General features: G+C 36.2%; 1 protein-coding gene across 1 annotated transcript; it reads left to right on the top strand.

Annotated features, from left to right (window-relative positions):
- The first annotated feature begins 59,440 nt into the window (after nt 1-59,440).
- Nucleotides 59,441-143,292, top strand: ADAM28 (ADAM metallopeptidase domain 28). The gene is made up of 23 exons (XM_051973506.1): nt 59,441-59,492; nt 72,404-72,478; nt 76,426-76,538; nt 81,108-81,184; nt 86,616-86,694; nt 90,928-91,004; nt 98,899-99,091; nt 102,900-102,962; nt 105,408-105,479; nt 106,327-106,496; nt 108,636-108,720; nt 109,489-109,619; nt 110,595-110,772; nt 113,485-113,574; nt 116,131-116,326; nt 119,548-119,650; nt 120,184-120,343; nt 122,513-122,593; nt 125,195-125,273; nt 133,603-133,708; nt 135,071-135,155; nt 136,595-136,660; nt 139,135-143,292. The coding sequence occupies exons 1-23, from the start codon at nt 59,441-59,443 to the stop codon at nt 139,153-139,155; spliced, it is 2,352 nt and encodes a 783-aa protein (XP_051829466.1). The 3' UTR covers nt 139,156-143,292.
- The last annotated feature ends 887 nt before the right edge of the window (nt 143,293-144,179 follow it).

Raw genomic sequence — 144,179 nt, 5'->3', positions numbered from 1 at the left:
TCAATTCAAAAGAAATTTCTTTTGCTTTTTTTTTCGCTCTGTACCCAAGATTTGTTATAATAGCTTGTTATTAAATAATTAAGTGCTGTTTTGAATGAATGAATTTAAAAGATTTTTAATCTTAATTCTTTAACATTTTGGAAGGCTAAGTTAATCTTAATTGATAGAATTTAAAAGGATGTATATATATATAGGATTAAAATAAAGAGAACCTATTTATGAGTCAGAGATATCAAATTATGGAATGGGCTATTTCTTGTAAGCAAATGAGTTTCTCATCATTGAAAGTATTCACAGACTCAATCACAGAATTTGAGAGTGGGGAGGAATCACAGTGAAAGAATCTCACTGTAGCATCCATGGCAAATGCCCGTCCAGTTCCTGCTTGATGTTCTCTCTGGGAAGAGAGAGATCATCACCTCTTCAGGAAGTCCATCCTGTGTTAGGAGAGTTTTCATTATTAGAACATTTTTAGTGACTTCAAAGTGAAAGGCATCTCTCTGCCAATTTCCTCCCATTGCTCCTGACTCTGATGTCAGGGGAAAAGGTAAAAAAGTTTAATCTCTCTTTTACATGACAGGCATTCAAATGCTTGAAGACATATTATCTCCAGCTTATTAATGTCCATCATACAACATGGTACCTGTTACTGAACACAATGTTCCAGATGACATCTGATGAGGGCTGAATACAATGAAACTCTTACTTCCCTGTTCCTGAGACCTGTTCTTGCTTAATGCCTTAATGCAGACCAATGGCATGTTTACTTTTGCTCTGTCACATCACACTGCTAACTCAAATGAAGTTTCCATTTCACTTAACCCCTCAGATCATTTTCAGAGTAGTTACTTTCTATCTATGCTTCCTCTATTTTATATGTGTGAAGCTGATTATGTGTGTGTGTGTGTGTGTGTGTGTGTGTGTGTGTGTGTATTATATATAATAAGTTTATATGTAAATGTACTTTGTATTCATTCCTATTGCATCTTATCCTATTAGATTCAGCTCAGGTTTCCAACCTGTTAAAATTGTCTTATACTTGAAGGACAGTGGTAATAGGAAAATTAAAAGAAAGCTAAATTTGAAGGAGAGATGATGAACCCTCTTTTGGATACATTAAGTTTGCGTTACCATAGTTAAGTAATTTTATGTCCACATGCATCAATTGATATGACTGAAGCTCAGGAGGGAGACTGGGGCTAGATCAATAGATCTGAAAGTCATTTCCTTAAAGAAAAGACGTTTTTAAAAATGTGAGCTGATGATGGCACTAAGTGAATGTCTAGAGAAAAAGAAAAGGTCCAGGACAGAGCCCAGAGAGCAGGCTCTCATGAACTGTGGGCATGTCATGGAAGAACTTTTTTTTTTTTTTTTCAAACTGGATCTTCCTGTCTTGCCCAGACTAGAAGTATTCCAATTACCTACCATCTGGTCCCAATCTAATCATCACAGGAACTCTGACTTGCTCTATTGTTTTTTCCACAACTTAGGCCAGTTTAGTCCTCCCAAGTTAAACTGGCAAGCCCTTAATCTCTGGGAACTCACTTTATTGGCTTAGTGTGGACAACCACTTAGCCCACTGCAGCTCCAAATTTTTGATCTCAAGTGATTCCCCAGTCTTAACCTTCCCTCAAAGCAGGTATTTCCAATGTGCACCACTTTGTCTAGCTATTTATACAATTCTTGCTTCCCCTTCCCCCCCCCCCAAAAAAAAAAGCTCTCTAATGTTTCCTTGGCTAAAAAGAACAATTATCAAAGTTTGGGGCCTGATATTCAAGAAAAAGAATCAATAACTTTCCCTGAGTCTTATTAGAAAATAAGAGAGATTTGGAAAACCATGATCTCCTCTGCCTGGCAGCCAAGAAAAGGGAGAAAACGTGTTTGGCCAGAGACTGAGGAACAAAATAATGAGTGTAAATGATGAAAGGAGAGTTAAGGTATTGATCTTTAAGCACAGGAGGCTCAGTAGGCCTGAGAAGACAAGGGAGAAAACTGGCTAAAGTCAGGGTAATTTTTACTATGATTATTTTTGCTTATCATGGTTATGGGCTCTGACTACCACATTCTATCACCCAGCTGAATATGAAAGACCTGCCCACAGTTCCCAGATGATTTCCAAGCACACTGTGCCAGGAGGTGCAGACATGACATTTTTGGTCTTTAGAAGCAATTGCTAACATGATCACGGAGGTAGAAATCACCTTAGATCACAGACCATTTAGAATACAGAATACATAGTAGTAAAGTTAGAAAAAACCTTAGAGAATCAGATTTCTGAGCTAGAAAGAGACTACAGGAACTTCGAATATCAGAGCTGGGAAGGGTCTTAGAACAATGAATGTCAGAGTTGGAAAATGAATTAGAACAGGGAAGGTCAGAGCTGGGAGGGATCTTAGAACAGGAAATGTCAGAGCTGGAAGAGGAATTAGAACAGAGAATGTCAGAGCTAAGAGAGATTTTAAAGCATGGAATAAGATGTTGGGGTTGAGAAAACTTTACAATTCATTTGTTATTCAACCCTTTTGCTTTCAGAAGGGAAATCTTTGAGTAGAGGAAAAAAAGACTCATTCAGTGATAGTCATCTCACTCATTATCTTCACAATGATTTTCTTTTAATGCTTTTGTAAAATGATACTTTAATTTGACCAGAGAGGTGACAGAGAACACTCTCCTTGCATTTTTATTGGGTAAAGGAGATGGGATAATGAATGACCTTTTTGTTTTTTTTTTAAGCTTTGTAGGTTTAATTCATTTGGGAAGTCTTATTCTCTATACCTTCCACTGTTGAATCATAATTTCCCCCTTTCTTTGGTTATGGCAATGCCTGAAGGGATTTTCTTTTGCTTAAAACAAAACAAAACAGAAATACAAATGAAATACTTCTTATATCATTTCTAAGGATGCCTTAAATATTCCTTCAGAGTTTTATGTCTTTAGCAGACACTTGTATCAAACTTCATAGAGGATGAACTCACGGAAAGTTAAAAATTGATGTCAAGCAGTAGGCATAAGGTTGGTTTTAGTGAGAGCAACTTGCTCCCCGTACAGTCCCAGAAAGACATTGGACAAGTCATATCTCTCTTGTTCTTGCTTTCCTTAAATACAAAATGGAATACTTGACCTAGATGGCCTGTGATGTCTCTTCTAGCTACCAAATTGAGGCTCCTATAGTCCTTTATTCATCATGGCTGTCACTTCAAAGGCTTTCAGTTTTTCTCATCATATATCCCAAAGCTAATTCTCCTTCAATGCCTAGTTATCTGCCATTTTCTTCAGGAAGTCTTGTTTCCCTGACCATATCAGTTTGCAGATATCATTCCCTCCTATGAATTCCTGTAGCACTAATCATATGTCCCACTCATTAGGCATTTATTTATGGATTGGGGTAGGAATCTATGAAAATAAGAAATGAAAAGTTCCGTTCTAAAGTTCTGAACAATCTTGGGGGCCATAGCACCACCATTATTACCATTTGTGTGTTTTCCCCACTTCTAAGTGCTGGGGCTCAAGTCCAATTTGTACTTTATTCCTGTACTCAAAGAGTTGAAAGTTGAATGAATACATGGGCTACTAGAATCTCAGAGTTAGGAGGGACCTTGAGTCCATTTTGTAGTTGAATTATCTTGACGACTTCCCTCAGGAGTGTTCATCCACTATGCTTAGAAACCTTCAGAGAAGGAGAACTTACTACTTCCCAAAAGATTTTAGTTGGTTGGGATATCTAATGGTTGGGATATCTTTCTCAGCATACTACTGAATTTGGCTTCCCTGTGACTTCTGCTCTTTTTCTCTAGTTCTTTTTTATTGTTTGTTGGTTTTTTTTGGGGGGTTCTAGTATGTATGCCTTTAGTACAAGGCCCAATTAGCTATTATTAAGGTCATAGTCTTGTTATTCTTTTAATTATTGCTCCTTAGTTTTTCCTCCCCCTTAATGGATTTCCCTCCCAATTACATGTAAAGGTTCAACTTTTTTTTTTTTTTTTTTTTTTTTTTTTTTTTTTTTTTGCTGAGGCAGTTGGGGTTAAGTGACTTGCACAGAGCCACACAGTTAGGAAGTATTAAGTGTCTAAAGCCAGATTTGAACTCAGGTCCTCCTGACTTCAGGACTGGTGCTCTATCCACTGCACCACCTAGATGCCCCTTCAACATTCATTTTACAAGATTTTAAGTTCCCAAATTTTTTTCTCTCTTCCTTCCCCTCTGACTTCCCTCCTCAAAATGACAAGTAATCTTATATAGATCATACATGGTTTCACATTAGACATGTGAAAGAAGAATCAGAACAAATGGGAAAAAAATAAGAAAAAAAAAACAACCAAAAAGTATACTTCAATCTGCAGTCAGACTCCCTAGTTCTTTCTCTGGATTTGGATTGCATTTTCCATCATAAATCTTTGGAATTGACTTAGATCATTGCAATGCTGGGAAGAGCTGAGTCTACCAGGGTTGATCCTTGCTATTGTTGCTGTTACTGTGTACAATGTTTTATTGGTCCTCTTCACTTCACTCAGCATCAGTTCATGTATGTTTCCAGGTTTTTCTGAAATCTTTCTACTTATAATTTCTTATAGCACAAAAATATTCCATTACATTCATATACCACACTTTGTTCAGCCAAGGGCTGTTATAAATATTTTTGTACATGTAGCTCCTTTTCCACTTTTTAGGATTTCTTTGGGATACAGACCTGGTATTGCTATCGAAGAATATGCATAGTTTTATAGCCCTTTAGTCAATGATTGCATCAGTTCAGTACTCTACCAATAATGCATTAATATCCCAACCTTCCCACATCTTCTCCAACATTTATTATTTTTTGGTCCTATTAGCTAATCTGATAGATTTTACCTCAGAGTTGTTTTAAATTGTATTTCACTAATCAATAATGATTGAGAATTTTATGATATAACTATAGATACTTTTAATTTTTCATATAAAAACTATCCTGTTTGTATTCTTTGACTACTTATCAACTGTAGAATGATCTGTATTCTTGTACATTTGACTCAGTTGTCTCTATATTTTAGAAATGAGACCCTTATAAAAAAATTGGAAGCAAAAATTGTTTCCCAGATTTTTTTTCCTCCTTATTTTGGTTGCATTGGATTTGGTTGTTTTGCCTCTAGTTCTGCTGTCTGGGGCCGGTGTATAGAGAGTCTTGCATGATAATGAGAAAATGACTAGTTGGAAAGGCAAAATTTGATCAGTTAACAGTATATTAGTCAAAAAGAATTTATTAAGCATCCACTATGTGCCAGACACTATCTATAACCAAAGGGATCATAAATTAAATACCAGGTTCAAAATAGAGACCATGAGAATAGCAGGAGCTCAAGAGATAGATGAATATCTCACCAAGAACTACTGTGGTCATGGAAGGTTTGACAGAAGAACCTGAACATGAATTGGACCATGAAGAAGGAAATAAGAAACCAAATAAGCGGGGAAGAGGGAACATTTCAAATAACATTTCAGTAAGCATGAAGGTAGAAATATGAGTATCTGGAGAGGTAGCCAGACTAATCTACAACATGTAGAAGGTTAATCTAACAATTGGATCTAGTGTTTCAATGGAAGCAAAGTGTGAGTTCCAATACTTTGTTCTATCTTCTATGCTTGAAGTGCTCTTTCTCCTCACCTCTGCCTCTTAAAATCTATTTGCTTAGAGACTTGATTCAAGGGCCATCTTTTATAAGATCTCTTTCCTGAAATCTAGTACCCCTACTACCCACATATCAATAAATTTTTTTTATTATTATAGCTTTTTATTTACAAGGTATATGCATGGGTAATTTTTCAGCACTGACAATTGCAAAATCTTTTGTTCCAACTTTTCCCTTCCTTCTCCCCACCCACTTCCCCAGATGCCAGATTGGCCAACACATGTTAAATATGTTAAAGTATAAGTTAAATACAATATATCTATACATGTCCTAGGAATTGTTTTGCTGTACAAAAAGAATTGGACTTAGAAATAGTGTACAATTAGCCTGTGAAGGAAATAAAAATGCAGGTGGAGAAAAATATAGGGACTGGGAATTCTATGTAATGGTTCATAGTCATCTTCCAGAGTTCTTTTGCTGGGTGTAGCTGGTTCAGTTCATTACTGATCTCTTGGAACTGATTTGGTTCATCTCATTGTTGAAGAGGGCCACGTCCATCAGAATTGATCATCATATAGTATCCACATACCATTTTAATCTATTTTATACATATTTATTTCTATACATGTTATTTTCTTGGGGTAAACTGTAAATTCCTTAAGGAAAGGGGGTTTTTATCAGTGAGTCAATTAGCATTTATTTAGTGCTAACTAAATGCTTGAGGATACAAAGAAAGGCAAAAATTGCCCCTATTCTCAAATAGCTCATGGTTCAATGGAACATACAAGCAACAACCATAACAACCACAACCATGGACATACAGATAATGATATATGTTGATTGTAATCATGGAGGGAAAACACAAAGATTAAGGAATACTGGGAAAATATTCATCCCAAAGGTGGATCTTTAATTTGGACTAGAAAGAAGCCCAGGAGGCCAGGAAGCAGAAGTGAGGAAGGAAGTGTTCCAGCCAGAGAAAATGCCTAATCAGGAAGGAGATGGAATACATTTTAATTTTAAGCTCTTAGCAAAATATATATTTGCTAAAGTTCAGTTATATCTAACTCTTCACACCCCTTTCGGGATTTTCTTAGCAAAGATATTAGATTGATTTACCATTTCTTTCTCTGGCTTATTTGACAGATGAGGAAATTGAGGCAAATAGGATTAAATGAATTGTCCAGGATCACACAGTTGCTAAGTGTCTAAGACCAGATCTGAACTCAAGAAGAAGAATTTTTCTGATTCCAAGCTTGACACTCTTCTCGCTGAATCATCTATCTGTCCTAATGCATGGTGTTTAGAAGCTGCTTAATAAATGCTTGCTTATTCATGGGTTGATTATAAGATTAGAGCAGACAGACCTTAGTGATCAGCTAGATGAATTTCTTGGTATCAGATGAGTGGAAAACTGAGGTCCAGAAATGGGGAGTGCGAACTCCCAAGTCAAACAGGTAGTATGAAAGCAAACTTGTGATCTGAAAGCATGTTCTAAGTTCTTGCTACATCATCACTACAAGGAATTTAAAAGGCTCAGTCTGCTCATCATATAAATGGAAACACTGATAATTGAAGAAGCTGGGAAATAATATTATGGATAGAAGAGGTATGGGGACTCAATCATGACCCTGCCTTGGAACTGGAGGTCAATTAAGACAGGGGAAAGTGTAACCAGAGCTGAGTGTTACTCAACTTGAAACAAGGTGATAACTCAAGGGAGATGTTTGAATCCTAGTGTTAAGTTAATGGAATTGATACAATGCTTGTGTTCACATCTTTAGAGAGCTCATATAAGCAAGAAGTAGTTAAGTACTCATTGGAGTTCACAAGTATGGGAGATTCACAAAGTAAACTTTGTAACTTTGTGAATTCACACCTCCCTTGAAGTTCTTAGGGCCAGAGAGCACTCTGGGAGAAAACCCATAATTCCACTCTCTCAGAGGAGATCATATATAAGAAGCAGATAGAGGCCCAGTCAAGGGAGTTCAGCTGAAAAGCTTCAGAGTGGAGGAGTGTCAGTTCAGAAGAAGCCACTAGTCAGAATTGAGCTAGAGCCAGGAATTACTTCAGAACATAGCCAGGGATTGGAGAGGAGCACTCTGGGAGGAAGCCCACAAGCCCTCTCTTGGAGGCAAGAGAGATTCATTCCATTTTCCACCTGGCTAGCTGGAGGCTGAAGAACAAATCTCTGAATTTGGAGACAGTCGGCGGGAGCAAGGGAACCAAGCAGAAAGATAGGCCTCTAAGAAAACTAACCCGGCTATATTGGAGACAATAAAAGATCTGAATTTTAGCACCTGGTTGCAGGTGCTTTTTATTTGGAATAGAGAAGTAGATGTCCTTTTGGATCAGAGCCCCATGCAGAAAACCTTGAGAAATATATGCATGATTATTCTCAATGAGCTAAGATTGATCCTTTGCTTTCAAGTATCCAGTTGACAATATTATAGAAGAACATTTTATTTAAAAGAATGAGGGGGGCAGCTAGGTGGTGCAGTAAATAGAATGTTAGTCTGGAATCCCAAAGATCTGAAACTAAGGCTGCCTCCAGAAAATGTCCCCAAGAAACCTGCTCTCAGAGAGAAGCATTATTATTTTAAAGAAGAAGAACACCATAATAAGAACTCAGAATTCATCTAGTCCAAGAAACCTCTTCATTTTTCAGATGAATAAATTGAGGCAGAGAGTGTTGAAGCAAATCTACCCTTAGTTATACAACTAGCAAAAAGCATAGTTCAGATTTGAACCCATTCCTCTGAATCCAAATCAAGCAATAACACTAGAAGCTTAAAATTATTTTGAGACCTGTATAATGAGTTGTTAATCCAATTTTATCTCCAATACTGCAAAGATTTTTGATTTTAAAGGTGTGAGTCTTACTTTCTGCCAAAGGCAACTTTTCTCTGCCTTTGTAGTTGGGCTTTGTGGGTGGTTCCTAAAAAAAATATCATTACCCTGGAGTTTTCCAAATGATAGGGCTCCCTGTCCCCAGAGGAAATGAAGTGATGACCAAAATTACTAGTTATTTTCAAGGGCTTCTCCAACTTAAATGAATTCACTTTTTCTCAATAAAAATAAAGTTCAAATCAAAGTCAACAAAAGCGAGACTGACATTGCGAATTCAGCCCAACTGAAACTAAGTACAGTCCAGCCATTATTTATTACGACCACGGGGAAGCAAAGTCAAATAAGGTCTAACCTGAGTTGGAGCCACCATCACTGTGAACTGAGGATCACTGAAGACCCAGATAACTCATGTTCTTGTGCCAATTGCAGCATTTTGTTGTGCCATGAGGTGGAGGCTTAATTGTTGATTGGTGGTGAGAGTATGGGTGGGGGGAAACAATGGTTGGGAGTGGGGGAAGACATGCTCTATAAAATTCAGAAACAACTGCATTATCCTGTGGTCAAATTGATGGTGAACTACTCTGAAACCAGCTAGACTGGTCAATCAAGCAATCAGACAGCATTTATTAATGCTCCCCATATGCCATATCCTTAGACCACAGATGCATGATTCATCATTAGGTCCATCCTTGAAGCTTTTCCAGGTTGGTAGGACATGTTAGAGTTTATACTTTACTCCCTGGGTTTCCTCAAAATTGTGCCTCCTTCAGAAGATAGTTCATGTTTGCTACTCCCAGAAAGGAAGCTGGAAATTTTCAGGTTTTGTGAGTGAAACCCAGAAGCCTCAAAACCATTGGTGAGTTAGGGAAATGTTGGGGTACCAAGCATGAGAAGACATCTTCTGGAAGAATGGGTGGGTAAGAACAATTAGGTGCAATGACCACAAAGGTGGCTGAAATAGGTACGGTGGAGTGGTTAGAGTTTGATCAGATATCACCAATGTCAAGGTCATCACTGCATCTCTGCTTCATTGTTAGTCATCTTTACTTTTATCCTGCTACTGGATTTTGGTGACTCGAAAGAGATATTTTGAGCAATTCTGCCTTCCTTAAATCCAAATCACACGTAATAAAAATATTATCTCTGATGTCATTGGTGCTCTTTGAAAATGAAGGATGACCAAAGAGATACTAAAGAAGAGAAAGGGACCTGTATGTGCCAAAATGTTTGTGGCAGCCCTGTTTGTAGTGGCTAGAAACTAGAAAATGAATGGATGCCCATCAATTGGAGAATAATTAGGTAAATGAATTGTGGTATATAAAGGTTATGGAATATTATTGTTCTGTAAGAAACAACCAGCAGGATGAATACAGAGAGGACTGGCGAGACTTACATGAACTGATGCTGAGTGAAATGAGCAGAACCAGGAGATCATTATAAATCTCAACAACGATACTATATGAGGATGTATTCTGATAGAAGTTGATTTCTTCGACAGAGAGATCTAACTCAGTTTCAATTGATCAAGGATGGACAGAAGCAGCTACACCCAAAGAGAAAACACTGGGAAATGAATGTAAACTGATTGCATTTTTGTTTTTCTTCCCAGGTTAGTGCTACCTTCTGAATCCAATTCTTCCGGTGCAACAAGAGAACTGTTCGGTTCTGCACACATATATTGTATCTAGGATACACTGTGACATATTTAATTTGTATAGGACTGCTTGCCATCTGGGGGAGGGGGTGAAGGAAGGAAGGGGAAAAGTCAGACAGAAGTTAGTACAAGGGATAATGTTGTAAAAAATATTACCCAGGCATGGGCTCTGTCAATAAAAAATTATAATAAGAAAAAAAGAAAATGAAGGATGAACAACAATGGAAGGATCTATGTATTTCATACATTGTGTACTTCTATTTTATCCTAGAAGCAAAAGGCGGGTAGTAAAGCTGCCGCAGCAAGCAAGGACTATAGACTTTGTATCAAAATTTAAAGACTTAGTCATGTCACTCTGATGTTGTTATTCAGATATATCTGGTTCTTCAAGACACCTTTTGGGGTTTTCTTGACAAAGATACTGGACTGTTTTGATATTTCTTTTTCCTGGTGATGTTACAGATGAGAAAACTGAGGAAAACAGAATTAAATGACTTGCCCAGGGATATACAATTAACCCTCTTCAGCCTGAGGCTGAACTTGAATTTAGGTCTTCCTCATTATTCCAGGCCTGGTACTCTATCCATTATCACTCTATAGCTATTGATAAAACTACACAGACTAGGCTGGGAATTACTTAATTACTTAAGTCATTCATCCTCCTATAATCTTGTTCTCTTAAATTCTGACTAAAATTGCTTTACTCCTTAAACAATAGATGAGATAATGAGTCTAGACAAGAGTTTTGAAATGGAAAGTCCCAGATAGATGGTCTGGAATAACTTATACAAAACACTGATTCATATACAAATAAAGCTATCTTATCTCAGTAATCTCAAAATCAATATTTTTTTTTTCACTCTCCATCAGGAAAAGACCAATTAATCACAATACTTTATCCAATCTTAACAAGCTCCACAGTTTCCTGGGTGGTGGGTGAGTGCTAGAAACCAATTTGGAGGGAGAGAGGTAGGAAATATATAGAAGAAATATATAGGAAGACATATATATGGAACCATAGCCTGCCATGTTTCTTTCCTGTTATCCCTTTTACCTGTCATGTGTGGTGGTCAGTTATACAAAGATATCCTGACATCTAAAGGAGAGTGAGATGTCCCAACAGAGTAAGATTTCGTTGAAAAACATTGCGGTACAGACAATAATAGTCTGAACATTAATTTAGGTTCTACTTGGCTGACTAATTAGCTGCATAACCTTTAAAAATGGTATGGAGTCAGGTGTTGGGGGTTCAAATTCTAATTATTTGTGTCCATGGGTCAAGTATCTTAACTACTCTGGATCTAAGCTTCTTCATCTGCAAAATGAGAGGAGTGACTATGCATTTATTGCTTCTAAGGCTAAAATTATTTGAGCTTCATCAAGACCCAGCAACTTCCCTCTGTTCAGTAAGGGTGGCCACTGGAGAGCGGTGAGCTCCTCCCAGACCCTCCATTTAAAGAGGACCAGTCATCTCTTCATTTCCCATCTGATTGTACATCATCATGGTCTTCCTCTCTCTTTTCTTCTCTCCCCAAGTCAAGTATTCTTCCCTTTTTTTTAGGTCCCCACCGCTCCAGGGTATTCTTTCCATTAGATGGTGAGATCCTGGAAGCAAGGACTATCTGGTTTTTTTCTTGTCATTTCCAGCACTTAGCACAATGCCTGACACATTGTAGGTACTTAAATGTTTGCTGAATGACTTATTGGGAGGAGAAAATAAATGTTTGTTAATTGAAAAGGAAAATAAAAAAATGTAAATAAGAAACTTAAATAAAGAAGTTGGATTAAATGACTTGTATTCTCTCCCAGTGTGAATCTGTGAGGCTGTGCTTTTGGCAGCAGGGAGGGACTTTGCAGGGAAGGAATACTTCGTTCTGACATCATTGATTGAAATGTCTATCACTTGTTCATTTGTACGAGGAAATATCCAGTATCCATTATATGCCAGATATTGGTCTAAGCTCAGTTAATATGTGCTTTTTTTTTTTTTTAAACATAGACCTAGACTTAAAGAGGACTTAGAAGTCAGTGGGTCCAACTACTTCATTTTACAAATAAGGAAATTGAGACTCAGAGAGGATAAGTATCTTACCCAAGTTCATACACATCATAAATGCCAGAAGGTTCTATAAGTCCAAAGCCTGTATCCTTTTTGCTGTACTACTCAATAATTTTTTAAAAATTGAAATTGGATTACATTCATGGGAAATTTGGAATTGGAGATATTGGGCTCCACTTCTGATTCTGTTCTTTTCCTTCCTTATTAGGCAAGTTGAGGCTCAGTTTGTGTCTCTGGAAAATGAGGAGGTAGAATTGACTGATATGTGAGATCCCTTCTCGATCTATGATGCTATGATTGGTCTTTCTGCCTCAATTCTATCTCTTCTCATCTCTCTGTCTATGGAGTATTAACTAATTTGTAAAGAGGCTAGCTCTGTCTTTTGGGGAAGTCCAGGTCCTTTCTCAGTATTATTTTCTTAGCTTTGTGATCATCATTTGCCCCCTCCCTCAGGCCAACATCCCCATGTCCCTTTCAGTTTCTGAGTAGAAACCCAGAGACCTTTCTCTAAGTTTCGATTTCTTGGTTGAAGGGGCATTTCTGATTTCCAGCCAAGTTATACTATTTTTTGTTACTAGATGGGTGGATGGAGGATAAGTCAGGGAACTCAGTTTCTCCTTGTTGAAACTCTTGGGTCTTCACATTTCTGTCACACTCTAATCTGCTCCAGTAGGACAGTTTACCCAGACACTTTACCCAAATGGACACCGATAGTGAGAAGGGGAGTCTATTTCTTTGAAACAGGGATTTACTTACTTTAGGAACTATGCAAGGGATCCATGAACTTGTATGAAGGAAAAAAAATATATTTTCACTAACCACTTGATAAACTTGTCATTTCCTTCCATTAAAACAACAACAACAACATTATTCTGAGAAAGGATCCAAAAGCTTCAACAGTGTGCTGAAAGAGTTTAGGACAAAAGTGCGCACCACTTCCCCCACACATATACTTGTGGACTAAGAACCTCTGCCTTAAAGTGAAACTTAAAAGAAAGATGTTTCATTGTGATCGTCTCCTTCTCCTTTTCCTTCTTCTTTTCCTCTCTTCTCCTCCTCCTCCTCTTTCTCCTCCTTTTTTCTTATTCTTCTCCTTCTTTCCTCTTTTCCCCCTTATTTTCCTCCTCCTCCTCTTCCCTCTTCTTCTTCTTCTTCTTAAAATTCTTCTTCTTCTTCTTAAAATTCTTCTTCTTCTTCTTCTTCTTCTTCTTCCTCCCCTCCTTCTTTTTTTCTTTTTCCTCTTCCCCTCTCCCTCTTCTTCTGTTCTTCTTCCTCCTCCTTTTTGTTCTTGTTCTTATTCTTTTTGTTCTTCTTTCTTTCTCTTCTCTTTCTCCTCTTTCTTTTCCTTCTCACTCCCTTCTCCTCCTCCTTCTACCCCCTCCTTCTCTCTTCTCAAAAAGAACCACTGATATCATGGAGTGATAGATTTAAGTAAGGCAGAGTTGTACCAAATTGCCAACTTTCCTCTCCCAGAGTCATCAGAAATCCAGTGGCAAGACAAAATCAAGATGACTGGCAATGACTCAAGATACAGTAATAACTAAACAAGAAGATTCTTTTTTGGAATTGACTGGATTAACTGGTCCTTCCCTACTCCAAGATTTGTGGGGTCTGTGAAAAACCACAGTGTTTGGCTTGTCTCTTTTTGGTGTAGACAGGATTTTATTTGAACAGGGAAGCATAAACTGTCTTCATCAATGTAATTACATTTCATCTCTAAAAGAAAATATTAGAGACTTGCTCCTTTCTGTCACATTTTAAATTTATATCATAGAATCAGAAGAAAATCAGAAAACTTCTAGTTTAATCTTTTCCTTTTGCAAATTAGGAAACTGAGACATGGAGAAGTTCAATGACTTGCCTAGTGTTTACAAAGAGATAACAAACAATCCCAAGGGGAAAGAAACACAAATATCCATTTTATTTTTAGACAGGTGAGAAAACTGAAGCCATCTAGAGGCTGTGATAGCTAGTAAATGTATGAGCTAGTAAATGTCAAGCTAGCAGCTTGAAATCCTTTCCAGATCTCCTATGCCCAAGACCACTGTGGTTTCCTACATTTCATGCTGTCTATCTACTGTTGCCCTTCTAGGACAAGGGGAAGGCTTAGAACTCATGACCTGAGCTCGATTAAGCTTCTCAGAGCTGATTTTCATAGGAAGGATGATTGATGAGAAGTCAGGAGACCTGAGTTTCAGTTCCAGTCCTATTAGTTAAGTTCATGTGTGACTTTGGGCAAATGACATTATATTGAGAGTTAATAAGTCATAGCTGTTTAAAGTTTCACTGGGTTTTCCTTATGACAATTCTTGTAGGTAGGCTTTGTAAGTCTCGTAAAAATTCCAATTTACAGAAGGGAAAACTGAGTCCCAGAGAGGTGACATGATTTATGTAAATGATGTAGTAGAATTAAAAGTATGCTGGATTTGGAGTCAAATCCTGGATCAGGGTAAGGATATCAAATCTTTCATGTACTATGTCCATAATATTAGGCAATTATGTGATCTGATTTTCTTTTTCCTCATCTATACAGTGAAGAGTTTCTATTTGATGAGTTCTAAGGTCCTGCCAACTTCAAATATACAAGCCTCGGTGGAGAAACAGCTGAGAACCACATTGAGTCCCCTAGGTTTCTTCAGTAAACCTGTGTTCTTTGCTCAGTGGTTTGTACCTTTTAAGATGTTTGTACCCTCACAACAAATATTTGAGTATGGAACATTAGATTGGGTAAATATCTCTACTTTCCAAGGGCATTTTGGAGGACTTTATTATATGTTTTGGGGTTTCTTAAAAGACCCCTTGCAATAGTCTTGTAATTGGGTTTAAAATAGGAACTGTGTCTATGACTTCATTGAAATAAGGAACTCCCAGTGAGGGGATTTCTCCTACCAATATAAATCTGTCTGAAAGAGTTCCTTGAAAGACCCAAGAGATTAAAATGCCATTCTCAGGATTACATAGGACCTAAATCAAGATTTTCCTAACTCTCAGCAGGAATTTTTTATAGACTAACCTTCAGTTTTTTCTGTGAAAGTTTTTTTAAATAAATTTTCTTCATATCTTTATTTTATAAAATAGTCATTATATGCAACATTCTGACTTTGCTGCCTCTCATCTCTCTACTAAGTAAAGAGAGAGATATTTCATTACATAATCCCATTCAGATTTCTTATAAACTAGGTTACTACAAACTAGGTGATCATATTTATATGTATTCAATAAAAGGCAAGGACTGTCACCTCAGCACTAGCACCACCAACCGAGAGAAATTAAGAATCCAAGCACACATATATAAAGATATACACACATATATGAATATATATACATATATATATTTACACACACACATATATATTTATATATATATATACACACATATATATTTACACACACATACATATATATTTATACACACATACACACACATATATATTTACACACACATACACACACATATATATTTACACACACACACACACACACATAATGTGTGGGCTAGCTTTCAGGAGGTCCTCTGGACGGTCTTGGTCTCAGCAGGATAGACACCCCAAGGAGAACGGTCGAGAATAGAGTCCAAGTCTTTATTGTCTCTTACACAGTCTGTCATAGTCTGACCCAGTCTCCTCCAGCAGTCTGCCAGTCTAACTTTGGTCTGACTTCCTGTTCCCAGTTCTTATATATCCTATTACAATTACATCCTCACAGCATACTGATTATGTGTGAACTAGAGAACTATTACATCACCATGCTAAGTACTAAGTATATGTAAAATAGATAACCATTGTCTCATCAATTCCTCAGAGTTAACACCTTGTTTCAAGTAGACTTCTTTCAAGTATACTCATCCAGAGTTCTGACTCTACAATAAATGATAGCTACAAGTCCATTAAAGCTTATGTAAATGCTAATTACTTGTAACAAGCATACACACACACACACACACACACACACACAAATAGCATTTAGGCTTGCTAAATACATTATATGTTAATTCATCTGACCCTCTCACAGATGAGTTAATATGTGAAGTCCTTTGCAAACCTTGGACACACTGTAACTTGGCTCTGACATAGTGATGCCTTTCTGGTACTCTTTGAGAATGAAGGACAACAATGCTAGTTATCATTAGTTATTACTGTTGCCAATAAAATCACAGGTCTAGCCTTTGTCCTCATCCCCTAAAAATTTCAACAATCATTGGCTTCTATCGCTCTTCTTCAAAATGCCAGTCTATTCTATCAATCAATCCCAAGAAGGTCAAGTAATCAGGTGGAAGGTGTGTAGAGGTAAATGGAGCCTTTGAAATCATTTAGCCTAAACCCTCCATTTTTGCTGAGAACTAAATGGAGTCTCAAAGTGCTCATCAGTCCTCCTGTACATGGCTTTGAACTCTCTGCAGATATGCTTGAGCTGCTGGAATCCTTTCTAAGTGCAATTTTTAGCAGCTCCCAAGGGCCATGGGAAGATGGCAGCCTTTAAAAGAGACTCAGAAAACAGAATACGCCAATGCCTCAGTTATCAGCAAATTCACAGATGGCCAGCATATCTAGTGCCAAGGTAGAATTGCCTTGAGGTAGGCAGTTGGATCCTTGGCTGGAAAACAATTTCTTTATTCTGAGGCCATTTCTGCAGATTGTTAGCTATAGTTTTGTGGCTTCCCCTTAATGATACTGTTGTAAAAACACTTCTGAGAAATGCATTACTCATTCTCTACCTTTACCTATACAGTGGGATCAAGATCACACACACACACACACACACACACACACACACACACACACACACACATGTTTGAGGAAAGAGTTGGGGGAAGTGAAGTCTTTGTTTTTAAATGGGATGCTGCAAAAGTTTGCCATCTCCTGGCTACTGAGAGAACATCTCTGTGTAAACCAGTCAATTATAAGTAATACACAACATTTATTGACTGTGCAAGATATTTGCATTTTGATGTTCCTGTGTGTTATAATAATATTTCAGTGCAATTTCTCACACATTTCACAGAACTGCGGAATCCAATAATTCTATGTTTTGCTAATTGGAAGGAATCTTCCAAATCACACATGGAAGAAATCCCTTTTTAAAAAGACTCTGCAAGTGATTTTCCAGCTTTAGCTTTGAGAAACAGGAAGCCAGACTATCTGGATCATACAATACGCGTGGAAGGGTGAGAAAGGTATGTCTACAGAGAGGTTCAGAACGTGCCAAACAGAGAGTTTTATATTTGATACTTGAGGAGATGGGCAGATCCATGTAGGAGTATATATTGGAGTATGGGGAAACTTGAGGCAGGGGAGCCAGCTACAAGGATAATGCAATCATACTTCAGGAGGGAAGTGAGAGTAGCTTAAATTAAGGTTATGGCTGTGGGTACTGAGAGAAAAAGACATGTATGAAAAATATGAAAGGAGAAATAGGGAAATATTGGATATATATGATGAGTGGGAATGAAAAGTGGAGGATGATGAGTTTGTGAGGCTGAGTAACTACAAGAATGATGGTATTCTCAATAATAGTAGAGAATTTTTTAAGAGAAAAGGTTTAGGTAATAAGCAATAATTCCTGTTATAGATATGTTAAGTTTGAGGCTATGGGTGTCCAAGTTCAAGAAGTCCAAAAATAGCAGCTGATTCTTGATTATAGCTCAGAAGAGAGACTAAGACTGGGTATATTGATCTGGGAATTTTCTGATTAATGATGATAGCCAGACCAGTAAGAACCAATGAGATCACCAAGTGGAATAATATGGCCTAGAAGAAGAAAAGAGGGATCCATGACAGATCCTTGGGGGATTCCCACAGTTAATGTGTATAATATGAATGAAGATTCAGAAAGAGTCTGAGGAGTGATTGACTAGCTAAAGAGAACTAGAAAAGAGCAAAGTCTTAAAAATCTGGAAAGATGAGAATACATGGGTGGTGGTGACTATTAGTGTAAAAAAGAGTTGAGAGGGAAAGAAGGATGAGAACTGAGCAAAGCACATTAGATTTGACAATTAAGAATTCATTGATAACCTTGCACAGTGCAGATTCAGTAAAATGATGAGGGAGGAGACCAGATGGCAAAGTGTAATGTTAGAGCTAGCTTTCTGGAGGACCTTGGGATCAACACAAGTCCTTGGTCTTAGTGGAGGAGTGAAGGACGTAAAGAGGGCCATGTGGCTGGTCAAAGATGGAGTCTAGAATTTGGCATCTTCTCTTATCTCTTGGCTGAGAGCTGTGGGTGAGAGGACATTTCCAATTGTCCCAGCCCTTAAATACTTCAGTATAATTATATCACTATAGCACGCTGAGCACCATTATATTACCATAGAGAACCATGATCTCACATTGAATAAATACTTAACCATAAGCACCACACTGACCTAGATTTAAGTATACTTTTTCAGAGTTCCTCTACAGCAAAGGTTTAAGAATCAAATGAAAGGAGGGAAAAGACAAGACCTTAAATGAAATGGCTTTTTCAAGAAGTTTAGCCATGAAAAGAAAGAAACATAAGATAATAATTGGAAGAGGGGGAGGAAGTATCACTGGATCCAATTAGCTTTTATTTATTAGGATAGAGGAGAGATAGACATGTTTGGGGCAGCAATTAAAGAGTCTATAGGTATTGGGAGATTAGAGATAGTAGAGAGATTAGAGATTACAAGATGGGGCAGTCTGATGGAATACATGGAAGAAAATGAGGTCATACGTTGAGGAATGACCTTGAGAAAGAGAATAGCCACCTATTCTTTTGACATTATGATGAAGAATGGGACATTGAAGAGAAGGGAAGAATGGGGGAAGTGTCCTCAATTTTTTTTTTTTTCAGTGAAGACAAAGTGCTCAGTGGATATGTTAGGGCAAATGTTGCTGTGAGTTTATTGAGGGGAAGCAAGGAATTTAGGAACAGAAAGTTAATCAAGAAGCATTTATTAAACACCTACTATATGCTAGACATTGTAAGTTCTGAGAATATGAATAAAGAAGAAAATAGTTACTGCTTTCAAGGAACTCATAGCCTAATTAGGGAAACAATATACAAGCAATTATATAAATACAAGATAACTACAGAACAAATTGAGGGAAATTCTAGAGGGAAGATATAGATTAAGGAACACTACAGAATATAAGACTTTAATTGAGACTTTGAGGAAGCCAAGAGATTAAAATGAGGGAGAGTTCCAAGGAAGGGGATAGTCAGGGGATATATTTAGCCAAGAGTATGCAAGAAGTAACCAGGTGGTCAGTACCACTAAGGTCAGAGAGTATGGGGATAAAAGAGATATAAAAAGACTCAACAGATAGGAAGGGGATAGATTATACAGAGTGTTAAAAGCCACAGAACATTTATATTTGATCTTGAGGAGAATAGAGAGTCACTGAAATTTTTCCTTCATTTTCCTTATGATCATTGAGTGTCCCTTTTCCCCCCAATTGATGCATCTTTTCTGTTACTTTTAGAAACTCTTCATACTCTCTAAGAACTTTGAAGAGAAATTCTCCACCCCAGGAGTCAGAGCAGCCTGCATTTGTAAGCCAGGCAACAATCTCTCGGAGGACATATAGATAATGTCTGCTTGATGTATGCCCCTGGACAGTTTCCTCTACTTAGTGCAGAGATAAAACATAGAAACAGAGATAGAGAAGCTAGAAGGGAACAAGCATGTTGTGGAGATCTTAAGATGTGCCAGGTAATGTGCTAAGCACTCTAAAAAATTATTTCATTTGACAGAATGACTGGGAGACTGAGAAAATAGAGAGAGAAGAGTAAAGAGACCTTAAGATTTTTACTTTAATGGGGAAAGAAATGAAGGATGGTGTAATTGTTCAATGAGTATCTCTAATGTTGAATTCAATTCCTACCCCAGTCTACAGGCATTTCTTCTCTAAAAAATAGATGTCTATACAATTCAGATATCAATTTCCAATGGGACACTTTCCTGTAAATGCATAAAGAACAAACTTTATTACAGTATTCATCAGAAGTTAGTCATTTTCTCTTTTAGAATGATTAAGCAACTTATTAAAGATGAGATAGAACATAGAAACAGGGAAATTACTTCAAGAAGGATGGCAACTCCCTTCCAAGTAAAGGAAAGCGTAAAGGGAGGCATTCATTCCAATCAGACCCAGAAACTTCTTAATCTCTATTTTCTGGATATTTGCCTTCTTGTAAAAACATCCCTGGATGACCTCAAGGATGACATCAACTATTCTTTGGGGAAATTCAAATAGCAGACAAAAGTTACATGGTGTAGATTGTTTCATCCTTGGTCTGATTTCACAAGTATAGGGCTCTCTTGGAAAAGGTAACATCTTCTTTTGGTGCTAATTGGTATCTTCTCTTGTGTTTTAGAGTTGCCTAGAGCTGTGGTTGTCAATCTCAAATAGAAACAGGAGCCACTGAACAGTACTTGCAAAAAATCCATGTGGGCCACAGACTGATTCAGAAAACCACATGTGTTTATATTTTTATTTTTACTAATTTATTTATTTTTGTAAATTTTTCCCAATTACATTTTAGTCTGGCTCAGCCTCACTAGGGAATGTTGGGGGCAACAGGCATCTGGCCCCTCTCCATATTTGACATGTCTGGCCTGTACCACTGAGAGGTTAAAGGGCTTGTCCAGGATCCCCCAGACAGGATGTGTGAACCTTTATCTCCTTGATTAAAGCCAACTCTGTCAGGTACACCATATCGACCCTTAATGTTGAGATAAAGATAGGGAAGTTGCTCAAAACAAATGGAGGACAAGAAAGGCCTCTAGCTGTTCAGTCTTAAGTATGTTCCCATCTCTGGGCCTCAGTTTCAACACCTGGAAAAAATGAAAGTTTTGGGCTCAGTGTTCACTAAAATTCCTTCTTGCTAGGCAGTTCTATGAATCTGGATTTGTTCATTAACCAGACTTTGGAGAGATCTTGCCTGAGGACTCCAAATGCTAATAAGTATGGATTTGTAAATGATGGCAATAGCATAGATTTGTTTGTTCTTCTGAGATTAAATATTAGCCAGCTCTGACTCACATGAACAGGGGCTTGGTAGTTTCTTTTAGGTGGTATGCCAAGCTTTTGAACATTTACTTCCTCTTAGTGGGGGTGGGAAATAGCTCCCCTGGAGGGATCAGGGGCACAAGGCAGCTTGTTGGCTCATGGATATAGCACTGGGCTTGTTATCAGGGAGATTCATCTTCAAGAGTTCAAATCCAGCCTCAGACACTTTGTGGCTGTGTGACCCTGAATAAGTTACTTCATTTGCTTGCTTCAGTTCCTCATTTGCAAAAGAAAAAAAAAAGGAAATAGCAAACCACTTCATTATATCTGCCCCAAACCAAACCAAAACAACCGAAGTCACAAAGAGTTGGACAGGACTGAAACAATCAAACAACAAGGATTTCTGTAATTATGAGCTACCTTTCCCAAGGTATAAAGTCACTGGAGTATTAAGCAGTTTGGCAATATATTTTAAGTCTAGCAAAAAATAACTTGGTACAGTAACTGAAAGAGCATTGGTCAGAGGATCTGAGTTCAAGTGCTGACTATTACTTTCTTGCTTAAACAAAAACACCACCACCACCAACAAGATCTGTTGTAGGAACTAGACATCATTATCCTAGAAATAAGAATGGGAGGGAAGGAAGAAGGGCCTAATAGTTGTCTTCAGGTTTTTGAAGGACTATAAAGGGAAAGTGGGATTAACTTTATTCCCTTGGCCCTAGGAAGCCAACTAGCAACAATGTATTGAAGAGAAGAGCAAAGTGATACATTCATTTTATCTCCATATAAGGAAACATCTTAACAATTTCAACTCTCCTTAAGTGGGATAGCTACTTTAGATGATGAGAAGGGCAGGGTTTGTGGTTTCCTTTTTGTTGGAAGTTTTCAAGATAAGTTGCAATGACAGTAACATTTGAAATTGACTAAGAAATCAACAAGCTTTTATTTAAGTACTTGCCACATGTCAAGTGGTACAATGGATAGTCAGGAAGTTAGGAGATTTCAAGTTCCGATGCAGCCTCAGACCCTTACTAATCCTATGATCCTGGGCAAATCATTTAATTTTTGTCTGCCTCAGTTGCCCCCCCTCCCCCCACTTAGGGTTGTTGTAAGGATCAAGCATTTTTGAAGCATTTTAGAAACCTTGAAACACTCTACAAATAGTAGTTATTGTTATGATCATTTCTGTGGGGTGATTAAAAAGTGGCTGTTTGGGAGCCTGAGGTGGGTTAAAAAATGGAGGAGAAAGGGACCTGACAGATAAAATGGAAGTAAGAATGGAGAAGGTTTAAGATGGAGGAAGGTGGGAAAGGGGACTATGTAAGTGAAGAATTGCTTAATCTTCCTAATTATATCATGATCCAGAATAAAGTCAGTTCTAGCCATTATTGCTTTCATATGTTTCTTATATTCTCTCCCTCTCTATGTGTGTGTGTGAGAAATATTCTATATTTAGGCCCACAGTTTTGCTCTGGGACCTTGGCCAGACATCTTATGAGGTAAGGCTCACTCCTGAGATCCGGGTAATTTCATTACATGCTTATTAGTAGTAATAATAAAAAGGAGTTAATCAAAAGAAACATTTACTCATAACCAACTGTGTTCTAGGAAATCACTCCCTCCTTGTAAAGAGGTTGGAACCACTGGGAGAACACAGCCTTTTAGCAGAGCATCTGGGCACTTCCTTTAGGGATCCAGGGCCAAGAATGAGAGAAACATGATCCTTCAAGAAAGTTCTCTTCGACTTTGTAAACTTTCCCAAAAAATAATAAAATAAAACAAAATAAAGTTTCAAATTTTCTTTTTGAAGTTTCAGTGGAAAGTTCCAATAGTTTGGTTTTATCTTGGAAGCAGAGTTGCTAATGCAGAATAAAATCACTGTCCCTCGTTGACTTTTCTGATTGATTTTATAAAGTTAGTTTATTATTCTGTTTCAATCAATTAAGCATTTTTATGAAGCACTTACTATATGCCAAGCACTGTATTAAGTGCTGGGGATGCAAGGCAAAAATGAAGCGCATCAATCAGATGATAAAAAAGATAATTTATTCCCCAGTAATATATCGATTTAGTCTGTGGAGATACCTGAATACTATGTTGGAATGAAAAGAACTTTGGCCTGGGGTGACAAAATTTAGAGAGAATACTTCCAGTCCTTCTGTCATATAGAAATAATAGCATTTAAATAACAATTAATTCAAATAGGAAGTTCCCATGACATACTTTTTATATCAAACTCCTTTATAATTCTTTCCTCCCCTTGACCCTAGACCTTTTTAATATCATGCTCATGGTTTCCCAGGGTTCTTGTGGTTATGCATCCCCTTAATTGATTTGCCTGATTGAAAATACACACACACACACACACACACACACACACACACACACAAGTTATGGCCATGGCTCCACTAAAATCAGAGTTTTGTTAGACAAATTCTGTTTCCAAGTCATGATTCCAAAGTATGCTTGAATGAGAAATGGATAATATCAGTGAATATTGGGGTTAAGACTCCAATGGTTTGCCCTTTCCAAGGCATTATGTAATTGATCAATTTGAATGAAAAATCATTTTATTAAGTGCCTATAGTTAGATATTGTTTTAGGTATAAAGGATGCACGTGAAAAAGTAAGACAATTCCAGCCTCAAGGAATGGAAAAGGGAGAGATGACATAGGTAGAGGAATTAGTGAAAATGGACAGGGAAAGGATTTATTGTTTGATGAACACAAGGAAGAATAATAGGGTAATCTAGTGACACATCTTTTCAACTAGCAATACATACATACATAAAAACATACACACACACATATTTGGAAAAGGTGCAGCAGCAAAATCTTTGAACTGAAGATAAATGGGACAAGTCTGCAATTGTTTGTCTCAACATACTCAGAGAAAGTCATTGGAATGGATCAAGCAGATTGATAATCTGATAAACTTTGACTCATACATATTTAATTACCTAAGGCTACCCTGAATTTATAGGGCAAGGTCAGAGGTCAATTTAATGTAATATGCAATTTAAAAAAATATTGTTTTTTTTTGTTGTTTTTACATTCTCCAGATATTTTCAACCTTAGTACTATGTGTCTGCTGCAGTCTCACGTTAGAACTGTTCAGCTCCTAGGGCCTTGTCACCCTGGTATACCATCACTCTCTGCAGTCTTCTTACTCTGGAACATCCCTCTGCTGATCAAATCCTCTTTTCCCTTTTCTTGTTGGAGACTTTCTTCTGTGACCTTGATTTTTTAAAGGAGTCCAGATCGTCTATTCTTCAGCACTTTACTCCCATAGAGGTACATTTATTTCTATCCTTTTTGCCTTTTGATCCTTTTTGGGCATCTAATTGTTTACCTCTTGAGGGCAGAAACTGGTTTTTCTTGCTTGCTTTTATATCCCTAATACTTATCATAGTACTAAAGACATAATAAATACTTATTAATTACTTTTTTAACTTGCCTAGGCCCAATTTCACATAAGAGAAGATAGCAAAAAGAAAAAAAAGGAAAAAGACATATCTTTTGTTGCTTATTGTTTAACCATTTTTCAATCTTGTCAGACTCTTCCTGATCTCTAGAAAGTATTTAAAGCAATATTTGGATTTAGGTTTTCTGGATCTCAAATCCAACACTCTAGCTGCTAAACTACTTATTCCTACCTATTGTTATTAGCTACCTGCTTCTGACATCCTTCCTGGAATATAGACAATCTTCACAAGAATTTATTAATTTACAGACTTAGAAATTAAGACAGATTTCAGGGACTTTAAAGGATATTGTAATCAATCATTAAGTCAGGTATTTATCTCAAACATCCTTACTTTTTTCTTTCTGTCCCTGACTTCTTCTTTACCCCACCCAAAATCAGCATAGAAAGTGGAAGCGAAACCTCCCTTTTGTCCCAATATTGGTCATATCATTTTCTGTCTCTGAAACCTTCAAGCAGACTCATTCCACTGCTCTGTTGATTCTAGGATATGTTCTTTTGATGATGATTTGAAAGGTAGCATGGAGTAAGGACTTTGGATTGGAAATATGATGGCCATAGCCTTGAATGAAGGTACTGACATTAATGGTATAACCTCTGTCACATGCCTTTATTTATTTATTTTTTTTGAGATTTATTTTCTTCTTCTGTAAAATGAGAATAGTATTTGTATTATCATCTCTGCCAAAGAGTTTTTATAAAGGAATTACTTTGTGAACTTGTTAAAAAAAACTTTTAAAATGGTATTTTGTTTTTTTCCAAGTGCATGCAAAGATAGTTTTCAACATTTGTAAAACTTTGTGTTCCAGATTTTTCTCCCTCTCTTCCCTTCTTCCTCCTCTCCAAGAAAAGAAGCAATAATAGGTTAAAAGTGTATAGTTCTTCTAAACATATTTCCATATTCATTATTCTGAACAAAAAAAAAATACATAAAAGGGGAAAAAAACATGAGAAAGGGAAAAAAAAAACCCAGGCAAAGAAACAATAACAAAAAAGTGAAAATACTATGCTTTGAGCCACATTCAGTCTCCTCAAGTTCTCTCTCTGGATATGGATGGCTCTTTCCATCACAAGTCTCTTGGAATTGTCTTGAATCACCTCATTATAGAAAATAACCAAGTTCATCACAATTGATCAACTTTGTAAACTTTTAAGCCATATGTGTGTATAATAGTCTTGAACAGGATTAATCCATTGTGGCAATTCCCTTTACTGGAGAAGATCTCAAACCACCTAAATAATATAACCTAGAGAGTTGTTTCAGGCACAAGGAAATATAGGACTATGAAATTAGAAAAGGAAGTCAGCTGATACAATCCCCTCATTTTACCAAAAGGACATTGAGACTCTGGGAGCTTCCTTGGGTTTGCCCAAGAGCACATATATTATAAGTGTTTGAACCCAGTTTTCACTGTTATCAAGCCCAGTACTTTCCCACTGTTCCATGGTTAAGTGTCTTTTTTTTTGTCAAAATTCTTATGGCAATCCTACACATCCAATTCAATTAATATATATTGAGTGTCTCTTTTGTGCTAAGGACTGAGGATACAATTAACAAAAAGAAAGATAGATTCTGACTTTAAGGCGCTTACAATCTAAAGCATCTCCCATTGGTTGATAATTGTGTCTTGAGAGAAGGAACATATCAAATTATACAAGTTCAAGGCAGAAAAATTTAGGATGGTGATTGGAATTGTGTTCAGGGTGGACCAATAGGATTTAGTGGGAATCTGGATTCTAGATGGGAAGAAATTGAGAAGGAATAATATGATTCTGATCCAAGAGGTAGACAGATACAAAAGATCAACCATTCTACCTTTACAATTATGTATATTCCAGGGTCTTTCTGTAATCTGTGTTCTTATATTTGCCTAGGCTAGATAGAGACCTAGTGAGTCACCAGAGGGCGGTCACAAGAAGAGTGAGAGAAGAAACTGGCTCAAAGAATTAACAGAGCTAAGTTTCTTGACTTGACTTTGGCTCAGAGGTCCCGGATCTAGCTCGGAGATTGCTTGGCTGGGTTTTCAAAAGGGTTTGTTTCTGAAGCTGCCACCTGTGAAGAATTGAGGGTGAAGGGCACCTTGAGCCTGGATGGACTTCCCACAATGTCCAAGGATGTGGCAGAAGTTGAGAGTTGGCTGTTGTTTTTTAAATTCTCCCTCCATGCATGGGGACCAGACCATGTAGAGTATGGTTGACACTATCTGTGCCACCCTGAAGGAGAAGGGACAGCCCCTGGTCTAACTTTGGCTTCTGTTGGAAGTATTCAGGACAGAGAAGAAGGTTGGGAACTGAGTAAGGGGTCTGCTGTTCATTAGCTTTTCATCTGGTCCCCTCTCCCTCTCTTCAACCCACCTGCCAGCTGGAGGAGGAGGCCCCCCTTATTGGCTTGAAGGTGCCATCCAAAATGTGGCCTCATCGGTGCTCACAGGATATTACCTTCCCTTGCCACATCCCCAAGGACTGGGGATATTTTCTTTAGCTCATTGCCTTGTTTGATGTACCGATGGGAGGGCCACGCCACCAGTCACAGCTCATATCCTGAGTGTTCTTGGAAAAGGTGAATTTTCCCTCCATGATAAGAACAGAAGTCCTTTGTCAGATTTTAAATAACAATCCAAGATTCTAATAATGGTAAGACTTCACTTCCTCAAGTGCATGGAGCTTTTCTGAAGTTCACCGAGATCAAGAACACCCCTTATCTCATTGGTTTCCGATGTCTTCTCTAGGAGGATTGCTGCTACGATCTTGTAGATATTAATAATAGTCAACATTGAGATAGCATTATAATATTTCTGGAGCACATGATGCTATTTACTATCTACTTTGTTGTTCACAACAACCCTGTCACATATTATGATTATCACCATTTTCAGATGGGGAAACTAAGTCCTAGAGGGAAGAGGTGACTGACCAAAGTCCTACTATAAGTCCCTGCGATCAAATCCAGCTTCAGACATTTCCTAGCTGTGTGACCCTGAGGAAATCACTTAGCCCTGTTTACCTTAGTTTCCTCATATGTAAAATGAGCTGCATGACAGTATAAACTATTTCAAAGTCTTTGCTAAAAACCCCATCCCCCTGCAATGGAGTTATGAGAATTAGAAAAAAAAAACTACTCAGCAACAACACAGTGCAAGAAATGGTGTAAAGACCCAAATATTACATTGTTCATTCACTGTGATCCTCTCCAGCTCAAAAAGCCTCAGTGGCTCCCTCTTTCTTCAGAAATAAGACACACATTTCTTCTCTTTGGCATTTAGAATATCTCACAATATGGCTCCTGCCTTTTTGCCCCCATCATTGCTTTCTATACTCATCAGGGTGTCCAATCTCCCAGGAGAATATAAGCTCCTTGAAGGCAAGGATTGTTTCATTTTGTTTTTGTCGTCCAATCACTTAGCAGATTGTCTGGTATAGTATAAGTATTTAGCTGCTATTTATTCTAGAAAGCAGTATACTAGGAAGGCAACAAGGAAGAATGGGAAGAGCTTTGGTTCTGAAATTAAAGGAGCAGGGTTCAAGTTCTTCCTGTGTGACTTTGGGTAAGTAATTTTACCTCTCTAGATATCAATTACCTTACACACATATATAATTGAGCACCTGTATAACATTAAGGTCACTCACTCCAATTTCTTGGGATCTCCATACCCTACCCTGTCCAGTTCACTTCTTTTTCATGATCTCTTCTGTCCCACAGAGAGGTTCTGTCTTTTTAGAAGGGTTCCTACCAGGAATGTTGAGCCCATAGTCATGAGCAGTGACACACCCATTTCCAGGTACCCAGATTAGCCAACTGAGCATGGATCTTGTAGACTGAGAGCTGAGATAATACCCAGCTTCCTGTGGAATTGCCATGCCATTGAGTCAGCTGGAATTCCCCCCTAGCTGAGTGTCTTTAATGAGAATTCTCTTTGTTCCCAAGAGATCCATGAATAAACAGCATAGGGCAGCTACTAAGTGCTTGTAGAAATTCAGAGCACTGGTGGACTGGTGAGATCTATGACTTTTTGGAAGAAGTGGGACTTAAGCAGAGCCTTGAAGGGCAGTTTTGGAACAAGTGGAGAAGAGGAAAGGGAACATTGCAGGTGAGGGAAGTAATTAGACAAGACTCATGAGATCATACCTTATAGCTATTATTGGAAGGCATTTCAGAGACTATCTTGTCCAATCCTTTCATTTTATAAAGGAGGAAACTGAGGCACAAAGTTTAGAAGTGGCTTGCTCTGGGTCAAAAAGGTATTAAATTAAAGAGACTGGGGTTGACTATGGGCATCAAATCCAGAACTGTCCCCAGAACATTCAGCTAGAATCAGGAATTCATGATACTTTCATGGGGGAGGTCAATGAGGAAGCCACTCCCTAGGTGGAACAATGAGTAGAGATCAGATTCCGGAGTAGTTTTAATGCCATCTTGATTTTGCTTATTTATTTCCAGCCTGGGCTCGCAATGCCATTGATATTTGTTGTCGTTGTTGCTATTCTGTCATGTCCAACTCTTCATGACCCCATTTTTGGAGATTTTTTTGGCAAAGATATTGAGGTGGTTTGCCATTTCCTTCTCCAGCTCATTTTACAGATGAGAAAGCTGAGGCAAACAAGATTGTGAAATATACCTAAGGTCCCCCAGCTAGTCAATATCTGAGATCTCAACTCCTAAATCCAAGTCCTGCTGACTTTAGGTCTAGCACTCTGCACATTAAGGCACCACCCGGCATTAGTATAGGGATTAATTGTAAATAGTATAGAAGACTCCTTGTTCCAATGCAGGTAAGCCCTTGAACTACTCTTAAGTAGTTGTCTTGGGCCCTCTGAAACCAGTAGTTTCTAAGTGATCTCCCAGCCTCTACATGTCAGGGGCAGAATTTGAATCTTTGTCTTTCTAACCTCCAATTTAGATCTCTGTTCTCTATGCTACACTACTTCTATGCCAGACCAATATTGGCTGGTATTTCTATTGAGCCCTATGGTTTATAAATTATCATAGATACATCATTTTATCAATGTATTATAGCTTTGAAAAGTAGATACTGTGGAAATTATTTCCATTTTATAGATTAGAAAACTGAGGCTCACAAAACTGAACCTGGAAAAGATTTCAGTGGCCTTTTAGTCCCACTCTTTCATTGCACAGAGGTCCCAGAGATAAGATGGCTAGCCAAAGACTACAGGTATTATGTGAAAGAAGCAGAATTGGAGTCCAGTTTAAAATCAGCATGGAGCAGCACCAAGAATGCTGACTTTGTAATCAGAAGACCTAGATTCAAATCTGGATTGTATTATTTGTTGACCTTAAATAAATCATTTTTTTGAAGGCTCAGTTTCAGAAGACCTGGATTCAAATCTGGGCTGTATTATTTGTTGATTTTAAGTCATTTTTTTGAAGGTTCAGTTTTCTTCACTATAAAATGACGTTGGCGGGCTAAGTCACCTCTAAAATAATGGTTGTTGAACTCTAAATCTATCATTCCAGTCCCAGGCCCAGCACTTTGACCATTCTGCCCCTCTATGTTCCCTAAGGTATTTGGACTCCAATCTGTAGAGAACTCAGAGACATGAGGCTCCAGTGAGAAATCCAAGCATTTTGGAAGCTTTTCAAATCCTTCTGTACTCAGTCCCTATCATACAGCTGAAAAGTTTTCTTTCAGGCTGATACCTGATGCTTGATGTCTTTTGTGTTCTGTGTTCTGATTGGGCTGCACTCATTCACCACCTCTTGCTGTTCCTTTGCCCTTTGGGATTCAGGGCAATGGGCTGAGTCTGATTTTTTTTTTCCTTCTGGGAACTGCCTTACATTTTCCACTCACAGCACACTTTGTGGTACAAACTGCTATCTGTACCTCTGAGCTTGACCCAGACACATGGCAGGAACTCACAGTGCACCTTCCCCACGGGATTCATGATTGCAAAGTGGTCAGACAGGAGCGTGACTAAGTTTGGGGAACATGGTGGCTCGATTACTTCTAAGGTCCCTAATACTTCCTCCTAAGGTGAAAATGAGCTGGGTTGATTTATTGTTCTGCAGTAAAGGGAAGTACTCAAGCTGGAACCAGACCTTCTCTGGGCCCTAATATCCTCATCTGTGAAAATCTATCAGATAATTATTAGTTTCCTTTCAGCTCTAATAGTCTACGAAGTTATGGAAGGACCTTAAAAGTCCTTTTCAGTTTGAAAATTGAATGAAGATTTAGGTTAGAATACCAGGGAGCAATAGCTCAAATTTATAATATTTTACCTTAAGGGTAGAGAAGCACTTAACCGAGGGTTACTAGGAGAAAACATTTATTTGGAGAGCCAGTTGTTTGTGCCAATGATCATCTGGTTCTCTTGGTAATGTCATGTACCCTGACTCCATAGAAAAAATATACTATTTATATCTATATTTTAAAAATTAGTATGAGATTTTTTCATTACCTTAATTTCCTAATGTCTTTTCCCCAGAGCCATCCTTTTTAATTAAAAAAAAATTAAAAGAGAAAAAAGGAAAAATAAAAGTCAATTCAACAAAATCAATTAATACGAACTGAGTCTAACAGTATAGGGAGTGTTCCACCCTCATAGTCCTCCCATCCCAGCAAAGTAGCAATTCAGTCGATTTACTCATCTCTTCTTCAGGGGCAAACCCAGTCATAATAATTCTGCAACATTCAGTTTCTTTGTGTTTATACCATTTTAGAGTTTCTGGAATACAGTAAACATTTAATAAAGACTTTGGTACTTCACTTATTTTGTAGGCATTTTATATATTATTTTCCTGATTCTACTTATTTCATATAATATCAGTTTATGGAAGTCTTCTGAAACTTTTCTGTATTCTTTGTTAATTCCTTTTTATGACACTAATGTCTCAATGTATTGATATACCACAATTTGCTTAAGTGTTCCTCAGTCAATGGATTCCCACTTGGCTTCTAGTTATTCATTACCATAAAAAGAATCAGAGAGGTTCAACTGTTACTAATTTTAACACATTCTCAGGGTTTTTACAGTCCCTGGACAGCTTTGCTTCTAGTAGCTATTAGCATTTTCACCATAAGCAAGTCACTTTTCCTTTCAGAGTCTCAGTTTCCTTGTCTGTAAAATAGAGACCATTCATGGTGGAATGTAAATTAATAGCATATAGTACATTATACTATATTATAGTATAGTAGAGTATAGAAACATGGAGAGATTGTTTCATTTATTGTATTTGTCTCCAATGTCTATTTATGAACTAATAGGCATTTAAATACTTGCTGATTGAATGGTTGATGGGAACTTTGAGACAAAACCATCAGCAAAGATTATCAGGGGAGACTTTTCAAAATCTTTTTTCACCTTCCTACTTGCAATGAGCTCTTCTGCCTGGACTCATTCCCCCATGGGTTAGTAAACTACAGTTTCTTCTTATTCTCAGACATCTGCCGCTACTATTTTGTCACTATCCACCTAATCCCTCTTCCTCTCCTCAAAAAGATCCACTCCAAATTTCCCTTCCTCATCCACTGTGCCATCTGGAAAGACTTCTCTCTAAAGAACAAACTTCCCTTTCTTTGAGACTTCTTCCTTTTCTGTTCCTTTCATCTTGTGCTCATGGAGAATTGATCCTCGTGATGTTATGTCTCCATTTCCAGTTCCTTGAGAAGCTTCTATTTTCACTAGAAAGCAATTTAATTCAGCAAGGATTTGTGAAGCGACCTATTCTGTGACAGGAACAGTGCTATGCAAGGGTGATACATAAATAATTCCTATCCTTCATCCTGTTAAGGAGAAGTAGGTAGGAAGTAGGTAGGAAATGAGACTGGAAAAGGAACACTACCAGTCACAAAAGCTACTTAGATGAGCATATTACCCTCTGAAGCTGAATGCCTTTTACTAATTGAATTATGAATTATAGCTAAGTCCTTTTTAGCAAGGAGAGCCAGAAACAGGGGACTCACCTAAAGATAAAAGATGAAGTGTCATGTAATTTTCTGAATGGGACAGTGCAAAGATCTTTCAGAAAGAATACACTTGGGTCTGAGACAGTGAACTCATACAAATAGACGAGTAATGTTCCCCCAGTCCACCATTTGAGGTCAGTCATAGAGTTAAGATATTTGTGTTTGAATCATCAAGTGGTTTTATAAATTTGAATTGAAAGTGTAATCAAGCTGTTTAATAAAGTGGACTTCAATATTTTTAAAATTTGCTTATAATATGTGCTCTTACACTCACAGAAAATGCACTTAACTTTGTTACCTGTTATCACTGACTGGTTTATAGCCTATACTCCACCATTACAAAACATAAATGTGAGGAAATACAACATGAGGGAACATTATTCCCCCAAGTTACAGAAACCATCTTCATAGAAATAAGACTTTAAGAAATTACAGCAAATATAAGCTATAATGTTTGGCTATCAAGAGATATCACTGACCATCAATTTATTGATTATCAGCTAGCCTAATTTTATAAATTGATTTTTAATTATCAAAAACCATGTCTCGAGGTTAGCACTCCTCCTATAAATCATCTGGGCAAAGAGAAAATATTTTTATCAATGACTTGGAAAAAGACAGATGAAATAGTAATCAAATGTGTTGATAATAAAAAGCTTAGTGATACAGCCATTACACTGGATAACAGAAACTGGATCTAAACAATGAAATTTAATAGAAATGAATAAGACTAAATAAATAATTTTATATTTGAGTTCAAAACACTTAATTTCACATGTACAAGATGGCTGAGGCATAACCAGAAAAGATCTAGGGGTTTTAATGGACAGCAAGCTCAATATAATAAGGCAGCCAAAAAGCAAAACCTGATGTTATCTTTGTTGTTGTTTTTGCTTAGTAATTTTAGTTGTGTCCAGCTCTTCATGATCCCATTTGTTTTTTTCCTCACAGAAATAATGGAGCAGTTTCCATTTCCTTCTTCAGCCCATTAATAGAAAAGGAGCTGAGGCAAAGAGGGATAAGTGACTTTTCCGGGGTCACACAGCTAGTAAGTGTTTGAGATCAGATTTGAAGTACAGTCTTCCTGACTCCAGGACTGGAGCTCTATACACTGTACTATCTCACTTCCCAAAATTTTATAGTAGGTTCTATCAAAAGTAGTGTTTAGAGGCAGGTAGGTGATGCAGTGGATAGAGCATCAGCCCTGAAGTCAGGAGAACCTGAGTTCAAATCTAGTCTAAGACACTTAACACTTCCTAGATGTGTGATCCTGACCCTAGCAAGTCACTTAACCCCAATTGCCTTAGCAAAAAAAAAAAAAAAAAAAGGAAATAGAAAACTACTCCATTATTTCTATGTTTTGTACAAAATTACTAGGTTACAAGAACAGGTTACTTTTAAATTCCCCTTTAGCTTTAAAATTTTGTAATGATGATGGAAAAGAAATAATCTACCTCTGTGCCATGACTTTTTTGGAAAGACCTTCTGAGTCTATTTTAATTTCTAAAATCCCAGCAAATAAAGTAGAGACATGCTGGTAAAATGGAGAAAAATAATGTATGGCTGACCCATTTTAAAGGTCAATATGATTTATTATAATTTTCCTCATTAATTTCTTAACTCTCAATTAACAAAATAAAAACTCAAGCCTAATTTGTTGTCTTTCCTAAGCTTTTAAATGTAAATTCTCACCCTGAAGTTTTCATAATCCACTCTCTTAAATCAGTTTGAGTTGGCTCCAACATAACTAGAAATGGTTTTTAAGAGGAAATCCATTCCAACTTCCTGATTCTAAAGGTAAGGAAATGATTCCTCAGAGAATTTTTGTAATTAGAGGATTATACGTCTAGAGATACAAGGTACTTTTTTTCTGACTTAATCTACTCACTTTTCAAATGAGGAAAATAAGGTCCTAGGAGATTAAAGGATTTGCTAATGGTTATAAAAATAGCAAGTCAGGTCCTCCATATCTCTTTCTACTACATACCAGCTTATTCCAGGAACATTACCCATCTGAATGTAAGTGGGAAATCAATGCTTGATTAATCAAATCTTCTACTAGGACTGAAAAGATTCATCTACTAAGAAAAGTGTGAGGTGGGACAGACTAAGGCATTACCCTCTGTTCTATCATAGACCCCCCTAAAAAGTATGAGTCAGGGATATGTTTCAATCAGCCAAATAATCAATTAACATCTATTTATTAAGTTATTACTCTATGTTGGAGATTATTCTAGTTGCTAGTGATACAAGTACAAAGGACGAAACACTCTATGATGAATTTATGTTTTAATTGGGAAGAAAAAGTATATATGTTCACATAAACACATGTATAATATGTATAAACATATGTATAATATGTTGTGGATATATATATGTATATTTATCCTACACAAATATAAAGAGAACAAATATAAATACAAACAAAGTAGTTAAGTATCAGATAGGTAGAATACTAACAGCTAAGGATTTAGGGAATGTTTTGTGGAGAAAATGATGCTTAAGCTGCTTCTTAAAAAAAGAGAGGAAGAAAGGGAAAAAGAAAAAAAAGGAAAGAAGAAAGGAAAAAAGAAGGAAGGAAGGAAGAAAAGAAGGAATTTTTTATTAAGAAGTTACTATGTGCTAGACACTGTGGTAAGAACTTTACAAATATCTCATTTGATCTTCACAATGACCATGGAAAATTGATGCTTTCATTATATTCATTTTACCTTTTGGAAAACTGAGATAGTTATAATTATCCAGAATCATAAAACTAAAATTGAATCCAGGTGTAAGGTATGACCAGTATAGAGACAAAATGATGAATGGTGTATATCTTATGGGAGGAATGAGGCCACTTTGGTTGAATCTCTGAATATAGTAGAGGGAGTAATAGTCAATGAAGCTGGAAAGATAATTTGAGCTAGATTGTGAAAGGCATTAAAAAATCAATAGTGGAATTTCTGTTTTAAGAGCCACTGAAGTTGGTTAAATAGGAAAGTCACATGATCAGCTCAGTCTTTAAGTAGAATTAGTTTGGTAATATGGGTAGGATGAAAAGAACTAGGGGAGGAATTTGAGGCAGTGAGTCCAAGAAAAGGTTGCTAAATAGTCCAGGTAATCTAAATAATACAGATAGAAGTGATTAGGGCCTGAAATAAAGTGAGCTATGTGAGTGAAAAGAAGGATGTGAGGGCTGCAAAATTAGAAAGAGTATGATTTGACCATTGATTGAGTTTGTTTGATGAGGAAAAATGAGGAATATGATAAAAATCATGTTTACAATCCTGGAAGACTGGAAAGTTGCAGGTATCTTGTCAACAAGCATATATTAAGTATGATGTGCCAGTCACTGCACTAGATGCTGGGGATTCAACCATGTCTATATTCAAAGATATACACACATATGTATGTGTATGTAAAGCCATAATATTTGTCCTTAAGAAGCTTACATTCTATAAGAAATGAGATTTTTGCTTAGTGATTTCCTTTGGATTGTTGCACTCTTGTTAGACAAGTCTGGACCTCCTGCTGAGCTGTTTGCTCACAATTTAATCTCTTTCTCAACTCTCAGATATCTACCTTTTTATTATTTTGTTTTGTTTGACACCCTAAGATGAAAAACAGATCACCCTCCAGTTCCTTTGTGGCCTCTAACATTTTAATCTCATTCATGTGTATCCATCTGCTTTGGTCTCATTCATGATATGTTGCCCCACATCACTAATGGGGGGATGTTTTCAAGGGGGTTTCACAGATGGATAGAGCAGGGCAGCAAAATAAACACCCTGAAACTGAGTCATTCATGCAAAACCCTGTAAAATAAAATATATTTCTGAGCACAGCTGGGATCTGGGAACATTTGAAATTGCTTCCATTTATTCCAGTAATTTTTGTATTTGAAAAAGAATACATACCTTCCCAGATTTCAGTATGAGGAAAGAATTAATGGACTCTATAGTATTTGAAATTCCAACCCCAGTTTCCTCTGTCTCTGAGTCATGCTCTACATTAGTCTGTCAAACTCAAATAGAAACAGGGACTACAAATCTGTACAGAAGAATCTCTATGGCTATATGTTGACTTAGATTTCAAATGCATATTATCTACGCACCCAAATGTTTATAGCATCAGTTTTTGTAATGGATAATAATTGGAAATAAATTTGGTGCCCAGAAATTGGGGGATTAGCTAAACAAATCGGGGTACATGAATATAATGGAATATTACAGCTCTGTAAGAAATTATATAAGTGATAAAGACAGAGAAGCCTGGAAGATCTAAATAAACTGATGCAGACAGAAGTCAGCAGAACCAAGAAAACACACATAAGAGCAACAGTGTAAATGGAAAGAATGATACGACAAATCAACTGGAAATGTAACAAAATTATAAAGATCAAGTGGGACTCAAAGAGACATAAGACAATCTTTGTGGAGGTGGGAGGTCCCCAAGAATTACACATTGCACATATTTTTGGATTTTTTTGAATATATCAATTATACTTCCCCCCCTTCAAAAAAATTCTATTATATGAGATGATGCAATGGGAAGGGAGTAGAAAGTGAAACAGGATAACAGGGATGGTGTACAAAAGAGAAGACACCAATAAAAACATTTTTAAAAAATGTAATGTTAAATATACTTTATTGTATTTTTGATAAAATATTAAATATTTCTTAATAAATGTTCAATCTTTTCTAATTACATTTTAATCTGGTTCTGGCTTTACTCAGGAATGTTGAAGACTGCATGATTGCAAGAATGGTCTTTCTCATTTACCACTTTCCACAGATAACTTCATGATCAAGAATCTTTAGTAGCTTCCCTATCTGATTAGCTGAGGACTAGTTTTTTCCTAAAATCCTGAGTTGTCCAACCTCCTGGCTGTGAAATGTCCTTAATATTCTTATAACACAGATCTGACAATAGCACTCCCTTGCTCAAGGAGATTCAGGAGTTCCCACTGTTTCGAGGATGAAATTCATTCTCTTCCATTTACTATTTGAAGCTCTTCCCAATCCTACAACAAAAACTTTTTTCTCTATTTGTTTTATATTTTTTCCCCTCATACATTTTATGTTTCATTCACACTAACATCTTTGCTATTTTTTGTATATGACAATCTCAGGACTGGTGCTCCATCTACTGTGCCACCTCGCTGCCCCTATCTACAGTTATTTTAAATGGAATTTCTATTTGTATCTCTTGCTTCTGGTCATTGTTGGTAACATATAGAAATGCTGATGATTTCTGTGAATTAATTTTGTGCCCTGAAACTTTGCTAAAGTTGTCAATTTTTCTAGTAGTTTTTAGTTGATTCTCTAGGCTTCTCTAAGTATACCATTATATCATTTGCAAAGAGTGATAATTTGGTTTCCTCGTTACCTACTCTAATTCCTTTAATCTCTTTTTCTTCTTATTTCCAAAGCTAACATTTCTAATACAATATTGAATAGTCATGGTGATTGTGGGCAACCTTGTTTCATACCATATCTTATTGGGAATAGTTCTAGTTTGTCCCCATTACATATGATACTTGTTGATGGTTTTAAATAGTTGCTACTGATCATTTTAAGGAAAACTCCATTTATTTCTGTGCTCTCTAGTGTTTTTAGTGTTGGATTTTGTCAAATACTTTTTCTACATTTATTGAGATTATCATATGATTTGTGTTACTTTGGTTATTGATATAGTCAATTATGCTAATTTACTTCCTAATATTGAAACAGCCCTGCATGCTTAGTATAAATTGTACTTGTTCATGATGTACTATCCTAGTGATAATTTGCTGTAATCTCTTTGCTAATGTTTTATTTAAGATTTTTGACTCAATATTCATAAACTTTATCTGGTTTAGATAGCAGCACTATATCTGTCACAAAAGAAAATTGATAGGACTCCTTTCCCTATTTTTACAAGTAATTTGCATAGTATTGGAATTAATTATTCTTTAAATGTTTGGTAGAATTCATATGCAAATCCATCTGGCCCTGGAGATTTTTTTCTTAGGGAGCTGATTAATAACTTGTTCAATTTCTTTTTCTAAAATGGGACTAAGTAATGTATTTCCTGTTCTGTTAATCTGGGCAATCTATATTTTTGTAAGTATTGGTCCATTTCATTTGGATCATTGGGACACAATTAGGCAAAATGACTCCTAATTATTGTTTCAATTTTCTCCCCAGTGGTGGACATTTTACCCTTTTCATTTTTAATACTCACAATTTGATTTTCTTCTCTTTTTCTATTCAAATTAACTAAAGGTTTAATTTGTTGTTGTTGCTGTTTTCATAAAATCAATGTTTAGTTTTGTTTAATAGTTCAATAGTTTTTTTACTTCAAATTTTGTTAATCTCCCCTTTTACTTTCAGAATTTCATTTGAGTGTAATGGGAAATTGAGCACTTCCCAAGAATAGTCATTTGATAATTCTGAAGGGAACCCCAAAACCTAAACCTCATCAATTCCAGACCCAATTTCAAGGATTTGTTAATCATTAAGACTCTGGGAAGGAGAACAAAAGACTTGCTCCTCTAGTAGAAATATCTGATCTTCTGGACCTTTACTTCTTAGAAGAAGTTAACTAATTAATGAACTGGAGACATTCTAAGGGATCTGTAAAATGGGTAATCTCTATTTGTTGAGGATACCTGAGGTAAGCCAAGTCTTCTTGGTTATCTTAGTTTAATGGATTACTTACCTCTAAACAAAGTAATTCTAAACAAATTTCTTTGTGAGGGGAATATATGGTTTCTTATAAAATCATTAAATAAGGTAGATTGAATTTATAACTTAGATTTAGTCTATCTGGAGAAATGAAATAAGGTAAACAGTTGTAAACAGTTGCAAAACTGACCATCATAAAATTCAGGTTAAAATTTCACAAGTTCATGTTACTTTCAAGCATTATTTTTGTGGTCACTACTATATAACTCATTTCAATCTCTGTGGAAATTAACCTCTCTAGACTGGTTTGGAGTCCAGTTTGGAGAAGTGTACTTCTTGTAAGATTCTAAAAATGAATACGTCTATTCTTCATTTGAGATATCTCTGAGTATTTGTAAATTGGATTTGGCATACCATTTACATTGATCTTCTCTTCCTGTATTTTATTCAAGTAAGCATCTAGAGATATAAAATTTCTCCTAACAACTGCTTTGGCTGCATCCTATACATTTTGGTGTGTTGTCTCATTATTAACATTCTCTTGGATGAAATTATCAATTCTATCTATGATTTGTTGTTTCACTTACTCATTCTTTAGGATTAGTTTATTTAGTTTCCAATTAACTTTTCATCTATTTTAATCCAGTCAGATTATTACATTTAATTTTTATTGCATTATAAACTGAAAAAGATGCATTTACTATTTCTGTTTTTCTGCATTTGATTTTGAGTTTTTATGCCCTAATACATGGCCAGTTTTTGTGTAGGTTCAATGTATCACCAAGAAAAAAGTATATTCCTTTCGGTCCCCATTCAATTTTCTCCATTATTTCTCCATTATACCTAACTTTTCTAAAATTCTATTTACCTCCTTAACTTCTTTCTTGTTTATTTTGTGGCTCAATTTATCTAATTCTGATACAGCAAGATTGAGATCCCCAATAGTATAGTTTTGCTGTCTTTTTCTTCTTGCAGAACATCTAACTTTTCTAGGAATTTGGTTGTATATATGTTTAATACTGATATTACTTCATTATGTATGTACATTACCAAAATGTAGTTTTCTTCCTTATCTCTCTTATTTATAACTATTTTTGTTTTTGCTTGATCTGAAATCAGGATCACTTCCTCTGCTTTTTATACTTCAACTAAAGCATAATAAATTCTTCTTGAGCTTTTTACCTTAAATCCATATGTGTCATTCTGCTTTAAATATATTTCTTGTAAACAATATATTGTAAGATTCTGGCTTTTAATCCAGTCTGATTTCCATTTCTGTTTATGGGAGAGCTTATCTCATTCACATACATAGTTGACCATTCCAGTATCTCAGTGAAGAAAACCACAAATAGAATAACAAAGAGTTGAGCGTGACAACAGCAAAATGTGGCTTTCAGAAGAAAAACTATCCTTCATTTTACAAAGAATGAAATTAATCATCCAGAGAGATGACATTATCCACAATCATGAGGTGAGTTTCTTTGTGTGACAGATTTTGAAACCAGATTTCCAGATTCCAGATTCTTAAAAAAAAAACAAAAAAAACTTTAAAATATGAATTTGAGAAGCATCAACATACAAAAAATATAGGATTGAATATGAAATTATAAGCTTCTGTTCCATAGGTTCTGAGATGCACATATCTAACTTAACACAGTATTAATAAAATTTCCCTTTTGCTAGTTTTATTTTTTCTGTTGTTTCCTTTTATTTGTAAATTTTTCATTGATGTTCTTTTCTTCAATAGCATTACTCACCAACTACCCTTCACATCAAAATAAAATAGAAAATGAATATAGTCAGGCAAAACCAAAACAAATTGAATAACATTTTAGCCATATTTGAAAAAAAAAACATGTCCTATTCTATACTTATAATCCATCATCTCTGCCAGGACATGGAGAGTATGGTTTGTCATCAAGTTCATTGATCACCGTGGGTCCAGTCCAACCACATCTAAATAAGTGCCAGTTATTTCCCATTACCTCCAGGATCAAATACAAAATCCTTTGGCTTTCAAAGTCCTTTGTGACTTTCTGTATTCTCATATTATCAGCCATATATCTTATACAATCCAGACCCAGTTTAGTATATTGGCTTCCTCATTTTTGTTTGTTTGTTTTTAATTTTTTTTTTACACGTAAGATACTCTGTCTCCCAACTTTGGACATTTTCATGTCTCTTGTGCCTGGAATACTCTCCTCCTCATCTCTACCCACTGATTTTTCTTCTTCTTTCAAGTCCTACTTGGCCCAAAGTGGGACTTAAGCCAATTAAAAATCCTACTTTTTATAAGAACCCTTTCCTAATCCACCTTGATTAAAGCTATACCTTTCCTCTATTGATTATTTCCTATTAATCCCTATTTATAGCATGTTCACATAAAATTGTTTTCTTGTTTTATTTTTCATTAGTTTATGAGCTTACTTTGGGCAGGAGCCATCTGTTTCAGCACCTTTTCCTTTCTCCACCAACACATACTCAGAAGCTTAGCACATAATAGGTACTTAAGTTGATCAATTTAGCACAGTACTGTAACATAGTATGCCTTTAATAAATGTTAATTTATTTAATAAATCTTAATAAGAAATCTTTAAAAATTACTTTCTTTTACATGGTCCTGATCATTGTATAAAGTATTTTCCTGATTCTTTATACTTAACAGCACCAGTGCATTTATAGGTCTGTTCAGATTTCTCTAAATTTCTAATTTACATAAATTTGATTACATTTAGATAGCATAATTCATTCATCTTTCCCCCTATTGGTTATTGTCTTTTTACTTTCTAGTTCTTTGCCACAGCAAGAAGTGGTATTGTTTATTTTTATCTCCATCTCCATCTCTTTTTTCTATCTCTTTCATTTTGTCTAATCTATAGCTTTCTATATTTATAGCTAATCTCTATCTATCATCTCTATCTATTTACATATCCCTTCAATTTATCTTCAGTGCTTTGGGGACAATCATGGTATCATATTGTAGGGTACTCACAGATTAATCCCTTAAAGAACTTGGTGCTGAATTGCTTTCCAGAATGGCTGCACCAATCCCCAGTGCCACAAACTGAGCATTATTGTGCCTGTCATATCATAGTCCTTTCAACAATGATTTTTTTTTTTTTTGGTAATTTTTGCTCACCTGACATGGCTACAGTAGAGTCTCAAGATTGTTTTAATTTGCATTTCTTTTCTTGCTATTTTTAATCAAATGATCATCAATAGTTTACATCTTTTTTCCTTTGAAAATTATCTATTTACATTTTTGACCATTTATTTAGTAGGGGATCTTTTATTCTTTATGTTTTTCTTCCCACTCTTCCATGTTGACTCTCAGGCACATCATCTCTAGTAGATAAGAGATTTCATAAACATGCTGCCGACATTTCAGCTTACTGAGAAAAAGCAAAATGAAAACCCAGGTAGAGAAACTGGAATTTCATGTGAACAAAGGTATTGAAACATGATATGCTATTTTATAAACTTACATTGCCCTGACCTGAAAGTCAATACCTTTGTGTTACACTATCTACTGACCACAAACAGAATGTAAGATGATAAAATAAGCAAACCTGGGGATTCAGACTGATTGTGGCTACCTATATGGAAAACTATCATTGCTCTCATGAGCTATTGCATTAACTATTCATTGCACTTTCTCATCCTCCACTCTCTCCCTGCCACTGTTCTTCAAGAGGCTGTCAAACTGATCATCATAAAATAGGAATCTAGTTGTGTTTTTTTTTTCACTTGAAGTAGCTTCAGAAGCTCCCAGTTGCCATTATGTTAAAATAAACAAACTTTTGTTAAGCATTTAGAGTCCCTCACAATTGAATGAGGAGGGATTAAAAGTCCAATGGAGATTGAGTGAATAGGATTTTCATTGTGAAGCTACTATATCTTAGCTTCATGGGCTGTATAGAAACATGTGGGGGTTGGTGGGATTGGGTAACTTTTCCCCTTAGAGCTTAATGATTAGTGTTACATAGGAGGATATAGCCTAGAAGGAATTATGGACAGGAATCTGTGTAGTGACACAATGGGTTGATACTTACAGTGAAAACGAACTGACTTCAAAGAAAGAAGACATAGACACTGACTTTATCATGTACTAGTTGGGTCATATTGAATAAGTTGCTTGGTCTGAGGGGGAATAATGTATTAACTTTGTTTTGTAAAGCAGAAAGTACTGTGTAAATGTTATTATGATCTTATGGAATGTTTATTAAATATGTAGATAACAAAATTCTGGGATCTATAACTAATGTATTATCAGGAAAGAATGTTGGGCCAATGTCCATATCAATTTTAGTCTATTTTTTGGATTTTTTCAGCTTCAATCATTTGATTTAGAATTTTAGGTTGACATTCTTTTTGAGATTTCTCATTTTGTAATTTTTCTAATAGGTTGGTAATATGTGTATACTCAGACAACTGATTCAGGCAGGATTAGAAGCTTCTTTCTCTGTTGAGCCATGATTAGTTTGCTTGGATATATATACATACATATACACATATACATATGTGTGTGTGTGTGTGTAGATATGTGTGTGTGAAAAAGACAGAAAGAGAGCTAGAGAGGCAGACTCAGAAAGATAATAAAACAGAAGAGGGGGGACAGGGAAGAAGAGAAAAAAAAACAAGAGAAGGAGAAAAGGGGGATGACAGAAAGTTAGCTCAGTTTCCGAATGTATCCCTTCAACATGCAAGATTCATGATATAAGCCCATAAAACATCCATGGAGTCTTCAAAGCCTTTTTTTCTTTTTTATACTTCAGCCTCATCCATCTTTCCCTATGTCTATCTTTGCATTAAAGATAGTAAATTTTGAAGAAATAAATAACATTAATTAATTAATATAATTTATATTTTAAACAATTACTTGGATGGTGTTATTAAGTTGTTTGGAGTAGCGAGGTGGTGCAATGGATGGAGTGATGGCCTGGAGTTAGGAAGACCTGGTTTCAAATCCAGCCTGATACTCTTACTAGCTGTGTGATCTTAGGCAAGTCACTTAACTCCATTTATCTGTTTCTTCATCTGTAAAATGTTCTGTAGATGAAAACTGCTAATCACTTCAGTATCTATGCCAAGAAAACCCCCAACAGGGGGTCATGAAGGGTTGGATGTGACTGAAAAACAACTGAATTACAAATTGATTGTTCATAGAATTCTTTATCTCTTTATCCCATGAAATAGATATTAGTGCAAAGTTGCAAGTGCTTTCATGTTATTTATTTTCCAAAATGATCATTAAGTATACTTTAGTGTGAAGTGACCAAATACCCCATGAATTTGTTTCTTGTTGTTTTTGGATGCATGATAAAGCCAATTTGGCCAAACCATTTATTTATCTTTCTGTGAAGGCCTTGCTAGCTGCTCTTTTTCTTTATCTTCTGGTTTCAGTTAGAATAAGAATGTCAATATTGATATAAATTATTTCCTCTCTGAGTAGGTCCATGTGTTGGTCACTGGACAAAGATCTTGCATCTGGACTAGCAACAGTTAAGCAAATGTTGATCAAGGAACTAAAAATATCATACTTCCTATCCCAAGATCTCTGTCTGTTTTTCTCCTGCTTTGTCATGGTTACACAGGATTGAGAGACATTTTGTATTGTTATTTATTTTATGGGTTAGAATGGTCAGAAAAATAGTCACTAATTGTTCAGTCAAATAGCGTTGACATGGTTTATTTATTCAAGATGATGCTTGGAAAGGAGACATAGCCAATTACCAGGGTATATCAATCAGTCAATCAATGTGTCAATATGAATTTATTAAGCTTCTCCAAAGTATTGTAATTATATTCACAGAGGTGAGTGTGCCATTCTTAGAGATCAAATAAGAGTTAGATATCCGAAGTTAAAAAATTAGAGACTAAAAACATGCACTAAGGCAGAGCAGATGGCTATGGGATATTTCAGGTAGGTAAAAAGATCAAAGGGTGAAATATTTGAGGATTGTTTTAGCAACAAACCATAACATACTTAAGTATCTTATTAAATAGGGTTGGCAATGTCTAATAGAGGGCAGCAGAGTTTGTCCCGGAGACATCCAACACACAACATCAAAATAATGTGCTGGCTCATGGTAAGCAAAGTTCCAGGAATCAAGAGTACTGTCAGGAAATTGTGGGGACTGAGCCAAAGGGGAGGAAGTAAAACAGTAGAATAACAATGATTAGATTGGTGATAGATCCTAGGTTTGGATCTACTTGAGTATGGGATAGGGTACCAGAAAGATATGCAGTGGTAGGGAACAAAACAGGAATCTGATCACTGTGATGAAGTGCAAGTTAGATCCTCGGCCACAATGAGCAGGCTAAGTAGAAGGAAAGATATGTGGTCCTAGATTTGAATGGGATTTTAGAAGTTCAATAGCAGATCAATGTGTTGATGGATTTTGTTCAACTATAAAGGACAGTTTCAAGGGGGGCAGTGATAAGTTATCAGGAAATGCTAAATAAGCAAACAAACATCAATAGAATATCAAAAATCACAGCAGAAAACAACAAAAAAGGAATCAGAAAGGCACCCAGAAACAAACTTGGCAAATGTTTTATTGATATTAAATTTAACATACTTTTAAAAAACAGATGATATGAAAATACAGTCTTCTTCTTCTTGTCCTTTCTGTTTTTGGATGGCCACATTTGTCGATGAGAGTTAAGTTTACAATAAAAAAGAGATTGTTTAAACACAAATAGCCACAAGAAAGAAGAAGAAGAAAATTAATGAAGAAGTTGACAAGATCCTTCAAACCAAGTCAACATATTCTGTGATAAAATGTAGCTTTGATGCCAAAGTAGAGTCAGCGCAGATGGCAAAGAGAATTTTGTAAAATATTGTCCAGTTTCGGGAAGTGAAGGGGACCAATAGCATGTAGACTAATGAGAAACCTCAAATCTTTAGATCATGAATGCTTTAAGAAGAGAGGCAAGAAACCCTGTGAGCACCCAATGGCATGGCAACAAAAGAAATCAATTGATTCTTTGCCAGACAAGAAGTAACTAGTTGCAGAGTAATAGTTATAACAGATCATAAAGCATGTACAAGTTAGCCAAGGTCAAAATCAAAGTTAATTTTGAAAAAAAGGAATAATTATATAAAAACTATACTCTAGAAAATCATTGTAGCCACCATGTTGAAAATGGAAATTACTGACTCCTCACATTGCCATTTATATTCTTATTAATTTACATAGTGAATAACACAAATCTCTTTGAAATCAGGTACTTTTGTATCTCTAGTGCCTAGCACAATGGAGTACATATAGTGGGAGATCAATCAATTTTTGATCAAAGTTAGCTGTAAAGTCATCAAGGTCTGGATTCATGTCTTGCTCCCAACACAAGAGTTCTTTGATTATATACATGTTACTTAATCTTTCCACTGAGGCAGCTAATTGTGGCAGTGAACTGGTTTTGGAAACAGGAAGATTCATCTTCATGAGTTCAAATCTGGTCACAGACACTTCCTAGTCTATGGACAAGTAACTTAATGTGTTTTTTCCATTCATAATCTACAAAATGAGGTGGAGAAAGATATGACAAATGAATCCAGTATTCTCCCAATAAAGAGTGAAGTCACAGATAGTCAGACATAACAGACACGATCGAACAATAACAACCTATCCATGTCATTAAGCAACTACACTCTAAATCTTGATCTAGAGTCTAGAAAACCTAAGCTCAAGTTCAGACTTAGATACTTACTAGTTATGAGACCTAAGCAAGTCTCTTAACCTCTGTCTGCCTCAATTTTCTCATCAATATAATAATAATGATAATATAAGCACCTCCCTCTCATGGTCACTTTGAGGACCAAAAGAGATAATGTTTGTAAAGTGCTTTGGAAGCCTTAAAATGCCAAATAAACCTTAAGTATATAAATAGATTACTAATTTTCTACTACATATCACATTTTTTACAGACATACAATTGATAGAAAGTTTAGAAGAATACAAACTTTTTTTAAAAATAAAAACTTTCAAATTGGAAGAACAAGAAATAGTCTCAGAAGAATTACAACAACTTGGGTTAATGACTGAACAGTCTTTCAAAAATATATAGTTCTACTTTCTCATTATACAAATGGAGAAACTGAGGTCTAAAGAGGCAAAACAAATTGATGGTCATGCTTCTAGTGAATGGAAGAAGAAGGATTCAAACCCAGATCCTTAGGCTACATGTCCAGGGCTCTTTTCATTGTGCTGTGCTGCCTCCATTCAACTAGGAGTCTCTCAAGCATATATTTAAATCATATAATCTTCCTTCACAGCAGAGTCCACTAGTGGAGAGATAGATTTTGAGTCAAAATCACTAACATTAGATTTTTTTTAGCTTTTAGTATTTACCTAGCACTTTAAGATACATGAAATGCTTAACAGACATTATCTCATTTGATCTTCACAATTACATTGTCAGATAGGTAATATAATTATTCTTTTATTTATGGATTAAGAAACTGAAACTATGATCCAGGACAAGTCACTTGTATTTTTCCAATTATATTTTGAAATCTTGGATGAATAAAAGAACCTCTTCTGTTATTTTATTGGTACAGAGGCCTTCAGATGTAGAAATTCTCTCTTCTGATGAAAGTCAGCACTTTCTTCTCATCCTATCATCTGAGAAAGTAACCTGGATTCTAGATCCTAAAGCACAGTGTCAGTACTTGCCCAATGTTACACAGCCAAGTGTTGTCAAAAGTTGAATTTAAATCCAAGATTCCCTGGTTTGGAGGCCAACTCTATCCACTACCTCATGATGCCTCTTCCAGAAAGTCATAAAAGACAGGGATGGATACTTGTTCAAGGTTTAAATTATTGTCATGGAGATCATGTCTAGTACAAAGTCCAAAGGAAAGAATAATGACCTCATAGATGATGAGATCCTTCAAATGCTTCTGTTCATCTGTGATATGACCTTGATTGTATCAGGCTTCTGATCATAATCTCCTCATATGTAGTGAATGTAAGATTTGGTTTGGATGGACTGTGAATGTTTATTATAAGGGTTTTCTTTTTCTTTATTTTGTCTTAATTGCTCAATTGTAGGTAGCAGTGGGAGGTAGAATATGATAAGTGCTTGTAAAATAAGTAAACAATGAGCAAATTATTTATTTTTAAAAGTGTTTCTTAAATGACATCCAGGGTCATTTAAACCACTTTACCTTGACAATAAATAGGGAGAAGAGGAAGGGAAATCAGCCATTAAATAGGTGGAAATATTTATATGCAAATGATTACATTATGAGAGATCTTAGCCCACTGAACCAGTAAATTGATACATAAATCTGGGCTATCCATAGAAATCAAGAATGATTTAAATATAAAATGGTTAATACAAATATATGTAAAGTTATCAATGCAATTGTTTGCAGAGATCACTAAAGGCTTCGAGTGGTCCATGGTTCCTAAAAGTTCATGTATCTTAAAAGAAGGAAAGTATTCTATGAAATAAGAATGCGGAAAAAGTTTATTCCATGTATATGGGGTGGCCAGTACAGTGGTACAACAAGTGAAAATGGAATATTTTGAAGGTGGAAAAAAAGAAAAAAAAGAAAATTTTGCCTAGATTGAAGAGTTTAGGAGAGAGAGTCATGTCCAATAAGACAGGAAAGATCAGATTCTGGATAGGTTTTGGGAAGATTTAATGAGAGAGAGGGGACAATACATTGTTTATTAAGCATAGCAGATATTGTCCTAAGCCCTTTACAAATATCTCTTTTGATTGTTTTTTTTTAAAAAATTCAAACAGGCGAGTTTATGTTTTATCCTAGAGGCAGGAGAATACCATTAGAGTTGATTGGACTATGGCAGTCACATTCTCTAGTCTTAATTTAAGGAAGATTAGACTGGCAACAGTGTATAATATAGACTGGAGTGGTAAGAGACTTGAGGCCAGGAGGCTGTTACAATAATCTGGGTAGGACACTCAAATTAAGGTGGTTGATAGCTAAGTGAACAAGGGAAAGTCTAATGCAAGAGCATTGCAAAAGTAAAAATTGTTTGACAACTGATTGACAGTGTGTGGTAAGGCAGAGTGAGGAGTCCAGGATCGTGACCTGTTTTTAAACCTAGAACATTGGAAAGATGTCCATTAAGCATCCAAAGCCCAGTGGAGAAATTGAAGTTCCATATTTATATAGCTGTGATATGGGCACATAGAAAGGATATTGGGACATGACCAATTTGCCAAGAGAAGGAGGTGTAGAATCAAATCTCAGGGAATATCCATAGTTAGGGGAAGATAACACAGTTGATAAGGCAGTTAAGGGGATTGAAAAACAATGGTAAGATGGGCTGGAGGAGAATCAGGGACAGCAGAGTCATAGAAGGCCAGAAAGCAGCAAGTTTTCAGGAAGAGAGTATAGTCATCAACAAGCATGTACTATGAGCCTATTTGGTGCCAGGCGTTTTGCTAAGCATTGATCAACAGTTTCAAATGTAGTAGAAAAGAAGAGAAGGATGAGAGAACATCAGATTTAGCAGTTAAAGGATCCAATTAAAAAACTCTGGAGAGAGTAATTTGGGTGGGTGATAAAGTTGAAAATCAGGTTGGAAATGATTATAGAGCAAATAAAAGAAATGGAGGCAGTGAGTGAAGACAAATTTTTGGTTGAGAAAGGGAGGATAAATATAGGACAAAAATATCTTGGGGTATGTTAGAGTCTAGGAAATAAGTTGTATTTAAAGTCTAAGAAATGGGGAAGAAAGAAGGAAAAGGATCAATATATTGGGAAAGGGTAAAGATTTGAGAACATGGGGATGATTGAAGATAGTATATAGTGTTGAATTGGATTGGATAGAGATAAATGCAAGGAGAAGTCACTTTTTTCAGACTAAGGAAAAGGAGAAGGGAGTGGGAGATGATGAGAGTGAGGGAAGAGAGTTGATATAGATGTACCTCCACTCTCTTACTAAATTTCAGAGTCAAGATCTACCACTGGTAGGGGATGGTGAAGGAAAAATGGTAGTCCTGAAGAAAAAGGAGAAGTGTAGAATAGCTTTAATAGCAAGTGAGCCAGAGAATTAGTAAGGGAATAATAAAAACTGCTTTGTTGCATTAATATGCAAGAGTTCTGACCAGAGTCTGATTTCAAAATTTTTTTAAAAAAAGTTTTATTACTTCTTTTGTTTTGGATAATGCTAATTGTAATAGAAAGTTAATACTCACACAGAGGAAGCTAGATGGTTCAGTGAATAGAGCATGGGATCTAGAATGCCTGTGTTCAAATCCTCAGACATTTACTAGTTTTATGACCCTGGAACATTCACATAACACGTTTGCCTTAATCCATTGAAAAAGGAAATGGCAAAGCACTCTAGTATCTTTGCCAAGAAAACTCCATTGATAGTATGTTTAGTAGGGTCACAAAGAATTGGACATGATTGAATAACATAATTTATAATATAGTTAAGATGACATTAGTTTTTTTCCCATTATTGTTTGCTTCCAAATTTCATCATTCAATTGCAGCTCATTAAAGGACTTCAGGTCATATTCAGAGAAGCTGCTATCCAGAAATGCTTGACCCCATTTTTATTTGTGATGTTGATTTTTTGAACTGAAGTCTGACTTTATATTCTTTCACTTACTAGATATGATGTAGCCTATGACATAGCCTATATATGATATAGTCTAGCCTATAGAAATATTTTCTTCCCTTTATTTGGCATCATCTGATAATTTGATGACTGGTATATGTGACTTTTTCTGAGTCATTGATAAAAACAATGAAGTCTTACAGAGTCAAGGGCAGATTTCTGCTGTTCTCCCATAGTAATTATTGACTTTGAACTATTAGACTATTAGTAAATAAGACTTTTAAATCAATTCTGTATTGAATTAATGACATTTTTTCAGGTCTACGTTTTTCTATGGTTACCTCAAGGACACAAGAAATTCTGTCACATGTTCTGCTAAAATCTCTCTCTCTCTCTCTCTCTCTCTCTCTATATATATATATATATATGTGTGTGTGTGTGTGTATATATACACACACACATATATATATATGTGTGTGTGTGTGTGTGTTCTAAACAGCTTGTCTGCTAATCCTATTGAAAATCAACCAATCAATGCATCCATCAACAAGACTTTTAAATTGTTTTTCCAGGTACCAGGCACTGTGCTAAATTCTAATTATGCAAATACAATCCTTTCCCTCGAGAAAATTGGAAGGGCTAAAACATCATGTAAATAAACAGGATTTAAATAATACCTCTCTAGAAAATGGAAGGTGACTAGAGGAGAAGATCATAATGGAAATGGGATGGGGACGAAAAGAAAATCTGCTCTTCACCAGGTGGTTTACTCTGGTTTCTGTATTTTCTCCCAAGAGAAAATCTTGATACACTTTGTCCTTCCACTTCCCCTCCCTCTCTCTAATGATTCCCTTTTGCACAAAGTTACAGACTTGAGCCTCATCTCACAACTTCTCATTGATACCACAGAGATTAAACTTACCTCTCTGTTTAAAGATACTAAATTCATCTTGCTTATCTCTTTTATCTTCCACATTTGTATATGTCATGTGTCCTGTATATATGTCATGTGTATATCATGTATGTACATGCTATTTTCTACAATACAATGTAAGCTGCTTGAAAGTAGACTGTCTTTTGTCACTCTGTGGCTTATAAATGTTTGTAGATTGATTTATTAATTGATCTTATGTACATATACTTATAGAAATTTGAGGCAGTTTAGAAGCAAGTTAGTACAATGTGATGCTGAGTTTAGAGTCAAGATAGATCTGGATTCAGATCTCACATCTGCCACTTGCCAATGACCTTGGTGGAGTAACTTCATTGAAGTGGCACCATGAATAGTGTTAGAAGTGGAGGCAGGAAGCTCTGAGTTCAAATCCAACTTAAAACATATATTAACATGTGACCCTGGGCAGTCATTTGATCTCTGTCTGCTTCAGTTTTCTCATCTGCAAAATGGGAATAACAGAAAGCACCTACTTTCCAGGATTGTTGTGAAGATAAATTGAAATGATATTTATAAAGTGCTTTGTAAACCTGAAAATACTGTATATTCATAATCTTCTTTACCTCTATATGAATCAATTTCTATTTCTCCAAAATTGAGAGAATAACTTAAAGCATTATCTAAATAATGATGATGATTTAAAAACTATTCTTAATTTCTTCTTGAGCATTTTTTCAATGGAATGAAACCAGCTGCCCTGGTGCCAGCCTTCTTACCTCAGACCTGGATTCCTGCAATAGCTTCTGCTTGGTTTCCTTGCCTTACGTTTTTGTCCACTTCAATCAATCTTTCAGTCACAGGGATCTTCTTAGAGTATAGGCCATTTCTGCCAAAACCTCAGCCTTGCCCATTCAAGTGTCTTTCAACACTTCCAGGATCAAGTAAAATCCTGTTTCACTTTGAAAGTCCTCAATAACTGTAGAGGGCCACAGACAGTAGGGAAACTCTGGGTGAGATAGAAGAACCTTCAGCTCAGAGGGAACCTGCTGACAATGTCTGGTTTGCTTCCCCATCTCACTTAAGGGCTCTCCACCTTCCTGAGAAGTCAGGGGGCAGTGACAACCTGTGTTGTGATTGAAGCAGAGTAATAGCAGATGGCAAACTATGTACAACAGCAAATTGTTTATGTAGTCTCATGTGCACAGTGTTTTTTTTTTGTTTGTTTGTTTGTTACATTATGTAAAGGGGAAAATCCTTGAAATAAATGGACTCCATTTTCCCACCATCCTCAGGAATCCCACCTCATCACTTCTCCACTAGGTAGGTATATTTTAATAACCCTGGTGTGGGGACTCTAGAAAGCAATGGACGTTTTGTCATTCCAACTTGGGGGATCTAGAAAGCAGAACTCAATATTTTAATCATTTCAACTTGGGGGCTCCAGAAAGCAGGACACAACAAATAACCTTGCTCTTCTTACCTTTCTCCTCATTCCCTTCCACATAATCTAAGAACCAATGATACTGTCTTCATTACTGTTCCTAGAATGAGTTATTATCTCTCCAAACACTGAGCATTTTCACTGGATGTCCCCCATATATGGGATTCTCTCTTTTTATCCAGTTTCCCTGGTTTCCTTCAAGTCACACCTACAATCTCAACTTGAATAGGGAAACTTTTTTTCTCCCCCTTATTGCCAGTACTTCCTCTCTTATTTCCAATTTGATCTGTAGGTAGCTTATTTATACATACTTGTTTGTGAGTTCTCCCCCATTAGAAGGGGAATTGCTTGAGAGTAAGAGCTGCCTTTTGACTTTTGTTGACTCCTCCAGTACTTAGTTAAGCACAGAGTCGGAGTTTAATTGGAGCTTCTTGACTGATTGGCTGAGAGGATCATTGAGTCTCACCATGGATATTCTTCTCCCTCGTTCATAATCTCTACTTATTGTGATTTAAAGAGGGCACCTGAGCATCTCTCCTTAACTATTTTCATTAAAAACTCTTCTTTAGAGATCTGGTCATATGAGCATTTGCACACAAGATTTCAGATTGAGAGATCTGCTTTTGATGCTTCTGGACTGTTCATTTGGAAACATGGTTGATTTGGGTTTATTTTTCTGACTATAATTTCTAGGGAAGCTTATATGAGGATCTTCTCTGCCTTCTGTCCTCAGTCGTGCCCCACCATATTTCAGAGAGCTACTGTGAGAATGCTGGGCCCTGGGTATGTAAAGCATTCTGAACACTTTGAAAGGAGGGTGATAACTGAATCCAAGAGGTCCTTTTAATTATACATATCATGAACAGGGACAATAGAATTTGCTCTCTCTTGGACAGGGAGGTGGATATGGTCTTTGGTCCAATTGGATTAACTGACCAAAGTCCCAAATTCTTTCCATCCTCCAGGTGTATAACGAATCCCGTAACTCAATGAATGGCCAAACTTCTCACCTTCCCTGATGTCTAATAGTACTGGGTGTGGCCAGCTTCTTTGGTTACTCCCTCATGGGAAAATACATACTGAGCTTGGGAAGGTTGGAGGTCAAAAAAGAGTCATGCATAAAAAAAGAAAAAAAAAAGGTTTTGAGCAATGCCAATGCTTGGATCTGTCCTTAACACAAGAATTTGTGATTTGTTCTATTTTTCCACCCTAATGCATCTTCTTCAGTAATGGCAAAGTGATATTCTCCAAATGGGAGCTAGTAGGTGGCAGAGTGGATAGAGTGTCAGGTCTGGAGGCAGGAAGACTGAAGATCAAATGTAGCCTCAGACATTCACAATCTGTGTGACCGGGGCAAGTTATTTCACCCTGTTTGCATCAATCTCATCTACAAAATGATCTGGAGAAAGAAATGGCAAACACTCCAGTATCTCTGTTGAGAAAACCCCAAATATGGTCAAGAAGAGTTGGAAATGACTGAAATGACTGAACAACAACCACAAGAAAAACAAGCTTTTCCATGTAACCTCTTGCTCAAGGAATTCCAAGAAATTTCTATTGATTCCTTGGACAAAATCAAAAGTCCTGCTAAAGGAGCAGCCAAAGTTGCCATGGTGGTGCACTTAGAGTTTTGAAAGACCTGAATTTCAATACAACCTCAGACAATTACTAGCTGTACAACACTTAACCAGTGTTTGCCTCAGTTTTCTCATCTGCAAAATGGGATAGTAATAGTACCTGCCTTCCAAGGTCACTGTGGAGATCAAATGAGATGACAGATTCTAAATAAATATTATTATTATTAGTGATTTGTGATGCAAGTTAAGCACCATCTTCTATACAGATTCATTCTTGAACTTCCCATATGCTTACAGTCTTCCTTCAAAACTCCCAAGCTATTTTTAGTTCATGATTTGCATTTATTCACTTTATGTTTATATGATATGGACACATTTATACATATCCTTTTATTACCGCTTTGGCTGCATCCCACAAATTTTGGTATGATGTCTCATTGTGAAATTATTAATTGTGTCTATAATTTGCTGTTTCACCCAATAATTCTTTAAGATGACATTATATAGTTTCCAATTACTTTTTGGTCTGTTTATCCCTAACTTTTTGTTGAATGTAGTTTTTATTGCATTGTGATCTGAAAAGAAAGCATTTATGATTTCTGCCTTCCTGCATTTAAATTTGAGGTCTTTATGTCCTAATATATGGTCAATTTCTTTTATAGATTCTATGAACTGCTGAGAAGAAAGTGTATTCCTTTCTGTCTCCATTCAATTTTCTCCAAAGATCTATCATATCTAATTTACCTCTTTAATTTCTTTCTTGTTTGTTTTGTGGTTTGATTTATCTAATTCAGAGAGTGCAAGGTTGAGATCTCCCACTATTATAGTTTTGCTGTCTATTTCTTCTTGCAACTCTCTTAACTTTTCCTTTAGGAAGTTAGATGCTATAACACTTGGTGCATATATGTTTAGTATTGATATGGCTTCATTGTGTATGCTACCCTTTAGCACGATATAGTTTCCTTCCTTACCTCTTTTAATTAGATGAATTTTTGCTTTTGCTTGATTTGAGATAAGGATGGCTATCCCTGCTTTTTTGGCTTCACCTCAAGATAATAGATTCGGCTCCAGCCTTTTACCTTTACTCTGTATGTATCTCTCTGCTTTAAATGTGTTTCCTGTAAACAACATATTGTAGGGTTCTGACTTTTGATGCAGTCTGCTATCCGCCTCTGCTTAATGGGAGAGTTGATCCCATTCACATTTATGGTTTAAATTGAGAATTCTGTATTTTCTGCCATCTTATTATCCCCAGATTATGCTTTTCTTTTTCTTGTCCCCCCAACCCTTTTTTCCAGTTTTAAACTTATGGGCCCCATAAGTTTATCACACTGCTCACCCTTTTTAGGATCTCTCCCTCCCCTCTTTGAATCTCTTCCCCTTTCTTGTACTCTTCCCTTATTACTCTTTTCCTTTTTTCTCTACCCCCTTTTTAATGAGATGAGAGAATATTCTTTGTAAAACAAATATGTCAATTATTTTCTCTTTGAGCCAACTCTGATGAGAGTAAGATTCACACAATATTCCTCCTCCTCTCTAAATTCCCTCAAATATGATAGGTTTTCTTGGCTCTTCATGGGATGTAGTTTCACTCTTTTTATCCCACTTTCCCCCTTTTCTGACACTATCCTTTTTCCTTTTCTACTTCCCATTTTATGTTACATCAGTAAAATCAAATTATACAGGTAGTCTTTATGTATATCCACAACAGAAATACAGTTCTCAAGAGTTCCTTTTACCTTTTCTGTTTCTCTTGAGTCATATGGTTGGAGATCAGTTTTTTTTTTGTTTGTTTGTTTATTTAGTTCTGGTTTTTTCCTTAGAAACCAATGGAATCCGTCTATTTCATTAAATGTCCATCTTCTTCCCTGGAAGAAAATGCTCAGCTTGCTGGGTAATTTATTCTTGGCTGGATTCCAAGTTCTTTTGCCTTTCAGAATATCAGATTCCAGGCCCTTCAATCCTTTAATGTGGAGGCAGCCAGATCTTGGGTGATCTTTATTGTGGCACCTTGGTATTTGAATTTTTTTTTCTGGCTGCTTGTAATATTTTTTCTTTAATATGATAGTTCTGAAATTTGGCCACAGTATTCCTTGGGGTTTTTATTTTAGGGTCTTTTTCAGAAGGTTTTTGATAAATTTGTTCAATGCCTATTTTACCTTCTGATTTTATCACATCTGGACAGTTCTCTTTGATGATTTCTTGTAAAACAGTATCTAGGCTCTTTTTTTTTAATCATAATTTTAGGGAAGTCCAAAAATCCTCAGATTATCTCTCCTAGATCTATTTTCCAGGTCTGTCATTTTTTTCAAGTAAATATTTTACGTTTTTTTCTAATCTTTCATTTTTTTGGTTTTGCTTGACTGATTCTTGCTGTCTCAGTGAATCATTGGTTTCTATTTGTTCAGTACTGATTTTTGCTGAGTTATTTTCTTCATTAGCTTTTTTTACTTCTTTTTGTATATGTCCAATTGAGTTTTTAAATGAGTTGTTTTGCTTGATGGAATTTTTTTTCCATTACACTAACTTTTTTTTTAAGTGAGTTGTTTTCTTTTTCCAATCCACAAATCCTACTTTCCTGGGATTTTTTTATCTTTTCCAATTTACAAATTCTGTTTTCCTGCACTTCCTGGGAATTCTTTACCTTTTCCAATTCACATTTCAGGAAGTTGTTACTTTCTTGCATAGCTTCTCTTTCCTTTCCCCGTTTTTCTTCTAACTCTCTTTTAAGACTTTTAATGGTCTCTTCTAGAAGGGCATTATGTGATGGGGGTCAGGTAACATTCCCCTTTGGGGTATTGTCTGGAGACTGTTTGCTATTAGTCTCCTCGGGTTTGCAAACCTGCTCTCTTTCTGAACAGAAGCTATTGATTGTCCATTTGATTTGTTTTACTCATTTTTAAAAAGCCTTTAGGTGCTGCCTTCAGAGCAAGGAGATTACCAGTTTCCTCTGCAAAGCAGGTATAGGTATAAACAGGTTGCAAAGAGTAGTGAGGTATGGGAGTGCTCTGGGAAAAAGTCCCTGCTCCCCTCTCCCCCCAGAAGTGATTCAGACCTTGTTAGCACTGGCCCCAGCTGTGAAGTATCCAGTGAAGAACCCTCAGTGTGGGGATTAGCAACTGCCCTGAGGCTAGACACTGAGCAGTGAAAGTGTCAGTACCCCAGGACAAAGCCCACCAGGGAACTGTTTGTATTAGCAGCTGACCAGCAAGTAGTCCCACCCAGAACGGAAGTGTCTCTGCTCTGGAAGCAACGTCACACTGCGGAAGTTTTATTGCCCCAGACCGAGCCCCTCACTGTGCAGATTTGTAACTGCCCTGAGCAAACCCGTACTGTGGAATGTGGCTGCAGAGCTGTGTTCTGTGCTGAGTCCTTCACTTCCAGTTTTGGGTGGGTGTAGCCAGATCCTGTTAGGTTTTGGCATTTTTTACTGTACTTTCTGCCTTTGGCTTTAATTTCTCTGCTGATCGCTGTTTTACAACCAAGGCAGAACAATCAGCCTATGCTAGAGTCATCTCTGTAACTTTCTAACCACAGTGGCCATCCCTTTTCCCATTAGCTCTGTTTGCTAATCTTCCCTATTTCCCTGCCTGTACTGGTCTGTTCCTGCCCCTCAGAACAAACTTTTCCTGGTGATCTTCCAGATTATCTTCAGCTGGTGAGTTGTTGTACTTCTAATTCTCATGGGTTTTACCAGCCAAGTGCTATTTTTGAGGCTGAATTTAATAATTGGTTGTGAGGTTATGAAAGGAGCTAAAAAAGTTGGATGTGCCTTCTCCGCCATCTTGGCTCTGCCCCCAATAGATATTTATTAAGTACATAATATATGCCAGACACTATGCTAAACAGTGGGGATACAAAGAGAGACATAAAACAGGCCCTGTTCTTGAGCAATTTACAATCTAATGAGGAAGACAGCAAACAACTATATCTAACTAGTTATGGACAGAAAAAAAATATAAGCCCACAAGGGGAAAATACTAAGATGAAAAATGTCAGGAAACACTTCCTTTAGCAGGTGAGATTTTACCTGAGACTTGAAGGAAGCCAGGGAAACTAGTAGGTAGAAGAAAGAAATTGGGAATAAGGAAGGAATTAAGAAAGAGAGACTAAGAGAGAGAGAGAGGGAGGGAGAGGGGAAAGAGAGAGAGAGAGAGAGAGAGAGAGAGAGAGAGAGAGAGAGAGAGAGAGAGAGAGAGAAGAAAGAGAAAACATTCCAGGCATTAGAGCCAGAGGATAAATCAATAAATCAATCCATAATTTTTAGGGCTTCCTAATTTCTGAGGTTTAAATGCTTTTATTGACAACTTTCCTTGCCTTGCCTTCCCTTTCTTTTCCCTCCCTTCCTTTCCCTCTTTCTTTTCCTTTTACTCCCTTCCATTCCCTCCCTCCCCTTCCATTTCCTTCTCTATTTTCCTTTCTCAAATGCTGGCAGCCTCCCTTATATTGTCTGACACTTTCCCCTTTCAAGAAGAAGACAAAGGTGGAGGCTGGTAATTGGAGAAGCAGTGAGCCATGAGGCCTTCCGCCTGCAGGGCCACTGTGGCTTCTCTGTGCCAGGCCCCGACTGAAAGATTGTGCAACACCTTGAATAAACACTTCCTCATGTAGGGGCAGAAGCAGGCTGAGTCGGAGCTTCTCTTCTCTCTCATGTGGGAGCCCCATGGGAGCAGCCCTACCTGTGTCCTGGGGAGCTGAGCTAAACTGAGCTGAGCCAAGCCAAACCAAGCCAAGCCAAGCCAAGCGGAGCCAAGTCAGGCGGGTCGGACTGGGCAGCTGGGCAGTATGCTCCCCGGGCTACTGCTGGCCACAGTCGGTATCCTTATGCAACTGCCAGGTAAGCTCATTGTCAGGGTTTGTGGCCCTTGGGACTGGCTGGGGAGCAAGTTTCTCCTCCCGTAATCTTTCCTTCCTGTCCTTAGGATATATACCAAGAGCTGGAAGGGATTTAGAAGCTGTCTAATTCTTTATTTTACAAATGAGCAAACTGAGGCAGGGCACAAAGGTAGTCAGTGTCTGAGATGGAGTTTGATTCTAGTATCCTGTTCACTACATCATACTACCTTGGTGTTCACAGCATGGGTTTTTTTTTTTTTTTTTTTAAAGCTAAAAGACGTTGATTTTGGCTATCACAAATCAGTATTAGCAAAGCTGCAAGAAGCTTCTCATCCAAAAACCTAACCAATAAATGTTCATCAATTCAACCTTGCTCCTCATCAAGGAGAAGAATGTCACTGTCACTGAAGGCTAAATCAGAGTTGCTATTTCCCAGGATTCCAGTTGGAGAAGGGACCTCTTAGGTCATCTAGTCCACACCATATCTGATGATAATCCCCTCTGTAACACTCTCAAAAAACACCTCCAGACCTGAAGATCTTCAGACTAGGAAGCTGGGACTTTTAAAAATTAAATTTCCAGGGTTCCATCATAGTCACTCTGCTTAACTGAAGACCCTCAAGAATAGAACTTGTGAGTGTTCAGAGATCCCCACTACAATATCCCAGATGAGTGGTCATCCATTCAGCCTCTGCCTGAAGGCCTCCAGTGAGGTTCTCTTCAGCCAACTTAATGTTTTATATAGTATGTGTGTTTTCAGTGTGTTTCACTATTTCTATCAGTGTGATACTTGGGTTGCTTAGCCCACAGTCCAGGAAGATCACTTTGCTAACAAAGGGGAGCTAACAAAGCTATGATTTCTGCAGGGGTCCTCGAACTACGGCCGTGGGCCAGATGCAGCAGCTGAGGACGTTTATCCCCCTCACCCAGGGCTATGAAGTTTCTTTATTTAAAGGCCCACAAAACAAAGTTTGTTTTTACTATAATATGGCTCTCTAACAGTCTGAGGGACAGTGAACTGGCCCCCTATTTAAAAAGTTTGAGGACCCCTGCTTTAGAGGATAAAGAAGTAAGCTTTAAATCACTAAGATCTGGGTTTAACTGTTGACACTGACAATTACTAGGTCTTTGATGATGGACAGATCATTTAGCTTCTGTTCCCTCAACTGTAGAATAGAGATATTAATTCATTATAACCCATTACTCTAAAAACAGCTTTGCTTTATATTATTGATATTCAGCTAGACAAGTTAGAAATCACAGGCAAAAATGGGGGAGGAGGGAGATGAGAATATTTAAAGAAATGGTAGTGTGTGTGATAGAAAAATGTAAATAATCCATAAATTTAGGTCTAGAGATGGAAGGGACCTCATGGCAATCAATTTGATTCCCTCAACCATCCCCATGTTACAATTTCAAATCTAATTTTGATACTGTTTGATCTTGAAGAAGTTATATCATTTCTTTGTCCATTTCTTCCTCTGAGAAGTGAACAAATGCTCAACCTCCTTTTAATGTCCTTCTAGATCCTAAGACTGACCTGGTTAAATCATTTCATGTTTATAAAATATTATGGCATCATTTAGCAGAGGTGATTTTAATATGAAACTGATAATTGATCTTCTGCCACCAATTTGAAAAATTCAATATAAGGTCAAGCAATGTTCTAGTCACTTAAGTGTGTTCAGCATCCTTTGTATATTTACTGAAGGGTAGGGATTAGAGCTGAACTTCCAAATGAGGAAACTCACTCCACTAGTGCAGATGCTGTATTTTTTTTTTTTTTTGTACTTATAGTCATAGGGAGTTGTCAGGGGGAACTGAGGCTAGATGTCGACTCCAAGGCTGATTCTCTCTTTTACTCGGCCCTTTTGATTTTCTTGCAATGGGTACCTTAGTGAAGGATGTGTGTGTGTTTATGAGTTAAGTCAAAAATACAAGTATATCTAAGAGGAATGAAGGAGATACTCATTGTAGATAGGGAAAGAGTGTTGTAAAAGTCTTGAATTTGAATCCTGGCTCTGCCCTTAATTAGCTCCGTGACCTCCACCAAGCCACTGCCAAAGGAAATGATTCATTACTATGGTCTCCAAATACCCTTCCATGACACTCAGAATCACTACATGTACATGGACAACTTCTGCTCCACGTCTATATGGTATTCCTCATACGCGACTTATTCTGTATAGTTCCCATGCCTGTGGATGGGCTGTCTCCTCAACTCACCCACTTAGAATCCTAGGCTTCCTTCAAGGCTCTCATCACAATGGATCTTCTGCACCAGTCCTTTCCTTGTTCCCCCATTCCAGTTGTTGGTGCATTCCCTATCCTCTGAGTTCATCTCCCATTTACTTGGTATCATGTATGCATATATTTATATTCATGTGGTCGCCCCTTTGCAATGCAAGTTCTTTGAAGGTAGGGACTTTCCCTCCCTTTGCTTTGGAGGTTGTTGTTCAGTCATGCTTGATTTTTTTGTCATCCCATTTGAGTTTTTTTTTTTTTTTTTGGTAAATATATTAGACTTGCTTCCCATTTCCTTCTCTAGCTCATTTTATAGATAAGGAAACTGAGATAAACAGAGTTAAGTGACTTGCACAGGGTCACATAGCTAATATATGTTTGAGGTTGGATTTGAACATTGGGCGTCCTGATTCCAGATCTACTGCACCTCCTAGCTGCCCACACCAGCATGGTGTTTGGTGCTTTATAAAAGCTTGTGGATTGACTCATCACAGACCAGAGACCATCTAGTCAGAAACATCTGGAGCCCAGGTCTCACTTGGCCCACGCTGACTGACTGTGTGGTTGAGATGAAAACACATCACCCAGGGCCCCAAAACTTCTCTAAGAGCAGAAGTTAGAGCTTGACCATTGCCTGCCCCAGAGAAGAGAGTGACCATCCTAGAAATTTCCTTTACCTGAAAAGGCATTGTTTGTGTATTATAAACTGAAAATGGCAACCCATTGGTCCTCAAAGAAATTCAAACCTCATTACTTCCCAAAGCCACTTATTTCACTTTCAGGTAGCTCTTATTATTAGGACATTCTTTTCCCCCTCCCCCCCCATCTCCAGGCCAGAACTCATCTTGACAATTTATGGCCACTGTTCCTACCTCTGCATTCCCCCAACCCCCATGCTGAGGGCAAGCAGAACAAAGGTAATCCCAATATAGCTCAGAACAACAGGAAAAACCTGAATTCCTAGAGGATTTTCCAAGTGCCTTCTTCTCAACAACTCTGTGACAAGGATAGTGATTGACTTGTACATTCAGTTTTCAGACGTGGAAACTGAGAGCTTCATGTGACTCTCCAATGAGTTTCCTACAGTTCATAAACAGCATTGCCAGGAACTAAATTTAGGGGTTCTGACTGAACACCCAGTTGTTTTTCTGCTTTATCATGTTTTCCTTGATGGAATATTTGACAGGTGGTGGGATTCCACTGAATTCCCAAGATATTCCCACCTGCATCCCAATTTGAGGCCCTTTTCCCACACAGAACAGAGGGGAAGATAATTCTTTTTCCAACTTTACTAAAGTCTATCAGGGGTCCTCAAAATTTTTAAATAGGGGGCCAGTTCACTGTCCCTCAGACTGTTGGAGGGCTGGACTATAGTAAAAACAAAAATTCTGTTTTGTGGGCCTTTAAATAAAGAAACTTCATAGCCCTGGGTGAGGGGGATAATTGTCCTCAGCTGCCGCATCTGGCCCGTGGGCCATAGTTTGAGGACCCCTGGTGTAAATGATAAAGCTGGAATGCTTAGCTGAGAGTCTGTGGGGTATGGGGGATGCGGAAGAGACACAAGGAGATCTGGATTTACACCTGAATTGATTCTGACTGAAAGTCTAGTTTCTCAGTCACTTGTCAGAATGACTGCCTGAGTGACTTTAGATGGGTCACATAAGCCCTCAGCACTCCAACTGTTATTTAGTTGTTCATTCATGTTCAACTTTTTCTTGACTTTTTTTGGCAAAGTGATTTGCTATTCCCTTTCTCAATGTGTCCCCTTTTTACAGATGAGGCAAATAGGGATAACGTGCCTTAGGGACACACAACAATTAAATGGCAGGATTCAGATTTGAACTCAGATCTTCCTGAATCTGGGCCCAATGCTCTATTCACTGCACCAATTTGCTACCCCTTAGTATTTCCAGTGACTCTCTAAGCTTATAAGTGACACACAGAGTGTCAATCTGCATCAGGAAAAGGAATTTCCATACTGGGCATCTCATCGAAATTAAATGACACGTACCCCCTTCCCCATTCAGCAACCCCCACCCACAACAAAAAGGAAAGGACCCATGGAAGCTTTGTGCACATTGGACAAGTTTATTCTGACCCCATTGCCTCCTCCCATATCCTTTGAGGAGGGAAAATCAGGCCAGATGTTTGGAAAGTACTTTGCATTCCTCAGAGAGATAAAAGGACTTTTGGGATTTCATTAAAGGAAAAGATACAAACAAACATTCATGATGCTGACAGAGAGAGAGAGAAAGAGAAAGACAGAGACAGAGAGGAAGATAGAGAGAAGACAGGGAGAAAGAGAGACAGCGAGAGAAAGAGACAGAGAGACAGAGAGAGAGAAAGATAAAGAGAGAGACAGAGAGACAAAGAGAGTAAGAGAGAGGAGAGAGAGAGAGAGAGAAATACAAAGAGAGAGAGAAATACAAAAAGAGAGAGAAAGAGAGGGGAGGGAAATGGATTAGATGAGAGAAAGGGGATGGAAGGGAGGGAGACACAAAGAGACAGAGACAGAAACCAAGAGAAACAAACAGATTGACAGAGAAACAGAAAGAGACAGAAACCCAGAAACAGAGATACACAGACAGAAAGACCAAAATACAGACAAGGAAACAGAGATATAGATACATAGAGACAAAAGTAACCAAGAGGTATACACAGAAAGAATGAGAAAGAACTAATGAGAGAGAACAACAAAGATTAAAGGACAAGTGAAGGTGGAGAGGGAAAAACTGAGAGGAAGAGATAGAGCAGGGAAGGGCAGAAGGAGAGAATGATAGTAAGATAGATAAATAAAAGAGGGATGAAAAGAAAAGGGCATTAGAGAAAAAAGAAGTGAGAGGAAAAATGGGTAAAAATGGGAGAAAAGATGAGTAAAGAGAGGAAGAGAGAAATACAGTAAATGTATTCACTATATCCTAGTATGATGAATCCTATGTAAATATTCATTTTATGTCCACTAGGATAGAAATTATTTCATTATTTGTCTTTACATCCCCAGTGTGTAAAACAGAACCTAGCATATGGTAGTTCTTAATGTTTATTTCTTGTCCTGTGATTTTACCAAGGTGACAGATCCCAATCAGTAGCTTCTCTATTTTCTAAAACTGTTCTCTCTGTGAACAAGGTGAAAAACTGATGTTGCCCTGGATTAAACTCTTCCAGCATCTCATCCTTGCTGCTCTATCATGACTAATTATCTCACAGAGTTGCCTGAGATTCAGAAAGATGAAGTCATTTTCCCCATGGTTGCGTAGCTAATAAGTTTCAGAAGCAGGTTCTGATGTCGCTATCTTGCTGCCAAGTTCAGCTCCCTGTCCATGCCGCCATATTGTCTATTGGTAATGAATTCTCCAAGAGAGCTTAGGTTTTATAGCAGAGACCATCGGTCTCAGGAAGATCTGAGTTCAAATTGTGCCTCAGTTACTCTCTGGTTCTGTGACCTTGAGCAAATCTCTTAGTTTCTCAGCCTGTTCCCTCAGCTGTAAAATGGGGATAACATTCACATTTACCACACAGGATTATTGTGAGAATGAAATGAGTTAATGTTTGTCTCTATCTCTTTGTTTTTTGATCTTTCTGCCTCTGTCTCTCTGTAAAATGCTACATGAATATAAAGTCTAGATAATAATGATAATAACAATTATCATTATTATGCATTGCACTATTTAATTCAATCACAAAGGCAAACAAATAAAATAATAAGAGTTTTTGATTGGAAACTTATTATATTATTATATAAATAAATTAATATTAAATATTATTATTATTATTTTGTTTGCCTTTGTGATTGAAACCACTTAGGTTTATGAAGGATGCCCAAACAAGCTCTGTATAGGGTAAATAGAAAATGATCACCAAAATTAAAAACAGTTTCCTGAAGAAAATGGCATTTTATTGGGACTTGGAAGAAGCCAGGGCAACCAAAAGGGAGTGAGAGCATTCCAGATAGTGAAAATGGCCTGGAGCCCGTTGATGGCATGGAATAGCAAACAAACCCATGTCACTTAATTAAAGAGTGTGTGGGGGAAAGTATGAATAATAGAAGAACACAAGTATGAATAATAGAAATATAGTGGAAAAGGAGCTGGTTATGAAGGACTTTGAGCACCAAAGAGAGAATTTTATATTTAATTCTGAAGGTGATAAGGAGCCACTAGAGTTTATTGATTGAGGGGTACCAAGATTATATTTACCCTTAAGAAAAATCACTTTAGGAGCTGAATAGAGGTAGACTGGAGGCAGGAAGCCTGGAGGCAAGCAGATTAAGCCTGGGTAGCTCAGATATGAGGAGATGGGGACCTGCACCAAGGTAGTGGGCTGAATCCTAGGAAAGAAGAGGAAATAAGAACAAAATAGAGAAGTCACTGACCTTGACAGGCATATTCTACTGAGAGAAGAAGGGTCCTTTCTCTCTCAGCAATTTGGAGACATCTAAGCCTTACTCTAAAATGAAACAGATCAATTCTGAACTGAGACTTACAGTCATGGAATCAAAGATCCAAATTTCATAAAAGGAAGAGATTTCACTGAAATCAGCAACAACGTTATATGATGATCGATTCTGATTGACATGGCTCTTTTCAATAATGAGATGATTCAAGTCAATTCCAATGATCTTATGATGGAAAGAGCCATCTGCACCACAGAGAGGGCTGTGGGGACTGAATGTGGATCACAACATAATCTTTTCACTTTTTTATTGTTTGCTTGTATTTGGTTTTCTTTCTCATTTTTTTCCTTTTTGATCTGATTTTTCTTATGCAGCATGATAATTGTGGAAATTGCACATGTTTAACATATATTGGATTGCTTGTCATCTCAGAGAAGAGATATGGAGGAGGGAAGGAAAAAAAATTGAAACACAAGGTTTTGCAGAGGTGAATATTGAAAAATATCTATGCATATGTTTTGAAAATTAAAAAAAAATTAATAAAACAACAATAACAAAAAGATTTCAGTGTCATTTCACAGATGGAAATATTGACGTGAAGCTAATGGAAGTGATTACCCCTCCCCCCCAGTTCACATAACAAGCAAGGAGGACTTCTAGATTTAAAATCAGATCCTCTGACTCAAAATTGTAGGGTATTTTTGATTGCATAGTCCTACTTCTCATACAGAAATATGAATATTTTTCATCCCCAAACTTAACCACTTTTGGACTTTTAAATTTAGTAACTTAACTAGAAATGACTTTAAATACTTTTTAAAATAATGGAATGTCCATTCAGCATCAACTATAGAGAGCTGGTTTTAGGGACAAAGAGACCTCCCCTTCAAGTCCTTCTCCTCATATCAACAAGCTGTGTCACCATGGAGAAGTCCCCTAACTTCCCAGAGAAATTCTTTTGACTAGAAATTATGGAAAAGTTACTAATCTGGATAAGTGAAAGGAAGTCCCACATCAGGGAGTTCCCCATGGTGATGAAATTATGAGTCGGTATTGTCATATCTAAAAACATTAACTGTACTTCACCAATTAAATATTTCATTCAACTGGCCTCTGCCTCATTGTCTCCAATGCACATCCAGTAAACATGAGTTCTGTGGGAAATTCTGGAGGGTGAGAAAGCAAGAATTAAAATGAATTAGGGGACGAGTATTATGTTACACACTGGATTTGTGTAATCCCAGGATGGCAGTTACTTGTGTTTGTTCTGCTTGCTTCAAAATAATTAACTTGGACTTATTCAGCTGGGAAGAAGCTAAACTGTCATGTAGCATAAGGAGACAGGAGCTAAACAATATTTAAGGGCATGGGGAGTTACTGGAATCAACACTAATTGCCTCGTGTCCAAAGTCCTTTCTTTTCAGTGTCTTCCTTCGATCCAGAAAGTTGGTGTATTTGAAGGGAAATTCAATATGGCTCGTTCACAAAAATGCTGTTTAATAATAAAATTGGGTTGTTCCCCAATACCTAAGAAAGATGGTTTGTCAAAGAACAAATTCATCTTCTCTCATTGTACATGGCCTAGACATGGAAGGTTTGAATCCTTTTGAATTTGTTAGCTATATGAGCCTGAGCATCATAAAGTTTTTCTGAACCTCAGTTTCCTTATTTGTAAAAGGAGGATAATTCTAGTTTTTCATGAATTTGTGGGGATTGGATGAAATAATGTATTGGAGACATCTTGGAAAATTTTCATGCTCTTTGTCAGATTTCTTTATGGATGAATTTCTTTCTTTGCCCTCAACCAATTCAACAATTGTAAACTCTAGAGAAAATTACATTAGATTGAGGGGGGAGGGGGAAGAGTGGGTTGGCATCCTACCTGTGATAACTACAAGTTGTATGACTGTAAAGAAGTCATTTAATGCTCAATTTCCCCCTCCATAAAATGAGGACAATTCATAACTCCTATAATCCCTCCAACAAGGCTTATTGTGAGTCTCAAATGAGGTAATAAATGCAACGTGTTTTGCAAACCTTGGAGTGCTATGTAGATAATGATCAAATGTTCAGAGATCCAGGTCTTGGAGGAATCTCAGCCCTGAGAGGTGGGGTTCAAATGTTGGAGTTCTTGTTCTTCTCAAAACACAGCTGGTTTAGCTTAGAGCCCTCCGAATATCTCCAAATCCAAGGGTTTTGTCCTTTAGACTCTGCCTCTGCTTTCTTCAGCCTCCAACCAACACAGAGATGGAATGAATCTCTTGTCTCCTTCACTTGGGGCTCGGCTAGCTTTCTGGTGAGTCTTTCAGACCAGCTTGGTCTCAGTGGGGGAAGTGCAGTAGCCCAGTCACCAACTACAATGGTGTGAGATGAAGATGAATCTGGTTGTCCACTGAACTCTCAACTCGTAACTTTTTCCTCTGAAAACTCTTCTTCTGCCACCAGCCAGCCAAATGGAAAATATTCTGGAATAGATCTCTCATCACTGGCCTTATATCTGACTCTTCTGAGAGAATGGGATTATGGGTTTTCTCCCATAGTGCTCTCTGGCCCTAAGAGCTTTAAGGGAGGTGTGAATTCACAAAGTTACAAAGTTTACTTTGTGAATCTGGCAAACTTGTGAACTCCGATGAGTAAACACAAGCATTGTACTAATTAGTCCTACTTAGTACCTTGTTTCAGGTTCTGGCCCAAAACATCTTCTTGTAAGATCAAATCAATAATCTACCAACTCTAATGAATTAGCAGTTTGTAAGGATTCCAACAATCTAGTTTTATATACTCATTTTATAGATGAAGAATTGCAGCTCAGGGACGTTAATGACTTGCTCAAGGCCATATAGTTAGTAAATAGCAGACCTCAGAACTGAACTTAAGTCACTTGTTTTAGGAAGTAGGGTAGTGGAATGGCTAGAATCCTGGATTTGGTTTTAAAACATATGGTTTGAATCTTGCCTCAGATACTTCCTAGCTGTTTGATCCTGAGCAAGTAAGTCTTTCTGGACCTCAATTTTCTCACCTGTAAAATGAGTTGGTTGGACTCAATAACCTCACTTCTCTCAATTGTTAGTTCTATGATTTCTAATGGAGTACATTTTCTGGTGTTCCATGTTATCCTTTAATTGTTAATATCATCCACATTAGCCTTCCATTAACATGGAAGTTTTATGCATTAGAATTGGAAAAAAATTCAGTTAGAAAAATTACCATGGAGGAAACATTTACTGATCCTCCCACAATCAAAAAATCTCATTATCTGGACTGGTTGCATTCCAGACATAATGATGGTTCATGAGCAGTCCGGATAATGAGATTTTTTGATTGTGGGAGGAGCAGTAAATAACCACTTCTGCCTTTGTAACTTGAGACAATACAATTAAACTCCTTGGGCCACAATAACTTCATCTGTAAGATGAGGGACTTAGTTTATATGGTCTCTGAGATGCCTTTCAAATAGAAATCTATAATAAAGCTTTCCTTGCCTAAAACATTATGAAAGAGGGTTCCTTTTCCTATATAGTTGGGTTTTAGATGGAATATCCCCACATGTGGTATGTATTGTTAGAACCCTTACAAAGTGTTAGGTCATTAGAGTTGATAGAGACAATAATTATCTAATTTAGCATGATTCAGTATGATTGATCTGATCCTACAAGGAGATGTTATGGGCCAAAACTTGAAGCAAGGTACTGAGTAGAAATGATAGAAACAATGCTTGTGTTTACACCTTTAGAGCATTCATATAAGCAAGAAGCTCTTAGGGCCAGAGAGCACTCTGGGAGGAAACCCATAATCCCACTCTTGGATCCCACAATCCCACTCTCGGAGAAGGAACATAAATAGAGATTCAGTGAGCTAGTCAAGTCAGTTCAGGAGAAACCCTCTTGGAGGTGCAACCAGATTCATTCATCCCACCATGGTGGCTAGGTTCCTGCACTTCCCTCACTAAGGCCAAGGCTGGTCTGAAAGGCTCTCCAGAAAGTTGCCCAGCCCCAGGCAAGGAGACAAAAGATTCATTCCATCTTCCACCTTTGTGCTGGCTGGAGGCTAAAGGGAGTAGAGGCAAAGGACTAGCGGCAAGAGCTCTTGAAACCAAGGAAAGAGAAGGCCTCCAGAAAACTAGCCAAGCCCCAAGTGAAGAAGATAAGATTTTGGAAGAGACAGTAAAATACTGTACTTTAATCCCTGGCTGCATTTGGGGTGATTATTGATCTGAACTGATACTAGGGCTACCTCCCCAAGAAACCTGCTCCCAGAGAGAACCATCATATATTATAAAAAAGAAGAACACCACTCTCTCTATTTTTTACTCTCTCTATTTGCTTCTGGCTTATAATCTTATTTTTTCATCATTCCAGAACATCTTGTTCTCCCCCCTCCCCCCCCCCCCCATCCAGATCCCATTGGGTAGCCCAAGGACCAAGTAAAAGTAGACATGGAGAATTCTTCCATTCTACCCTAACCCTTTAGATCACCCAAATTACAGTGGATACCCAAAAGCAGGTGGTGAAGAGCAGGTCTGAAAAACTCCTTACTTATTGAAGTACTTGTCATATTGTTGTTATATTGATTTACTTGTGTCTGCCTCTTTGCAATCCAGTTTGAGGTTTTCATGGTAAAGCTACTGGAGTGGTTTGCTATTTGCTTCTCCAGCTCATTTTACATACGAGGAAACTGAGACAAACAGGATTAAGTGATTTGCCCATCTAGTTTGTAAGTATATGAGGCCACATTTAAATTAATGAAGATGAGTCTTTTTGACTCAAAGCCTGGAGCTCTGTGCACTGATCCATGTAGCTACCCAGACACATAATAATGTTTAAAAAAAAAAACATTTAAAATAATTTATCCCAGATTCTAAGATAATTACTCTGTTCTGATTTTTAAAAAAAAATACTAGAATTACAGCATCTCTAAATTCGTGTCCCAATTCATTATATATCAATTTTTAAATAAATTGGAAAAAACTTCTTTTCAAATAAATTTTCACTCATCTGGTTCAACAATTAATCCCCTAATTTCTTCGGATCAAATAAATTTAGAGATCACTGAATATGTAATTTTTGATGACAATGTGTCAACTGTGAAACTAGCCATTACTGCAGATAGTTACTTCTTAGGTCTTGTAGCACTGTATATAACAGTATATAACAACTGAATAACAATTGTATAACAATTTGGTTCTCTTAAGATGGTAGCCAAGGTGTTTTTTTTTTAAATTTTTTTTTTAATACGATAAGAACTCAAACACAGTTTTTTTAGAATTTTTTTTTTTCTTTTCTTTTTGGTCTGTTCATCTCTGACAGTTAAATCACTGTGTCTATCAAGAAAAAAAAAATTCTCTTAGTCTTTTTTCTTCATTCTCTCATAATCTTTTTCTAGCCATAATAATTAAAACATACTCCAGAATGAAGATAATTCAACTGTCTTTATATTCAATTCTCTACTAAAAATATAGTAACTATCTATAGTGTCAGCATCATTTAAGCTGGTATTACATTTCTCCTCATAATTTAAAGTACTTTAGTTTCTTGAAAAATCATCTTGGAGAAAAAAATCCATATTAATATGATTTACAATAAACATAGCATAATGTAAAGCATAAAAAATAACAAGCTAAGACTCTCCAAATATAGATTATAACACATGTACACAGTAAAAACAACATATGAAAAAAGTACCTCACTAGTAATGATGATAATAATGAAATGCAAAACCCCCTCAAGCATAACATTGTATTCACATGTCTAAAAGTACCAAGTGCTCTTAATTATTAAACCATCAATTATATCTGGAGTATAGGGTAAGAGACTAGTCCTGTGATTACATTGGCTTGTGGTACACTCAGATGTGGGACATCTCTTCTAATACAGCTGGGCACCCCTTCTGGAACTTCTGGTCTTAGAGACTGGTTCACAACCCCAAAGTTCTTCAAACTGTCCTTTTAGTTGAATTCTTGATAAGAAAATTGGTACCACCTTCTACAATACATTTATTGATCTGATTCCTTTGATGTTTGCTTCCACTGACCAAGTAATGCATCTCTTCTCAGATGCATTAATCATATATCTGTGGGTATCTGGTTTATGTTTTAAAAAGGCAGCCATTGGGTTTCTCTGATTACATTTAGATTCAGACACTCTTGTTGTGAATTGTTGTGGTCCAACTAATGATGAAGCCAAGTCTAATCTTTTTCAGAGTCTGAGTTGGTTTCCATTCTTGTCCTCCCATTCCAAGGCTAATTCCTTGGCTTAAATCCTATGTTCTTCTTTCAGGGATGTTAACCTTTCAGGTGTCCATCCAGGCCACGGCAGTAACAGAAGATATTTCTGTAACTCTGCTTATTCTGTGTTAGTGGTAATCTTGCATGAAACTGCCCTCCATTTTGGTTTTCTTGGTCTTTGGTTTTCTAAAATAAGATAATTCTCTGGCGTTACCATTTCATGGACTTTTCTATAAACTTTTGTCTTTGAATCTACATTTTTGGTTTTATTTTCTTCCTGTACTTCCATTCAGATATAGGATGGTGGGATTATGGATTTAGACCTGGAAGGTAACTTAAAAAACATTGAGTCCAACCAGTTAGGAAGATTATTTAAGATCATGTCTGGAAGATAGAGTTATAATATAATGTAAAAATTGGAGAAACCCTTTTTTTTTTTTCTAGCATACTTTCATTTCAGAGAAGGAAACTGAGGTCCAGAGGGTTACGAAGATCTAGTTTAGAAGAAACCTTTAAGATCATTTAGGTGGACCCTTTCACTCAATAGAAGAGAAAATTAAGACTCCAAAAGGAAGCTGACCCTTTCCTACCTTCTTCCCCCACACCCTTTTTTTTATTTTATTCCTTCCTAAATTCCATTATTCGGCTCTACCAGCCTCATGCACCATATTCTACCTCCCATTGTTATGTCTTTGTACTGACTCTCCCATACTTGAAATTCCCTGTCCCCTTACCTTTCTGTCTCTTAGTTATTTTTTCTTCATTCAAGATTCAAATTAAATATCACTTGCTGTAGGAGGGCTTTCCTGGTCTTAACCTCCCCTTCCACGTCCATTTTTTAGCATTTTTCCCTCTGAGACAAGACATGTATCTTATATGTGCCCTGTTATTTGCAATCTTATCTCTGATAATCCCTGTCTTGAGGACAGGATTGCTTTTGTTCTTTGTATCCTCAGCACTTAGTACAATGTCTGACACATAGGATGCACTTAATAAATGGTTGTTGACTAATTTAAAGAAGGTCACATGGCCAGTAAGTAGCTGAAACATAATTTAGGCTTAGATTTTATGGCTTTTGACATTAAATTATGGCAGAATGGCTTCCTCTAGGTATCTAATAGTAACATCTGAGTAACAACCACTACATAAATCCAAAGTCTCTTGTGGTGTTCTCTTATTATTTATAATACATGATGATTCTCTGAGCAGGTTTTTTGGGAAGGTTTTCTGGAGGCAACCTTAGTTTTGGTTCAACATAATAATCACCCCAAATACAGCCAGAAGTTAAAATCCAAGTCCTTTATTGTGTCCTTCAAAGTCTTGAGCTTCAGCCCCTAGCTCCCTCAAAATGACTCCAGCCAGCACAAAGGTGGAATATGGAATGACTCTGTCTCTGCCTCCAAGAGTGGGCTTCTGTCCCTGTCCCTGAGAGCTTCTTGCTTATATGGTGTACACCGGGTACACACCAATCATTATATCACTGGGACACCATTATTTGTTGTAGGATTAAATCAATTCTAAACTAGATTTAAACATTGTATCCTCAATTTCACTTAGTATCTTGTTTCAAGTTCTGGCCCATAACATCTCCTTGTAGGATCAGATCAATCATACTGAACATGCTAAATTAGATAATTATTGTCTCTATCAATTCTAATGACAACACTTTGTAAGGATTCCAACAGTCTCTGACCCTCCTCTCCCTCCTTTCATCCAATGGCTTCCAATAACTCAAGGGTCTCTCGGTTTGTTAAAAACTGTGTTAGAAGGAGACATCTTTAATTGACTTGACTAAAGTATTGGGCTGACTATGTTACTCTCTCCTCTTCGAAAAGTTTCTGTGGTTCCCTTTTCCTTCTTGAATATAATGTGAACTCTTCTGATATTGAAAAGCCCTCATCAAGTTGCTCTATTTTGTCTTTCCTCACTGATATTATACCCTGCCCCTCTCATCAGTTCTATTTTCTGCTTCCCCACTGTCCATCTGCGCACCTTTGTTCTCACTTCTACTTGTAAACATGTTATTTACTTGTTTTTGGACATATTATATTTTCCCAATATAATATAAGCTTTTTGGGACAGGTATCATTTATTTTTTTACTTTGAGGTACCATTTTATCTTTGTAGTCTCAGCAAAAGAGAAAAAGAAAAGGAAATGTAGGGGTATCCTCTATAACCTTTTTTAAAAATTCATGTAGACTTATAATTTCATTTCTGTAGTAAGAGTTCCTCAGTATAAAAATTAACGTTACCAAGGAAGATCAGTCCTGCTATTTAAAATCTAACAGAGTTGCTTAGGACACTGAGAGGTTAAGAGATTTGCCAGCAGTAAAATAGCAGTTTGTAGCAGAGATCAAACTTTCACAGGGTTCATCCATTCTCAGGCCATGTCAACTCTATCCACTGAGTCAGGATGCCTCTCTCATAGAAAGTTGAAGATTATGCTTTAAATTAAGGAATTTGTTTTATTTCTTTCTTTATTTTGTATTAGGCTAATTTCTTTTCATTTTCTCATCTCTGCTTCCCCTATTCCAACATAGTATGTATAAGGAAAATTAGGGTATCACAAGAAAATGGAATATGATTTTAAAGTTATGTTTTTTCTGACCACTACCATTTCTGATAAAGTAATTAATGATGATAATAGAATTTATATAATGCTTTAAATGTTTGCAATATTTCCACTTGGTTTTTTATTTGATCCTCATTACAATCCTGTAAAGTAGGTGCTCTGATTGTCTCCACTTTACAGATGAGGAAATTGAGGCAGAGGATTTGAGACTTGCCCCAAATCACATGACATGACTTGTATCTAAAATCAGATCTGAATCAAGATTTGAACTCACCTCTTCCTGACTCCAGGTTAAGCAGTCTATTCCTTATGGCACCCAACTGAATTCCCTTTTCATTTGATTTCTTCTTACATTGACTTTCATGTACTTATTATTTCATTAATTCATTCAAGTATCTACTCTGAATAAAGTCTAAATCCCTTTATACTTTTGAGGTAGCTCATTTCAGCTAGGTGACTTATTTCATTTCTAGGGAAATAATTGTCGCCAGAGACTGTATGGTGTACCATTACCAGTCTGTACTTTGTATTTACTTCTCTCTGTATATGGTGTTTCCTTATAATAAACCACTTAAGATAGGGATTGTTTAATTTTAATCTCTTTATCTCCTAAGAAATGGCACAGTGTTTTTACTTAATCAAAGTTTGAATTGAATTCATCTGAATTAAGGGGAAAAAAAAATTTGACATGGAATTAATTTAGAACTAATTTAAAATCCTATATTTGAAAACTTGATAGCAATGTGAGCTGTTAAGGGCCAGAACTCTTGTACTTGAAACAAGGATTCTTACAAAGTGCTAAGTGGAATTAAAAATACAGTGGTTATCTAGTTTAGCATGGTGATTAATAAGTTCTCTAGTTCAGTACATGTACTTAGGATTTAATATAGTTCTCAAGATTCACACCTATGATAATATAATTAGAATAGAGCATATAAAGCTGGGATAAACTCAGCCTGAGTCAGAGCCAGATTAGACAGAGGACTCAAGGAGGGAGCTCAAGCTCTCAGAGCCAAGGAGACAGATTCATTTATCCCATCTTACACCACTGTGCTGTCAGGGCTCTCCTCCTTCACTTCTCCACTGAAACCAAGACTCTGGAAGGCCTTTAAGAAAGCTAGTCTGGGCCCCAGGCAAGGAAACTAGATTGTGAAAGAGATAATAAAGGATTTGGAATTACCATCGGCTATTTTTGTGGTGATTACTCAACTGAGTAAAAGGAAGGCTGTCCAAAGACCTCCAGAAAACCAAAAAGAACATACAGGGAGCCTCTTGGCAAAATCCTTTATATTGACCACAGCTTCCTCATTTGTGAAATGGGTATAATTTCTTAGATGATACCTTCCTTACAGGGTCATTAAAAGTACTGAATGTAGCAAGTACATCAAGCATTGCAAACATTGGATGGTTACATGAAGATTGATTATAAAAAGGAAATAATGTATTTATGAATTGGGATATTCCAATGTTGCTTCAATAATCTTCCTTCTTATTTTTCCTAGTAAGAGCTGTTGACGAATCCCCTCAGAAAAAGATATTTGATATCATTTATCCACGGAAGCAACATTCCCTACATAAGAGAGATGTGCAGGAAAACCAGAAGCCCCAAAAGCAGGTATGACATCCAGAGGAAATTTCACTGGATTATATTTTTAAAATACATTTTATGATGCTAAATTTTTAGCTAAATATGTTCAAATCAATTACAGACCTCTTGAGGGCAGAGGATGCTTTTGATTTTTCTTTGTATTCTTGGTATTTAATAGTGCCTAAAACATAATAGGCACTCAATGTATGTTTTTTCTTAATTAAATATTTTACTTTTTCCATTACATGTGAAAAATAATTTTAATATATATTTTTAAATTTTGAATTTCAAATTCTTTTCTTCTCTCCTTCTCCTCTTCCCTCATTGAAAAAAACTAGCTGTTTGTCATAGGTTACACATGTGCAGTCATGCAACCGATTGTCTAGTGATTCAAATGCTCATAGGCCGAAAGTCAGGAAAATGTGAATTCAAATCCAGCCTCAGACTCTGGCCTTGAACAAGTCATTTAATCTGTTTCCTCAACTGTGAAATGGAAATATAATAAATAGCACCTATGGGGTTGTTGTGAGCATAAAATGAGTTAATATTTGAAAAGCACTTAATACAAGGGAGCAATAACCCTTACGTGGGGTTCCAAAAGGGAGGAAATTCAATTCGATGAATATTTATTAAGTTCCTACTGTATGTCAGGCATTGTATTCAGAGAGGAGTTTACAACACTAGCATGTAGTAGAAATGTAGAATTGCTATTATATTATTATCATTTAATATCTGTACATATACATATATATGTATATGACATAAAAACAAATCCTCAACATAACTAGAACAAAAAGAAAAAAAAAGAAAATCAGAGTTTTCTTCCTGCCCCAGTGAGACATCAGAGAGGAAATTCAGTATAGGACATTACTAAACATCAAGCTTCCATGATAATAAGTCAATTTTACCTTAAGAACCTTCCCTCAGTCAGTCAAGAAGCATTTATTAAGAGCTTACTAGGAGTCAGGGTCTGTGGTAAGTGATGGGAATACAAATAGAACTAGAGATTTCCACTCATTCTAATGAAATAAACATTTATTTAGCACCTACTATGTGCGCAGCATTGAACTAAAGAGGAAAAGTTAATTCTGTAAATATGTATCAAGTACCTACTATGTGTCAGACACTGTATTAAGAGTGAGAACACAAGGAAAAGCAGAGACATTCTTTATCCTGAAGGAGCTCACAATAGAAGGGGGAGCTAGCACATAGAAGGAAGTTGAAAAATGGGAAGGAGAGGGACCTTTTGGGGAACTGTCATGTGACCTCTCCCTTGGAGACCCATCAAAGAGAAGGATGGAGCCATCTCCTGAAATTGGACGTTATGGAAGGAATGGTCAACCAGAAGGTATGGCTTCAGGAGTAAAGAGTGGGAGCTTCCAGCTTGAAAAAGTTTATTTGTCAAAGCAGACAAAGGCAGGCTGAGTCAGCATCATGGGCAGTCTACAGGGGCATGAAGAGGACACACTTGCCTGTAGGCTCACAAGTGGTAAAGCCAGGCTGTGTCCTGGCTTCCATTTCTGGGGCTTTTCCATTGTCCTCATGTCTGGGATTGAGCAGTTTGGATTTCTGCTGAGAAGTGCTGGCTTAAAACAGAAATCCAAACCACATGAATGACAACAATAGCCACATATTCACAAGCTGTGTAGGAGAGGAAGGTCTCTGTTCGGAAAGGGGCATATAAACTATATTTTGAGGGACTCTAGTAATTCTTCCTGAAATAAGGAAGGAAAGCATTCTAGATCTGCTGTATAAAGGCAAGGTGGTGGGGATTTTCATGAGAAAATATGTATGATGAATAGATTTACTGTAAACAGCCCAGTTCTATAAAACTGTTGCCCTAAAATTTCAACAGCACTATTTTATCATGTCATTCCCCTTCTTAAAAATCTGCTCTGCCTTCCTTTTGTTCCACCTCATAGCTAAGCTCCTTTCTGCCTGGTTTTTTGGATTTTTTTTTTTTTTTTTAATGGCACCATCCCTAGCTATATCTGTGAGCATCCTCTCGCCACACTTTCTATCTCTGGCTCCTATTTATGTTAATTGCTCCAATCAGAATGTGATCTGGATCAGCAGAAGCACTTTCTGGATGCTCATTTATTCAGTAGTTCATTCTAGCTTTCAAGGAATGGGTTGTTAGAATGCAAGCATACACCTGCAGAAAAGATAATTTTAGGAGAACTTGCATATGAGAAATTCTCACAAAGAAGTCAGAAGAAGTGATTGAAGGACACTCTCAAGGACTTTCTAAAGTATTTTAGAATCAATTGTACGACAGTGGAGACACTAGCAAGAAACCACCCAGCATCAATGACTATGTTCTAGTCTTTTCTATGTTCTATGTTATATATGACACATGTTCCACGAGCAAAGCAGAATTGCAATAGCTCAAAAGAAATGAAAGATGGGTACCTTAGAGCCATCTCCACCGCAGATATTCATATTGTGCCCCTCCTATGTTAGAGCTCAAAGGATATCCAACAAAATAGCCATTTATAGTTTCCTATCTTGAGATTCAGGATTCTCTCCCTATAGTGCTAAGCTGCCTTTCCAGACTGATGCATATTACCTCTTTTCATTCACTTTCTATTACACCTAAACTCACCTACTTCTTGTTCCTTGATCTTTGCATAGTCTCTCCTGTCCCTCAGTCTCCTTCACCCCATGCTTGGATGCCCTCTCTGTTTTCATCTTTATCTTTAGGAATTCTTACTTTCCTTCAACTTTCAGCTCCTGTGCAACTTCAGTGGAAACTTTTTTTCTGACAGTCATCTCACCCCAACTGTTAATGTTCCCACTTGTAATATTCTTCTCTAAGATGTAATGTTCTCTGCTCCCAGAGCAGTTCTTGGGAGGCTTCTGGGAGCAGCCTTCGTTTCAGTTCAGTAATCACAAGGGCAGCCAGGGATTAAAGTCCAAATTCTTTATTGTCTCCTTCAAAGTCTTATCTCCTTCACTTGGGGCTCGGCTAGTTTTCTGGAGGCCTTTTGGATCTTGGTTTCAATGTCCTCCACAGGACAGCCTGCCACCACTTCTCTGTCTTCCTTAGTTCTTCTCCTTGACTTCCTTCTCTGGCTTCTGAATCTCCCTGACTGAATCCTGGTTGAGGCTCTTAACTTATATTTGCTTTCTTAAAGGTGTGAATCTTGTAGAACTGTAGTAAGTACTAAGTACATGTGCTGAACTAGAGAACTGTTAAGGACCATGCTAAATAACCATTGTCTCTATCAATTCCATTGACTTAGCACCTTGTTTCAAATTCTGGCCAATAACACCCACTATTTTTTTAAAAAATGACGTTTTTATTTCTATATCTATGTGGTGTATCACCCAGAAGAATATAAGCTCCTTGGAGAGAGGGTCTAATATTCATTTTATTCTTTGAATGTTCAGGGTCTGATCTATCATAGACCCTTGCATAGTAGGTGCTTAATAAATGTTCATGGTATTAAACTGAATAGCTGAATAAAGTCATCAGAGTTATAAGAATGCACATTTATATGTTATTTTAAAATTTGCAAAGAGATTTAAATAAATCATTTTCTTTGACAATAACCTTGTCTACATCTCTATCTAAATCTATATGACAATAGACTATAACAAATATTCTTTCACCTTTCTTTGTATCTCTAGCACTTAACATTGGGTCTGGCACATTATGGGTGCTTAATAAATCCTCAACTGTATTTATATAGATACATCTCTCTTTCTCTCTCTCTCTCTGTCTCTTTCTTTCTCTGCCTCTCTCTCTCTCTCTCTCTCTCTCTCTCTCTCTCTATATATATATATATATATATATATATGTATCTATATATGTCTATATATAGATATCTATATCTATATCTATATATCTACAATTATGTCTACACCTACATCTATACTTAATATTAGAACTCGATTTCTACCTGCAACTGCAGGTGTAACCTACATATTTATCTCTATTTCCAGCTTCATCTTCATCCTCCCTCTCTGTATAATGTCACAAGTATGGCACAGTAGTGTGCTAGTAAAAATTGAAAATTGCCTTTCAAAAAACATGATATATAGCTTATATCAGATTGCTGTCTAGAGAAAGAAATGGTAAAGGAGAAAAAAAATAAATCAAAATATTATAAAAGTAAATGTTGAAAACTAATAAATATCATTTTTAATTTATGCCTGACACAATTTTAAGTTTAATGCATTTTTGATATTTTCTCCATTTTCTTTTTTTCTTCACTTTTTAAAGTCTAGACAATCAGCAAAATAATAAATCAAGTCCCTATTTGTAATGGTTGCTAATTTCCGAAGTGCAAATGGCTATACTGCAAATCTCATGATTTGGCTTTCCTGAGCTTCCACTTTCTTGGGGGTTATCTCATCTCTTTTCTTTTGTAGACTTCTCAGCCACAGTTCCGATTTGTTCATTCTTCTCTTACCTTTATCATTTTCCTTTGAATAGCACATATATCATTTGTCACTCAGGGAACTCCCTGCCCACTTATTTGTTTTGTCTTGCATAGGGTGTGTGACTGTAACAGGCAGTGGATACTGGCACAGGAGGGTTATGGAGAGACGCTTGCTCATTGACATACTAATGCTTGTAAATATTTGCAGGAAAGGTATGAAGATCGGGTGCAGTACGAAATCAACTTAAAAGGAAAAACTCTGATCCTTCATTTGGAAAAAAACAAGTAGGTGCTTTTGGTATTTTTGGTCACATGTCTGCCACAGTTAGGATGGCTCATCTTGGAAGTTCTAACTCTGCTTCTCAGTGTGGATCACTTGCCAATGGATGCATGTATGGCCAAGTTATGCTCATTTGTGGTTGATCATAGAATAACTTGATTTTTATAATCACTCCATCAACAAACACACATTAAGCAAGAACTATACAACACGCTAGGAATGAAAGGCTTCTAGAAGTTTATCTTACATCTACCATAAAGATTTATCAAGGCATCTAGGTGATGCAATGGCTAGAATGCTGAGCTTGGAATCAGGAAGACTCATCTTCCTGAGTTCAAATCCATCCTCTGCATTTACTAGCTGTGTGACCCTGGACACTTAACTCAATTTGTCTCAGTTTCCTCATCTGTAAAATAAGCTGGAAAAGAAATCGGCAAACCACTGCAGTATCTTTGCCAAGAAAGTTTCAAATAAAGTTAAGGAAAATAAGATGTGAGTCAACTGAACAACAAAAGCTTTTTTTCTCAATGAGAACGCTAATTTGTATTTTATGAAAGTGGAAACTTTGGCTTTTGTGGAAAATTCGGGAAAAAATCATGAATATATATTGGAGTTAGGACTTAAATGCAGGTATTCTTGCTTCACAATGTCCTTTCCCTTATCACCTTATCACATTCTCCTTTACTTCTCAAGTACCCAGTGCCAGGAGCTTTCTTTCCAAGTCATACTTGTGTCTGAAGTTTGGGTCACTCAAGCTATAGACCTAATGTAGGATTCAAAGACAATCTGCAGGAATATCATCATAACATTGTACCCTGAAAGCCTCAACTTATGTATTTACAATTAATCGAGGTGTCTAGGTGCTTCAGTGAATAGATGTGGGTCAGGAGTTTAAATCCCGGCTTTGACACTTACTAGATGTCTGACTCTGGGTAGGTCTACCTCTCTTATGTTTACCTCTGTTTCCCCATTTGTAAAATGGGGAATGTAAATGTAAATGTAAAAACCTACATCACAAGGTTGTTTCAAGGATAAAAAATATAATATTTGTAAAGCACATAAATGTATTATATAAATATTAACTGTTATTATTGACAACCAATCAGTAGACAAAATAAGCTTATAGGAAAGCATATATTGCTGAAAACAATAGAGTAAGAATCATAATTACAATGATCTATACCCCCCCCCCCCAAAAAATGACTAGAGCATATTCTCCCCAAAGCATCCATACTAAATACTGTGAGGCACATATATAGGAAATGTATATGGCTAAGGAAAATCATGCCTCTAATACCCAGGAACACATGCTACTTCTCTCTAAATGCAGAATCTTTTGGGGGCAAATTTCTCAGAAAGATTTTCTGGTCCTGCTCCACTCTGAAGTTCAATTTCCAACTCTAGACTATTTCTCTCTTGAAATCATGGTTAGCTCTTTTCTCTGATGCCAGAAGTCACACTCCAAAGGAATTACTTTTCCATGTTTCTACATCTCATTAAAAGTTCTAGCTAATGGAGGCAGGAAGAGAGAAAATTTCATTTCCATTAACCTTTGGTAGCTTCCCAGTAGTCACACTAAACAGAGATGCTTCCTTCCCAAAATATGCTTCAGTTTCTACCAGGGCTGATAAGTTTTTTAAAGGCTTATAAAGACACAAGTAGTTCTTGGTTAATCTATAGCCTGATCCCACTTTCAATTCTATCAGGAAAACATTATTCTTTATAAAAAAATTTAACATATCAGTATTTTTTTTTATATTTTTATTACTATATTAACATCTTTCTTTTACCTGGCTCTTTTGGTGATTTTATCAGCTGGGCTGGGGTCTGAAATCAATAAACCCCTCTATACTTCAAATAAAAATAAGCCAGAGATTTCTTAAATCACTATCCTTGGAGTCCATTCCACTAGACTTTTTAATAGATGAAATCATAGTATAAACGATGGATGGAAAGTATTTGGGGTGAAAAATACCTTCTACAGGAGACATTTCATGGCCGATTATGATCTCTGCCCCTTCCTTACTTAGTGATTCCCCATCTTTAATTATCTTATATCTGCTCAATGTGTTGTGTAAATACCTGTCTCACCCATCAGAACATAAACTCCTTGAGGTAGTGACTGTCATTTTGTATTAGTATTCTTCTCACTCAGGACAATACCTGACACTATATAAGCACTTAATTGGAACTTTTTCATTCACTGATTGTCTCTATAACTTTGAAAAAAATGTCATTTCCTAAGAACTAAGATGGAGCCATCTTATGTCTTAATTACTTTGTAATCAAGTCCTAGTCCCTCAAGAAGATGGCAAATCACTTCATCTTTCTGAACCTCAACTTCTTCATTTATCAAATTAGAACAAAAAAACCCAAAAAAAACAAAAAACAGTTGCCCTAGATGCTTTAAGATCTTGCTGTGAAAAATAAATGGCATGAAACATGTCCTGTAGTCATCAACTATGATCATAAGAAAGGCTTTAACTAGTGAAGTGACTCCATGTACTCTGCTTTCATTCGGAAATTGTTTCACAAATATTCCCTTTTTTTCTCCCAGCATCCCTATGAGGTAAGGAGAGAAAAAAATTTTTTTTTTTTTTGGTCAATCAGGAATACATAGAGTACAAGTGATTAATGTAAGGTCAGAGGATCAGGTAAGGATACAGCCAGGACTGTTGTAAAGGCCTCCAATAAACTTTCTACAAGATTATGATTTATTGTTTGGAGCCATGAAGATGTGAATTCAAATCTGATCTCTAATACTTATGAGTTATATGACCCTGGATAAATCATTAACCCATGTTTGCCTCAGCCTTTTCAGCTATAGCATTTTCATAATAATAACATTTGTTTTTCAGAGTTGTTATGAGGATCAAATGAGTTTTTTTTTTTTTTTTTAAAGCACTAAGTACAGTACCTGGCAAATAGTAGTTCTTACGATAATGCTTATTTCCTGTCCATTTCCACTTCCTTTATATCTTCTATGGATGACCCAATGGTGTTAAAACACTTAGATTAACACATAATTCTAATGAATACTGTGTTAGTACTAGTTTGTACTATGTACTATATAAATATTAGCTATTATTATTATGATTATCATTAGATCAAAAAACTGAAACTCAGAAAAGCAAATCATAACTCAAAAGGTTTTTTTGGATTGATAAAGAACTTTCCTTGCAACAACCTCATGAAGTAGATAATTACAGTATTTTAACTTACAATTTATAGCTGAGGAATTACATATATATAAATATATAACTAGATGAGGAATTATACACACATATATACATATGCATATATGTACATATGTACAGATGTGCAATTACATATATACATATAAATATACATGTATATATATATTGGAATCCTTACTAACTGCTAACTAATTAGAGTTGATCTAATCTTACAAGAAGATGTTTTGGCCAGAACCTGAAACAAGGTACTAAGTAGAACTAATTAAGACAAGGCTTGTGTTCACACCTTTACTCATTGGAGTCCACAAGTATGCTAGCTTCACAAAGTACACTTTCTAACTTCAAGGGAGTCCACACCTCCCTTAAAGTCATTGGGCCAGAGAGCACTATGGGAGAAAACCCATAATCCCATTCTCTCAGAAGAGACAGATAAAAGGCCTGCGATGAGGGATCTATGGCAGAATACATTTTTTCCTCTTGGCTGGCTGATCGCGCTGGACTCGAGAGGAACGACTCTGGTGCAGAGAACACTTTGACGGATTTCAGTGGAGCTACGCCAGAAGCCCTCTCTCTGCGGCAAGTTGGTGGCTGGGCTCCCCAGAAGGAGATAAGAGAGACCTTCCATCTCTGTCTTGGTTGGAGGCAGAAGAAAGCAGAGGCAGAGGCTGAAGGACAGAACCTTTGGATTTGGAGACATCCAAAGGGCTCCAAGCCTCTAAACCGGCTTCACCTTGAGAAGAACAGGAACTCCAACATTTGAACTCATAACATATATACATTGATTAGAAGTTACATATATACATGCATATAAACATACATATATATAGATACATAGACTTAGAGAGATTGTTCATAGAAATGAGAATTAGACTTGAAATCAGAAGTGCTGAGTATAATTCTTGTATAATAAAGGCTCATAATAATAGCTTTTCATATAATAATAAGAGATGTAGTACTATTATTTGTATAATATTTTAAGGGCTACATTTTAAATAAATATATAATAATATTTATATAATATTGAAGTACATTAAAAGCATTACCTCATTTGATACTCATAACACCCTGAGAGTCAGATGCTATAATTATTCCCATTTTACAGATAAGGAAGCTGAGGCAGAGAGAGGGGTTATGACTTACTCAGATTCATACAGCTAGTAAGCATCTGGGGATAGATTTGTACTCAGGTTTTCCTGACTCTAGATCTGGAGCTACAGATTTCTTAGCTATCTCTGAAAGTTACCACCCTGCTGACCTTGGACAAATAAGTCACTTCACTTCTTTGGGAATTTCAGTTTCCCATTATCTTAGTTTTGTATCCACCAATGTTCTGGGCACATACAATCTCAGCCTTGTCAGGTATCTCAGGGACCATTGGGTCCAACCAATATCTGAATAGATTGCTGACAAGATCACCAAAAATCAGTCTCTACTTCAAGACCACTAGCAAGAGGGATGCTACACTGGTGCTGGACAGATCTCCTAATTAGGAAAATTAGGAAAAGAACATAAACTTCTTTGCCTCTTGGTGAAATCTAGGACTAAAAGAACCTAGATTTGCACTGATAAGGAAACCTACAGGTTGCCTGGTCTGACCATCTCATTGTGCAAAGTGCTTTATATACATGATGACATCATTAGCGTGGAAGCTCCTTGAAGACACAGAAGCTTTTTGATTCTGTTTCAGTTTGGCAGTGCTTCTCACAGCACTTGGTGGGCAGGATGTACTTCATCAGAACAAGTAGCTAGATTGGCAGATGCATGGATTGATCCCCCCATACTGCTAGTTCTCTTCTCCAGGGTCAAGCAAAACACTAATCCCTCTACACATCATAAGACAAAATCTACAACTCTTTGTGTCTGATCCCAAGGAAGAGTGGAGGGAACATTGATCTCAAGATTTTGAGATCGATTGAAGTGAGTTCATATTCAGCTTTAACACTTAGTATCTCTGTGATCCTGACTTAACAAGCTCCAGGCTACTCTCAGACTAAGGGTCAGAAAAGAGAAGTCCCTCTGCTCATTTGTGGAGGAAATCCTCTCACTGGGAATACCCTAAACCAATGAAATCACAAGCCTAGGCAAAAGAATAACAGCTACAGATTACTCACAAATTTGTTTTATTTTTCCGCTAAAGAAAATGCTTAATAGCTTATCATTGTTCATTATTATTATCATAAATATTGTTGCCATGTATTCTAATTAGCTTCAATAACCTTTTTCTGTGTTATTTCTTTAGGGAGTTTCTGTCCCCAGATTATGTGGAAGTTCAATATTCATCCACAGGAGAGGCAGTCTCTTCAAGCCCTCAGATCATGGTAGTGTATCACAGTGTCTTCCTGGATGGGGATTCACTCAAATCAAATGGTTTCAGAGTGGGACGCAGGGATTCTCACTGAACACATTATGTCAATGATGATGGCGATGACGATTCAGTCATTTATTTTTATTTTGTTTAGTTTTTAGGAAGCAATTGAGGGTTACACAGCTAGTAAATGTCTGAGACTGAGTTTGAATTCAGATTCTCCTGGCTCCATGATTTAATCCATTGTATCACCTGGCTGCCCTGATTCATTCATTTATTCAAAAGCACTTATTGAGGATGGGCTTGGTGCCAGGTGAGAGATGGCATGGCATAGTGGGCAGAGAGCTGTCCTAGAAAATCTGAGTTCAAGGCCTGCCTTTGACACATTCTGACTGTGTGATCTTTTATGAGTTGTTTAATTTCTTGCTGTCCCAGGCAACTCTGTAAGACTTTATATTGTCTACACAGATCTTGTCCTTGCTCCTAAGTATCAAGTGCTTTATTGGGATTCTGGCTGTCCAATTAGTCAATCAATCAACATTTTATGAGTCTTTATTCTGTGTCCATTCTGAGGACACAGAGAACAGTTGTCTCTGCCCTCCAGGAGTTGACCTTCTACTGGGGCTTATGCCATAGCCATAGATAAGTGACCCTGGGAGCTTTCTCTAATCATATGACCTTTTAAGAGATATATTAAAATGTCTCACATGACCTACTATGTCTACATCAACTCTAGCCAAGTTTCCCTTTGCTCCCCAATCACCTTGCTGGGATGTACATGCCTTCTACTTAATCTATCCTCTTCCATTTCTGAAAGCCCAATCAGATCAACACTGCCATTGCTGTTAGAAAAGTTTTGTCAGGGAATAGCCTGACAGGCTATTTTTCAGGCTATTCCCTTCTGTCATGGGGCATATCCCTGGGTATGTTACTGAGACAAAGATCAGAATTTCACATAGTTTATTTATCTGTTTGCCTATGGGTTTGTTTAGTTACATCTTTATGTATTTATGTATGTATTTTATGCTTGGACAAATTTATTTATTTAATTATCTATCTATCATCCATTTATTCATCTATTTATTCATTTAATTGTTTATTTGTTCATTTATTTATTTATATTTATCTATTCATACATTTATTTATTCATCTATTTATTTACTTGCTTATTTACTTATCATTCATTCATTTATTTACGTGCTTATCTATATGTATATTTATCTATCTATCTTGAAGCAGATATATAGCTATCATAAACAATTCCCAGTCAGATTCCTCCACCAATGCTGGTCAGCCTTTATACTTGGAGAGCTGACAGAGGTACTTGGAAGCTCCGTAATTTGTTAAGAGTGACAAAGTTAGTATAAATCAGGAGCAAAACTTGAACCCAGTTCTATTTGACACCCAGGACAACTTTCTACCCACCAACCAGTGTTGAGGACATTATATGGCTCACCATTGCTTTCTGAATTTCCCTTTTCCAGGTGATAGAGACACTAGTCTAAGACTCACCATTTTTTAGCCTCTCTGTCCCTGTTCAGTGTGAGCAGTTTAATAATAATAGTTGGCATTTATATGGTACTAACTGTATACTAGATGATAAAGTTGTTGGAACTAAAGGAGGTGATTTAGAAGATTGATGTAGGCACCAAATGTTGCCATTCAAGTCATGAAGAATTCCCAATAGCCATTCTCTTTGATAAATGATAGATTTATTTAGGAAAAGAAATTAGACAAAATAAAGAGGTACAATAGACACCAAGAATGGTCAAATTTGAAATAGAATTGGGAGAGCACATGGTAAAAAGGGGATTTTAATAATTAATGTTGGAAAAGACAAATTCCCCAGTGGAACTTACAATTAACCCTGGGGAAAGGGAACATCCCATGAGGTTGGAATATGCTCTTAGCTGACAGCACCATAAAAATTGTTAGTTAGTTATAAGAAGAAAGACATCATAAGGCATGGTGGGGATGAGAGGAAAAACACGATGAGAACTACCAGGAATGAGAGAAAAAATACTACATGGCATGGGGAAGGGCTGAAGGAGCATAACATCAGGGAGAGGATGCCATGCCATGCAAGTGATTTGGGTTTAAGTGAGAGAGGGCTGTGTAAGGTCTCCTGCCTCACTTTCCTCTCCAGAGCCATCTGGGTCCAGTGACAAGAAATAGATCAAGATGATGGATGGCATGAACCATGGAGAAGTTTATAGGGGAAATTTAAGGTTAGGGATTTGACATAATTTGGATTTCTTGGCTAGACATAGCAAGGTGGGACCATAAGGCTAAAATGATCCCCCTCAGTGCCCTTCCTGCTTGCCATCAGTACTTCATCCTTTCTCTGTCAACCATACCCAGTTATTTAGGACCTCATCACTAGATACTGTGTTAAGTAGACAATTACTGTCTCATTTGATCCTTGTAATGATCCTGTTATATTAATATTATCCCCATTTTATAGTTGAGGTAATTGAGGCTAAGAAAAGTTAAATGATTTATCCAGGCTTTCCTAGCTAGAAAATGTCTGAGGATGGATTTGAACTCAGATAATCCTCATTCCAGGTCCATAACTCTAACCACTGCACCAACTAGCTGGCTAAAATTAATGGTACACAACAAGATAGGGAGTCTCAGTCTATTGTCACTAAGCTTTACTCCCTCAAGGAAACCTTTCAGAAAATTTGTAGTTAAATATAACTTGTAGTTCCCCTGGGCTGCAGCCTTTTCTGTTTCACACCTGTCAGAAGACATTGGTTAGGTTCCTTAATGAATAAAGGTAATGAAGTTTAGAGAATGGGGGCTCACCCTGGAATCAGGAAGACCTGGATTCAAATTCTACTATAAACACTCATAAGTTATAAGATCACTTAATTTGCTTGGGTCTCATTTATCTCATAGCTAAAATGAGAGGATTATATACAATGGTAGGTAAAATCCTTTGAAGTCTTGATCTTTTGAGTTGAACATTAATAGGTCCACTAAAGAGAAGAAGAGAACAATGAATGTGTGAACAACTATTTACCTAAAATTACAAAATATAGGGAAGATGAAGATTTTTAAGTGAAGGCTGTGTCTAGCCAAGAAGTGAAATGTGTGTGTGTGTGTGGGGGGGAGGAGGTGTCAGATTTTGGTTGGTTGGGACTTGTGATTTTATCTAGCTAATGAACTTCTGGTGTGGAAAGTCCTTCCCTGATAGACATCAATATCTTCTCAGTAGTTTATTGTCATAGAAAATTGTATGGGGTGAGAGAAGTCATTTGATCAAGATCATTCAGCCAATATGTTTTATAAACAGGACTGGAAACTAGGTCTCTTTGAATTCAAAACTAGTTTATCAATCAATTAGTCAATCAAACAACCGGTATTGATTAAGTACTGATTATGTGTCAAACTCCTGTGAGAAATCTATAAAATTGTATTTACATATAGGGATAAAGACTTATGGTTATGTCAGCTGACTTAGTTGTACAAAACAAGATATTGATTCACTGATCTGATAAATTGATAAAAATCAAGCAAAATACAAGAAATGGGTAAAAGGTCATTGTAAACACCAAATGTGTATGTTTATTGTTCATTAATATTAACTTTCTTCCCCAAAGGAGATTTTTGAAGATGGGTTGTATGATGAGGGAAAAACATGCACTGAGAGAAATAGGAAATCTGTTAATTTCATTATCCTCAGCCAATGAAGTGATGAGGAGGGACCTTGTGCTTTGGGACAGGAAAAAAAAATGCTCATTCTCAGGTCTATTAGGATGGATTTCCTCAGCAACTGACCCTTGGACAATTGGCCATTTCTTGCAAGAACCACAAATAAACCAAGATATTTATAACAGCACTGTTCTATTAGATGGAGATGTAGAGAGTGAAGCAATCTCTATTTCCACTCTGCTTTCTCTGGAGTTGAGCTAGTTAAGTAATTAATTAAGAAAACATAAAATTGCCTTTATTTCAGTGAAGAGGGGAGTTACCCAGAGTTGGGTGTTTGATGCTTTTTGCTGTTACCTAGCTCCAGTCCCAGAACTATAACTAGGCATTAAGCAGCTACTCAGAGCACATGTGTGTTGAGGTCAAGGGTACCAGAGTGGGAGGCAGAGCCTGGATACTTTACAAATGTATTTTTGGCCATGCAAATATTTTTTTCTTCATTTTATTCTTGTTTCTAAATCTGTATTCTGTAGTTTTATATGGATGAAAGACTGAACATCACTTGAATCATTTTTTCCCTGTCCTCACTCAGGAAAACTGCTATTACCAAGGACACATCATGAATGAGGAGATGTCTACAGCCAGCATTAGTACCTGTCGGGGTCTGAGGTGAGTTCTTTGCAGTTTGGCTAAGGGATAGATAATGGAGGCTGTTAAAGAGTTCTATCCATATAAATCACTCTCCACAAACAGGATAGCCTGGGATTTTGTTATGTCTAAAATAGCAAGTTAGGCTTCTTCCTCACAAAGGAAGAGATAAGTGCAAACTCTATGTCAATCATCATCATCATCATCATCACCAATAGCATTCTCTCTTTGTCCTTCCCTTCCTTCTGCTTCTTTTCTTTCTATTAGACTACTATTGTAGATATGAATCTCCTGACTCAAAGCCTAGTCCTGCTGAATTATTGGCAGTTGAGGCAGAATGAAATATAAGGAAGGAGCTTGGCCACCAGCAAATGAGCTTTAGCATATTGACTAAATCTCTTGCATATCCAGGCTTCACAGACATACAGTGGAAAGAAGCTTCCATAATGGGGTATAAGAAGGGACAGGTGGATTGTAATCTCTGCACCAATGATGGGAATACTCAAAATTGATGAGGTCATAGATCCATCTCATCCCACTCAATCCCACAAGGCCATGATTTTTTTGTATGGAGTCATGAAGATTTGAATTAAAATCTAATCACAGACACAGCTGTGTGACTCCAGGTAAACTACTTCTCCTTAATTGTAAATTTTTTCATAATAATAGCACATGTTTTGCAGGGTTGTGATGTGAATCAAATTGGATATTTTTAAAAGCACTTAGCACAATGCCTGGCGCATAATAACCCTTATGTAAATATTTATTAAGTACTTGCTATGTGAAACTAAGTTAAACACTGAAATACAATGAAAAAGTTTAAACATCCTCTAGCCTCAAGGATCCCAACCAAATAACCAATGAAACCATATCAGCAGAGATTTCTAAATCACTTGTTATGTACAAGACTAGGTTTTGGAGATTTCAATCCAAAAAATAAACTCATCTCTACCCTCAAAAAGCTTTCATTTTATTGTGACAGTACAACAATTATACAGTTAAGTAAATACAGAGAAATAATAGAGACAGCTAAAGTGTATGGTGGATGGAGCTTTGAGCTGAAAGTAAAGAAGACCTGAGTTCAGATCCTGATTTTATCACTGACTAATTGGGTTACCTTAGGCAAGACTTGTTTATGCTTCTCAGTCTCAGTTTCCTCACGTATAAAATGATGTGATTGGAATCGATGACGTCTAGTATCTATTCTAGCTCTAAATATGTTTTTGTATGAAAGTTTCAATAAGAAGAGAAGGTGAACAATCAGAAAAACCATAGATTTAGAGGTGACAAATATCTTAGATTATCTAAATACCTAGTGAAGTCTAGCTCTTTTTAAAAATTATGGTGATTTTATTTTTAATATGCATTGCTTTATGAATCCTATTGGGAGAAAAAAATCAAAGCAAAAGGAAAAACCATGGGACAAATAAAAAAAATAAAAAAAAAAAGAATGACCATTTTTTGATTTACAAGCAATCTCCTTAGATTTTTTTCCTAGATGCAAGGAGATCTAACTCTTAAACTATGCTTTGACAAAAGCTGGACATTCCTTTTTAATACTTAATTTTAAATGAATTTTTATCTTCCCCCATTACACATAAAAACATTTTTTGTTATATATGTACATTCATTCTTTTTTACATATTTCCTTATGAATCATGCTGGCAGAGAAAAATCAGAACAAAAGGGGGAAAACAAGAGAAAAAAACAAAAGAAAAAAAAAAGTGAGCATAGGATGTGTTGATTAATATTCATTCTCCACAGTTCTCTCTCTGGAAGCAGATGGTATTTTACAACTAGAATTTATTGGGATTGCCTTAGATCACTGAACTTCTTAGAAGAACCAAATCTGTTATGATTATTGCACAATCTTCCTCTTACTGTGTACAACCTGGTTACTTGGTTCTGCTTGTTTTGCTCAGCATCAGTTCATGTAAATCTTTCCAGACCTTTCTTAAATCAGCTTGTTTGTCTTTTTAATAGAACAATAATATTTCCTTACTTTCACATACTGTGATTTATTCATCCTTTCCTCAAATGATGGCATCTACACACTTTCCATCACAAGGAGCTGCTACAAACATTTTTACACATGTGGGTACGTTTCCCTCTTTTATGATTTCTTTGGGTTACAAACCCAAGCTGGACATTCTGTAAGGGAAGACATAAAGAAAATATGAGTATATGCTAAGGGGGACTATTCTGACAAAGGCTCATGGGAAGAGATGGAATGGCTTATGAAGCAACAGCTAAAAGGCAGCTGCCTAATCATCAGTTTCTAGTAGTAAGCTCTCTATATGGACATGACATTTTGACCTTGATTTTGTATTAGCTGTTTATTAAAAAGAAATTCAGTTACATTAGAGCTTAAATGAAATTGGACCTGGAAGGATTTCAGATATTTTTCCTCCTAGATTCTGTATTCTTCTTTAGGTTGATCCTATTTGTAGTGTGTGCCCAACATTATCTGCTAGTTTTAAGTAACAGCATTGACAAGCTGAAACATGCTAAAGGCAAGTAAGAAGGATTGTAAGGGATAAAAAAAAATATGCCTTCGGAAATTATCTTGAAGCAACTGAGGAGAATTGATTTGCCAATTTTTAGTGGGGATGATGTTGGTTTTCAAGTCACAATATGACCTATAATACACAGGATTCTGAATCTGATGTCAGATGATTTAGGTTCAATCTTGGATCTGATATATTATCTATGGGAGTTTGGTTAAATCACAATCTTCCTGAGTCTCAGTTTCCTTATTTGTAAAATGGGAGATTTATATTGGATGGAAGATTTATACCCCACAACTTTTCCATCTCTGGATCAATAATCCTATGATTTCAATTATTTGAAGGGTTATAATGAAACAGGAATTTATCTGGTTTGTTGTTCTCAAAGTTATAGGAACAAAGAAGAAAGAGAATATGGATGTAGTTTGTTCTTAAATTGAGAGGACAGACCTAGAATAATGAGGAAAAATGAGACAAATTTAGACAAATCTGCAGAAGTAGATCTGGGTTTCCTTTTTTCCCATTGTCTTTTCAATTCTCTGCAATCTGGCTTCTGCTCTTATCATTCAACAGACATCACTTTCTAAAATTGCCAGGGATCTCTTAATTGCTATGTTCATTGACCTTTTTTCAATCCTCATCCTTCTTGATCTTTTCGGATCTTTTCCACTATTAATCATTCTCTTCTCTTTGACATTTTCTTTTCTCTAGGTTTTCCTTTCTGATTCTGCTCCCATCTATAAGACCATTTGATATTCACTAATGTTGCTCCTGTTAACCATGGACATTTCTCCTGGATCTTTTTCTCTTTTTCTTCTATGATATTTCATTTGGAAATTTCATCAGCTTTGGTAGATTCCATTATTTTTAAAATTATTATTATTTTCTGGATTCAATTATCTTTATGCAGGTTATTCTCAAATCTACTTATCCAGCTTTACGTTTTTTCCTTACCTTTATTCTCACAATTCCAGTTGCCTTTTGGATACTTTGAATTGGTCCAGATAGAGGAGATAATTAACTTTATAAGTAAAGTACTATTTTATGCCCAAGTTCAAAAATTCCAAATTATTCCCTAATTGCCTGTAGAAAACCACAATCTTTTCATAATGTATTTTAAAACCTTCATAATCAATCAATGAACAAATATTTGCTAAGTCAGGCATTATAGGTAACTACCAGGATGCAAAGAAAGGCAAAACTAGGACCTGTCCTCAAGGAGCTCACAGCAAATGAAATTCTAATGGAATCATGCTTCTTTTTAGCCTTATTACTATTACTCCCTTTTAGGAAGTCTACAGGCCTGCAAACTAATTGATTTGATCTGGGAATCGAAGGTTGTTTATTATGCTACCATGCTTTTGAGTAGGTTATGTCCCAGGCATTCAATACACTCTCTTTTTCAGATGAATTAAATTTTAGATCTACCTCCCTATCTTCAACCTTGTTGAATTTCTGGAGCCAAGGGTGATACCTTATAGTTATTCTTGTTTATTTTTGTCTTGCTAATTTCAACCAAAAAATCTAGAATATAGAGATAGTTGGGAATCATGATTCTGTCACACTCTCTTGCACCACTTTGTGTCTTCTGAAAATTGGACCAATTGTCTGCATCCAGTTCATAACTATAGAAGGTAAATACCATGATGCGAAACACAGATCTATGTGGCAGTCTAAAGAGACTTCTTTTCAAATTGAATCATGAATGACTTCTCTTTGGAGCTATTCATTCAATTAGTTCCAGATCTACCTAATGGACTATTGTTTAGCCCACATCTAGTTCTCCATCAAAAAACAATAACACATGAGACTTTCAAATGCTTTTTTAACATCTGGGTCAAGTAGATCTATAGAATTCCTCTTATTTTGGTGATTTTATTTTATTTTTTGCCAGGCAAATTGGGTTAAGTGATTTGCCCAGGATCATACAGCTAGTAACTGTTAAGTGTCCAACACTGGATTTGAACACAAGTCCTTTTGACTTCAGGGCCCACGCTCTATCCACTGTTCCATCTAGCTGCCCCTAGTTTTAGAAATACCAATCAGGCAATCTTGTTAAATAGGGACGACCAATTACTCTGGCATGAACTGCTTTTGAGAGAAGCCATTTTCTTTTCTAAATACTCACTAACCTTTATATTTATAAAGAACCAAGTAGATTTTTAGATTGGATGGAGAGATAGTAAGAGTATACTCACTTTTTAAACTTCTGTTTTCTCTCTAAAGGACATTGAGTGTTAAACTAAAAAAAAAACAAAACAAAAAAACAAAACAAAACAAAAAAAAAACGACAACAGAATTTTCCAGGAACAAAAATCTGGTTCATAATTGGCACAACATCAGTTTTATAGTTTGAGAATTTATCTAGACATTGGCCCTTCTCTAATCCTGCAGTATTTTTATTGTTCCATTCCACTTTTCAAAGATTCCTGATAGTAGCTCAGGAGTTATATTTTTCAGATCCTCTTGGACCCATCTGCTGAAGGGAAGAGATCCTTTGATATCTCCTTTTTTTTTCTCATAAATAAAATTGTGAGCATTTTTCTTCTACTTTTCTAGTTCCCCAAATCTCTGTGTTTTGGCAGTGAAAACAGAGATTTAAAAGAATATCTTTGCCTTCTCTGCATCCATTCCAAGAAGTCATCTAGTCCATTCTTTAATCATCTTCTCCCCCCTCCCCAATACAGTTGAGAGAATGTGTGTGTGTGTGTGTGTGTGTGTACATATATTTTCCCCTTGTTGTTTTTCTTAGTTTTCTTCACTAGATTCAGTTAGTTTTATTTTTAGTGCTCAAAATTATACTTTTATAGAGTCATGTTATACTTTTAGTTTACATCCTGCTTTATCTGTCTTTGCCTTATTGGTTAGTGAGTTCTTTATGCATTGTCACTGGTGCATGTATGCTCCCTTAGGCAAAACTTTACTTTCCTGCTCATTGATCAATCTGTTTGTTATCATGTCTTCAGAAATTCATGTTTGAACACTTGATTTGGGTCAGCAGAAGGAATACCTTTACCCACCTAATTGTAGACATTAGTGTGGTGAATGAATGTTCTCCTTGCAATGGAATATAAACTCTGAATAAGATATGAATACACCATTTTAGGAAGATTACTATCATGCATGACCCAAAAAGCAGTGTAGAAATGTATGGCCAAAGAAGGCTGGCAACAGCATATTTTCCTTGATGATTTGAATATGATAAGTCATTTAAAATACAGTTGGAGAAGTAAGGGCAGCCAATCACACAGTGCAAGTAAAGAAAAAAAGTATTTTGTTGATAACCTTCAAAGATTAACTGGATTAGAGGAGGTCATTGGTTGAGCTTTTTATCAAGGATTTACAAAATGATATGGAAAGTAATTAGATGAATAGGAAAGACAACCAGGTTGCCTATAAGAACAGCTAGAAAAAAAGATGAAGATTGATGATCTTTCATGTGTGAAGTATGGGGAGAAATTAATAGTAAACCATATAGAACAAATCATTATTATCTAAAGGTATAGGTTGATCCTTTCCTTGGAAAAAAAGCAAAGAGGCCTGAGAAATGTCTATTCACACCCTCATGGGTGATTGTATTTTCTTAGGAAAAGAGAGCAAAAAAGACTTTTAATGTGAAAGCAAAAAAAAAAAAAAAAGGAGAAGAGGGAGAGTTGTGACCTATATCAGGAGTTTATAGAATAGAAGAACATAACTTGAAGGAGAAAAGGAAGAAGAATCACTGTGAACCTGGAATTAAGAAGCAATTTTACATTCTCTTAAATACTAGGGTGGGTATTAGATAATCGATGTCATAGCTTCTTAATTTGTTTTGTGTAACAGACTTCTTGGAAATCCTGGTGAAGCCTACAGATCCAGTCTCAGAATTATAATAATAGCTAACATTTACATAGCATTTAATATGTATCAGGCTAAATACCTTAGAAATATTATCACAGTTGTTACACAGAATAGACTGACAGATAGATGTTATTATTATCTCCATTTTACAGATGAAGAAACTGAACTTAGCAGTTGTTACATGACTTACCCATCATCACAGATTTGAACTGATTATCCTGACTTCAAGTCCCATATTTATCCAGTGTGCTACTCTTGCTGTTAAGTCATTTCTTATTCTTTGTGACCCCATTTAGGGTCTCCTTGGTAAAGATATTGGAATGGTTTGTCATTATCTTCTCCCACTCACTCTACAGATAAAGTAAACTGAAAGAAATAAGGTCAGGTTTATATAGCTAGTAAGTTCTGAGGCTTTCTGACTCTGGACTCAACACTTTATCCACTAGTTGCCTGGTGTACCACCAAGGATCCAGTAAATAATAAATATTGACTGCAATGAATAGAATACATAGAATCACAGAGGAAATCAATTATATTAAAACAGATTATGTGCACACACACATATATGCATACATACATACACACTCTGTTCAGGGATCTCAGATTAAAAAAAAATCTGTTGTAGCTAGAAGCAGGAACATTGCCTTCAAAGATTAGGAATGTGGCTTTCCAGAGAATGTCAGGAGAATGTTTTAGTGATTCAAGAAGGATCTTAGAGAGCAGAGTGAAGCAGTGATGGTTGAATCCTCTCCTTCTCAGGGATGCTGAAGCATCCAGTGATCCAACAGAGGAATCTATAGCTCTTTTCCCTGGGTGGTAAGCAGAGAGAGAATACATACATGATGTGACAGAAATTTTTCTAAAACTTATCAAAACTAGATAAAGAAAATTTATTTCTGGTGAGTTATGATGAATCTGACATTGCCTATAGATTTGTCTCAGTGGCCCATCATCTTACAATAAAGATTTGGTCACCACACAGATGAGCCCATAGGGCCAGAGAGTGCATCTATGTACCTGGCTGAAGTCACAGAGTTTGTTCAAGTGCTTTCTTCAAGTCCATTTGGTTTCCAGAGCCATTAGAAGGCTATTGACAAATTGGTATCAATCCAGGATATCTAACGTCCATGGTATATGAGATTTGTTTAAAGGAACCGGGAATGTTTATCCCAAAGAAGAAATGTAGTGGCACTGGTGAACATGACTTCACATCTGTTTTCAAGTATTTGAAGGGCTCTATTAAAGAGAAAGGTTTATTTTAGGATATTTGGACCCTGAGGACAGAGCCAAGATCCATGGGGGAAGTTGAAGAGAGAAGTTTAGACTTGATATAAGGAAAATAAAGATGCCTTGACTTCCTTGGAAAGTCCAGAGTTGTACTTCATCAGAGTTCTCAAGAAAGGGCTGGCATCCACTTGTTGGCTATGCTATAGAAGAATTCCTTTCTGTATATGAGGTATATGTGCTTGAGGTCCCTTCTTGCTCTAGAATCCATTGGCCTAGAATCTCTCCTTAAAACCCAACCATCAATCACTGTTTGAGGAAAGCTTGGCTCTGATGTCTTTCAGGGGATTCTTTGAACATCAGGAACAAAGGTACCTAATTGAACCATTGGGGCTGGCAGAACAGGAAGAGCAAGAGCATGCTCTGTACACATATGAAAGACAGGAACAGAACCTTCCTGAGACATCCTGTGGAGTGGATACGATAGAAGAAGATCTGGTCTTGGAGAAAACTATAAGATCAGGAAATAATGCTGTGGTAAGTATTGTGTTTCTCCCTCCCTTTCCCCTCCCTCCCCCCGACATATTATGCTCAGTTCAAAAAGGAATCACTCAAAACAATCCTTAAGAGCAACAGAGTCATCCTAACTCACCCAAACTTTCCTGGTTATCCTGGGTCCGCAACTGATAATCACAATGGCAGCCAATCCAACAGCCTATTTGATCAGACTATTACCATTGAGATAAACAGATGTAAGAGTCAATAATAATAACTATCTGAACATTATTGAGATTAATAATATTGAGAAAATTGTACAGATTGTACATAATGATCAGTTGGTTGTTGGAGGTCCTTACTCTAAATCCCAAGTCATTATTTACTAACTATATGATCCTAGATAAGTTAATCTTTCTGGATCTCAATTTTCTTATCTGAAAAATGACTGAGTTGGACTAAAGGACTTTTGATATTTGTTTTTAGCTTTAATTCTATGATAAGTTTTTTTTTTTAATTTTATTTCCTCCTTAAAGGTCAGGAAAATGGAGGGCAAATAAGTAGAATGATGAGGCCCTCCATAGTTAGTTAATCTAGATATGGGGATGAACACATAATATAAAAAATTCCATGAAAAATAGTCTATAGACTATACTTCCATCTGTGACTTAAATGGTGCTATATGGTTTGTGTGTAGTACATATAAATTGTGTATACTGTGAATATATTGATATGTAATACATAATATATAAATTATGTATGTATATATGTATATATTCTCACTTTTTTTATATTAACATTTCATTTGTGCAGGTCCAAGAAATATGTTTTCATCTGGAATGATTCACCTTAGCCCAAGTGATGGGGATAACCCCCTAATATTATTTCTTAACACTCTAATTGTTTGTCACTTATAATTTAAATTCCACCCTCGTTACTTCCATCCTTGTTACTTCTTGATTAGGGAATTGTCTCACATTTAACTGAAGATGTCCGTGGGAAGGGTAATGTATTTAATTTACTACTTTGGCAAGAGTTAGTTCATTAAGGACTGCTAAATTTCACAATTGACTGAGAATGATTCCTTGGTGAAAAGCAACACAGGAGGAGTCTTGGAAAAGGAGGAATTAGAGAGAGGTTTAGAGAGAGTCTGGGTAGAATGAACCTGGAGAAGATGGGTCTAGAGAGGATGAGTCTTAAGCAGTCAATTAGGTGAGACAAGGGACATATTCAGAAGAAAAAAAAAAACAGAGGATATTCTCCAAGTATTTCAAAGTTTACCTAAGATTAATCTTGGATTGAGCCCTAACTATACGCAATATATTGTGCAAAATCTCAAAAGAGATGGGAAAATAAATAAACAAATGTCTACATTGTGAGTGTATGATTAAATGCTCCATGTTTATTTTATATTCAGCTATCCACAGATATGCATTTGATTCTTCCTGTAGAATGCAGTTTTGTTGAAATCAGAACTTATTTTTATTTGGTTGTTATATTCTCAGCCCTTGGCACATAGCATAGGCTTATTAAATTCAGTTGCAAATTTTCCTTTTTGTTTATCTTCATATTAGACATCCAAATCTGAGAAGTAGAGGTTTGCTATCACTCTTATGTTACTCTCTATGTGTTCTTGTAGCTCAAAAAAAAAAGGTTTTCTTTGTAAATTTGGATGTAGGCATCTGGGAAATATAAGTTTATTACTAAAATGTTTTGTTATCTATAGTTCTTTTTCTTGTTTATTCATTTTTTTTTCATTTTTGAATATTTGATTTTGCATTGTCAAATAGTGTCATTGCAACTCCTGTATTATTTTGTGCATTTAATGCATAATAATGTTTTTCTATCCTCTCAGTTTTATTTTATGTATATTTTTATTTTTGAAATAAATTTCTTGGAAGCAAGAAATTGTGGGGTTCGCTTTCTTATCCAAATCTCTTTTTTTCTCATTTTGTTGAATTGTTTAAACCATTTACATGCAAACAAACTATGTTAGATTTACATTTTCTTCCATCTGTCTCTAATTTTTTTTCAAGTTATGATTTTCTCTCATCTCATGTAAATATTATACTTCCTTCAATTATTTTACCTTATTTTTTTTCATAAAGCACTTTTTCCATTGGCTCTCTCTCCCAGCTTTGATCTCTCTCTCTCTCTCTCTCTCTCTCTTTCTCTCTCTCTCTCTCTCTCTCTCTCTCTCTCTCTTTGTCTCTCTCTCTCTCTCTCTCTTTGTCTCTCTCTCTCTCTCATTTGTTACTACTTTCCCTTTGGGATTTTCATTATTAGTTCCTTTTTTCCTCTTTCTTTTATCAAGTTATATAATTTTCTCCCCTCCTCCACCTTTTCTCAGTCAATATTTGCCTTCCTTTTCTTCCCTTCAACTAGTCTTGTTTATTAGTCTTTAAAATTTCCTATTTTATACTCCTTTCCCAAACTGATTTTACTTTCTTCATTACTCATTCTCTCTTCATCCTATAATTATCTGATCTCTTTTTTCTATATTCCTTATGTAATCAAAGATTCTAAAGTGTCCATTCTAGGCTCTCCCATGCAGGTGGTTTCTGTCACTGCCAAGTAACATTTGCTCCATGAATACTTCTTTCCTTTTTTGTCTTATTCCTAAAACAATTCCAATTGCCATAGGTGCTAGGAAGGATAATGACCCAGGGTGGCCCACATTCTCTGATCACATTTTTCATTATTTGGCCTCCCATTGACCTATACCCTCCTGTGGTTATTTTTCTTTTCCTATTTTCCTCCCAATGTCCTCCCTGTGTTGGTGCTCTCCCATTCCCCGAGGTTCCGGCTGTATTCAAGGAATCCAAGTATGTATCTCCTAATGTAGCATGAGTAGAATTTTTAGATACCAAATCCCACAAGTCACTGCCCGAATAAGGTTTCCATTTCTTTCTCAGACCATCTTTCTTTACCCATAGGTACATTTATCAGTGGAAGTTCCTCCCACTACCAAAGCAAAACTTCCTTCCTTTAATTTTCTTTTCAACCCTCCCCCCCCACCTCTTCCTCATCTATTCCCCTATAGATTTTTCTAATTTCTAATACCATAGGGGTCCCTTACCTTCATCACTAAGTCTTGATTTGACCTTGATGATTTGCATCCTTCTCTCTATCCCCCTCCTCTTTTTTCATGTATCCCCCCATATTATAATGTGATTTCAAAAAATCATTGACTCACCTGTAATAAAAAGTATTGCCAGGTTCTGTCCACAATGCTTCCCACCCTGTCTCTTGATATTTCCTCCACTAGAGTTTTGCTTTGCTATTGGTTTCTCCATTGTTCTGATAATACTGCTAAAATCTTTGCTGCATTTGTTCACTCCCTGAATTTCTATTGTTTAGGTTGTTAAAGAAACAGTCTCTTCGCCTCTGGTTTTCTTTCTAAAAATGTTTCAAACACTTTTTTGCTCTTGAACATTCTTTTTTTTTTTTCATTGATGAAATGAGCTCACTTATTACATTTGGAGGCCACGTTCCTTCTGTTGTTACTGATTTAACTTTTGATATATCTTCTCAGAAGCCTTCATTTCATATTTTTTAACATTATTTTTAGATTCTTGGTGTCCTAGACCATGGAGACAACTGAAGTTGCTTTATCTTTAAAACATAATTTATATTTTAGGGAAGTTTGAGGGTCAGGAGATGCGAGAAAATGCGTAGTTGTCCATCTTGTTGCTCATATGACCTGGAAACTTGTCGATACTTGTTATTTTAGAAAAAGAGATGTTTGTTGAGTCATGTTGTCAAATTATAAACAGGTGCAGGTGTTCCTATCAGAGCATTGGGATGAAATATAGTATATTAATAATTTCCTCTTTATATCTCTTGTTAGAAACTAGAAGACATGAATCAAAAGAAATATATCGAGTACTATTTGGTTCTGGATAATAAAGTGGTGAGTATTCAGATAAAGCAATGTTCTGGTTAATTCCCTTATAAAGAAAATAATTTACACAGCTCCTAAGAGAACAAAGGGAAAAGTGTTGTTTGCCTTGTTAAAAGGGAGAAAGGGTTCTGTGTCACCTAGGCACCAATTGTTCTAAGGAGATAAAGGTCAACTTGAACACTGAGCTGATAACCTGGAGTCAGTGTACTTTCCTTACATCATCTATGGAACTAGGAAAAACAGGTGGCTGATTTTTTTCAAACTCTCATTTTCTTTTTCCATTAATCTTATATTTTTTGTTGCCATTATATTGATAGATATGCACTCTCATTTTCTTGTTTGATTTTTCAGTTGGCAATGGGCCTCAATGCTGTAGATTCAGATTTTCAATTACATATTTGAATTGTCTGTACAATGTATGATTTATATACATTTATGATTAACATAATATATTATCATAAATGTAAACTTAATACACATATAACATATGTATGTACATATATTCTACTATATATAGAATGTAATATATGCATATATAACATATATATGTATATAATGTGTACATAAATACACAATGTATATGTGTATATACCTATGTTAATGCAATGTATGTGTGTGCATATGCATGTATATATGCAAACACATACATATAGCTATATACAGTGGTGAGATGTGGAGCTCTATGATTTCAATAGTGTGTATATGTAGTTATTTTTCTTTAATATGTGGATGAGTTATTTTTCTTTAATATACAATCTTCCATAATTCCATGAGAACTGAGATGATAAATGGGTTGCTAAAGAGTACACAACCAGGATCTTTAGAGAGTATCTTCATCTCAGGTCTTCCTATGTGCTAAATCAGTCCTCTACTCACTAAACCACGTTACCTCTCCAATCAATTAGTTAATGATTGGAAGAAATTACCTAACCACATTAAGGAATTAAACATGCAAGGAAACATTAATATGTGCCTCTTATTTTCAGTGTTTGCCCTTTTCTCTTTCATGTTGTTTCAGAGTAAGACCCATCTACCTAAAACATAGATTTATAACTTGAAGGGACCTCAGTATTCATCTAGTTAAACCTTTCTTTCCATAGATGAAAAACCTAAGACTTGAAAAGTGAAGGAACTAGTCCAAAATCACTTAGATAGCATGCCACAAAACTAAGGTTTGGAGCCAGTCCTACCAATTCCAAACACAATTGTCTCTGTCTCTATCTCTGTGGCTCTCTCTGTCTCTGTCTCTCTGTCTCCAACTCTACCTATTTGTCTCTCTGTTTGTCTCTTTCTCTCTATCTCTGTGTTTCTCTCTCATCTCTTTTTCTGTTTGTCTGCAAGATGCTGTCCCCACAAAAATTCCCAAGTCATTTGTCATCTGTCTATCTGTCTATCTCTGTGTTTCTCTCCCCTATTCCTTTATCCTCATTCTCTGCCTCTCGACTCCTCCAGATCTTTTATCTCATCCTTGGGAAACTTGAAGCCCAGAAGACTAAAGTGCTTTGTCCAGGAGTATTATAGTAAAAGCAATGTGGAAATGTAGCATTTCAGAGGCAATACTTTGCATACTGCCCCATACTGGGGAATTTTAATTAAATTTCATGAGACAAGTTTAAAGATTGTGAAAGAAATTTGAACACTATCATAAGGTGAATTCAATAAATTCAACAAAGATTTATAAAATGCCTAATATATGCAGAGTATTAAAAGAAATCTTAAAGATGGTAGAATAATATATGATGATAGTCGAATTACCTAAGTTTTTGTCTTCTCTTTGACATCTCCTACCTGGGTGACCCTGGGGTAACCCTTGGACCTGAATGTGATTCAGAAGAACTATGATACTCCATTAAGCCTTAGGCTGGTTTCCATCTGAATGAGTGGAAAGTGGTATCATGTAACAGATTTAGCAACCTGATTAAGTTACAGATGTCATGGTAGAAGTTTGAGATATAAAGAGAAAAAATTATACAGTCTCTCACTTCAAACTATTTATAATATTATAAGACTAGATGAGGGATAAGTGGATGGATAGATAGATATGTTCATTTAAATCATTTCTTATTCTTTGGGACTGGCACTTCCTTGGTAAGACATTGGAGCGATCTGCCATTTAATTCTCTGGCTCATTTTATAGATAAGGAAATTGAGGCAAACACGATTAAATGATTTGCCCAGCGTCACACAGCTAGTGTCTCAGGACAGATTTGAACTCATGGCGATGTATCTCTATTCATTACATCATCTTGTTGCCGATAGATGGCTAGATAGATAGATGATAGATGGATGGATGGATAGATAGAAGTATATGTAGCACAAAGTATGGTGTATTGAGTCCAAAGGAAAGATTCAGATAAAATGTTCTAGGAAAATTTGAGGAAGAATCCCCTTTCCCTCATAATGTTATCATTTTATTTCTATTGAAACTGACACTCTTGTTCATTTTTTTTTCAGTTCCGAAAGTACAACCGAAATCCAGAAGAAATAAGGCAGAGGGTTTTTGACATGGTCAACTTTGTAAATATGGTATGATTTGTATTATTTAAGTCAAAATGAAAGCGGTTTCTCAGGGCATTTTCAGGGATTCTCAGAAAGGTTAGGGATACCCATTATTGCCGTTCACCTAAGGAAAACAGAATGAACATATTCATCATCATATGAACACTGATAGAGAGGGAATTTCTGGTTTATCTTATACCTATTGCCTCTAAAGGACACTTCCAGTTAATGTTATTGTTTGAATCCTGGTTTGAATCCAAGCTTGGCCTTTTTTATCTTGGATATTTGCTACTTTCCCAGGCCTCAGTTTCTAAAGGAGGAATGTAGAATAGGATTTTTTTAAAGTTCTGAATCTCTTTTCTTAAGTCTTAAGCAGCCATGGTAGTATTACAGTGAATTCAGAGTCAAAGAGGCACAATAGAAACAGCACTAACTCAGGAGATGGAGGAACTTTGTTGAAATCCTGCCTCTGATATTTGCTATTACCTGTGTATCCTAAGGTTCTGATATTCCTAAGGTTCATTTCAAGTATAACTCGAAATTTTCATGACTTGGGTTCATAATCTGACTTGAATTCTCATTATCAGCATAATCTGGTATAAATTACTTGAATTTATTAGGCTTCAATTTCCTCAAATGAAATAATTGGATTAGATGACATCGAAAGTCTTGGCTAACTCTAGATCTATGACCCGAATCCTAGAATCTGACCAAAGAGTAAACAAAATAATTGCTTAGAGTATGTATCTTACAAGGATGTATGGAAAGATATACAATTTTATAATAATCTCTGCAAAATTTTGCAAATCTGAATAACTACTCTGTTATCAGAAGTTTAAATTCCTTCGTTCTAAAGTGTGTTTTCTTTTGACAGCTGTATAAAAAGCTCAATATCCAAGTGGCTTTGGTGGGGATGGAAATATGGACACATGGAAATAAGATAAAAATAAGCCCTAATGCAAATGTGACTTTGGAGAATTTCTCAAATTGGCGAGGGGGGATTCTCCCTAAAATGAAGCGCCATGATGTTGCCCAATTAATCACGTAAGTTTCGATTGTCCACTGCATAAACATGGCTGCCCAAGGCATCTAGAAAAGAAACTTGCAAAAATCTTGCCCAAAGAGGTTGTGTTTAAATGTTTATAGACAGTATTTAATGTCTTCAACAGGTAAGTTTGAAAGGGTCGCAACAACTACTCAGTCAATTAACTCTTTGTTATCTGGATATTTGGGGAATATCTGGATAATTTAACAATTTTCACTTTTTCATAATAATTATGTAATAAGTATTGGCAATTTTATATAATTCTAAAGTTTACAAAGCAGTATCACTCTCTCTTTGTATGTGTGTATTACATGTTGAATTATTTATACATGTAAAAAGAAAAGAAAGCTATTTGTAATAGTGATTGTATGTAGTCCTCTCTATTCCTGATGGTATAGGAAAATAGCTAATTTGTGTCATATTTGTTGAGTTCAGAATATGAAATAAAAGAAAAAAATAAAGGGAATGTTCTTGGCTGGGAGAAAACAAATTAGTTGGTGAGAACCCAAGTCTTCAAATTCAGTCATCTGGCACATGGCTTTCTGAATTTTTGCAAGGAAAGAAAGCAGTTAGCTCATTGAAACCTACTCTCTAGGTCCCTAACTTACTATAAATTTAGAGGATGGATTGAGGAAGGAATGGTTCAGGGTCTTAAAAAAAATAGTACGTTAACTTTTATGTTTTTTCCCCTCCCACATAAATGCAAAAGGGTAGTTATAAAATGTTTCTTTCCTGTACTGTGAATCTATGGCTTCTTCTGAATGTTCGCTGAGTCTTGGATTTATGGATGCATTTATCAAACACATGAGTGGAGAGTAAGAGGGAGTCTGGAATGGTGTGAAATGCCCTGAGTTAAAGGAAGCTTGGGCTAAAATTCTACCTCCAATACTAAAATTTAGCACTTATTTGGAAGATGGGCATAATAATACCTCCATAGCACTGACTTCCCAAGTTTCTCTTAGAAGCCAGTGAAATATGTTCTAAGCTCTTAATAAATATTAAAGAGCTAGATATATTTCCACTATTACATAGGATTCAGAAATATAATTACATAAAAGGCCTCCAATTGTGGGTGCTTTTAGCTATAGAAATACTATTGTTATTGAGGCAGCTAGATGGCACAGTGACTAGAGTGCTGAAACTGATAGTCATTTAACTTCACAGAGTGAGGATAATAAAAATACTTACATCACAAGGTAGCTGGGAGGTTCAAATTAGATAATTCATACATACACACAGAAACATGTACATGTATATGTATATAATTAAAACCATTATATGCTTTAAAATGCTATATAATGGTTAAAGAGGGAGAGGAGGAGGAGAAGGAGGAGGAGAAGGAAAAGAAAAAATAGGAAGAAAAGGAGCAGGAGGTGGAGAAGAAAGAAGAAGAGGAGGAGGAGGAGAAGAAGGAGAGGAAGGATGGATGAGGAGGTGGAAGAGGAGGAGGAAGAGAGGAAGAATAAAATGATTATCATGTTTCTCTTCTTTTATTGGAGAGATGGAGATTAATAAGCGTGGAATGTTGCACACATGTCATTGGGTAAAATCTGATGTCCTGATTGGTTTTAATTTTTATTTGTTTTTAAATTAAAGATTCCTTGGAGTGAGGGAGATGCTCCCAGAAATGGCTATGAAGTTTATTTTTATTATATTATATTGTAATATTATATATTATAATATTATATGTTTATTATTTATTAATATTATGAAGAATATTATTAAATGTTAAAAAGATAGAAGAAAATGAGATTCTGGAAAAGTTTGGAGGGAGAATTTCCAATTATCCATAGAATGCTAGTTCCCTAAGGGCAGTCTTTCTTAAGTAGCTGTATATTATGTAGAATGTAGTAAGATTTATTGAATTGAATTGAACTGAATTGTTAAAAAGAACACTGGGATCACTGAGGTGTAAAAATAGGGAACATTTTCTAGGAAAGTGAATTTTCTCAAGAGGAAATCACAGAAGGAAGCAGCAAGGAAGCTTCTTTTTGCTGGCCTCTGTGCTGACCACTTCTTCATTGTTTCATGAGGCTAAAGATTTACTTACTGAAAATGTGACATTTTCACTTTTTTTTTTCTGAGTGACTTGGGGTAAAGTGACTTGCTCAAGGTCACATAATTTTTTTTTATTTCAGTGGGATAGACCTCAGTGGACCCATTGTGGGCTTGGCATTCATGTCAACAATGTGCTCTCCATACCACTCTGTTGGCATTATACAGGTAGGCTGGAAATAAGCTGGGGTTTTCTTCCATTTATTATGTAATCTTCCTTAAGACAAAGAAAGTGCATGTAGAGACTATGAAGTTGTGTACATTTGTTTCTCCAGTTCATAAGGACTAAAGAAGCTCCACAGAGACCAGAGTATTTGAGTTGTGTTAATACATTTCCTGATTTTTTTTTTTTTTTTTTGCTTTCTTCACTGGGAAGATCCTTTCCAGTCCTGTCAGGCTTTCTGAGTAACAGGGGAGGAAAGAATTATATCATATTCCATGCCTTAGCTTCAACAAGGTCACAGCCTCATCAATGTGATCTTAGAGACCATTTTGTCCAAATTCTTCACTTTCTAAAAGAGTATTCTTAATCCCTTACGAGATTTACCCCATTTTGCTTAATAATGGACAGGTATACAATCTCAGGTCTTCTAATCTCTTTGCAGGAGTCATACTACTTCCTAATGAATTATTCATGAACCAATCCTAAGGAATCCATAATATAGTACAGTAATAATAACAAACACTTTGTAGTACTTTGTATTTTGCAAGTTATTAAAGGTTTACCATAAGATAGCAATGTACTAAGCACTAGAAGTATGATACTGCTCTGGGAGTTTACAGGTTGTTCCCTTAGGTCCTTGCCCAAGATTCCAGAAATACATTAAGAACTCAGTCATTTGATTCTTGTTCCTAGTCCCTAAGATAGCCTAGCTGGGGGATACAGAAAATTAACCTGTCTTCCTGATGTTTATTTTATTCAATTTTTGTCCCTAGGACCACAGTTATGACCTCCTCAGGGTTGCAGGAACAATGGCTCATGAAATGGGCCATAATTTCGGAATGTTCCACGACACCTATGTGTGCAAGTGCCCTTCTTCAATATGTGTGATGGATCGGGCACTCAGGTGAGAGAGGCTTCCTTTTAGCACATCCCATTTTATATTTCTCACACATTAGGGGGTGGACATGGCAGATACCAACGACTGGTCCCATTTTTCATAATCTCGTAATGTTCTTCTCTCTCAAAAATATAATTGTTCTCTGGGAGCAGATTTCTTGGGGAACTTCTGGGGGCAGCCTTCATTTAGGTTCTGAGTAATAATCACCTCAAATACACCCAGCCGTTGAAGTCCAGTACTTTATTGTCTCTTCCAAAATAGCCTGGTTAGCTTTCCTTGCTTCTGAGAGCTCTTGTTGTTAGTCCTTTGCCTCTGCCAGCTTCAGCCTCCAGCTCTCTTTGAATCCTTCGTTCTGCCCAAATGAATCTTGGCTTCTCAATCTCCCAGAGTGCCCTTTGGCCCTGAGAGCTTCTTGCTTATATGCTGCACACTGAGTATACTCCAATCATTACATCACTAGGAAACTATTATTTGTTGTAGGATTAAATCAATGCTAAATTAGATTTAACCATTGTCTCCTCAGTTCCACTGACTTAGCTCCTTGTAAGAATTCTAAAACAATCTGATCAGAGTTTTTGATTTTCAAACCATATTCTGTGGCACACTTTCTGTCACAAGAAGTGGGGGCAATGGAGAGTATTTCTGATATTTTTGGAGGGGAATATTAAATAATACTGGGCTTTGAAGAAGGAATACCCGAGTTCCAATTGTAGCTCAGTTGCTTACTAAATGTATTAATCTAGGAAAATCATTTCCCTCTTTGGCCAATGTTGGTTTCCTAACCAACTATAGAATGAGGGGGGTTGGACTCAATGGTCTCTAATATCCCTTTGAATTTTGAAGCTGTCTACAATCTTGTGTTAGATTCTTATAGGCTCATTAAGCCACTTTGCTTCTCTGGATCACACTTTCCTTGTTTGTAATGTAGTGAGGGTCACACACATGGATATATAATCCTACTCTTATTTTTAATCCAACCAGCCTTTACATACCCAAAGACTTCAGTTCCTGTAGTCGCAACAGCTTCGAGAAATTTCTAAGAACAGCATCCCCAAGCTGCCTGAAGAACGTCCCTTTACCTACTGACATAATATCCACCCCAATCTGTGGGAACCTGCTCATAGAATCTGGAGAAGAATGTGATTGTGGATCCCCAGAGGTACTCAAAAACTCCTTCTTTTTTTTCCCGGACAGCGTTTCTGCTTAGAATTAGTTTTGCAGGGCACTAAGTAGAACACTGGACTTTGAGTCAGAAGATGTGAGTTCAAATGTGGCTTCAGATGCTTACTTTGCTGTGTGAATCTGGAGAAATCCTTGAACTCCCTTGGCCTCTTCTGTAAGGTGGAAATAATGATAATGTCTCCTTCTGAAGACTTCTGTGTTAATATCTTCAAAGTACTTTGCAAACCTGAAGGTTCTATATATTGTTTTAGCTATGATTGCTTTCTGTTCATACTGTGGGAAGACTTCTGAAAATGTTGACCTCATTATCTGGTTTGCTTAGGATTCTCATATTTTGTCTTCCCAATGGAATCGTCCTTATGAAGCTTGTGCTTTATGAAATTATGAAGGAGAAAATATCTTGCAGCACCCTCTCCTCCTTGCAGGGTTCCATTCTGCCCTATAGTCCCCCCAAGAGTCCTTGACCATGCTCAATTCTTGAAGCTCATAATAGCACTAATGTCAATGTCAATATTATTCTTATTAGCTAAAATATCATTATTATCATCTATAATAATGTAGACTTCAGGAGAGAAGAATAATTTAAATCCATATTATCTCCCTCCCATCAAGCATTCATCATTGTCACTGACATGTAAGCTACAGAATATAATGTAGCACATAACAGATGCCAAGTGGTTCAGTAGAGAGAGTTCTGGATCTCACAGCCTCAGTTTTCCCATCTGTACAAATGGACATGAAAATAAGCACATCTACTTCCTAGGATTGTTGTGGTTATCAATGTTATAATAAATGTAAAGTGCTTTGCAAATCTTAATTCCCTATTTAAACGTTAATTTAGTATGATTATTATTGAAGACAGACTAAACCTTTGGTTCTGTTTACATTTGGAAGTCACAATATACAAATTCCCTTCTCTACAACTTCACATCATCCAGGAGGAAATCTATCTATCTATCTATCTATCTATCTATCTATCTATCTATCTATCTATCTATATTTGCTGAGGCAATTGGGGTTAAGGGACTACCCAGGATTACACAGCCAAAAGTGTTGTGTCTGAGACTGGATTTGAACTCAGGTCCTCCTGACTTCAAGACCAATGCTCTGTCCACCGTGCCAGCTAGCTGTCCCAAGAAAGGCATATTTAAAGAATCATGTGGAAGCACTGGATGATTTAGTTACTTATTCAGTCAGTCAGCTAATTTCAGAGCCATGATCTGAACACAAAGCTTTCATGATTCCTTATCAGTCAAACCACACAGTGGTTCTGCAACTATCTCCCCCAGTCAAAGCGGGCATATCACCAAATCTTCCCCATGTTGGTGGGACTTTTTCTTCACAAAAGTGAGGGAGATATAGAGACAAAAATAGATTGATCATGTGATTTCTTTCAGGTAGGGAATTTCAAGATCAAGAAAATCCTACCAGTGTAAGTCAGGACCTTCTCTTCAGTTTATAATCCAGAGAATCTTAAGGAACGAACCCATTTGCAAAGTAATCATGGCTGAAGTTAATATATCAGTTGAAGATTTGCAAACAGCTTCATATTGTTTATTTTCTTTGATTCCTCACAAAAGTTCTTTTCTGTGCTTTAATCATCCCATTTTATAAATACATATTGTGCATGTTTAAGTCAATATTGATTGAAAGGAATTCAATAAGATTGTGTAGGAACATGGAATTAACTAAATAACTAGGAACAGACATAGATTGAAGGGACCATAGAAATCATTCAATTCAACCTCTTCATTTTGCAAATGGATAAACTGAGGCCCCAGAAAATTATTGATTTCATTGATTTTTACTGATTTAATTGGTAATAAAAGTAATTAGTAATAAATATTTCCTCGATGAATAAGCCAAATATTCTGCTTAATTTTGGAGAAGAGAGTGGGGTAGGAAGGGAGAGTTTATATGAATAACAATTTAAGTCCTGGTAATAGAAGTAATTGAAGGAGTCTGTTTAGGTAATTCAGTTGATTTTAATTCAATTAAATAGTAATATATTGAGGTAGTATGGAACAGAGGAGAGCAGGCTGACCTCTAAGCCAGGAGAACCTGGATTCAAATCTAACCAAGGCTGGTACATACTGCTTGTGTGACTGTGGACAAGTTCTTTAACCTCTAAGCAATTCTCTTGGAGCATTATCTGTAAAAAAAGTGTCAACATGCAGTGATGGAGGGATTTTCTTCATCTGAGAATAACCTGTACATATTGAATCAAATATTTCAATAATATCTTATTATATGACAAGAGCCATAATTAATGAGATGGATAGGAGAAGAATACCAATAAAAACAAATAGATAAAAATAAATATAAATCAAATAATAATGGTATATATAATATTAATATATTGATTATATAATTATATCAATATTGAACAAATTTTATTATACTAGTTATATATTTCTATTAATATATAACATAAATGTATATGTATATTTATTTCAATTATAGTAACATGTTGATTATATAAATATCTAATTTATATTTGTTATATGCTTATATGGATATATAATATGAATAGATATATAATAGATATAAATAAATAAAATAGATATATAGTTCCTGGTCTCAATTATCTCTATCCCTCTCTGAGAATAAATGACTTAACAGAATGTGTTGAGGGGACTAAAAAAAAGCTGAAGCCATTGTAATGTTTTCCCTCGATGATCTTTTGCAGGAATGTACCAATGTTTGCTGTGATGCTGTAACATGTAAAATCAAGCCAAATTTTAAGTGTGCATTTGGAGAATGCTGTGAAAACTGCCAGGTAAGATGGTGATCAATATCCCATATTCGTAAAAATAATGAGGACAACAAAGTAAGCAATGATGATAATTATAATTAATATAACAAGAATAGCAAATGTGTGTTCAGAATTCTAGATTCCTTGAATCATTCATTGAAAGCAAAAGTCCACAGATTAAGGTGTTATAAAGTATGAAAAGAGCACACCAAAAAACCCCCCAAAAAACAAACAAACAAAAAAACATAAACAATTCAGCATCAAGAATCTGTTTCTCATTTGTTCCAGCTTGCATGTTCTTTGTTTGTGAGATAGAGATGATCAGAAGTTTTCCTGATCTTCCTCTTTCAGGGTATCCCTTTCTCTGATGTCTTTACCTCTCAAATGTCTGTGGTGAAATTTGTGATGGGTGTTGAAATGTTTATTTTGCTCTGTATGCAGAACAGTTACAGTCAATTATAGTGATCTAAATATGATGATGAGAGGATCAAAGAGCTGGACTTCCAAGGGACTTTCTTTGGTGACTGTCATATCTAGAGATACAGTATCTATGATTGAGGGGGTTACATCAAATGAAGGAATGAATGCAATTAAATAAAAATAAATTTTGTAAAATTTGTAAAATAGTTACTATGTGTCAGTATGATCTCTATGCTGAGTGCTGGAAATATAGAAAAGTGCAGAGAAACCAGTTTTTGCTCTCAGGGAAGTCATGATCTCATAGTAGTGAATGGCACAGGTATTTTAGTTGTAGGAATTGTATGAAATCAAATCAGCAGGGTGAACCAGTGAGGGAGCTAGCAAAGCTGAGAGATTCTTAGAGTGTAAGAGAGTTGTTTTGGCAGAGAACTGGAAAATATGCTAGGACCAGATTATATATGAACTAGAATAAACTGAATTTGCAATTGACTTCATTGGGAGTAGAGGATCAGAGAAGGGATATAGGTCTATGGATATAGAATATATCCGTGTGTGTGTGTGTGTGTGTGTGTGTGTGTGTGTGTGTGTAAGAAAGAGAGAGAGAGAGAGAGAAGAGAGAGAGAGAGAGAGAGAGACAGAAGGAGGGAGGGAGAGGGAGAGGTCTATCTAATATGTGTACTTTTAGATAGATTTATATTTAGAGAGATAGATAAGCAGATAGTAGATAGCTAGATGGATGACTAGGTAGATTGGTGGGTAGATGGTGGGTAGCTAGTAGTTAGATAAGTAGATAGATTGATAGATAGACTAGATAGGATAGATAGATCAAAAGACAGATTGATAGAAAATATGGTAAATAGCTAGAAAAATGGAATTGGTGGATAGTTGAATAAATATAGACTGAAAGATAGATTGACAGGTATTGGTCAACCTTCCATCTGGAGGAAGGGATGGGGGGAAGGAGGGGAAAAGTTGGAACAAAAGTTTTACAAATATCAATGCTGGAAAATTATCCATGATATATCTTGTAAATAAAAAGCCATAATAAAAAGATAGATTAATAGTTAGATAATATGGTAAATAGATATATAGATAGGATAGATAGATGGATGTCAGATAGATAGTTGGATGGATGGATGAATTGATGGATGGATGGATAGGTGATAGACAGGCAGGTAATGGATAGATCTGGATATGCAAAGCAGAACTGTATGATACTAAGAATGTTGGGCTTCTAATTAAGAGATACATATGTCTGAACCTTGTTTCACAGTTATTCCAACTGTGGAATCATGTTCAAGTCACTTACCCTTCCTCAGTCTCAGTTTCCTCATCTGTAAAATGAGGACAATAATTTTTATGGCACCTTCCTCACAGTTCTGGTGAATGGTTCAAATGGGATTAAATTATTTGTAAACATTATGTATGTGTGTGTGTGTGTGTGTGTGTGTTTATTTTTTTGCGTATGCTAAATTATTCAATTGAATTGTGAGGTGCTTACCTCAATGGAGAGAGTCCCCACAGTGCCACATCATTGATCTTTAAACTATTGAAAGCTTACAGGAAGAGTGTCCATCTGACAGGAATACTAGTTTGGCCCTGTAGATTTATTATATTATATTGTTTATATTGAAACCTCTTTGAATTTTTAAAATGCAACATATGTGTGTGTGTGTGTGTGTGTGTGTATTCATTCTATTACTGCTGTATATTTTTATTTCATTTCTTGGCTATATTGGTATATGGTTTTCTTTCTCTGGTGATCCTTCCATGATTTTGGTATTCAGACTAAATATCTCTTGATGGTAGGAATTGGGTGGAACTCCTTCGCTTCTTTCCTTTTGAAATTAGTGTTTATAGCTCGAGTCACAAACAGGATTGGCACGCCTGTTCTGATGAGTTCTAGAGCATCTCTCTTGACACTATTTTAGGTTCCAGATCCCTTAAGATTATCCTGCACCATGCAGTTATCAATGATGAAAAGCAGCAGAGGAGGTGGCAAAGTCACAAAAAATCAAAAGTGACAGAAGCAGGATTTTGACCCAGGTGTCTGTCCCCAGCTACAGCTCCCTCAACACTTCACCATGCTGATTGCTACCTGGGTGCAGGGTCAGAAATAGAGACAACTTCCTCTTAATTTTTTTTTAACTTTTCTTCTAGATAAAAAAGGCTGGAACATTATGCAGGCCGGCAAAAGATGAATGTGACCTGCCAGAAATGTGTGATGGCAAGTCTGGGACCTGTCCCAAAGATCGATTCCGAGTCAATGGATTTCCCTGCCAAAATGGGCAAGGTTACTGTCGGATGGGACAATGCCCAACCTTGCAGGATCAGTGTGTCAGTCTTTGGGGAGAAGGTGAGAGTTGAAAGACATTTAGGTTTATAACTTTGTAAAGTCTTTGAAGACAAGAATTCTTTTTATTTAGTCTTTATATACCTAGTGCTTGGTACACGATGTTTAATACACCAAAAGCAGGTAGGTGGGGCAGTGGAAAAAATATTCTTGAGTAAGAAAATTTAGGTTGAAAATCTAGCTCAGACATTAACTAACTAGCTGTTTGACCTTAGGAAAGGCACCTAAAATGTCTGTGCTTTAGTTTTTTCATCTAAAAGATGGTAATATGACCTTCCCTTCACCATTAGCACCCAAATTCCTCACCTCCAAAAGCACTTATCTCTTGGGTTGTATACTTTAATCTCTCATATACATTTTCTAGTAGATTATATACATTAACCTCTCAAGAATAAATAAAAAAACCCAAAGATAGTGATCATTATGTCTACTTCACAAAATTGGCGTAAGGATTAACTACGATAACATATATGTAAAGCAATTGCAAATCTTAAAGTGCTAGCTACTATTATTGCAGATATCTATTGATTTATTGAGGATGGAAGGAATAAGTATTTATTAAGTGACTATTATGTGCTTGGCACTGTCAGGAACAGTCAGACATGATTATAAAGACTGAACAATTGTGCTAAGCTCTTCTACAAATATTATCTAATTTGATTCCGACAACTACAGGAGGTAGGCACTATTATCATTATCCCATTTTACAGTTAAGGAAACTGAGTCACAGAGCAGTTAAGTGACTTGTTCAGAGTCATAGAGCTATTTAGTGGAGGAGTTTGGATTTGAACTCAGATTTTTCTGATTCTAGACCCAGTGCTCTGTATGCTCTAGCACCACTTAGTCACCCGTTGACTTTTGGTTCATAGTCATTGACATGCTGAAGTTTATATTACTCAGCTATTTTTACCACTTTACTCACTTATCTTCCCTCAGCCTCAGTTTCTTCCATATGTAAAATGGGGATATTAGTAACACCCACTAGATAATTTTGTTGTGAGGACCAAAAGAGACAATCTATGTCTCTTTTTAGACATCTTAGACATTTTAGACATTTTAGAAATCTTAAATTTCTCTATTCAGTTCAACTACTATGAATTTACAAATAGGCCAATTGTTTTGATATATGCTACTGACAGCTTGACTCTAGTCTTCTTAAATGTTCCCTAGTCTACACTGATGGTCTTAGGATCATATATTTCAAGCCAGAAAAGACCTAATAAATTGAACAACCTCTTCCTTTTTATACCTAAGAAATTGAAGTTAAGACAGATGAAGTAAAGAGGACAAGATCACAGGGCATGGATTCTCTCCACCTAATTTGAAGCCAGGTCCTCCTACCTGCAGCAAACCAAGTTGTCTTTTCAATGTAGTATGCAATCTGCCTCCCATTGCTAGGTAAAGAATAGTCTCTTTGGACTTCTAATGGCAATGGGCTCATACTTTCTTTCAGTGGCTATTTCTACACAGTTAGATAAATAGTGAAGACTCCAAACAGATCTTTCTAAATATTTAAATACTTAGCATTTCATTAAAAGAACATCTTGAAGAATCATTTAAATTCATATTTGGGCAAAACAGCTTCTTTGTTGTGGCAGAGAGGCTGATTTAGCTGCTCTCCTAGAGTTTTCTAATGTCTCTGTCTAACCTGGTTATATATATTATTTTTTATATTTAGTACAGCATACATCAATCTAGAAAGTTGGTCTCAAAATGAGGAAAATCAGTGTTTACAGCCTTCTCTTTTTTGAATTGGTTATATGACAAATCATGGAATCTCTCAATACTTTAAGTCAATCTCTAAATCTGTAAGAAGCAGAGAATGTACTGACTTACAATTATAGAGGGAGTTTCCACATCTGAAAGTTCTCTGTACCAATGGAATCATAAATCTGGTGCCCATGACCTTACTTAGTGCAGTGCCTATTAATACTCATATGCAAACACAAATACACACATACATACACATGTCAATAGATATACACACAATCTATGTACACACAAACGTGTGTGTGTGTGTGTGTGTGTGTGTGTGTGTGTGTGTGTGTACTAGCCCTCTAGGACCACTTTCTCTTTTTCATCATTTATAGATAGATAAGCTTCCCAGAAAGTAACTATTCCTCTCCACAGAGAGGAGTTAGAGTTTATAATACACTTTAATATGATTTCCCATCAAATTTTCTCTCCAATAGTGATCAGTTGATATTAATTAGCTTTTACAAAAAGACATATACTGAAAAGGTATCATAAGAACAGAGATTAAAAAAAATCTCTTAAACTTGGGCATATTCTCTACCCTGCACAGTTCTCTGAGAAGAGGGGAAGCTCTTCCTCTCTTCCCATTTATGCTAAAGAAGAGATCCACAGCTTCTGATTTAAGGAAGTCATTTTTTCTCTTTCCAAAATTCTCATGAAATAAAATAAAAATGAACCCCCCCCCCATGTCAAATGCCTTGTTAGCTCTGAATGTCAGTGTCATTGCAGAGTTCTGAGGCTACTTGTTCTTGCTATGGGGATGTTACTACCACCAACAATTCAAATCTTTTGACTTTTCAAAAGCCAGTCATACATATATGTACGAATAAGCACACGTATCAATATATTCCAGGCACTACATTGAGTACCAGGGATTAATAAGAGGGCAAAATTAATATAGAAATCTCATGACCCTTACTCTCAAGGAGCTCATGTTCTATTGAGGGAGATGATGTGCAAACAGTGTACATTCTGATGCTTTTTCCCCCAGAGTAAGGGTAGGGAGTTAATTAATTCCTTTTAGCTGTTGTTATTCTCTGGTTATAGATACAAGGGTCTTCCTCTAAGAATTCCTGAAATTTGTCTAGCTTTTGCTTATATGATCCTGTCCTTATATAAACACTGCTCAAGAGGTATATTTAATTCTTCCTGAAAATCCCAATACATTTCATAAACAGAGTAATGCAATTTAATCTAATGGTTCAGAACATTCAAAGTAGTATCCCTTTCAAAATGAGTAAGGATTTGCTTTTATCTTTAACTGAATGAATTCATGAAGCAATCAAAGTTGAGTTTTTTCTTTTTTCTTTTTTTTCCCTTTTCTTTTTCATTTTTGCAAAGACGTGTTTTCATCTGCAAGGAGTAGGGCACTTTGAAGTTTACATTACTTGGGCTTATATGTATAATACACATGTGCGCATGTAAACAATCTTTCTCCAAACTTGTCTCCCAATCCTGCATGATACCAGGGGCTCAAGCTGCTGAGAGGTCCTGCTTCGACATAAACAATGTTGGTTCAACTTATGGCTACTGCCGAAGGGTGAATGACATGCATATTCCTTGTAAAACAGGGTAAGGACCTTGACTTTTTCCATCTGCAGGTTCCAAGGATAAAGGCACAGTTGCATGGCTAGCTGTTAACTCTAGCTTAGCCCTTATTTGGAGAGAAAAACTTGGAAATCAGTCATATAAATGGTATTGAGAGGAGGCAAGTGGAGAACAAAGTTGGAAAGCATCACTTTCCTCTGTCTCATTTCCTCCTTGTCCATTCTGTGAATTCTTAGAGTATCTCATTTCTCATATTTTAACTGATTACTCTGTTAACTGGTGATATCAAACTTAAATGCATTAGAATTAAACTAAAAAATAACTCAAATTAAATTTAAAAAAATTAAAAAGAATTATAGTTTAATTCTTTTTAATTTAAAACAATATTGTATGTTTTATTGTATTTTTGTATTTTATTAAATCATTTTTAATTGCATTTTAATTTGGTTGGCCATACTGGGATATACTGAGGTAACATAGCCAATGACTTTGACACCTCAACTTTAAGCCATCATCTTCACCCTCTCTATTGCTAACACTTCATTTTTTTCTCCTAGGAGTTTTTTGTGTGGCAAGTTATATTGTTATGGAGGATCGGATGTTTTGCCCTGGAAGGGAAAGATCATGTCTTTCTTGACCTGCAAAACATTTTCACCAGAAGACAACAACCAAGAGGTTTCTATGGTGGCCAATGGAACCAAATGTGGAGACAAGAGTGTATGTTAACATTGGTGGTCTTGGCTCCAAGGAGTCTTTTGTTTCTTAGTTATTGGATTTATATCCACAAGCAGAATGGCTTGTTCAAGAGGGATAACGTTTCTAGGCGTGTATGTGTATGGATTGCAAAATGTGTGAATTGAATGATGAATCCACTGATCATACACTAAATAATGCACTTAAGTTTAATGTAATGAGTAATGGATGGAGAGCCAGCCTTGGAACTGACAGCCTGCCCTTATCATTTGCTATCTGTGTGACGCTAAATAGCTTATCTACCTTCTTATTTCTCCAGTCTAAAATTGTATGTTATAGAGATGGCTACTCACATTTCTGGAGGATATTTCCTCTTCTGGAGTTTTCTATAGATTTTAACTCTCAAATTTTATTTCCAAGACTTTATTTTTCCTCTGTTAGCCCAGAAAAGCTTCCTAATCAAGCCTCCCTAAACTTTCCAATGTAATGAAACCCTGTGGTAAAAGGAGTCAAGGATTAGTTAAAGAAGCATCAGGATTCCAGCCACCAATGTCAACCCTCCAATTCATTTTTCCAACTTAGTCTTCACAAGTGTGGAAACCAAACAAATACCCATCCATTTGTCACGGAATCTACAAATCTAAATCTTATTATTTTTCTGGAAGAAAACCAGCATGGAGTAGTGGGTAGAATTCTAGAAGTGGAGTCAGGACTTAGGATTGACATTCCACCTTGCACACTCTAAAGAGTTTTGTAAATTTGGGAGTGTTACTTGAATGCTTTTGTCATCCACTTCCTTATTCTACACAATTAGGGAACTGAACTGGGTGATCTTTAACACTTGTTATAACCTTGTTATAATTTATAATTGTTATAGTTTATAAATACTTGTTATAATTATAACCTTGTTATAATTTATTTTCCTGTGTGCAAGTCAATGAAATACATGCTCTTTACTGAATCCAGAGTCAAGAAGACTAGGGTTAAAATATGACTTCAGAGATTTACAAACTAGTAAAGTGATCCTGGGCAAGTCAGTTAATCTATCTCTGCCTCAGTTTCTTCATGTGTAAATAGGGGTAACAATAGTATCTACTGCCCCTAGTTGTTGTGAAAATTAAGTCCCTATTTTAAATGCCTACTATCCAGTAGAGGCTACAAAAACATACAAATTAATCTGCTCTTAGGAAATTTATAATCCTTTTTTTTTTTTTTGGTAGGGGCTGTAGTCAACACATTTTAAAAATAAGATGGGAATGTATACGTGGTTACATGAGGAGAAGGGAGGGTCCAAGAGTGATCTATACCATTCACCCTCATGTTGAAAGTTGAGATTCTTCCTCTTTTTTAAAATAATAGCTTTTTAGTTTCAAAAATTTATGCAAATATAATTCTCAACATTCACCCTTGCAAACTCTTGAGTTCCAATTTTTTTCTCCATCCCTCTCTTCCTCCCATCCCTTCTCCTAGATAACAAGTCAATATTTGTTAAATATGTACATATTTCTATAATTATCATGCTGCATAAGATAAATCAGATCAAAAAGGAAAAAAAAATGAGAAAGAAAGCAAAATGCAAACAACAACAAAAAAGGTGAAAATACTATGTGAAACTCACTCATCCCCATAGTCTTTCTGGATGTAGTTGGCTCTTTCCATCACAAATCTATTTGAATTGACCTGGATCAAAAGATCCAAGTTCATCAGAATTGATCATTGAATAATCTTATTGTTGCTGTGTACAATTTTTTCTTGCTTCTACTCACTTCATTTAACATCAGTGCATGAAAATCTCTCCAGACCTCTCTGAAATCATTCTGCTGATCATTTCTTACAGAACAATAATAATCTATAATATTCATCTACTGTAACATTCCCAATTGATGGACATCCACTGTTTCTAGTACCTAGCCACTACAAAAAGGGCTGCTACAAATAGTTTTATACATGTCGGTCCTTTTCCCTTTTTATGATCTCTTTGGGATACAGGCCCAGTAGAGACACTTCTGGATTAAAGGGTGTGTATAGTTTGATAGCCCTTGGGGCATAGTTCCAAATTGCTCTCCAGAATGGTTGGATCAGTAAAAGTTGTGATTCTTTTAGAAAATAATTTTTCTGGGGATGTTGAACTGAATTGAAGCCAGATGAGAGTGGTCTTATTCCTCTGTATTTTTTTTTCTCCTACCCATCCAGGTATGCATCAATGGAGATTGTATAGACATCGAGGATGCCTACAAGTCATCGAACTGTTCTTCAAAGTGCAAAGGACATGCAGTAAGTTCAAATTATTGATTCCTAAAACTTCCTGAATCCCAAACAATTTTAAGTCACTTTAAGCTAATTCAGCAAACATTTTTTTAATGGTTACAGCATGCAATACATTGTGTAAACACAGGGGGAAAACATGCTCCTGGGAACAGTGTATAGAATGCCAGCTCTGGAGTGAGAACCTAAGTTCAAGTCCAACCTCAGACACTTCACTTACTAACTGTATAATCCTTGACAAATCATTTAAACCTAATTGTTTTGCAAAAAATAATGCTTCTTGCCCTCAGCTGGCTTCTATTTTACAAAGAGGTGGAATAGTCGTGGTATAAGACAAGGAATGCATATAATTAAAATTAGGCAATATACCATGATAAAAAAAATATAGAGGGGGAAACATAATTTTAGGTAGGCCCCAGGAAGATCATTGATCATGGAAGAAACAGGGAAAGCTTCCTGAAGGAGGTTTAGAGTTTGGCTTTAATAGTTGGGTAGAAATTCCGAAGGTGTAAAAGAGAAGGAAGGATGTTTCAGCAAAATACTAAGAGTTAAGAAAGCTTGCAATTAGGAGAATTTGGGAGGTATACAGGGAAAAGTGATATAATTTAGTTGAATGATAGAAGGTGATTTTTAAAATTACATTTGGAAAACAAAGGATCATAGGACAATGACAATTGACTATAAAAATAAGGGTGGGTTTCTCAATTGTCATTTCTCTTCTTTTTTATTTGTCAAACTAAATGAGTGGTTTTTGGATTGGAAAGGGGAGAATTAAAAAATCTCTATTGGGAAAGCAATATGGAAAGAATACTGATTCTGGAGAAGACATGAGTTCAAATTCTTTCTCTAATGATGACTACTTTGTAACTTTGGATTAATCATTTATCTTCTATGGATCTCAGTTTTCTTCTCTGTAAAATGGGAGTTGGTCTGGATGGATGAGAACTCTTCAAGTCCTTATCCTGGGATCTTGGGAGTAGACAGAAAAGATAAATAAGGAATAATGAGATGATACATAGCTTGGTCTTGATTCAGTTCATATCACCTGACTGAGATGAATTCTAATCTTAGGATATCAAAACAACAATAGCATTAGTTATCATTTCTATAGAACTTTAGAGTTTTCATAGCACTTTAGTTTCCTGTTCCATCCTCACCACAAATTTGGGAGATGGGTTCTATGATTATATCCATTTTACCTACGAGAAAACAACTTGAGACCAGCTAAATGGTGTTCCCAGAATGAAAGAGCTAGTATGTGTGAGGCAGGATTTGAACTGGAGTATTCTAACCCTCTAACAGTTTTACCATACTAACTCTCTAGAAGATGGGATTTAATAGAGGTGTATGTAAATTTTTTACAGCCATTTAAAGCTAATGGATATCTAATTATAGGAAAATACCATGCACTCTTCCTTTTGTAGGTGTTCTAATGAATTCTAGGTCACTATAAATCCATAGTCTGTTATATTAAGCAAGGGTGAATATAATCTAAGGCTCTATTTATAGTGAGGAGGAATGAGGAGAAATCATAAGGATGAAAACAACCCCATTTAGAGAGAAGAGCAATGAATTTAGTAATTTGATAATTGTTGGATGATTAGAATGATCCTGGCTGTTCATGCTCCTATTCTTTTTATTTTATTTTATTTAGTATTTTCCCTAGTTCCATTCAAAATAATTTTTTACATTTGTTTTGAACATTTTGGAGTTCTAGGTTCTCTCTCTTATCCCCATCCATAATTAAGAAACCTCATGTGCAGTTATGGAAAATATTTCCATAAAAGTCAAGTTGTGAAAGAAAACATAAATCCTACACCCCAATGAAAATAAAAACCTTCAAGAAAAACTTAAGTTAAAAAGAGAGAGATAGAGAGAGAAAGAGAGAATATGTTGATCTGTATTCAGATACAATCATTTCCTTTGGGTATGGATAGGATTTTTCCTCCTGAGTCCTTCAGAGTAGTCATGGATGATTGTACCCTTGAGAATAACAAACTCATTAATAGCTGGTCATCCTAGAACATTACTATTATTTTGTATACAGTACATTTCTCTTTGATTGAGATTATGAAAAACTTTCCAGGTTCTTTTTTTCTTTTCTGAGAGCATCCTGCTCATCATTTCCCATAGAACAATAATATTCTATCGCAAACACATACCACAGTTTATTGAGCCATTTCCCAATTGATGGACAGCCTCTCAATTTCCAATTTATTTTTGTTGGGAGAAGAGATATGATCCTGCCCTTTAAAGAGGCAGCATAATAGAAAAAGCACTGGATTTTGGAGACAAAGACCTGGGTTCAAATCTCTGTTCTGTCACTTGTACAACCTAAGGCAACTAATTTTCACCATCTATAAAATAAAATGATTGAACTAAATGATCTCTCAAGGATCTTCCCTGTTTAAATCTATGATCCTATGATCTAATGCTTGGTTGATAATAATCTCTCAGAAACCAGAAGTAATGTGAATGACCTATTGACTGCCAGGGAGGGTAATGGAATATCAAACAGGACAGCAGCTGTCATTGATCCTTTTGTTAAAATAGCCAATAAGTAACAGAAACTATGAGGGATATTAATAAATCATATCTCTTCTCTTCTAGGTCTGTGACCATGAGCTTCAGTGTCAGTGTGAAGAAGGATGGCTACCTCCCAACTGTGACAATTCCATCATTGTTTTCCGTGGGTATTATTAACTTTATTATTGTAGTTATTAAGTTGTGACTATTCTTCTCCATTCTGATTCTTCTTTGGAGAAGTACGTGCTTGGCTGGGTATTCATGTGTGTCTTTAAGGCATACATACTAATCAAGTAAGAATTTAATTGGTTGGCCTTTGTAATAAATCAGCTTCACAAATAATAATGATACTTTCCATATTTTTATAGTACTTTTAGGTTTGCAATGAGTTTTACTCACTACTGCTCTGAACCTCAAGTTTCTAAGCATGTTGGGCAGAATGGAGTCAGCTCAATACCATGTGAAGGGCAGTGACAAATATATTTGTCACTGCTGAAACCATTATTGATGAGACAGAGAACAAAACCAGAAATAAAATAATTTTTAAAAGTTTGTTAAAGTATCTGTAGGATGAGAGTAAAAAAAAAAAGGTGGCTCACTCTACCTGAGTGTCTGTAACTTACATATCATATTAAATTCAAAAAAAGACACAAGGAAATAGTTGCTGACTGACCAATGCAGAAATAGTTTCCAGAAAAAAAAAAATGTGTGTGTGTGTGTGTGTGTGTGTGTGTGTGTGTTTCTTGAGACTTATATTAGGAGAAAACTCCATCTATATCTTGCAATAATCTTCAATATGACAAGGTTTCTAGTTAGGATGACATATCCTGAGATAATCATTTTAAAAAGTTCAATTAAATTATAAAAGTAGATAAGATTCTTAGTCAAATAACTAAGTCAGAAGAGACATCTTTTCACTATTCATCTCAAAAGCTCTATAGAATCCTTTTAAGAAGTGTTATGGATTAGACTAATGCAACTCATAATCTGGAAACAAATTGGGTAAGCATCAAAGGCTATAAGTCAGGGACTGAGACTTGCACAAGGAAATAAGTATGCTATGCAATACAAGGAGATTTTTCAGACATTGAAAGCACACACATAGGCCATAAGTATCACAAAAAAGTTTTTTTTAAAGACAAATTCATAATTTCATGATATATTCAATGTCATAAAATTTGACAAAATTTAACCTGATTATCTTAATTTTGTATAATCTAATATATCTCCTAAAGAATCTAGTTAAACTATTTCTATGGATAAACTAATTTCTGATTAAACTATATTAAATCAACTTATTTATTTTTGGATCTTAGCCATCCCGTGTAGCTGCATGATAGATACTTAGAGACATTTTCTTTTATGTATTTACTTAATTTTTTGAGTTATGATGCTCCAATCCCTCCTTTACTCATTGAGAAGGTAGGGAATATGATTCCCAATATATTTTTGAAATCATGGAAAACATTTCCCCATATTTTTCATGTAACAAAGGTAAGAAAAATAAAGAAAACGAAAAAAAAGATTAACTCAAAGTTCATCAGTTCTCTTTTTGGAGGTAAATAACATTTTAAACCATAAATCCTTTGGTATTGTCTTAGATCATCATCTTGATTGGAGTAGCTAAGTCTTTCATAGATGATCAACATACAATATTGTTGTCATGGTCTACAATGTTCCCCTGGTATTATTCATTTCAATTTGAATCATTTCTTATAAATCTTCTCATGTTTTTTTTTTTCCCAAAATAATCCTGTTCATCATTCCTTATAGGACAATAGTATACCATCTCAATCATATTCCATGACTTGTTCAGCCATTCTTTTATTGATAAGCACTCCTCAATTTCCAGTTCTTTGTTACTACAAGAAGAATTGCTAAATATAGTTTTTTCTTTGATCTTCTTCCTTCCTTCCTCCTCCTCTTCCTTCTCCTTCTTCTTCCTCCTCCTCCTCCTCTTCTTCCTCCTCCTCTTCCTTATCTTCCTCTTCCTCCTCCTCCTCCTCCTTCTTCTTTTATACAGACCTACCTAGCAATGATATTGTTAGGTCAAATGATATGCACAGTTTGAAAGTCCTTTGTGTATAGTTCTAATTGTTTTTTGGAATGTTTGGATCAGTTCACAACTCCATCAACAATGCATTAGTGTTTTAATTCTTTCACAATCTCTTTGGCATCTGCCACTTTCCTGTTCTGTCATATTACTAAATTTGATAGGTGTTATAAAGTTAATATGACTTTCTCTAATCAATAGTAACTTTGAGCATATTTTTATATAACTCTTGGTAGCTTTTAATTCTGCTTCTGAAAACTTCCTGTTTATATTCTTTGATCCTAAATTGGGGAATGGCTCTTAATATTTTAAAAATAAATTTAATTCAGTTCCCTATATGTCTAAGAAAATGAGGCCTTTATTAGAGAAACTTGTAAGTCCAATCCATCACCTTTCTGACACTGCCCTCTACCCACCTCCAGGGTTTTTTTTTTTTTTGTGCTTTCCTTCAAATTTTGACTGCATTGATTTTCTTTGTGCAAAACTTTTCTTAATTTCATGTAATTGATAGTATTCATTTTACTTCCAATGAGCTTCTCTATCTCTTGCTTGGTCACATCATTCTTTTCCATGGATCTGATAGGTAAATTTTTTAATGTTTCCCTGATTTTCTTATGCTATCACCCTTTATATCTTATGCCCATTTTGACTTTATCTTGTACACCTTATGAAATGTTTATTTATGCCTGTTTTCTGCCAAAATGTTTTCAATTTTTTTCCAGAAATTTTGAAACAGTAAGTTCTTACTCTTAAAATTTAGATATTTGATATGGATTTATTTCTTAGCCAATACTAAATTGGGCTTGGCCTAAGACCTATTGGTGGCTAATTAGAATCAGATTGGTTTTGGTTTAAGGCCTGGTCCTTAAGAAAGGAACATAGCCAGTAAACCACATACACACACATATGTTTTTATATAAAAGTATACAAATATTTATGTTTATATAAAAGGTAGACTGTGGACAAATAAACTGGGTATTTGTGAAACAAAATGCTCTACCAAAAATAACATGCCTTCTTCATTAATCTATAACCTTCTAAGGAACCAGTTATTGTTTGGAAGACTTCGTCAAAGTTCTCCCTTCATTGAATCCTTCATTGAAGTGGTTAGCTTGCTTTCTTAAACACCATCAAGCAGAAGCCTGTTCATCTTTCAAGGTCTCCTGCACTTGGCAACTCACTAAAGAAAGGAACAGTAAATTCTTAAACAAATTAATTCTTGAAACACCAATTAACTCTTGAAGCAAAAGTGAATATTCTTTTAAATGGCAAACTCCTTCACATGCAGGATTAGACTGATAAATATTTAACAATTAGCTCTCAAAAACATGTATGCAAAATAATATTTGCCAAGCAAAATGCTGAGCAAGGTTATTAATATTTTTTTCATTTCCTTCTTAAGTGTATATAATCAAAAAAGAAAGGAAGGAAGGGAGGGAGGGAGGAAGAGGGAAAAAAGGATAGAAGGAAGGAAGAAAAAAAGAAGGAAGGAAGGAAGGAAGAGAGAGAGGGAGGGAGGGAGGGAAGAAGGAAGAAAGGGAGGAAAGGAGGAAGAGAGGAAGGGAGGAAAAAAGGGAGGAAGGAAGGAACCTTTGGCTTATTTTGTTTACCAATATTGAGGTGTAAGCACTGACACTGAAAATTTAACAATTAATCCTGACAAACTAGTTTGAGCTGGCACCATCAAACTTTTGTATGTGTCATGATACAATATGAAAATACATTCTATTTAACAACGAGTTATTGAATCTTCCATGATAATGGAAGTAGTAAGAATTTGAGGTTCCATAGTAAAATCATCCCATTTCTCAGTCCACATTTGGATTGATTCCAGCTACCTTTTTTTTTTAAAGTCTACATTGGGAATATTAAACTTACAAATCCTCATCTATCTCCTGATTATTCAGAGAAAAACCATATCTTCAATTTAAGCAACAAGTATATATTAAGCTGGGCCTGGAATCAAGAAGATGAGTCTTTCTGAGTTCAAATGTGGTCTCAGATACTTCCTAGCTGTGTGAATATGGGTAACTTACTCTATGCCACTTTCCTCATCTGGGAAACGAGCTGGAAAAGGAAATAACAAATTACTCTAGCATTTTTGTGAAGAAAACCCTAAGTGGGATCACAAAGAGTGGTTCATGACTGGAAAATGGCTGTATAAGATATACTGTGTGCTTCACATAGTACCTGGCACATTGTAGGTACTTAATAACTGTTGATTGTTAGCTTAACTTAATTTTCAGATATAGGGTCCTTAGTGGATAAGTGCATTTTGGATATTCTTTCCTGTTACACTAGCAAAAATAGAGCAAATAGAAGCTCAAATAATAATAATAATAATAATACAAACACACAAGCATATATACCCACAAACATCTTGCATTTTGTATATGCCTGGGACAGTCATTAGTGTTGAAAAATACTACAAGTGTCTTGTTACTCTTTTTCCTGATATCCTGATCTCTCTCCTCCAGTTTGCCCAAGCTTCTCTCTTATCCTTTGGATTCCTGCAGTTTAGTAAGCTCCTTCTGAGCTTCCAGGTGATGGGTGATGGGAGCTCTGTCGTTCCTGGGTTGGCTTATTTTCTCTTACTCAAATGTTTATGCTCTTGTGCCACATGAGTATGAACTAGCATTTTCCCAGCAAAAGCTCAGAGCTCTACCTTCCTGTCAGACACAATCTCCCTGTTGCCACTTCTAGTTTCCAAGCCCAACAACATTGATTGCCTTTTTCAGATTGTCACTTAAAAGTTCAAAATTGATGTTTTCATCAATACTGTTTTCAGTTATTCTGAGTTGCCTTGTGGTTAACATAGAATTAAGGACCTTTCATTGTTCCTCCCTCCTCCCACAGGTACTTCTGGACAGCACTGATTTACCCTGGGGTAATTTAGGGCAAGTTATCATCTAGATTGGCAGTAGGATTACTCAATCATGAGATCAAAGAATCATAGATTACGATCCCCAAAAGATCCAATCCAAAGATCTTCTAGTCTAACATTCATACTTTATAGATGAAGAAACAGGGGCACAGAGGATTCATAAACTCTTAAGATCATAAATTTCAAGATGGACAGGATCTCAGAGATCATCTAATTCAACTCCTAATTTTGTAGAGAAGGAAATTGATCTCCTGGGAAGTTAAGCGAATTGGCAAAGATTTCAAAAGTGTAATTACATCCTTACCCTTCTATTAATGTTGTAACAAAGAGAAAATAGTGTATTATAATAGAAGGACTACCATCTCTAGTGTCACAGGACTGGATTTCAAATCCTCCCCCTGATGAATATTGCCTGTGTAAACTGAACTGATTACTTGACTGCCCTTAGTTCTGTTCCAACTTCTGTGAAATGAGGAAGTTGGACTAGAATAGGGACTTGTAATCTTGTGTGTATGTGTGTGTGCACCAAGGATAATCTCCCATTGGAAGACTGATGAAGCCTGATGAGCCTAGCCCCCAGGTCTTCATCTAGCCACATCACCCCCTACCTCCCTAGACAGTCCTTGCCATTCTCTAGAGATATAATCCAGCATTCTGTGAGCTCTTACTCTGAACAAAGTTCTCCACTTGGAATTAAGAGTATAATGACAAAAATCTGCTGATATGAGGTAGGAAGAAAGAAACATGAATTTATTAAGCACTTACTACGGGCCAGGCACTGCACTGGTTCCTCTGAATTCTAGGGTGTAAGAATCTCATATTTTAGGTTGGTACCTCATGTGTTTCTTATATCAAGACCTAAGAGTCTATAATCTTTTTTTTTTTTTGAGGTTGGGAGGTGGGAAGAATTCCTTAATTAGATTACTTTGTTGGTCCTGCTGCCCAACCCCTCCATCTGGCTCCCCCAATTTAGGATACCTGACAATTAGCCAGTTCTGTTAGGTTTAAATTTATCACTTCCTGTTCTGTGTCCCCAGGACCAAGATGACTTTGTGTCTGTCACGGATGAGGGATTTTAACCCATTTCAATTTGTAATTTGACCTAATTCAATAAACATTTTTTCAGCCTTCTTCCTTCATTCCCCCCCTGTCATGACTAAGGGCAAGTCTCAGTGCTAGGTACCAGAGATAGAAAAACATTAAACTACACAGGGAGCTGTGCACAATTAGAAAAATAACCTAAATATATAATTTTAAAATACTCTATGATTTGCAAAATACTTTCCATAGGGTCAATAATCTTTTTATAAACTGAACACTGTGCTAACTACTGAGTTTATAAAGACATACAAAAACAGGAGAGTAGAAACTTCTATTTTTGTTTTTGTACCCCTAGATATGTGCCAAGCATGGAATAAGAGATCAATGAAAGCTCTTTCAAGATTAATGTGTATAGATGATTTTTAAAATTTTAATAATAGATTTTTATTTTCAAAATATATGCAAAGAAAGTTTTCAATATTCACCCTTGCAAAACTTTGTGTTTCACTTTTTTCTCTCTCCCATCCCTTCACTTCCTCCCTTAGAAAACAAGTAATCCAAAATAGGTTGAACATGTGCAATTCTTCTAAATATTTTCACATTTATCATGCTGCATAAGAAAAATTAGATCAAAAAGGAAAAAAAAATGAGAAAGAAAAAAAGCAGGCAAACAAAAACAAAAAAGGTGAAAATACTTTGTTGTGATCAACATTCAGTCCCCATAATCCTCTTTCTGAGACAAATGGCTCTCTCCAATCTATTGGAACTTGTCTGAATCACCTCATTATTGAAATGAGTCAAATCTCAGAATTGATCATCACATAATCTTGTTGCTATGTATAATGTTCTGTTGATTCTACTTACTTCACTTAGCATCATTTTATATAAGTCTCTCCAGGCCTCTCTGAAATCATCTTGCTGGTAGTTTCTTACAGAACAATAATATTCTATAATATTCATATACCATAACTGATCCAGTCATTGTCCAATTGATGGGCATCACTTAGTTTCCAGTTCTTGCCAATACAAAAAGGGCCATCACAAACATTTTGGTCCATATGGGTCCTTTTCTCTTCTTTTTGATCTCTTTGGGTGTATAATTGATTTCTATGTTTCCTCCTCCTCTTCCTCTTCTTCCTCCTCCTTCTTGTTCTCATTCTCTCCTCATTCTCCTTCACCTCTTCCTCCTTCTTCTTTCTTCTTCCTCTTCTTCTTCCTCTCATCTTCCTCTTTCTTCACCTTCTTTTCCTCCTCCTTTTTCACCTTCTTCTCATCTTCCTCCATCTCTTCCTTTTCCTCCTTCTACTTCTCTTCCTCTTCCTCCTTTTTCTTCTGCTCCTTCTGTTTATCTTCCTTTTCCATCCTTTAGAGAACTATAATTCATCAATTCTATATTGCCAAGGTGAAAACTCCTTTCCTCAATGCAGAACTGTTGCTCCCTCTGGAACACGATCTTGGAGGGTCACCTTGGGAACACTAAGAGGTGGAGGACCATACAATAGCATGCCTCAGATGAAGGACTTGAATACAGTTTCTTCTAGTTTCATAGTCAAGATGGTAACTTCTATGCATCTTGTCATCAGTGTACACATAATTCTCTTCATTTTACGGATGAAAAAAAACTCAAAGAAGAAGGGGACATATCCAGATCTTATATAGATAGAATGATTTGAAACAACATTAAGACTCCAGATCAACTAATCTTTCCAGGAAATCAGACTTCTTTTCTAAAGAAGAGCATCTGAAAATGTCTACAAAAAAATTATTGGTTAATATGGAGTAGACTATGATGGAGAAAGAAACAAAGAGATTGTCCTTTCAGGAACAGAAGAGCCACAAACAGTCTCACTTTCTTGTAACCAAGGATAGTATAGGACAGTAAAAACAAATTTCTATTTTAAATCTGTTCGAGATATTTGGCCTGAAACAGGATACTTTACCACCCTAATTATCACTTTCCCCATTTGCAAAATGAAATAGCACTAAATGTTTTTCAGAGTGCCTTCTAAGTTTACATCTGCATGATCCTCAAAGGATAGCTGTATTAAAAAGGAGATACTAGGGTATGACCAGTAGTGAAACTTTTGGGAAAAGCTGGGATTTATTTGCTCCATTTCACCTGTGCCTTGTCTTTGATGTAGTGTTTGTTCTCGATGAAGATTTCTCCATCATGTTCTCAATATCTTGTATTTATACTTTGAATTCTCATTGGGGTCAATTTTTTCACTGTGTCCTGAAAAGTGTAGATTTCTCCATTTAGTCTGAAAATCAAAGACTTTTTTATTCTGTTTTCAAAATTGTAGATTTTTTTTCCCATTATGTCGTGAAGATTGTAGAAATCTTCATTATTTTCTGTACATTGTAGATTTCTCCCTCAGATTTCTCAGTGTTGGAGAACTGTAGTCTCGTTGTTTTCTTAATGTTATAGATTTATTCATTTTGTCCTCCACTTGTAGACTTCTTCATCATGTTATCAGTGTCTGAAGTCTCTGCTTTATATTCTTAACATTACAGATATTTCCATTGTGACGGGCATACTGGTCGCACTCTCCATCATAGTTATCATTGCTGCAATTATAGTTCGACATCAGAGCACAGCTAAGAGGAAAAAAGTTCAGAGGTAAGTTTGCTTCCCTTATGCAGAGATTCTCATTCCAGTTTTATGATTTTCTGAAAGGTTATCTAAATGGAGAGAAGACCCACAACTCTCACAGAAAAAAAAGTATTATTTTATTTTTAATAATAAAGAAATGTGCTCAAAAGTATTGAGTATTGGAGGAGGAAGAAAATATGACAAAATCAAACCATGGTAGCAAAACAACTTCCAAAAGACTTGTTCTACATAAAGCATTATTCTATATAAAGAGGAAAATAATCTTACTGAAAGAGCTGGCAGTGTAAATACAGCATTTTATTATTTATGTTATTTTCCACAGTTATTACCTTACTTGATTCTCAGAACAGTTCTTCAAGAGAGTAGTAGTCCAAGTACTAGAATCCCAACTTCATAGCGAAGGAAAGTAAGGCACAGAGATACTAAGTGATATAAAAATTTCGATTATATCTTCCTAAGGAGCAAATAATTATAGTTAAAATAATAAAATGTTTTATGCCTCTATGAATTTTACTTATTTCCCCCAACAGGTCTGAGAGGTAGACAGGATTAATGTTATTATCATTATTTTACAGAGGAGAAAAGTAAAGGAAAGATATTAAATGACTTTCAAGGATGGTCAGGTCTTGGTGACAGAAAAATCAAACAGCCTTAGACACTTTCGACTTAGATTGCTTATTGGCATTCTTACCATTTTCTTTATTTAGTTATACCTGGACATCAGAGTGACAGAACACAGGAAAGCTTTCCAAATGTGAATTGTGTACTGGAAAGAGGTGATGTGGAGTAGTGGGTAGAAAGTTGGACTTAAAATCAGGAAAAACTGGATCCAAGTTCCATCTCTTAAACTCCTAGCTCTGAGTCCAAGGACATCATTTAATTTAATTTAAGCAACTAAGACTTGTGTTACAGAGAAGGCCCTCATCTTTAATTTCCTTATACCAATAATAGTTTTATAAAATATTTTATGAATATTCATTTTATCCTTACAACTTTGAAAGGTAAGTGCTATTATTAGCCTTTTTGCCAATAAGGAAACTGAGTTAGATTGTGGTTAAGTGACTTGCTCAGAGTCATACACCTAGTTAGTGTCTAAGGCTGGATTTGAATTTAGGTCCCCCTAACTCCAGATCCATCTATGCACTGTATCATCTAACTCACTCTACCAGTGAAATTTCTGTCAATGAAATCATAAGCCAATTCTTACTTCCTATGTACCAGGCATCTTGCCAGTTAGTGGAGATATATAATTAGAAAGAGAAACTGGTCCTGGCCTCCAGGATCTCAAATTCTGAGAATTATTGTACATAAATTCTATTATGTACAATTGTTGTTGAAGGTTGAATAACAGACTACTTTTAACCCTAGCCAATCCTGCCCCACCTCAGGCTCCAAATCAAGGCAATGGAAATCAAAGAGACAACGGGATTTACAGAGTACTCATTCCCATGAGGTAAGCCATCAACTGTATTACAATTCCGTTGTCCTTCCCCAATTTTCTCCCCTTCATAGTTCCTCAGCCCTGCCTCTTCCCTCCTTGGCCATCTTTTATCCAAATCAGGAATCAATAAAAACATTATTGTTAAGCATACATTTACATATGTAGTATATGAAAGTATATGTATATGTGTATATATGTGTGTGTATATGTGTGTATACATATATAACTATAGAAGGACTATGGTAAGAGGAAAAATAGAAGCTGAAGACAGACCCAACCTGTTAAAAGGCTAAAAAGACAGAGGAGAGCTGATGCTTAGGTTGGGTGATCATGGATAGCTTCCTGAAGGAAATGGCATTGCCATTATCTTTTAAGGATTAAAAAGATTTTTAATGAGTAAGGCTGTGAGAAAATATTCCAGGCAGGAAGAATAACATGATCAAAGGCACACAGATAGGAAAACATAGATTAGTTTAGCTAAGATATAGGGCTCATAAAGAGAAATAGGGGGAATGAATTGGAGCAAGACTTTTGTTGGCAGTGAGCATAAAGTGAAGGTTTTGGATTCTATTATACAGGTACTAGGGAGCTAGTGAAGTGTGCCTTCAGGACACTTGGAATCTAATTTGGAGATATAATTCACATAAGACAATCATTGATCAAATATTGATCAAAATAATTTTTGATCTAGGGAGTTACAGGGATGATGAGTAGAACCATTCAGTAGTCCATCATTATTTCCTTTCCAGAACCAATAGTATTATTAACATGATTACTGTTCTCAATATTAGAGTAAGAAACAGGTGGAGAAAGGCATTCATGGTATTATCCTAGATGTCAATATGTGATTTATGATTTATTATTTAAATAAAATAAAATTATGATATTGTGTTTGAGCATTAGAGGATCCAGGAGACTGGTGTTAAATATTCCTGAGAGAGAGAGAATGAGAAGGGAAAAGAGAGAGAGAGAGAGAGAGAGAGAGAGAAAGAGAGAAGTGGGGGAGAGAGGGGAAAAGAAGAAAGAAGGAAGGGAGAAACAAAGAAAGGAAAGAAAGAAAAAAGAAAGAAGGAAAGGAAGAAAAGAAAGAAATGAAGAAAGAGAAGGAAGGAAGGAGGGAGAGGGGAGGGAAGGAAGGAGGAAGGGAGGAAGAAAGGAGGGAAGGAAGGAAGGAAGGAAGCTGGTTTTTGCTATGAGGGATTTTTTTGAAATTTGTATTTGTATAATAAGCTCCTGACACAGAGAAGTAATTTTAATAATTACTTGTAGATAAATTATTGCAAATAGCTTGACTAATTACTATGAATTATAAGTTGATCTCAGAATCTTTTTTGGTCCTGGAGCTTTCAAGATTTTCCAGTGTTGCTTCTGAAAGAGTAGGACATTCATCTGCATGTAATAGATTTTTATGGTTTCCTTTTGTTGACATGCAATTTTCTAAAAAAATTTAGATGGGTCCAATCAGTCCAACTATGACTACACCTTCAATGGAAAGTAATACTCCACCACTTTCTCTTGTAAGTATAACAAAATTTCTTCTTTCCCTTTTTGCTCAACTTTTTTTTTTCTAATTTCCCTAATATTATTCTCAGACCTATTTATGTACTTTTTTCTCAGCCTTTACATTGTAAGTTCTTTGACTATTTCCAAAATTTCATGTCTCATCCCTTGAGTCCATCACTTCTTTATCAGGAGAGAGACAGCCTAAAGGCATAAATTTTCAAGTAAAGTCTGGATATCTATGAAAGTACTGACACCTTGAGCTTTGAAGTATAACTGAGATCACATTGGAAGCTATCCTTTTTTTTTGGGGGGGGGGAACAAAACTACTTGGAAGACTCATGGTCTTCATTCAATATGGTCAAATTGGTAGTTACATCCTTTAACTAACAAACTCTTCTCTTTCTCTAGCTAATTATAAAGCCAAATTTTCCACCACCTTTGATTCCTACAACTAGATCCTCATTTGTCCCCCGAGTAAGTAACTAACCAAGTGATTCTGCATGATTCCTCTTCTGAGGGCCACATGAAGGTTTATTCCAAACTTAGAATAAGAGCACTGTTTCCTTCTCTACATGCACTTCCCACATTTTAGTATGCATTGTGCTTAGCTATGTTATGCATGTCCTGGCTGTCCCTATAATTATTATAAAGAGAAGAACCATAGGAAAACAAAGCTTCAAAGTTGGAGGAAGCTTCAGTGACCCCCCTAAAACAATGATCAAAGGAATCCCCACTATAACATATGTGAAGAGTAGTTTGACTTCTGCTCAAAGACTCCCAAGAGTGACAGACCATCTCTCACAGTGACCCATTTCACTTTTGGATAGCTCTGGTCATGGAGATGGCTAGTTCAGTGCTGGGTCTAGAATCAGAAATTAGGAAGACCTGAGTTCAGATCTTGTCTCAGGAAATGGCTGTGTGACCCTGGACAAGCCAATTAATATGTTTGCCTAATTCCATTCTAATCCCCTTTCCAAGAAAACTCCATGTACAGTGTTAACTTGATACAGTTCAGGACTTAGGACTGAGCAACATCAAAAGTCATTATGGGTTTTTTCCTGACTCCAAGCCTAAATTATCCCATTTGTAATTCCACCCATTGCATGTGGTCCTACCTTGTGTGTCCAAACAGAACAAATTGAATCCTTCTTCCATGTGCTGCTGCTATTGTTATACAATCATTTTTAATCCTCACTTTTTATGACCCCATTCGGGGTGTTATGGCAAAGATACTGGAATAGTTTGCATTTCTTAATTCATGATCCCATTTTATTGATGAGAAAAATGTAGTTGAGGGGGAATAGGTGACTTTCTTAGGGAGCACTGGTAATTAATATGGTTGGAGGAGAGAAGGGTTTGACTCTGGGTCTCTAAATTCAGAGTCAACATTCTCTGCATTCACTCGAGACAGTATTTGTCCTGAGAAGAGACCTAGATTTGAACTGATCACCTGTGTGGTTCTTCTCCTGTCTAATTTTCCCAGTAATGAAAAAGTTTGGACTAGATTATGTTTAGGGGGCTTGCCATCTTAATTTACAAGCTTTTTGAAAAAAAAATCACTTTTTCTTCTGTATTGGATTCAACTCTCTCCATCCTCTGATAATTTTGAATAACCACAACTGTAATAATGGTCAACACAGTTTTACGTGGGCTCCAGGGAACACCTCTATAATGTTGTCACATTTGTAGTCTAAAGTCTGCAGTAAAAGGTGCATTTTACAGATGATGAAACACATGCTCAAAGAGATTGAGTTTTTTATTCAGGATCACATGTACAGACCAGAACTCTGGAAAAGTATACTTGAAACAAGGATATTTACAACAAGGTGTTAACTCAGTGTAATTGATGAGATTATGGTTCTCTAGTTCACATATACTTAGTACTTAGTATGGTGATGTAGTGGTTTTCTAGTTCATACATACTCAGTATGCTGTAATGATATAATTGTAATAGGATATTTAAGGGCTGAGAGAACTGGGGACACAGTCAGTCAGACTCGGACAGACACACACTGTGACAGACACAGACTGTGAAGGAGACAATAAAGTTTTTAGATTCTAGTCCTGACCATCCTCATGGTGACTATCCTGCTGAGACCAAGGCCGGTCCAGAAGACTTCCAGAAAGCTAGTCCAGACATTACAGTCACACAGTCAAGAACTTGTCAGAAATGATATTTGAACCATATTTTCTTGATCTTGAGTTTAGCATGCTCTTCACTTGGCCAACTCCCTCTCTGTTTTTCTGAGATTCCCTAGTGGACTTTAGCTTTAAATCTCTATTCTTCTTCTCATGGATTTTATTGGTGATATGAATCTTGTCTCTTTCCTTATAAGTAAGGAAAGGATTACAAAATATAGTATGCAAAGTGAATCAGTGATACTGACTACCATTTTTCTTATAAGGATCTCAGGTTTATTAATTTCTATTTAAAACATTCACATGATAATTACTTATTATATTCATGCCAAAGCCTTATCTTTTTTAGGGCACAAATCCCAAAGTTTGAATCACCTGCACAAGGATGGATGAACAATCCAGAAGATAAGACAGGAATCTGGATGGAAGAAAAGACCTTCATTTTTCAAGACCGATATTCTGGTGGATCTTAGTAGATTAGATATTCAATCTTCAAGAGTAACATGCCCTTATGGAACAATGGTGGGATTGTCATGATGCTCCACAGTGATACCTTTTGGTAAAAAAAAAAAAAACTAGGGCAAAAAAGAAGAACCTGGCATAGAGTGAACTGCTGATTTAAGGGACTGGCTGGCTTCCTGGCCCACAAGAGATGGGAGAGGGTGATAATACTCAAAGCTTGAATGAAAAGTTAGGAATGGAGAATGAACCTGTGATTTCATTAGTATAGGGAACTCCTAGGTGAGTAAATTCCCTTCATTAACCAGGTGAGCATTTTTTTTTCTGCCAAAGAAAATCTTAAAGAGTTTCCTAGATTGACGCACACCTAACACTTTATACCAACATAAGATTGAAATGGATTCATGATTTAGCCTCAAAGAGTGATATTTTAAGCAAATTAGAAGAACAAAGGATAGTTTTTCTCTCAGATCTATGGAGAAGGAAGAAATCTGTGGTCAAAGAAGAATCTGAGTACATCACTGAATACAAAGTGGATAATTTTGATTATATTAAGTTAAACAGGTTTTGTACAAACAAAACCAATGCAGACAAAATTAGAAGGGACTCAATAAACTGGGAAAATATTTATATTCAAGGGTTGCGATAAAGGACTCAGATTTATAAAAATTCAAGTTATTCTCCAATTGATAAGGATATGACAGTCAAAGGATATGAACAGGCAATTTTCAGATGAAGAAATTAAAACCATTTCTAGTCATATGAGAGGTTTTCTAAATCATTATTGATCAGAGAAATGCAAATTAAGACAACTCTGAGGTACCACTACACATCTCTCAGATTGGTTAAGATGGCAGGAAAAAGATAATAACAAATGTGGGAAAATTGGGACATGAATATATTGTTGGTGGAAATGTGAACCGATCCAACCATTCTGGAGAGCAATTTGGAACTATGCCCAAAAGGCTCTCAAACTGTCCATACTCTTTGATCCTGCAGTATTTCTATTGGGTTTGTAACCTAAAGAGATAATAAAGAAGGGAAAGGCACCCACATATGCAAAAATTTTGTGGCAGCCCTTTTTGTAGGCAAGAAACTGGAAACTGAATGGATGCCCATCAATTGGAGAATGGCTGAATAAATTACAGTATATGAATGTTATGGAATGTTATTGTTCTATAAGTAATGACCAGCAGGATGATTTCAGAGAGGCCTGGAGAGATTTACATGAACTGATGTTAAGTGAAATGAGCAGAACCAGAAGATGATTAAACACTACAATAGCTAGATTATACGATGATCAATTCTGATGGACATGGCTCTTGTCAACAATGAGGTGATTCAGACCAGTTCCAATGGTCTTGTGATAAAGAAAGCCATTTGATCCGAGAGAGAGGATGTAGGAACTGAATGTGGACCACAACATAGTATTTTTACTCTTTTTGTTGTTATTTGCTTGTATTTTGTTTTCTTTCTCATTTTTCCCCTTTTGGATCTGATTTTTTCTTGTGTAGCATGCTATTTGTGGAAAAATGTATAGAGGAATTGCATATGTTTAACGTATATTGGATCAGTTGCTGACAGGGTGAGGTGGGAAAGAGAGGGAAAAATTAGAACATAGGATTTTGTAGGGATGAATGTCAAAAATTATCCATGTATATATTTTGAAAATAAAAAGCTATAATTTAACAAAAGAGTTTCCTAGAACACAGAACTTATGTAATTTATCCAGGATCACATAGCCTAGGTGTTTCAGAAGAGGAACTTGAATACACATCAAGGACAGATCTCTCTCCACTATACATTGCTGAATGTAAAAAAAAGCATAACCAAAAAATATCTCTGTCGTCCTTGATGGTGACTTCTGCATATTGCTCCCTAACGAGTCAAATGAACTGGGAGGGCTAGCCCGTGGTTAAAGATGACATTTGCAATCTTGACAGAAAGCCAATGTTTCAGACCCGGTGATGTCATAAACACTGTCAGATATTATCTTTTCCCATAGAAAAAAGTGAGGAAGCCCCTTTAGTTTGACACCCTCACTTTGGAGGGGAGAATACTAAAATCCAGAAAGTTTAATGGATTTGTACCTCCAATCTCTACCTCAAAGGCTTCCTCCAAAGCTCAGCTCAGGTGCTACTTACTACATTAGGCCTTCTTCAACCTTTTCTTATTGGTGCCTTCTCTCCCTTGAAATGGTTGTATTTGTTGTTATATACTTTATATTTTCTTTTCCTTGTATGATTTCCCTTTAGTGAAGTGTAAACACCCAAGGACATGAACTGTTTCTCTTTTTGACTTTGTATTCTGAGCCCTGACATGATATCTGTTTCATAATAGGCACTTCATAAATGCTTTATTGAATTGAACTGAATTGACTTGAGACAATTGACCAGAGTAAGCTTAGAGAGCAATGGGAAGAATAAGTTTCAAGCTTATGCCTTCTGATGCCATATTCAATCCTTTTCCCATAAATCTATGTTGTCTCTCAATACTCATGTATACCCAAGAGTGTAGAATCAACAGTTCATTAAATCAGCTTTCCCTTCAATTAATGTGAATGAGTGAGATTTTATGTTATAATTCTAAGTTTCAATACTATGAATAATGATCACATTTTATATGAAATGATGGGTATGAAAATTTACAGGAGAATAAGCTGTTAATGCCCCAATAGTCAAAGATTTTTTCTGGTGCTAGATTTAGTTTCAAAGCATTTGCTTTTGTTATCTTGATGAATGGCAGTTTTTCAAACCCCAATGAATATTTTTTTTCTATACCTAAATCTAATAATTAGTTATAGAAAATGATGAAGGTTGGGGAAGGGCAAAGTATCCTGCTCTAGCTCTTTCCAGCCCACAGGAGGAGGTGGCTATTTAGATAAGTGGGACAATCTGTGAGGGGAGTAGACTTGGGTCTTTCCCCCCTGTCAGGGACCAACATGTGGCAGTGAATATCCTAAGCTCTTGCTTCTTTATTTTCATACTGTTCTGTTTTTAAGTGAAAGAAATTGAAGATGTAATCTTATCAGTTTTGAAAAGCCAAGAGAATAAGCCCATCATGCTCCTGAGGTTGTGCTGGGATTTGTTAAATGTTGAAATCTGAGGTCCTAAGCAAACTACCCAGATGATTAGTAAAAGATATGAAGGACCATATATCCATCTTTTCACATTTGAAAATTAATTTGTCTGAATTCTATGTAGGAACTATTTTAAGCCCACTGTCCCCAGACAGGAATATGTTTCCCCAAACTCCAGGCACTGGGGATTCGATTATATTTCCTTATTTTTCAGTTATGTCCAACTCTTCATGAACATATTTGTTTTGTTGTTGTTGTTATTATTGTTGCTTAGTTTTGTTTTGGGGTCTGTTGTTGGGATTTTTGGGCAAGAATACTGGAGCAGTTTGTTATTTCTTTTTCCAGTTTAGTTTATACATGAGGAAATTGAGGCAAACATAGCCAAGTGACTTGCTCAGGGTCAGAAAGCTAAGTGTTTGTGCCTACATTTGAACTCAGAAAGATTAGTCTTCTTGACTTCAGGTCCAGCACTCTATCCACTATGTCACTTTCATTTCTTGCTATATTTCTTCAATAAACATCCCTTTGTTAAAACTAAGATGTGAAGTGAGACCAATGCACAGATTCAGGGACAGGGAATAAGTGACAGAGACTATGAGGTTCTTACATACCTTTAATACATATTCATGTATATTACCATTGTTTGTGAATAAGTATTAATGTATATAATTATTGTACTACATAAGACTGTTAAAATGTTAAATATAAGCTATTAATAAATAATTAGTAGTAAGAAGACTACTATTGCTGTTGCTATTCACTAGTCAAATCAGTAAGTATTTATAAAGCACTTAGTAAGTGTGAAGCACTGTGTTAAGCATCATGGATTTAAAAAAAAAAAAGAAAAGGAATATAGTGCTTCTCCTCAAGGATCTCATAGTGTAATGAGGGAAAGAACATGGAAAATCAGGTATATAAAAGATATATATTGAATAGATGTAAGGTCATTTTTAGAAAAAAAAAACAAAATATAGACTCTGAGATTGTGGGATGGGGAAAGTGTTTTGCAGAAGGAAGAATTGGAGTTGAGTCCTGAGAGAGGCTGGGGAAGGCAGGAGGTGATAAAGGATTCTGGGAAATGGAAACAGTGAAAGGGCATGGAGTTTTCATCTGTTTTCAGATTCTCTCTAAGGAAGAAACTCTAATAGCAGGAGGTATAAAGTTTTCTTATCCCATGAGAGAATGACCCTGGAGATAACCCAGTAGGACATTGACATTTAACGGAGGTGGGATATCGAGGCAGGACATGATGTAGAAATGATGATTTGTATGATTTTCAGAAATCTATGAAGAAGTAGGGATTCCAACTCTGTGAGGGTAGGACTGATGCCCTTGGATGATTTTAACAATAATAATGATGATGGTAGTTATAATAAGTAGAATTTATATATTCTTTTGTAATTTGCAAAGCATTTAAAAAATGTTAGCTCATTTGATATTTGCCTACCAGGAAGTTGTAGCTATTAGCATCCACATTTTACAGATGAGGAAACAGACAAAAAGAGGTTTAAGTAACTTGTCCAATCTCACACAGTTAGGAGATTTGATCTGAACTCAAATCTTCTGATTTCTAGTCCAGAAGTGCATCGATTATACTGCCCAGCTTCCTTCTTAGGAGTCCAGGAAGCGGACAGGGAAATGGGACAATCAAGTCCTGGGGCCCTTTTGAATCTTTTTGACAAAATCTTGAACCTGTCACAGGAAGTAAGAAGGGTTGGCCCCTGTTGGGGGAAACCATGGTATCTGTTAGTTCTATTGTAAGGGATACTATGAGTTATCTAAAAGAGCTCTCCACATGTAGCTGAATATTTATGGTTAACTTATTTTCTGTGATTAGTTCTGTAAAATACCAACTT

This window comes from Antechinus flavipes, chromosome 2, assembly GCF_016432865.1.
Source record: "Antechinus flavipes isolate AdamAnt ecotype Samford, QLD, Australia chromosome 2, AdamAnt_v2, whole genome shotgun sequence".
Classification (NCBI taxonomy): domain Eukaryota; kingdom Metazoa; phylum Chordata; class Mammalia; order Dasyuromorphia; family Dasyuridae; genus Antechinus; species Antechinus flavipes.
This window is presented reverse-complemented; position numbering and strand designations above follow the sequence as displayed.

What these genes read in the sequence shown, in the direction of transcription:
- ADAM28 (XM_051973506.1), top strand. Translation starts at nt 59,441, where the DNA reads ATGCTCCCCGGGCTACTGCTGGCCACAGTCGGTATCCTTATGCAACTG. An exon ending in TGGTTCTGGATAATAAAGTG is followed by an intron (nt 102,963 to 105,407) that starts GTGAGTATTCAG and finishes TTTTTTTTTCAG; the next exon opens with TTCCGAAAGTACAACCGAAA. An exon ending in TGTCAGTCTTTGGGGAGAAG is followed by an intron (nt 116,327 to 119,547) that starts GTGAGAGTTGAA and finishes GCATGATACCAG; the next exon opens with GGGCTCAAGCTGCTGAGAGG.